The sequence below is a fragment of the Thermobia domestica genome, chromosome 3 (genome assembly GCF_964235325.1).
Source record: "Thermobia domestica chromosome 3, izTheDome1.hap1.1, whole genome shotgun sequence".
NCBI lineage: Eukaryota > Metazoa > Arthropoda > Insecta > Zygentoma > Lepismatidae > Thermobia > Thermobia domestica.
Window position 1 is genome coordinate 87,217,469 of NC_137456.1, and position 119,152 is coordinate 87,336,620.

Below are 119,152 nucleotides of genomic sequence, written 5' to 3' on the forward strand. Positions count from 1 at the left end.
TGCAGATGTTGAACCATGCCGTTAGCACGTGAGGAATGGATCGAAATAATCAAACTGTGGGGCGGGAGGAGTATATGTGCAGTGGTTGCCGATTGCAGTCATCCACAATGTGACTCTGTGTCACATGTTTCAGTGTCACAGTAATTAACTAAATTTGAGAAGACGGGGACATTCGTGAACATACATCGTAGCGGTTCAAACTCGCGGAACCTTTTTCCTTCCCCATTTTGAACCGGTACATGAAAATGCCATTTTCTCCATGTTTGCCTGCGCCGATTTTGAAAATTCCTTCACTAATCGATTTCTCTCGTCGAGTACTACAAGAAACAGTTAAAATCTCGCGGGCCCTTTTTTCTTCCCCATTTTGAACTGATACATGAAAATGCCATTTTCTTCATGCTTGCCTGCGCCGATTTTGACAATTCCTTCACTAGTCGATTTCTCTCGTCGAGTATTACAAGAATCAGTTAAAATCTTGCGGCCCTTTTTTCTTCCCCACTTTGAACCGGAAAATGAAAATGAGATTTTCTGCATGTTTACCTGCGCCGATTTTGAAAATTCTTTCAGTAATTTATTTCTGTTGTCGAGTACTATAAGAATCAGTTAAAATCTCGCGGGCCCTTTTTTCTTCCCCAAGCCAATATTTTTGTATATTTTGAATGTATTCAAGTATGGAACAAAAGTATTATATAATTCCCTTAGTAGGTTTCTCAACTTCATATTTTTCAACTTAAATTTTATTTATTTTAATTATTTATTTTCTTGTGACTCAATATTTAATTGCAATCGTTCATTGGGGAGAAGGGTGGCCATTCTCAAATATATAAATATAGTATTCTTAAAATGTATGTGTTCTCGTACTATTAGTTTCTTCCACTAGACCTGGAAATTGAAAAATTAATACCTGGAAAACCTGGAAAATTCAGGGAAATTGAGTTCCATATTTATATATGAACACTGCTATTTACAATTTTTTTTTCGAATAGGGAGAACTGTACAAAAGGGTGTTTTGGGAATGGTATAACAATAGGTTTCTGGGAGTGTTGTTCGAAATGAAATCTTTAAGTTTTACGTCCCACTATTATGCTGGCTAGGCTAAAGATAACGGGGTGTTGTTCGCAGTGTTGAATTCAGACATTTACACCCGGGGGGGAATGTCAACTGCTCGGGGGAGGGTTATTTTTCTGTATTTTTTTCAAGAAAGCAGCATATTTAACAATTCCATTCACATACACATCTTACCTAATATTGAGACTAATTGCTGATAAATATTCAATGAGATTATAATTTTAAGAAAACAATCGTTTGATTTCATCTAAAACATTAAATAAAGACTGGCAAAAATAGTTTAGACTAAACTTTAACTGCTATTTACAGTAACTATTTTTATTATTTCCTATATTCAGTAATTACTGTTTGTTACTAATGTAAAAATTTTTAAAAAGATTTAAATTAACTGAAATATTTTTTCTCCTAAAACAAACATACTTAGGAATATCTTAATAAAAAGTTATCATTCTTTCTCACACTTCTGATTCTAAATCAAACATATTAGCCTTGGTTTCTTCACTGCATATACATCAATAGTTTAGTTGACGAAATCTTCAGTAGGATTAGTGCCGTGTCGTGGAAAATCAGCGCTTGGCGCGAGAGTATACGACGGCATCCCCGTATATATGAGTGAGGTCGACAGACCAGCCGCCAAAGGTGGGAAAATTTTAAAAAGTAAACCCTGCTTTTCCTTGATTTTGAGCACTTTTCATTACTTTTTTCCTTTCATTTTATATATGTCCACATGTATTTCATTCCTCTGTTTTTCTTTCCTTCTTTTTTCTTTTTCCCTCCCGAATTTTTCACCCCTTACTTCGGCGCCCGGGGCCGTCGCCCCGCTTGCCCCTCCCCCATGGAACGGCACTGAGCAGGATCTTGGCCACCTTCAATAGCAATCTTTCACTTATATACTATTATCATATTGATAAATTCTATATAAGTCTCTAATCAAGGAGGGATAACTGTTCCTCCCTGATCCCTCTAAATGACGCCCACTGAATCTCACCCTTTAACTGAATTATTTTTAATTAAAGAAAGATGTGTTTACTTTAACAATCGTAAAACACATTTACGTCTGTTACTTCCGATGCGAGAAATGGGATTTAGGCGCCCTATTTCAAATAATGTAGGAACTGTATATTTTCAAGAACTGAAGTCTGCTGACATGAGAGATTATATGGAATGATCGAAAGATCTTCCCTATCTTTCCTTTCGTATCTCAACCTGTGCTAGTGCTACCTACTAATATATAATATAGGGCGAGAGTATAGTACCTACTAAAATACAAACCTTTCTTCAACAGTTAACAATTTCATGTTCTGCCAAACTCAGTCATAGCGTTAAGAAATACAAGTTTTATTCACTATTTGGTATTCTATCTTAGATGTTACATGTTAACATTTATATAGAATGGGTCTGCGTCATTTATATGTATATTGAGAGATCGGATTTCGTCTGCACGTACACGGACAGAAAAGCAAATAATTGGGTGAAGTAATTTCTACATTTTGTGACTGAAATTTTGGGAGTTTCTCCGGGGGGGAATGAATTTTCTTCGGGGGGGAGATTCCCCCCGGGCTACCCCCTGAATTCAACCCTGGTTGTTCGGTGGGGGTCAATGTTGCCAATTTTGGGTAAAGTCGCTAAATAAGGGGAATTCGACCTCAACGATAGCGTAGGTTGACCATAAAATTTTCAGTTAAAAACGGGACAGGTTCTTGCAACCCTAGACTTTTAGATCTACCTTTGTTCTTATCAGTGCCTTGATATCAGATTTCCTCCTCTCTCTCTTTGTTACAGAACGGGTACTTATGAAAAAGGAAAGACACGTTGAAATTTGTTCAACACACAACCAACTGCTAAAACCTCTGCTGCCTTTCGAGCAGTACTGCGAACTATAGAGTATGTTTAATATAGGGAATTTCAGTTCAATTTTTGCCTCTTTGTTATTATTAATTATTAATACTTTTAAAAGGAGTAAAGATACTGGGTTTGTTATTTACTTCTTTCATTTACATAGAACGGGACGAATACTACTTTTTCCATCTACTGACGGGACGGCCGGGACACGCCACTAAAACGGGACTGTCCCGGTCAAAACGGGACGTATGGTCGCCCTACGATAGCAACAAAAAATATTTTTTTCCGATTGGAGACTTTTTTGGGTGATTTTTAAATGACGATTTACCTACTTACACATTTAGCGACTTTCTGCTCCAAACAAAATGTTCATCTGTAGAGAAGCATTATTAGTTCAAAACAGTTTTTACGTTCTTTTTTTCTGTTTGTTTGTTTTAATCAGCGCAACTGATGAAGAGTTTGGAAATACAGCATACTCACTGCCCCACAATCCTGCATTGTTATGTTACCCTTGCCCTCTAACGAAGAACAACTACAAACTTGATGTCCTTTAGTTCGCAGAGTTTCCGTTGAGAAACACACGTAATACATCATTACCGATAGCAACAAGATTAGCTATAGATTGCGTGAATAAAGGCGAAGAAGATGTTTGTTATATTTGTCCTTTGGGGTCTTTTAATTATTCTGCACTTTTTCTTTTACAAAAAAATGATCCCTGAATTAAAGGATTGGTTGCGCCCTATTTACAAAGATGTGAGTAGAACCAGCGGCGCAAATCTGTCTTCAACATTGGGAGGGGGGGGGGGTAAGACCGTTACCATACTTTTTTTTGACGATGTCCAAAATACTTATGAAGTTGAAAAACAATGTTGTGGAGGATCAGAGTTGTTTTCAGCGTTGGAGGCTGCAGATTTGAGGCTTATTCTGGGGGACATCTATTTTATCTCACGTTCCTTTGTAGCAATCGGACAAAAAATAATCAAATTTCTCCCAAAAAACACATTTCAAATCGGATTATTGGGGAGAAGTCCCCCTCAGTTCCAAGATTGGAGGGGACATGTATCCGTCATCCCCCCCCCCCACGGATTTGCGCCAGTGAGTAGAACATATTGTTTAGTTTACATCTACAACTTTAAAACAATGCTTATAGACAATGAATTTCTCTATTATTTTTTATAGCGACTTTTCACCCAAAATTGGAGTCGTCACCTCTCGTTTCGCAAACTTATTGCCAACATTTTGGAAACTGGTTGCGAAGAGAGCTACAATGGATGAGTCGAGTTATTTCGTCGCTTCCGCTGTGAACCTAAGTACAAGATTCCAAAGAGATTAAGAAAAAATGAAATGAAACCTTTGAGTTTTACGTCCCACAGTTATGCCGGTTAGGCTAAAGGAGACGCTGATGATAAGCAATGAATGAAAGGTGGAATGAAGAAAGTGGAAGGAAACGGGAGAACCCCGAGGAAACCCACGCACAAGGTGTTTGTCCATCACAAAGTTCATTTGACGGGGGCTGGGATCGAACCCGGGACCCCAAGTACCGGAGGTGAACGCTCTACCACTGAGCCACCGCAGCTCTTAAGAGATTAAGAGTCACAAACATAGTCACTTTCAATTTTGTAATATATATAGGTCTATATATTGCATCACTGACTAATAACTAAAATCCTTGGATTGTATATATAAAAGTCGCCCCCTGCCCGTAAAAAGCTTCATTCGAACTCGGAATCGAACAATTGCATCTGTAAAACAGTGCTGATTTGATTTTAACGTTCCTTTCAGCAGCAAGGCTGTATGAGACGTGGACCTACAGATTAACGTGGAATCCGAACCACATAAGCTCCGGCCGGGAATCGAAAAAATGAAATGAAATCTTTGAGTTTTATGTCCTACGGTTATGATGGTTAGGCTAATGGAGACGGTGATGAGTAATGAATTAAATAGTGGAATGAAGAAAGTGGGAGGAAACGGGAGAACCCCGAGAAAACCCACGCACACGGTGTTTGTCCACCACAAGGTTCACTTGGCGGGGCTGGGATCGAACCCGGGACCCCAAGCACCAGAGGTGAACCTTCTACCACTGAGCCACCGCGGCCCCCGGCCGGGAATCGAACCCGGGTGTCCCACGCCAAAGGCGTGTTCACTAACCACTTAGCCACGAGGGAGCTCATCTATAAGGCAGTGTAAGCAAACAAAAAAACGCACACTGGATGTTTGCGCAACTGAGGATCAAAACATTCTCAATGGAGTATGAGAAATAGTTAACGCCAATCAAAGTGTGCTTTTGCTTATTTATTACTTCGTTAATACTTAATTCCTTCTAGAAATAGTGAAACTATACTATGAAGAAACACTAATAAACTAATAACAATTACGTTGTATTTCTTACCACACCACGACCATTTTTACCACCCATAGAATTTGAACCTAGTACTATACTGCATTAGTCACGCCGTAACGAAAGATGAACATCTGGCACTCGTAGCTGTTGAAGCTACCTGTATATCACGCGGCCTGCGTTGGTACTCCTCAACATAAATACCTCACAGCCCAAAGCCAGGAAACATCACAGACAGAAGACAGGGGCACAAGCAGTGCCTGACACTTCACGAACTCTAAACCCGCCAAGACTCAACTCAACATGACCTTCAGTTACGTTCTAGAAACCAAACCAATGCTAAGGCACAAACTTACCAACTTCCTATATGAAAACACAAGAAAAAAAATCTAACTTTTTTGGTTCCAAAGTGATGACATAACAATAATACTAAAAAGGTTTTAATTTTCAGTAACCCAAACATTAATTAACTAGGGAACATAACAAAGCAAAAATAAATAAAAATAAAAATAAATTAAATTAAAAAATAAAAATCTGACAAGTAAACTCTCCCTGACTACTTTTTTTTTTTTAATTTCAGTGAGGCTGTAAAATATGTTAGTATCTTCGTAAAATATATATATTTCAATGTAAACAAGTTCTTGAAACAAAAGAAAGCTTTGTAGTAGAGCGCTTACCTCTGACGCGTTAGGTCCCTGGTTCGATTCCTGCTCCCGACAAATAGCCTTTTGGTGAACACTGTAGGTGTGGTTATTCTTAAGACTTTCCAGTTTCCTTACATTTTCTTGATTCCACCATTATCATGTATCTCATTGTCACCTTCTCTCTTACATTGATGTACAATCATGGGGCGTTAAACTAAAAGCAAAAAAAAAAAAAAAAAAAAAATTTTGCAAATATCCTAGTAAAAATGAGTTTTCTAGACTACACAAGTGGCCCCGCGTAGGGTAGTCGCTAGCGCTCTCGCCTTCGGTGCGAACGGTTCCGGGTTCGATCCCGGGGGAGAACTCGGTCGAAAAAGTATCAAAAGATTTTAAGTCCAGCCATCCTGAATGAGGTTTCCTTGGGTTTTCCTCATTCACAGCAGGCAAATGCCGGAGTGGTACCTAACATATAGGTCCCAGGCCGTTTTCTTCCTTCCCCAATCCTTTCTTCCCTTCCTTTCCCCGGATAGTGTACTCGCCGAGGAAAGTCATCCCTCATATGGGGTAACAAGGCCATTGATGCCGAAAGCCCAGAAATCTAAATCCTAAATCTTCACTACACAAGGAAATTTCCGCGCTGAAAACGGTTTATTAGCAATTATGTTAAGCAGTCCTGTAGTAAATCTGCACCAAGTAATAAATCGTCACATATAAAATGGAATGAATAAACACATAACATTCATTTTGCTACCTTCAAACATAATATGTTTCAAAACATTAATATTCAAAGTTTTTTCAAAATTCAGATTCACCCATTCCATTCTCCTCAATCATTTACGAGTTACAATAGTAAGAATTGTAGTCATAAACTACATTACTTACTTAGTACTATATTAAAGCAAGTTACACTAAAAGAATATATAATTAATGGGAATATTTAACTAAAGTAATAGTTAACTATTGTACTTACCCAGGCTTCCCAGGTTTCCTTCCTCTCTTCTGTTCCGTTTGTAAACAACCTCGTTTCGCAAGCAAAAGACGGTAGTTCAATGACGTCAGCCATGGCGAAAGAAAGAGTGTCTATAGGCGGTCTGGATCTTACACACAGATGGACGTATATAACGTATAGCTGAAGTATTTAACATACGTATACGTATGTAAAATACAGAAGATTGTTAGATATCAGACATCCTGCAGAGACATGATGTAATATCTAAGCGGGTAAAAGGCAGTACCTATGTAGTATATGGATAAAGTACGCTCCGTACAGATTTCCTTAGTAAACATAACGAATCCTTGTATTTGTACAATATACCGCTGTCCGGATAATGGATTTTTCTCAGTGTATGCTTTGAAATGAAATGAAGTATCTAGTTTAACGTCCCACGATTATGCATCAAGGCTAAGGGAGACGGTAATTATGAGAAATGACTGAAATGGAGGAATGAAGAAAGTAGGAGGAAACAGAAAAACACCGAGAAAATCCACGCACACAGTGTTTATCCACCAAAATGCTCACATGGCGCAAGACATGTGTGGCTTGAAAACGAGCAATATCTACAGAAAACGTGAATACCCAATTAAAAAACGACATAGTGTAGCTATATGCTACAGGGGCCGAAACTAACACGGATTGCATAAACTACTGGGAACACATTCACTTCAGCAGCATTTTTACTGAAGCCAAGAAATCCATCTTCTTCTTTTTTACATTCTAAATAAAAAAAATCAAGTAGTGTCGGTACTTGTGCAAGACTCTTGCGCAAGAGTCTTGGTCTTGGTCTTGGTCTTGTAGGTATGGTCTTGGTCTTGGTTTTGGTCTTGCACCCGTTGGTCTTGGTCTTGGTCTTGCATCGGGATTCCTGGTCTTGGTCTTGGTCTTGGTCTTGCAAGCAAGACTCTTGCAAAAACTGCAAGACCAAGACTCTTGCGCTCATCAATAATATTAAGGAATAACATACCCGTCATAGGGTTCTCAGAGAAGAAAAACGAACCGTGCATCTTTGCAGTAGCGTAACGCAAAAATGTTACACTCACCGAAGGATTATTTTTGGCTCCCCCCTTCCCATGCCCATTAACTTCCCACTATATTATGTCCCTGAAGAAAACAATGGTTAATGAATCCATGGAATATAATAAAATTACAATTAAAGTTAATACTCACCGAAAAAGGCAAAAAATATTTTCCCTTAACCTTCGGATGCTAAGATAATTTTTTAAACTGATGTTGCTAGAATGAATGAATTTTCACCCAGAGCATATTTTTATTTTCTAAAGTAAATAATGTTGTTCAGGAAAATGGATATTCCGTATTCAGCTCACTTTTTGTAGCCTATAGTTCATGGCATTTGCTTCTCGGTGGGCCCCCAAACTCTGCGGGCCTCTCCGCACTGCAGGCCCTGCGGGCCCCTCAGTTACGCCACTGCATCTTTGATTTAGTCTCTCCAACAAATACATTCATTTTGCGGAATCTCGTTTACGTTGCACTCTTCAGTATGATTGTCCAGTACCTTAGATATGAACATTGTGGTGATTAATCTTACCACTCAAATGGATTGTAGCCTCGTTACTAAATAGCAAATGGTCCAGAAAACCTTCGCCCTCCGCTACATTCTGCATAGAATTACAAAATTCTTATCGTTTGATCAAATCGATGCTATAGGTATGGTTGCGGCACGGTATGCGGTACGATTTCAATCACAATCTGGATCCGAATATCAAGTTTCAGATATCTGATTGCGAAATATTAAATATCCCGATTTATGCACTATGTTGATTTCTGTGGGGTACATACTAACTCGCTCCACCGTTTCACCACAAACACTTGCACGTCTTACGATTTTATCTTTACATGGGCAACTAATGTCCTTAAACAGTCGATACCATCTTAGGATGCTTCGATGATTTAACTGTCCAGCTGCACACTGCCCACAGTATACACAATGCACGGTAATAACGGAAAAAGCACTTGTCATATAAAACAATGTTTTCTGCTGCATAGACGTCATTTTGAATACTATAGGCTTTTACTGCGATTTGTCGCCAGAACCAAGAATACGAACATAAGAAACTTTCAAATCTGCTCTTTCGTTTCATTATTAAGACAAACGTACTGTATTAATAGTTTTCAACGTATTTCATTTTAAAATGCATTGAATTATTTATAATCAGAGTGGTGCATATTTTACCTTTGTTCATAACATTAATTTTTTTTTTTTTTTTTGGCATAAATTTGGTCTAGGGAGCATTATTAGATTCATACTTTAAATTTATGGAACTACCTCGTCATATCTCGGATACTTTAGGTCATAGTATATCTTAGCTTTGAATGTAACCTTAAATGGGTGTATTAATGGGTCAGCCTATATTATAGATTTGGGTCTTAGTCCTAGGTGATCAATAGTTTCACAGTGCTGTCCATAAACTGGGTCTTTTAGCTGGTAGTATATGTTACCTTTGAATATAACCATAGGTATGGGTGTACTGCTATAGCATTACTATTGATCCATTGGGTACAATATTCCAAACTTGGCAGAACCTTACATCGTAGTCTTGTGACGTCACAATGTTCCTCTAGCATCTTAAAGAAGAATGAAGTTGTGCCTTTTATTTGTTAAAAAAATATATACCGTTCTGGAACTTCAAACGCAGTCATTGAATGTAAACACCATTCACTGGAGATACCATACATTATTACATCTGACTTGTGAGATCAAAATTCGATACTTCTTAATTTTGAATTGTAGAGTCCTTTATTTAGTAGTGGATTGTCACTAGCTCCTTTGTTTATGATTTTGAAGATTGCTATTGGAACACAGAGGCGTAACATTGAAAGGACATGAGATTGAGCATTTGAAGCATCCTTTGATGAAATTCTGAGTAGATCACTGAACTTAGCACTTTTGGAATATTTACTTAAATAATTTATTATAGTTCTATCTTACGCAAAATATAATCTTTCAGTATCACGATTCACGAGGACTCTCTTCTGCAATGTAGCGAGATAGAACGAACGAGATAAATTTCAGCTTACGCACGTGTTGCGATTATCACGTGGGGAGTGGGACCATAGGCCATATCACATGTACATGAATCATCTCACGTGGATCAGTCTTGAACAGCTTGAGCGATAAATTATATTTTTCATAAGTTGGGGAGGGAGGAAGAAAGCTAGAACAAAGATCAAATACTTTGTGTTCACCACAACTATATTAAAACACAAAACTAAGTTTTTTTTAAGACGCACTTTTGAGCGACGATAGACGAGAAAAAAGTATGGTGCTAGTTAAACAAAAAAAATCAATTTTGATATTTCAATCGCATTTCCAAGCTTCAGGGCTCCTACATGAGGAGAAAGGGATTTTCGGATGTAGGTCCATCCGTTCGTTCGTCGTTCGTCTGTTCGTCCTGATAAGACTTTTATCGTTCAATATATCAAAATCAAACTTTGAACTTAAAATTTTTATGAGAATCTCCAGAATTCTTCGAATGATCTTCCTGCCTCCCAAAATGAGGATAGTTTTGGAAAGAGTGAAAATCAAAATTTGGGATTTTCTCGAAAACAGAATTAAATAATGATTTTGTTCATATCCTAAAAATAAATATTCCATTAACAATCTTATCATGGGAGCTATTATTCAAGAAAAAAACAAAAAACAAGGAGAGGTAAATTACCCTGGAAAGTTTATTCTTATAAAATGACGTTCTCAAGAATGACAGGTGATTTTGTACACATTTCATAAATAAACATGGTATTAGGAACCTGACAATATGACATAATTCACAGTGGCGGATCCAGGGAGGAAAGTTTCTTTTTATATATATATATAAATAAAATGCATTGAAGAGTTTGGAGCTCTTAAAAGTAGCTCTAAGTAGCAGTATTACAACCCACCGCTCCCCCCAGAATTCCGTCCTGGATCCGCCCCTGATAATTCATTTGTTCTGAAAAACCGCATATGGATGATTTCTGTTACATTCTTACAAAAACAATTTAGACGATTTTTTAAATATTTCATAAAGATGCCGGTGGCCCATAATTATGTAGGTTTATATAATTTTACAAACACTGAGGTAAAGAAACTAGTAACACAACTTGAACATAAAATTGAACATAAATACATAATTCTCATACGTTTCCTTACAATAATTTTAACTCTTCTATGATAGCTTCCCTTAGTTTGGCCAAATTGTATATATGATGTTGATACACTTTGTCCTTTAAAATACCCCATAAAAAGTTAGGTGAGCCGGGAGATCTAGCCCCTCGTGTAATTGTTTGTAGCACAATAGACTGAGATAGTGATGTCGTCATTTCCTCTTCGTTACCATGGTGATCGCCATGTTTTTTTCTAAACAAATGCATGAGCTGATAGGAATACTATGAAGTATACTGTTAATAAGAACACGCAGTTAATAATAATTTTAGACTATTTTGAGTACAAAGTAAAGTTGGCAGGAAAAAATACTGATTAAGAATGGGTCCACTATTTAGAAAATTTACGATTAAATTTAGCAATTAACGAAGTAACACATAAGGAACCTTTTTCTACACGGGCCACATCTCTAGGTAATCTGACAAGATAGAAATTGCATAAGTGATGCCAGCGCCATTACTACAAAATGCACAGTGAACAAAAGCAACTATACCCAATGTAAAAACTCTATGGAACAGACTGATGAGCTGTCGGCACAGTGAAAAATAGAACAAACATATTTGTTCTGAGAATTTTCAAACAGGACCAATTTCTGATCAGTTAACATGCATAGGATCTGTCCTTATATTTCCTACTTACTTTAAAAATATATACTGATAGTACAACAAGAAAACATTCAATTATGTATGGTTCGGCATAAGTTTTAAATACTATTTCTGTAGACCTAAACGATTGTAATGTAATGTGTGATACGATGGTACTAAATAAAAATTTTCCAGCATTATTTGAATTTAATATCCAATAATAAATAAGCCAAGTATATTTTGACACTTAACGTAACATCCAAATGTATAAATAGGCCACACAAAATCCACAATATCAGGGAAAACAGTTCACTTTCAACGCTTAACTTATTTTAACATATTATTACCTCATTGCTTGCTTTTTCTATCTTTTCGTAGTTTTATTCATTGAATATTTATAAACATACACATATGCTTTTACTCTAATGTTTGCAATCCGGAAGTTAACGCGTTACTGTTTTCGCTTTGCACTTACAAGGGAACCTTCCGAAAATGATAGTTGCAGTGAATGATGTGACCTATGCCAATTGAAAGAGCTGTAACAGAGATGAGCATTCCCAAAAAATTAGCTGCCCATAGCAATAGGTTCAAGAAATATAAGGGGTGGAAGTTCGGGAAACAGCAAGGTTGGACAAGGAGGGAAAAGTGCAGATTCCCCAAAAAAGGGGGGCACGTCAAAATACAATGCTGACAAGTGATGTACAGTATAGAAAGAGATTTGCCACAATAGGGAACAAATGAAGGCCACCAGTGGGGTTAACAGTGTTGCCAACTGCAATGAAAAGTACATGTTTTGCAAAGAGCACTATATGAAGTGAGTGCAATATTCAGTGTCAACCTGTCATATAGAACATAAGATATGACGTTTATAATCAGTGGTACAATTTAACAAAAGAAAATAGGAAAAAACAGAAGTACGAAAAATACGGAAAAGATGGAGTTGGCCATAATGCGCCACATTTGATCACGAGCTGTGCATATTAGAATGAACAAAACAAGAAGCATCGGCTATGCAGGAAACCGACGTACCTGAAGTCGAAAAGAAAAACGAGTTCCAAAGTTGGCAACACTGGCCATGAACATCCAGACAAGTCTAATATAGTTAGGCCACTCGCTTTACAAAAAGAAAATTCCGGCAACAGGCATCACTCGGAATGCATCAATGCTATAGTGATTGAGGCAATGTCAAGTCGGGGAACATGAAATGGTTGGGTTGAGCCAACAACGATAATAGAAATAGTGAACATTATGTCATGGTTGGGTCGTATATGGGAATATACAGGGTGTTCCACCAAACTTTGTGACCTGAAAGATTTGCGAAACGAACAAAAATGTGACGGGTCAAGTTGTGCAGGAATGTACCAATGTCAGGGGGTGATTAAAGTCTGTGAGAAGCAAGTGCCCCCACGATCCCCATCATAGGGCCCCAGGAGCCAACTTCAAACTTTCAAATGGCAACAGGGACCGAGTGGTACCTCTCTCGATAGATCATGGAATGTGCAACAACACCTATTTCCTATATGAAGCATGTTTTTCAAAATGTCCGCCACAAATATATGTTGTTTCCTAACATGGCATCGAACATTGTGATCTCAAATTGCTACGAAGCGAAAAGAGATGTTGCAAATCCAATTGCACAGGAATGTACTCATGTCGAGGATCAAGAAAACTTTGTAAGAAGCAAGTCCCCCAGGGCCCCCATCATAAGGCTCAAGGGGTCAACCGCAACATTTCAAATGGAAACAGGGGGCGGATGATATTTCTCTGGATAGATACAACACCGCCTATAAGAAACATTTGCTATATGAAGCACGGGTTTCAAGATGGCCGCCAAAAATGCACGTTCTTGTCACCGAGCAGATATTTTTGTCGGCCATTTTGAAATCCCATATAGTAAATATTTCTCATATGCGTTGTTGCATATTCCAAGATTTATCGAAAGAAATATAACTCGACCGATGGTGCTATTTGAAATTTTGAAGTTGGCCCCTGGGACCCTATGATGGGGGACTTGGGGGCACTTGTGTCTCACAGAAGTTTGTCGCCCGCTGACATGGGTACATTCCTGAACGACTGGATGTGTCACATTTTTTTCGCTTTGAAACTATTTCAGTCGCAAAGTTAGGTGGGACACACTGGATATATCATATAGGCGGTGATAGTACGGCAGACAGCAACACACAGCAGATCAAGCCTTTGATTATGTTTGCTTTCTACAGGTGTGGATATGTGATAGAAAGACCACCAAAGGTTCCGACACCTCTAGAGTACTGTTTCGAGACATGCACAGGCGATCATTGTACCATTTGTGACGGATTGGCAGTATTCCGCTGTGCTCACTGCAAATGTATCTTCTGTTTGGACCATTGTCTCATCGAACAATTGCACGTACAATGTGGACGAGCATGTACAAATAATGCGAAGGCTAATGCCTGTTGCCGGAATTTTCTTTTTGTGAATCGAGTGGCCTAACTATATTAGACTTGTGTGGATTTTCATGGCCAGTGTTGCCAACTTTGGAACTTGTTTTTCTTTTCGACTCTAGGTACGTCGGTTTCCTGCATAGTTGGTGCTTTCTTGTTTTGTTCATTCTAATACGCACAGGTAGTGATCAAATGTGGCGCATTATGGCCAACTTCGTTTTTTCCATATTTTTCGTACTTCTGTTTCTCTATTCTCTTTTGTTAGATTGTACCACTGATTATAAACGTCATATCTTATGTTCTATATGACAGGTTGACACTGAATATTGCACTCACTTCATATAGTGCTCTTTGCAAAACATGTACTTTTCATTGCAGTTGGCAACACTGTTAACCCCACTGGTGGCCTTCATTTGTTTCCTATTGCGGCAAGTCTCTTTCTATACATCACTTGTCAGCATTGTATTTTGCCGTGCCCCCCTTTTTTTTGGGGAATTTGCACTTTTCCCCCCTTGTCCAACTTTGCTGTTTCCCGAACTTCCACCCCTTATATTTCTTGAACCTATTGCTATGGGCAGCTAATTTTTTGGGATTGCTCATCTCTGTTACAGCTCTTTCAATTGGCATAGGTCACATCTTTCACTGCAACTATCATTTTCGGAAGGTTCCCTTGTTAGGTTCTTAGGCCATGCTGTTTAGAAAATAAAACTACGATCACCATGGCAACGAGACGGATGTGACGTCACACTGTTTCAGTCTATACAAACATACACAACGCACACGCTGTTCCAAAGACAACCATTACACCATCCTATCTGGCATGCACTAACGGTTCTAAGTCCAGAAGCCATTGTACCCACTCTCAGGCTACACAGTGATGCTATATCGAAACTTTTTGTCCAAAATTACAAATACTACAGTCAGTCTAACATTATGTATATAATTATGGGCCACCCTGTATATTTTATTAATAACGCTACACTGTCAGAAAGTGCGTTCTCATTTAAAAACCCAGAAAGGGTAGTTTATTCTTGTGGTTGAGTATTTTGGAGCATTCTTTTTCTAAAGCCTGAGGCGGGTAACGAACGTACACCACACACACACACACACACACACACACACACACACACACACATATACACACACACACACACACACACACATACACACACACACACACACACACACACATACACACACACACACACACATACACACACACACACACATACACACACACACACACACACAACACTCAAAGTTTCAGTAATAAATGCAGCATGATTTGATTTAATATAAGAAATGAAACAAAGAAAGTTCAATGCGATTGTCTGTGCTATTTATTATCATTATTATTATTATTATTATTATTATTATTATTATTATTATTATTATTATTATTATTATTATTATTATTATTATTATTATTATTATTATTACATATTATGCAAAGCTTTAGACTAAGACTAAACTTTTTCGCTAATGCGATATGTGCGAAACGTTAAAAAAAATGAGTAAATGTTTCAGGAAACCTCAAACTTTTCGTTTCAGAGCCAGAAATCACGTTTATATTATCGCGAATTTTTGCGAAATTCGGCATTACTTGCGATAAATGCGAATAAAAGCGAAAAAGTTGAATTCTTGCTAATTATTTTTAATAATAACTAAAATGCGTATTTCCAATATTATTTAACTTAAAAATCGTTGCATTTTACCGAAAACGTGCGTGACGCTAAATTATGTTTTCCATAAAATCCGTAAGCTTCCATGGTGTGATGTCATTTTCTGGGATTTTCAACGCCTCTTTGTGCGTCACTAAGGCTAGCCGGGATCCTTATGCTCACCTTATTGCCGGGAAAACGAAAAACTTGCAAAATAAATTAGAGTTAGCTCAAGCAGGAAAATTTGGGTCTGCTACTGCAGGGTTAATTTAGAAGGGTAATGCTTTTCACTAGGCTGAAGTTGAAGTAAAGTTGAAAATCTGCATGCCAAACGTGCTGATGAAGCTGCAAAATTATACGCAAGTAAGTGACGATACGAGTAGTTCTGCGTGGAGAAGACGAAAAGCTCTGCGAGTTATTTGATCCAGAAACTGTTTCACTTCATAAAGATGTAGATATCAACAAAACTGAACTGTTGTTTAAATCGTTGACTGTTTTTGTGGTGAAAATGTTCATGATCTGTTGGTTGCTTTCGGTGAATTTAAAAGTAAGGTTATTGAAGTTCTCAACACTGAGGACAACGAAGTTGACATTGTATCATTAAAAAAAGTTTAATTGTATCACAGTTTAAAAGTTAACCATAGGTCATTTGCTGTTAGCTCGTTCAATATGGTTGCCACTCTCGAGTGTTGATGCCGAGAGATTCTTTACGAAGTATAATATGATTGTTACTGACAAGAGAACAAGAAGACTTGGTAATGTCTTTGCTGAATGTCATTCTGTTTTTGTATTAGATACACTTTACTACCAAAAATATACTGTTTGCAAGTAGCATATTTTTAAAAAAACTTGTGCTACATTTAAAAAAATAAATGCGACATAAATGCAAAAATTGTGATAATTAATACTACAAAATATCAAAATTGTTGCGAAAAAGTTTCGTCTCTACTAATGGGTTAACACAATGAAATGAAAAAGGCTTATAGCTCTCATGATCTTAGCAAACTTTTCACTTCCTTTCACTCAAAATTGCGTGTCTAGGTGATTTTTATATCACGAAAACATATTTCAACTACTAGCTAGTTGTACGGCCTCTGTTTCCTAACAATAATTTCTTAGCTGTATTTTAAATGTTTTCCCATAATTTTAAAGATTTTTTGTTAGTGTTTCAAATAATTCTCATGAGTTGAAAATAGTTCTATGAGTGTTTATATATATATTAAACATGAATTTTATAACAGTATTCTGCTTCATGTGGAATATTGTATTATAGAGTTTTGCACTGCACGGGAGAGAAACATGGACACTACACAAAAGCGATGAAAAAAGATTGGAAGCTTCCGAAATGTGGGTGTGGAGATGAATGAAGAGAATTAGCTGTATCAAATGAAAAACTAATGAGTGTTAGAAATAGTAGTAGATAAAAGAACCAATTAAGATATAATTGAAAAGAGAAAGAGAAACTGTTTGGAGAATGGGTGAGCAGGGAGTATATCATGAAGGACATGCTAAAGGGTATGGTGGAAGAAGGAAGGACGACACCAAAACAGCAAATCATGCGTAAAGACGAAGAGATTAACTGAAGACTATGAAACATAGAAACTTCTCAGTTGCGGTAAGTGATTTGCCAATAGTGGCAGAATGTCTACGAGGATGATAATGATTCTTTTTAAAATCAAATAAATCCAGATATATTTCATGAAAATAAATGTTAAATATTATATGCAAAAATAGATTGAGAAAAAGTTAGTTGAGGGAAAGAGAAAATTACAATAATTCCAATAATTTTCTCCTCTTGTTTAGTTTCTTCGGAATTATTCTCTAAATTACCAGACCAACATACGTTGTTTTAACAAAATAGTATAATTTAATTATATGTAATTTTCATGTGACATACAAATAGTGTTCCTTTCATGCAGCGAACCGTCATCATCGGGCGGGGGTAGGACTGAGAGGGCAGCTTAATTTTTCACTCATCTATCACACGTTCATTTTCATTTCTCTACCTTCCCTCTCAGTTGCGAATATAGTTGAATTACTCGTGGGCAGTTGGTGGGAGTCTTGGAGAGGATGATCAGTGGTTATCTTCCTCTGTTTGAGGTGAATGTGCGCTATTCCGTCCTGACTTGTGAATGAATCCAGTGTTGTGTTTATTTTATTTATTTTTTTTTTGCATAAATACTACACAACAAACAATATATCTATATATTAAAATGCTAGGTTTATATGTTTGTCTATAACAGAAAAGTTTAATATATAGTTATAGAACAAAGAAAAGTTTATATGTTTGTATCCAATCCTTTCGACAATGAGATCTCGGAAACCACAAGTGCTAGAAAAGTGACGTTTTCTATGGTCGATTTCAAATTTTGTGTAGATTCTCCAGTTCTAATTGAAAATTTAAAAAAAGTGGCCGTTATTTCTTTATCATATTTTTTAGGGGGTACACTGGAAGTGTTGAAATTTTTAAGAAAGCAAAGCATATAATACGAGTTAGGAGTTATACATTCCAACATAACATAGTTGTATATAGGGGTTGTATATATCTCAGGCGTTTTGTTTTGTGGCCAAACAATGAAAAACGAAGGATAACCATTTCTCCGGTCTAAGATGAATCTTTATTGTTTGGAGTATTTTATCCAATGAACACCATATATCACTGACATTATAATAATTAGTGTGTGTAATGTATTTGCTTATTACAAACCGCATGCAAGTAGAAATGAAACACTGGTTATACATGAATTAGAAACTCCGATCACAAGTAGGCTCAAATTTTGCAAATGGTGCGAGATATTGAAAAAATAATTGAAAAAATCTCCCCTTTATGGTACCCCTTGCCGATTTTTTTAAAAATCAAGACATCCTTCAGTTGTGTCTGTAAAGGGGCATGTATAGATGTTGTGAGGAATGGCAGGGAGATTCATGCTCATATATGAATGATGTACTGTGTAGGGAACTCAATTTCAGTTAATATATATAAATATATAAAATTTTGGAAAGTTTTATAAAATCGCACCATTTTCTTTGTTCTTGTTTTTCGTTTAAGAGAGCTCTGTATTTTTGTTTATTCTGATATTTTCTCCTTTTTCGTTTCTATTGCTTGTTTTTATTCTCTGGCCATATGTTTCTGTTGACAGACATGGTAGTTTCGTACACCTCTCAGTCTCCTAACCACGTTTCCTCTCCCACGCTGAAATTTCGGTGAGAACGTGCCCACGGGATTGTCACGGAAGTACCGTTAATTCTCATGAACGTCTCGGTGTGGTATTGTGGCGACCACATGCACAGGGCCGGACTGGTTACTAGTTGGCCCCGGTGGCTGATATGTTGTTGGCCCCGAATTCTCAATCCCCCCCATCCGCCATTACCCCAAGTGCCAACTGTGTTCCCACGTTAAAAACACATTATTATCTTAGATAAAGCACACTATTCTTTAGTAGCCACACAATACATTATACCATAAAGACCATAATATGTAGCTAATCAGGGTATATGTTATGTAACAATATTTATGAGATCAACATAGACAGTAATCATTAACATACTTTTTTCATCTTGTCTTGGGATGGCTGAAATTTGTAATTTGTTAATAAAGAACTACGGACAAATTAATTTGAGGTTAGTAATGGCGGTTTCAGTATTCGTGAACAAGGGGTACAATAAGCTGCAAAAGAACGCTCACTGCACGTAGCCCGAAATAATTTTCCGGGGGAGGGCGGATATACCTTCCGGAACAACCATGACAAAATTTTCTCGTAAGGACGTTAATACCAGTAAGCACTTGTGGTCCACGAACTGTGTCAAATATTCAGATTGTGTGTATTTATGCAAATCTTGTGTACAAATAGGCCTACAGTGTGTCGTAATGGAATTATCTACTATGGTTGCGACGTGGTAAAAGATGAGTGCTACCAGAAATTGGTGTAATGAATTTTCATTTCGATTTACGTAATTTTATTCCAAATTTTTGACCTCCTCTCTTTTTTCAAAATTTTCATTTGGCCCCCTTTTGATTTGGCCCCTGTCTAGGCGGCGATCGCTGCCTAGCCACCTGGGCCAATCCGGGCCTGCACATGCAGTTTTCATTTATAAATGTTCAAAAATAAACACTCTTATGGGTAAAACTTTTATTTCAGATCCGGCTTTACTCTTTAGGAAAGAGATCAAATCTAATTTGGAGTAAGACCGAAGTTTAATGTGCTCAAAAGAATGTGGAAAAGAGGTATCGCGATTCCTGTAGTCTGGTATCTTGTAATTAAATAATACAAAGCTGATAATCCAAGTGCTAAACCTAATTGTCCGACTAGTATTAAGGGCTTGTCTTTTTTCGTCAACTAAACACCCAGACAAGTTTAAGACATCCGAAAACTGAGAAATGCCATTTTCTTAGTGGAAAACGGCAGATGAGAAACAAACTACGGAGCTACTTAAATTGGGTCGCATTAGACTGTTTCTGTATCAATAGAACCTCACCGTCTGCTGAATTTCAATTTTTGGGGTGTTTTTATGTTGGGATGTTCTGAGAGCTACTGAAGAGAAAATTAAACTTGAATTGGATGACTAACATGCTGTAGAAGTAGCTTAAACTAAAAGTATGGAGTCAGGTAAACTGCTTCCAAATCAGTCACTGATTCGTAGTTTCAGTTTGCCAACGCTTCCGTAATTTGTGAAAGGCTGGATATTAAAGACTGAAAGTTCTACCTTACTTTCCTATTACTCGTCGTTGTTTTAAATATTAGCTTGTCGGGAACATCAGGGCGTTGTGTAGTGCGGCCGCTACTATTTGTGCGAGTTGTGGCTAGGAAAGTCATGGTGCGGATCTATTCATTGTATATTCCTCGTATAGATGTCTTTATGGCAACCAATTTGATTCAGATTTACAATCAACTTAAGCTATCTGTATTGATTGTCGGAGATCTGAATGCGTATCATCTACTATTTGGCTCCCATCCCCACTGATGATCTGGTCATCGGATGGTGGAGTTCCTGGATGAGATTTGGATGCTTTTCCATAATGACGGTAGTCCTACTCATTTTTCTATGGATCCGGTACCTACTCGTTCATTGACCTCTCCTTGTATATTATTTCCCTTGCGGCTTCCCTTACACAGAGAGTGCATTCAGATTTCTATGGCATTGATCATTTTTCAGTGATCACTGAAGGTCTTCCTATTAACAATTCATGTCGTCTTCCACGATTCAACTTGAAGCGTGCTGACTGACCAACATTCTGGGAGTTCAGTGAGTTCCATCCTGCTGATTATTTACCTGTATGTTCTGCTGTAGATCTATTTTGACCAGACTGTTATCAGCACTGCCTATGGTTTCATCTCAGAGTGGAGAGGCAACAATCCATGATTCAGAGCTCCATGGTGGTCTGTGGAAATTCGTGTGTTCTTGAAGCCTTTAGTCGACAACCTACTGTTGACAATCTTTGGCGATTTCGCATTCTCCGTGCCCATGTTAAATATTTGATTAAATCTTCAAAGGCCAAAGTTGGAAAGATTAAACGTTTCTCAGTAGTCGAACTCTTATGACTACTGTCTGTCGTTAGGTTCACATCATAAGTGGCCATTCTTCCAGCACTAGTGTGCCTGCTCTAACACCATATATCAGATCGACACTTTTCGGCCATCTCTGACTCTCTACATTATTCGGTGAAGTTTAATCACTTTCGTACTTGTATCGAGAGAAACTAAAAATTTTCGTGTCCTTGTTTTGGAATATTATAACATATCCTTCATGTCTCTCGAGTTCGAATCTACCTTCAGGATTCGTCAAATACTGCTGTAGGGAATGGTCGTATATATTGCGCTTGTCTTGTTGATCTGAATTTGTATCTTGGTAGCATTCATCTCACATTTCTTGACACGACCCACTTTTGAATTTTCACTTTTGATTACGGATTACATTGACACCACACATTCATAATTTTAAATACTCTTGTCCCCGAGCTCTGAATTTGCTTTGTGAACTATCTTAACGGTCCTGGGGTACTGATTGTATTGTTCTTTTACGATTATATCACAGTCTAATTCGGTCCAAGTTACAGTACGGTTGCATTGCCAATTCACCTGTTCGTTCCTCCCTATTAAACCAAGTTGACACTGTTTATCACCTGGAAATTCGACTAAGCTATTGGTTTCTTTTCGCAATAGGCCTGTTCCTGGCCTTTATGCAGAAGCAAATGAACCTATCATCGTAAGAAACTTCTCAGAAATTATATAACTGATGTATATGGTATTTCTGACTACTTATGAAACTTTCCGTTGCGTAATGGCCAGATTTACGACAGATATGTAGCTTGTCCTCGGCCAAGCCCGTAGAATGTTCGTGGTTACAAGAATCTCAACACTGATGAATTTGAGTGGGGTTCTCTTTGATTATTACGTGTTTGTGTCCTCCTCCACCGCGGTTTACTTTACCATGGCTCGATCTTCAGTTGGCGTCACACACTGAACAGCATACAAGTAACTAGGGGCCTTATGCAGAATCATTCTGAGGCGTGATTAGGTCATACTAAATAGTTCGACTAACATATGTTTCCTGCAGTAGCCAAACCTTTAGTATGACGCTAATCACACGTCAAAACGATTCTGCATAAGGCCCTAAGAGTTCGGAGCGTTACAAGGACGGTACCCTGATTTTAACGTAACGTAGCCTATATGGACGGTTCCAAATGAGATAATTTTGTTGACTAAGCCTTCGTCACGGATGAAGACAGCTAAGAATATAGTCTGCATCAGCTGTATTCAGTATTCATTCCTGAACTAAGAAAAAGTTTAGCTTACTCGCGACTATGCTCTTCGGTTTCACTGCATCGTGTACTTATCTGCACTGACTCACAAAACATCATTATAAGCTTACATTTTAATATATCTAGTGAAAACGCTCTAGAGCAAGACATTCTTTTGAGATGCCATGAGCTACAACAATAGGATTGTGTCGTCGTTGTCTGTTGGGTTCCGGGACATACTGGCATCGCCGTACCGAAACGAGCGTATCGACACATCAGCCTATGTTTCATTGGCTGTAGTTACGCTCGAATATTCTACCGTGCTCTATTCTTAGTAGCTATTTCTTCCAATAGATGCATTCTCAATGGCAAGTGGAATGAAACCATGCCGACAAAAATAAGCTTCACTCAGTTATACCTCTTTTGGGCAATTAGCAAACGTCGCACAATGGTCTGAAAATAGAATTTAGCCGGACAAAGTCGTAAAATTGGGAATAACGAAATTGAATAAATCTTGGTGGGTTATGCTGTCAATAGACTGGATATACCATTTTCATGATATTTCTGTCGGGACCCTATCTGTCCTTTCCCAGAACCATACGAATGTGTCTTCTTTGTTACCACTGCTGTTTTAGATATGCTATTCCGAATGACAGCTGTGCCAAATGAAGGTTAATAAATTCAAGACAAGTATGGCTTTCGAAAAGTAATTTTAGAGGCTGAATGTATTAAATGTGACACTTTCCTGTGATGTTCTCACGGATGTGGTACTCCTACATTTTACACTATTAAGTATGACATCATCCTATGACTTGATTATACAAATTTTCTAGGAGATGAATTTTCAATAGTCTAGAACTTGCAAGAAGGGGCTAGTAGAGGTTTGTGGCATGTGAATTCATTTGAAGAGTACGTTTCCCTATGCAATCGACGTATTTTCTCGTCCCACTTTATTCCTTTTTACGATTTGCGGGTATTATTGTCCAACTATCTTTCATTTTCAGACGTGCGTAGTAAATTTTAAAGGGAATCATTATAAGAAACAATTATACATCGTATGAATATGATGCTTTGCCGTTATAAGTTATGTTTGGACTGTTATGTTTTAAAGTACAGAATCGCATTGTTCTGTGTACTTACAGGAAAAACAATCAAGAATCATGGTGACAAACGGAACACTGTTTGAGGCCCTACGCAAATGAAACTCCTAACTGTTGCCACCTAGGTCAGCTGATTCTCTAGAATACTTCGTGACGTTCGTGTTCTCACAGTATCTTGCACAAGTAAATGAAGAGAGTGTGCTTCAGCTGCGTAATCGACTCAAAGGTTACTGTAGAACTCTGCGGAGCAAGTGGGTAAAAGCTGGTTACAGAGATCACCTATTTCGTTCGCAAAACCATAGTTGGCTCGATAGAAGATTCAATGTACCCTGGATTACTCCGACTTCTGTACCACCTGATAAACCACTCAGCAGTACCAGGCCTAAAGAACGACCAGCCAAAGACTTTTCGTCCGTGACAGATAGATCCAAGTGCCGAAAAACAGATTAACTACGGTCGGAGACACCAACTAAAGAGCTTATATTTGCTACTAAATCAGTTTTTCATTCAGAAGGGAAACACGCTGCAGCAGATCTATTGTCGCAATCCACAGAATATTCTCCTTGACGTGCAGTGAAAATCCGTCAGGTTTGGAGAGAAACCAGAGTAGAATCAAACCAACCTACGCCATTGTCTGATGATGAAGCATTGTTTTTCCTAATAAAAACAAGGATGTAAAAGTTCCAATATTCATATACCAGACAGGAGGCTAAACGTCGAAACGCAGTCATCTATCCCCCATACGATAACATTCTAAGTGCGAAGAAGAGGTGTTATCCAACAGGGATTGTCGTTTCAGAAGAGGGAGCATCTATTCCACTGCAGTGTTTTATCGATCATACCACAAAGCGTCTGTGCGAGACTATTCAATTTCTTGAAGACATGTGTTTCGCCCGTCTGGAACTAGTCTGTAAATGATGCTGTGATGGCAGCAGCAATTACAATGAGTTCATGTTGAGCCTCCCTAGCTCTGCAGCTTGTGCTCACGACGAAGTAACTGACAACAGGATTTCAACGGAAACAGTTTTAATGTTTACTCTAGTACCATAACAACTCACCGCTGCAACTATAGTCCGCGTCACCCGAATTGGCGTGTGGCATCAGCTAATAACCTCGCAGTGCCCTGTTACTTAACCTTCAGCGAAGAATCTAATCATTCATAATTGTCCACAAATATGAACAAAATCAATTATGAATGATTAGATTCCTCCCTGAAGATTTGGTAACAGGGCACTGCAAGCTTACTGGCTGATGCCACACGCCAATTCGGGTGACGCGGACTACAATTTCGTTACTAAAGTAATTGTGTGGAAAAATCCAGTATCCTCCTCGACAAAGTACTGCAGACCAATCAGTTTTAAATGCGTCAAAGAAACTGCAAAGTCTATAGTTGAGGAAGTGGAAAAAGATCGGAAGGAAGTGATTGTTAAGGAAGAACATGTAAACGTTTATCCTTTGCTTCTTAGTACAATGCTAGATACTAAAGTGATAAACGTTCTAACCGGATCATCTAGTCAGTGGTGTTACATTTGTGGGTGCCTTCCCTCCCAGATGAATGATCTTCGACAAGTGTACAATCGACCACCTCGAGAAGAAACTCTTCAATATGGCCTCTGTACTTTACACGCTTGGATCAAATTCCTTGAATGTGTTCTCCACATTGCCTACAAGCTGAAACTGGAGAAAACTTCTATTTGAGGCACTACAGCAAATGAGAAGAAAAATCTTAGTGACCAAAAAACAGCTACTCAGCAAGCACTTAGGAGAGAATTGGGCATCACGGTAGATCAAGATGTTAAAGGTGGAGGCACGTCAAACACGGGGAATGTGGCAAGGAAATTTTTCGCACATCCAGAAAAGGCTGCAGATGCAATTGGAGTAGAAGTGGATCTAATAAAATGCTTTGGCATCATTCTCATGGTTATATCTGGTGGTCGGCCCATTAACTATGATAAATTTGATGAGTACACTAAGGCAAACTAAGGCAACTGCCTCACTGTACGTAAAACATTACGCTTGGTATCAGATGCCACCAACAGTGCATAAAATTCTAATTCACGGATCACAGGTGATCACTTTTTAGTTCCTATAGGTATTCTTTCGAAGGAGGCACAGGAATCTAGGAACGAAGATTTCTGCTACTACCGGGCGCATCATTCCAGGAAGACTTTTCAAATCCATGTCACGACAGACATACTACACAACTTGCTCGTGTCGTCGGATCCAACCATCTCACCCCTTACTAGTGCAAAGCGAACGCCAAAAAGGAAAATGCCTCAGGAAGCACTTCGGCTGCTGCAAGGAAACGAAACGTCTTCACTTAGGCCCGGACTTCTTGAAGCTGCAGAAGAAGGGGTAAACACAGATAACACAGAAGACGAAACTGATGAGAGCGATGATGATGCCGAATGAAGCCCCAGATATCATCGGGATACATGCATGTGGACGTTCATACTATTTCTAATTCACAGTAAAAGAATATCTGGGGCTACAAGAATATTTTTTGTAATTAAATGGACATCTTCCACTCAAAAACACCTTATTCTTTTTTCTTTGTTCAAATTTAGGTAAATGAAAATTGAACTTATTTTCGTGTTTTATTATCCTTACTATCTTTATGTTTATTTGGTAGCAGAATCAGCTTTTGTAATCATAATTATGGGAGGACATGCATTATGTTGGATGTTGTTGTTATTAGTGTATGTTGTAGCATTTCCCACTTAAATATGTATGGACTATTTAAAAATAAATGTTTCAATTCTTTTAATAATTTCTCTGTTAACGTTGTCTCTGTATTTGCCCATGCCATGGTTAGCCCACAATCACTAGAAAAGTTAAATGTAGTTGAGCCGCAGGCACGTAGCCAAGGGGGAAGGTCCGGGGGGTTCGGACCTCTCCTTCGAGACCAGAAATGAAAAAAATTAAGGAAGGATGAAACAAAATGAAAAAAGAAAAAGAAGGATCAGCATTAAAAATACAGAAAGCTACAGAACGCTTTCTGGTTACTCTTTCTTGTGAGGAGATTTGTATCATTTGCAATACATGGTGGCGAGGTGAGCGAGATATCCTGTAAGAGTCAGGGAATTTGAAATTTCTAGAAAAGTTACAGAATTCTCAGAATTTCTGCTATTAGTCAGGGAGATTTCAAGCTTCCGAAAGCATAGTGCCGTTGAGTAACAGCGTGGATATTTTTATCGTAATTTTTCGTCATCGCATCCTTGCAGAATCAAACATGTTATTTCAAAAACAATTTTCTACTGCTCCTTTAACCTGTCATTTGGACAGTAGTTGACGGAATAATAAAAACAAAAATTTATATGGAAATGGAGTTCTATTAGCATTTGATTCAACAGCAAAAGGAACGCAGATAAGACATTTTTGAGTATGTAGTTTTTATAATAGTGAATATGTACTTTTCATAATAGTTGAGATCATAATGAAAGGAAAATTGTTATATTTGAATGAACAAAGAAAGGAACGTAAATATTGTAAAATCTTTTTCAATACTTTTTAAAATTCCTTTATTACTCGAGATTTCTTCATAGTTTGTTATTAAAATACTTACCAAGATATCCTCATTTTATTGTCCTAACAAATCAATATATGTTGATAGTAAAGTAGTTTAAATTGATCAAGCTCCTGAGCCTTCAGAATTTCATATCACGCCCCCTCCCCCCGTTACAAAATCCTGGCTAAACGAACCAATATATGTTCTAGTAAAATAGTTTAAAATGATCGAACCCCTGGTGTGATGATCACAGTATTTCATGTCACGGACCCCCTCCCCTTCACGAAATCCTGGCTACGTGCCTGTTGAGCCGTCATAAAGTAGCACAGGTAATATTAATTAATTCTATATATTTTACAATGCTACACATGAAGGTATTGGTCCAAACTGCATACTATATTAGGGCAATGTTTGCCTTAAGTCTTTGTAACATTTTCAATGCTCTCGTAGCATCAGTTCTACAGCAAATATTTTTGTCCGGCAAACACCGTGTGCGTGGGTTTTCTCGGGGTTCTCCCGTTTCCTCCCACTTCCTTCATTCCACCATTTCATTCATTACTCATCATCACCGTCTCCTTTAGCCTAACCGGCATAACCGTGGGACGTAAAACTCAAAGATTTCATTTCATTTCATTTTTGTCCGGCTAAATTCCGTTTTCAGTCCACTGTGCGTCGTTGTGTACTAGTCTCCGAGGTGATGGGTCATCACACATTTGAGTATTGTGTACTAACATTCTCAAATTCCTATTTAGTGTGTGGTGCTAATGATCCGTATTGAGAAGACTGTATTATTTCACTAACTATTCGGCATATTCTTGTAGAATATCCAGAATATTCAGACCTCAAAGAACGTTTAGAACTATCTAAAAATATAATTCACGTTTTTGGGGATAATGTGGTCTTTATTCATGTAATTGGATTGGTTAGCGTACCTTGAGAAATTTATTTTTTAGATTTTCTTGTTACAATGTTCTCTTATTACTATTTTTTAAAAGTTATTTTATTATTAATTTATTTATCCTTTTGTTTTTAAGATTCATTGTGTTTTGGTTTGTTCTCTCAAATTTTAGATCTTATATTAGGTTGTCTGAAAAGTATTGAACTTTTGGAGGTTAAAATGGAGAATACATTTATTATGATTTGAAAACAACATTATGAAACCACATGTGCACCATTTTTATCGATGATCTTCTGCTATTTTTCTGGTTAACACCCTTATACCATCGCTATAGAGCTTCTGTGGTTTCTCGTAAAAAAAAAAAAAGCGACAGTTAATTTTACAATGCCTTTTTGAAACTAACTTAAAATATTCAGTGAGTTCTACGAAGATCAAAACAAATAATAGTCTGAGAATGCCAAGTATGGACTATGTGGAGGATTCACTAAAACCTTCCATTAGTTCTCTCAATTTCTGACTGGTCACTAAAGATGTATGGGTTGGCGTTGTCAGCATGGTATACGATACCCTTTTCTGTTTACCAGTTCCAGGGATTCGTTTTGAATTAACAGGTACAGTCACGCTAATGGGTGATCAGAACAAGCAATAATACAAATGAAACCTTTTGGCCCTTGGACTTCAAATCAATTAGCAGACAGGAATTTGGAGATGCACCACACTACATGTGCATCGGCGAGATAGAAATTAATCTCATATACTGATGAATATGATGTCTGAACATCTAAACTTGGGAAATTCCCACTTTAACAGGATATTGAAAAGAATTCTCCGCGTTTGATGGCGTGGTGCGGTGGTGGTCATGATTCAAACCATTTGTTTAACACTTAATGTCTAGAAGTATATGGTTGGCTGGTTTAAACCCAGGTAGTTTCTTTTTTCAATAAATACCAGCATGTGTAATTTTTTTTTTATTGTACAAGGGAAAAGGGTGTGCTTTTGTTACTTTAGAATTATGACCTTATTATAATGAAAATCTGTGCCTGGAAGAGCAAGATACGGACTATTTATTTATCTAATAATCTTCCAGATACAGCTTGCTAGCCCAGTCTACAGTGGAACAATCAATAACGAAAACCGATAACAGCAACAATGAGAAAGGGAAATGGAGGAAGCTGGTCAAGGCCTATATTTAACGGTACCAATCCGGTATTAACCTGGTGCACCTGTGGGGATAATCTTGGTCAGAATGCCTGTCCACCGGACTTGAATCCGGGACCTCTTCAAAGTGAGGAAATAAAACTAACCATTAATCTACGCCCGCTCTGTATACACCGTTTTGAACGAATCACTGAGCCTTATTGGCTGTTCCGAGGAAAGACAGAATTGATTTCATATACAAACGAAATAAACCATTTGTTTAGAACACTGAAATAATTCAAGAATTAATAATTTTTTAACGGTCGTGGACTACCGAAAAATAATGTTATGAGACGCCACTAATTTTACGTCCCATGGCTATGTCCTGGATGATTAATGGAAGTGAATGATGGTGAAATTAAAATTTTGTGGTCTCCCACCGGAAATTAAACCCACAACCATGTGCACCAAAAGCATACATGTTACTCACCAGACCAACGGGATGGCTTGCGATAATCACAGGGCTGTAGTGGGGGGTTACACGGCAGTACACGCCGTATACCCTCTGCTTAATCTTAGTCATAGAGTGAAGAGTGTACCTTCTGTTTCAAAGCGTATAGTACTTTCTACTTTTGTTTCGTTTATATTTATTTATTTAATCAGGCCATGACTCCAATTTTAACCCCTGGGGCCGCGGTAGCTCAGTGGTAGAGCGTTCACCTCTGGTGCTTGGGGTCCCGGGTTCGATCCCAGACCCCGCCAAGTGAACTTTGTGGTGGACGAATACCGTGTGCATGGGTTTTCTCGGGGTTCTCCCGTTTCCTCCCACTTTCTTCATTCGACCATTTTCATTCATTACTCATCATCACCGTCTCCTTTAGCCTAACCGGCATAACCGTGGGACGTAAAACTCAAAGATTTCATTTTTTCATTTTTCCAATTTTAACCCGGCGTGAGGATGTGGCGTCCTCACCGCCCATTTCTTTGGTAGTCAGTAGTCTGCCACTGGTCTTCGAGGTTGGAGATTGTGCGGGCCGATCACCCGGCATTTAAAACCTACGATCGAGCACAGTAGAAAGTTAAGCCTCGGATGTGGACTGCTTTTTTGGATGCCAACCTTGCAATGGCCTGTATATGATAAATTGATTTGTGGTATTAAGACGCATGGACCCGGAGCCATGGGGTAACATTGGTCAAAAAGAGGGCATCAGGTATGGATGGAATGGTGTCGTGAATGGTTGGTTGCAGTCTTGAGAAGTGGTGATTTAAGAATTGTCATCAAGAAAATAGGATGAATTGCTTTTAGACTATAAAACAGTAAAGTATCCTTTATATTTCAATTGAATTAATACATGCGTCTTAAATTGTTAATTAAAAATAAATGCTTCTGTGCAGTGGCGTATTTACGATTTTGTTTCGGGGGCCTTTGCTAACTTTCGGAGGGGGGCTTTCCCTGAAAATGTGAAAATTCTGCAAGATATTTCATATACTTTCCTATAATAGGTAAGATTTCCGGGGGGCTTAGGCCCGGAAGCCCCCTCTAAATACGCCAGTGCTTCTATGTCTTTTACGAAAGTCATAGATAATTATAAAATAGCGTATACCCTCTGCAAAGTTTAGGACTACAGCACTGGATAATCAGCATGACAGATATAATTAGTTTTCGTGTTTTGCTTTGCGTTGCTCTCCGCAAAGTTTGAGAAGACTGATACAAAATGAAGCCTTGGGAATATTTTAGATTTTTAAAATGGGCTATAAGAATATTACAGCATTCGTTCCATTTATTCGCCGTGATAAATATATTTGGACAGCGCTAACGGTATATAACGGTATAAGTATGGATTTCTGGAACGATCTTGTCTAATCGATGGCGCAACTGTATGACGTCAGCAGCTTTCTCATTGTCTTCACTGCAAGGAATTCTCCTCTCTCTCTACGCCATTTTGCAGGCTTTGAGGTGAGTTGGGTGGTGGTGTTCGTTGATTATTGAGGTATTAATTTGTGTTGGGATAAAGTAATTCACTGTATAGGTATTTAATAAGAAAGGTGATTAGAGTTTGTAAATTTATATTATTTGATTTTAATCTGCTGTAAAAGCTGAGCACTTAGTGTTTTTTCTTTGTTTTAGGAAAGGGCAAGTCGAGTTAGGAACAAACGGAAACAAGCTTTGTTTATACCATTACAATAATGTAAGTACTATTTTTAATATTTTTAGAAATGTTATCAGTAGGGGTTTCATGAGTAAGTTAGATTTTGCGTATATGATTGCTTGATGTGGTTATTAATTTTTAATGGTGATTTAAACATTTTTTTTCAATATTGCTTCATTATGCAAAAATGTATGTAGGTTAAAAAGAGTGGGTGAGAAAATAATGATTATATTAAAGAATTACGATAAATGCAACAAGTAAGTTGAATGCATTCGAAGTTTACTCATATATTTTGCATAGCAAATCACTGTAGACGTCTTCTCCTTTAATAATGCTATTGATCGATCGGACGCCATTTTGTGTAAGTTGAGGAATCTTAATGTTGTTCATAATTTTAAGTAGGTTAAATTTTTTCCTGTGATACTAGTTTCTTGCCGTGTGTTTGAAGGCCTGGTAGTGCAGATAATTCTTCAAAGATTTAGTAGGAATAATTGTTCAAAAATTAAATGTGATTATATTTTAGAAAGAGAAAAAAGTAGGCAACGTTACCTGTATTTAATATAAGGGAAGCTAAGGCGTACCACGAACATTGCTGTAATTTGAAGAAAAAGTCATAAACATTAAGAATATGGAGATATTTGTAGTGGTAGAATTCACATTTCTTGAAAGTAGTGTCCTCCTGTCAAGTGTGCAGATGAGAGTGCAGGGACCCTATTTGAAAGAGGTAAAGTTGAGGGGCACCACCAGAAGTATTTCAAAAATTAAAATTCCCAATTATATCTTAATTCCTGTTGGGTCACTCGAGTAGACTGTTCTACCAAATAGAAAATTTATTGATAAAATACAATGCGAAACATTTTTTTTTGTGAAGTAGTGTGTAGATATAAGTAATTAGTCAGTGCACAGCGTACTGAAATGAATGTTGAGTAATAGTGAAAGTATAGCATGTGTAAGTGTGCTCTTCCACTATCCTTGTTTATACGTATACTGTCGTCGCTGACGCGCCTGCTCCTTATGGACGCACCCATCGCTACCGCTCGGGCCTCCCTTCTACACTCCTGACCTGACTATTAGATAGCAGGATTTTCTAGGCGCTTGCCCATAAGATGCGTACAAATATGATACTCTGCTAATTGTTAACCCTTTGGGGATCTTATGGTACAATTTGTACCATACGGGGTGTTTCATGGTAAATTGCGTTATAACGCTCCTATTTGAGCTTTTTCGTCCGGTTTTTTCTTTTCTTTCTTCCAAGTCTAGAGGCATTGCAGAAGACATTACGGATGGTTTCACATCTTCCTGTGTCGAGACATACGAAGTATTAACGTCATAAGTCTAAAATTTATATTTTCGTGTAATACTTTTTGGGGGGGTTTATTTAAAGTATTTTTGGCGGGCTTATTTTTGCACGTAGAAGATTGAAATTTTGCACAAACATGCAGTCCACCGAGTAGTATTTACCAGATTTTTTCTTCCGATTTCTGCGTTAAAACAGGGGGGGGGGGGGATCCAGAGGTTCAAAAAGTTGAAAAAAGGGATATTTTTACCCAAAAATAGTTTTTTCCTCATTTTCCCGCCTTAGATACATGATGGAGACAAGTGAATGGTACCGCCTGAAAGGCAGTTCTATTCTGAAGAGAATGATGGGCGAAACATGACCCTAGGGTAATAAGGGATGTCTCAGGGAATGTTTAAAAATTTCCCTCTGTATACGGGAATATGGGACATTGTCGGTATATTTTTTTTTTTTTTTTGGCGGGCTTACTTTTGCACCTGGAAAATTGGAATTGTGCATAAACATTCAGCCCACTGAGTAGTATTTACCATATTTTTTTTTTTCAGATCTCTGTGTTAAAACAGGGGGGGTCCAGGGGGGCTAAAAGTTGAAAAAAGGATATTTAGACCCAAAAAATCCCGTTTTTCCTAATTTTCCCGCCTTAGATACATGGAGACACGTGAGTCATACCGCCTGAAAGGCAGTTCTATTCTGAAGAGAATGATGTGCGAAACGTGACCCTAGGGTAATTAGGGATGTCTGAGGAAATTTTTTACCTGAGATCATGGTGGAATTCCTGATAAAATTTCTCCCGCCATTGGTATTCAAGATAGAAACTTTAAATTTGGCACACACATTCAGTCTACCAACTACTATTTATCAGATTTTTTTTGAGATCTCGACGTTCACACAGGGTTGCTCCAGGGGGGCCCAAAGTGCGAGAAAAAAAATTTCCCTCCGAAATTTTCCCTTTGACATTTTTCCCGCTCCTGGTATATGGTATGAGCATGCAAGTGGTATCATTTGAAAGCCAGCTCCATTCTAAAGAGAATGAGGTATGAACCATGATCCTAGGATAAATAGTGACGATGCAGTAGCTGCTTGACTGAAAGTCTAAAAAATAGCCCAAAAACCCCGGATCTCTTAAGGGTTAAAACTGATCAGTCAAAAAAAAAATCCATCCTGAGCTAAATTACGCAAGCTAGGATTTTTTTTTCTTATTAAGGTTAACCCTTTTAAGTTTTTTCGGTCGTTTTCGTCCGATATTGTAGTGTCTTAAGATTCGATTAAAAGAGAACTAAGAATGTTATTTAGTTCCGTTTTATTTATTTATTTTCCAAGAGACGAGGCATTCAAGAAAGCCTTGGAAGGGTCTATACGCTTCCGAGCGTCAGAACATAGGGGGGTATGACATCATCATTTTACAAATTCCCTTTTTTTTTTTTTTACTGATTTCTAACTTCAACATTTTTTGGTGAGGTTCTCTTTAATCCTAGAATCCTAACATTTTCCCTAAACAATCAGTGGACCACTTAGTTTTTGAGAATTTTTTCGGATCTCTTCAATATAAAAGGGGGGTTCGGAGGGACAAAAGGGTAAAAAAGGAATATTTTTTGACTAAAAATCCAACTTTCGTGATTCTTGCTCCGCTCGGCTACATGATAGGGACATTTCAGTAGTACTTTCTGAAAGCCTACTAGATTCTGAAGAGAACGACGTATGAATCACCATCCTACGATAATTAGGGACGTGTTAGGAAATTTTTGAAGTTTGTATAGTATCCTTGGGAAATTTCGGAAATATTCGCAGAAGCGGGAAATATTTTTCCCGTCCCGTCCTTAGTATTGAAGATAAGAAATTGGTGTTGGGCACGAGTAATTAGTACACTACGTAGTATTTTTGAAAGTGATTTCCAGATCTCTGTTTACCCAGGGCCGCACCAGAGGGCCCCAAAACGGGGAAAAAGGGATTTTTCAGCAAAAATCCCTATTTACTCAATTTTTCTCTCCTTAGGGACATCCGAGGGACATTAAGGGTAATAGTCACAAGCAATTAGTACACTACGTAGTATTTTTGAAAGTGATTTCTGGATCCCTATGTTTACCCAGGGCCGCGTCAGAGGGCTCCAAACCAGAAAAAGGGATTTTTTAGCAAAAATCCCAATTTTCCTAAATTTATCCCTCCTTAGGGATATCCGAGAGACATGCGGGTGATACCATCTGAAAGGCTACTCCACTCTGAACAAAACGACGTATGAACCATAATTTTACAATTATTAGGGTACAAATTTTTCCCGCCCTTACTATTCAAGACAGGAAATTCGAATTTGTCACAAGTAATTAGTACACTACGTAGTATTTTTCCAAATTTTTGGAGGTTTGTGCGCAGACCCGGTAGAGCCTCAGGGGGCCCCGTAAAAAAATCCCGATTTTCCCTCAAATGATTCTCTTCTAGCATATCACAGGGACATGTGATACCGTTTGAAAGGCTGTTCCATTCTGAGAAAAACAAAGTATAAACCATGATCCTAGGATAAATAGGAATGACGCTGTTGCTGATTGAGACTCAAGAAAAACTCCTAAAAAGGCGAGAATTTAAAAGGGTCAAAATCTCACGGCAAATGGTTAGCCCTTCAGGCTAAAGGAGGCTGGTAATTTATGGGAGTGCATGATTGTGAAATATTCTATGCTCTCCCACCGGAAATCGAACCCGGTCAAAGTGCACCTACACAAACTAGGTATGCATTACTTTCGTAATCATGAACCATAGGTGTGAATTAAGGTTCATATGTTCACAGGTGACTTGAATGTTCTTAGATTTCAAGAATAAGTTCTTACACATTCCTTTTAACTAATAGGTTTTACCTGTAAATATTAATTAAAATATATTCGTATTAAACTGAACCAGGAAATTATCGCCTGTGCTTTATAGACACGTCTCCTATTAGTGACTTTCCATTGGTGTGAATAGGTATGTAGTTCCATACTTAATACACCCACAGATAGGTATAAGGAATTCTGTCGTTCGTTTTTTTTTTTTTTTTTTTTTTCCTTCCTTTAATGGATGAGTGAGAAATATGTACACTTGAAGAAATGCCCATTTTCCATTGAAAATACGTTTGGCAACATTGCACTCACTCAAGGGTAAGAGCTTGACGACAAGATACTGTAAGATAAATGTAGCGTATTGTTTTGGTTGTGGCTTTATGTATTTGCTTTTCAGGCTATACAGTGAACTGTCTTGCCTTCTGTATTCCCCCCCTCTTTGCCTCTGTTGGCGAAAATGTTTTCCATGTTTTGCGATGAATTTGTGACAATGTATTATCAAAGACCTATCTTCATCAGATGGTAGCATGTTAACATGAGAAAATACATCTAGTTAACGATTGATATCGAGTAATAAAATGCTCTTTGCTTGTATGATTAGAGGCAGGTGCTTTCGGGTTTCGTGTTTTGATAATTCTGGATGCGATCCTCGTTGAAAATTTTGATTTACTTTCCTCTGAAGTTTGACGTCAGTGTTCGCGTAAATCTCTGCGAATTTATGTATGTAAAGAAAATAACGCGTGAATCATCAGCTTTGAATATGATTTACGATAAATGCTGACGTACTCGGGGGAAGATGTTTAAAATAATTAGCATAATTGTAAAAGCATGCTACCTGCAATCCTTCAATCTAATGCCATTTATACTATAGCACATGCTTTGTATGCAGGTCCCTGGTTCAATGGAGGCCTTAGATACAAACCTGAGCAATGGTTCGGATCCTATTTTAGATAATAGGTTATATGGCATTGCTTCGATGCCGCCAATAGGCATTACTCTAACAAGTTAACAGTACTCTAATTTATCTTTAGTTCTAATTGCAAAAAGGACTGGTAAACTACACGAGTTTCAAGTTTGTCATTATGTGATGTTAGAATAAAACCGAAATCAAAGCTTTCTTGAGGTGTTCTTCACACGTGACATTTGCAGGGTATGCTACATACGAGTTGGCGATCACAATAATCCTTAGAATTTACTTCAATAATTGGACAGTACGAGACCCAGGTTAGATACCTGGCGAGAGCTTATGTGGTTCGGATTACACGTTAATCAGTAGGTTCCGTCTCATAGCCTCGCTGCTGAAAGGGACGTTACTCAACAATAATTGGACAAAAGGAAGATAGTTACGATAATAGTACGTATTTATTTTTAAGCACCTTGATCAATGAAGAACTAGTGAAATACGCACGTATAGATTTGTTTGTAGACTACCATTCTACAAACTGCAAATATATCCATTGAATACTTTTTTTTTTTTTTTTTTTTAAACTCCTTTATCATTAACTTTCTTAAATTAACATTTACATATCAGCACGAGTTGTGTGAACATATTTTTAGTGTTAAGGTGTTTTCTAATCAACAACGGCTTTTTTCAAATATACGACAGTTCAATAAATTTTGCCTCTATTTTTGTTACTGTTGTGTGTGGATAATTCTACCCTCAGACGGAAGCTTTAACCTTCTGCTTCCGGAGGAGCCATTAATTTTGCAATCTAGTCCCTACTAGAGATGTAAGGGCTCGAAAAAACCTGCTTTTTTGGAAGAAAATGTTTTTTCTGCTTCGCTTTTTTGGTTGGGAAATTTTGAGCTTTTTTCAAAATTCTGCTTTAAATTGATAAAACACTGTGTTTCGCTTCTCTATAACACAGTCATTTAATTAGTGGTTGATGCTGATAATATAAAACCTCGAAAATAAACCATGAATTTCGAAAAGATATATCAAACAATTTTACTTCAACATATTTACATTATAAATTCCAAAGGATTAACCAATGTATATAATAATTTTTTTAACCTCTTACATACAAAAGTAAGCAGGGTGGCAAGAACCATGGTTGTTTTTGAAAATGCCAAAAAATTCGTTTTTTGGAAGTTTAAACCAGGTTTTTTGATTTAGATATTTATATTGCTTTATGTATTTATATTACATATTCACAGGAATAAGTTTGTTTCGCCTTGGTGTTATTATGCAACAAGGTGCTTATGCTGGAAGAGGTCTCATAAGCTTAAAGAAGTCCGGTCAGTAAATTTCTTAAATTGAGAAACTCCCGCCCTAGCCATCGGGAATATCCCGTCATTACTTTAAATGTAAAACAATAACGGAAAAATCCTGTTATTGCTTTGCATGTAAAATTTAAGGTCAATGTATCATCAGTACGCTAAAACTGAGTTGTTAAATTACAAATTTAGTATGTAGATATCATTGAAAGTCGAATCCAAGCTAATGTTGGAAGCTACGTAGGCAGTCGATAAATTTTGCCAATTTCTATCAATATATTTAAGCAACCGTGGCTTTATAAAACAGGCATTCAAGCAAGCAGAAATATACAATTTAGTTTCAACATCCTTACGTAATACCGATGTTATCAAGGAGAAAACTTTCGCTTAAAGTGACATCCGAACCGCTACTTGGTTTACGCATGAAAGAAGGGTTGTGGTTCGACCGAGAATTTAACGTGGAACACCTTAATTAAAAGATGAAAAGGAAATAAAACTAATGCAGATGGTTTGATATGTGGAAACGTCACCATGAAGTTCTCACGATTCGCATTTTTCTTTCTTTTTTTTGGTTTAAACCAGTTACTTAAAAATGGTGTAAACCAGCCAACCCTAAAAGTAAACACTTCTTTAAAAATAAATACACAAATAACTAGCAAAATTGTTTGTAGTATTTTTACTTCAAAATATTTCATACTTTCTTTTTGAAACAAAATTAAAATAAAACATAAGAGAAATACTTAGATTTGATAACTTAAAGGCTGCACATCTAGAGCTTTTGGTTCTGTATATTCTTGAAAATCTACAGTTAAGTTTTATATAAGCACCATCAAGGTTTATCCCATTCTCAAGTTTTCTGAAATTTTAACAAGAGGGATTCAACATATTACGGAACTCCCCCCCCCTCCCAAAGAAAAAGACTGCGGAATATATTTAAGTTAAGCTAAATACAACTGCACAACAAATGTGACTGAGTAGTGGTTAGCTTTTGCGCTTCTATTGGGAAGTCCGGGATTCAATCCAGCATTCGACCATTCTGACAGGTTTTCTTCATTCCATCTGTGAATGTAGAAATAGAGCGTGTACTGAGTGTTGGCAGACTTCCTTATTGTTTATAAACCGTTATTATTACTAATTACCAGGAGCGACGGTTTTGCGAAGGTTAGGGGGCGGTCTTTCGGACTGAAGCCTGTTCCCCAAAGTTACGGAATGTCTAAAACAAACGAAATATCTATTATTCTAAAGGCCATCGTAACCTGAGCTCTGACAGATCTAACATGGTGTAAGTTGACGACAGTGTTGCGAACTGTCATAGCAAGAAGAATCAAAGCGACCACTTGACAGAACGATGAAGGAATAGAATTACTTTATCACTGATTGAATCAGATTGAGTTAAAATATTTACAAACTAGATATTTAAAAAATAATCGTACCTCACTTTACTCCTCGATACTCCAACACAACGTAGTTCCACTAGGCCTAACGTTATTGCCACAATGATTGTTTTTTCTTTTTCCACTTATTGACACAACTCTGTCTTTCTGACAAGTTTGCTACGTAAATGGAAGTGGGGTTACATGGAACAACAACCGGTCCACCTCCCTGTCGCCGCAGGGAGTAGGTTTTCGTGGAATTGAAAGCGAAGAGGGTAGCGAATCTGTACGGCTCTTCTAAAGTTCAAGGGCAATGTACCGTGATTTGGAATGTCAGGCTGAAATTAGTAGAATTACTAATGGTCTTTGTAGGAAATTTGTTGACATCGAAAAAATGTAATTACATAGTCTATATATTACAGAGACCGTTATAATGAGCTTTTCATAATGACTGATTTAGAAATTGAGTAGTTGGAAAGTAACGAACATGATCCAGCTACGTTTGTCTTTGTCTTTTCGTAGAATGTATGTCCTCCCTTTCACTAATATGTGAAGGGGAGGATAGGTTTAGACCCACAAAAATATATTTGGAAACACTAGGTTGTTTCCATGGTAACAGAACAGTTGTCGCATTTATATCTACTCATTACTGTGAAAGTTTTTGTGCTAGGTTATTTTGATTTTCTGTGCTATCATCTCAGTGCATTGGTATGGATATTGTGGTGTAATCATTATGTTCATTCATTACTGGAACATAATTTGTATTCGTATTATTCACATAGGCCTAAAATATAAATTTGTGTGTGTGTGTGTTTGTGTTTATGAACACAATGCCTGAAGTGCTTAAGTGCGGAAAGGGGGTGCCCTTGACAAGTCAGGCACGGGAATTTGTGTTTAATCTTAGGGAATATTTGGAAAAAGAACGTAACGACGGTCCTTTATTGCCATTGAACAAAGTGATTGAAAGAGTAGATTCAGCTTTATACATTAGCCCTACAACTGTGAAAAGAATAAGAGAAGTGCCCGAAAGACCTCGCTGAACCGACGGAAACTTTATCCACCCTAGGAAAAAAGTAGGATTTCTACAGTAAACGGAATTAAATTGTCTACAATTGAAAGCCATTCTCTAACGTAAGCAGTTTTCAATTTTTTTAAAAAAAGATATAACATTATGGGTCTTACGCAGTCGTTGTGACGCGTGTTTAGTGTCATACTAAAGAGTTGAGTTGATTTTGAGTTCAACGTCTCTTTCAGCAGCGAGGCTATATGAGACGTGGACCTACTGATTAACGTGGAATCCAAACCACATGAGCTCCCGCCGGAATCGAACCGGGGTCTCCCATGACAAAGGCGTACGCTAACAGCTTAGCCACGAAAAAGCGTGATGTCATACTAAAGAGTTCGACTAGCATATGTTTCCATGCAGTAGTCAGGCATTTAGTATGACGCTAATCATATGTGAAAACGATGCTGCATAAGGCCCTATGTGTTTAGAAGTAACGGTTGTTTTCATTACGATTTTGTAAACTATCTTAACGCAAACTAATTTGTTTCTTTTGACTAATACTTTCATCAGGCATAATGTTAAATAATATTTTTGTTGTAATACATAGATGATTCCTTTCCCACAAAATGTGCCCCTTGTTATATTGTATTGTTACAGAAGACAAACGTGGCAACCGCGCGTGATCGCATGTGAGAGTTGTCAGAGCTCTTCTTAGCGCGGCCTTACTCTAGTTATGCCTTTACTCATAAACTTTAAGCTCCCGTCAAATAAAAATTACGAATGTTTAGAAAAACTAAACATTAGTAAGAAAAACCCCCTCCCAAGATACTTTTTCTAAATCCGCCACTGATTCTCAGTATAAAATGAACTTCAAGGTTGTATCCGGAAGATTATTGCTAAACATATAAACGAAACGAAATATTAGTTTTACCTGTACTCATAAACTTCAAGCACCTCCCAAATAAAATTAGGACTTTTTAGAAAACGAAACAATCACAGAAACCTCCCCCAAAGTACTTTTCTAAATCCGCTACTGATTATTTGTATAAATTGGTATTGAAGGTTGTATCCGGAAAATTATTGCTAAATCATTGCATAGCTACAGTATAACAGAAATGTGGAAGTATGGTTTGACGGATATATTGAAAAACGTACGCTTTGACGGATATATAGAAAAACGTAAGTTTAACTTTTGCGCTAGAAGCTAGAGTACTAAGCTCTTAGAAATAAAACACAGATGACAAACTGAAATGATCCCGAGAAGAAAAAAATGTCGATAACTCAAAAGTTAAAATAGTTAAATAGCCTCAAAAATTGCCCTCAAATACTACATTCTTCATGTTAGCTTTAATTCGTAAAACATGTGCTCCATCCATCTTGATGGTGAATTTCAGAGCGAAATATGGTATTTAGGTCACGGAATTCTTATCTAACTATAGAATATACTGTGACTGTGTTGAATTGCCATTTTGTTAGGACAAACTCTACGCAGGCAGGCACGGAGCTTCGTTAGTATCTACACGTATCATTCAAAGTTCAGTTGCATCACGATCAGGATCACACCTTCACTGCCTGAAACGATTGTGATCATGACTTTCCCAGCTGATGGCTGCGTTTTCAACTTAAGACTGAAGGATTGTATATATGGACAAGTTTTTACTTTGGTATTTCAATAATCGTTCAATGAAACGATTCGTAAGAAACCGGTTCCTCAGAACAGTGTAAATATCACCAGGAACCAGTTCATCACGAGTAGAATCGGTTACAAATGATGGTTCCAACTGTAATGATTTTACTATTTACAACATTGCATATTTCAAATATTGATACATACAGAACTAAACGAACTTCCTATCGTATCAGTTCTAAATGTAACTAACAAGACTTGAAATACATTACGTATTAAATAATAGATAAAACTACAACCACTACATTTTCATTGTTTATATGAATAAAATTCTGTGCAGCCTGGGGACCAGACGAGTGGACAGTTACCAAATTTTGGTCACGGATACCTTGGTTCAGGCCCCAGACCAAGACGAAGAGTTTTCAAAATCCGAACCAGGAGGTTTCAGGGGGGGGGGCGTTTACTGGGACATGTTGAAGTAGTAGAAAATGACCGATATTGGTGTCGAATTCATAGTTTTCGCTCCCGCGGAGATCGATGGTGAAGCTCCGATCGCATTAACTTCCAAATTCACCACATTTGGTTGCGGGCCGGGGGCAACCGGGGTAGGGGATACCGCAACATGTTAGAGATGCAAAAAAGCCGGCTTTTTTGAATCGCTGGTTTTTTTGCACATAAAAAGCCGGTTTTTTTTCGAAAAAAAAAAAGAATTTTGGAAATTTTGGCTTTATTCATTTTCATGATTTTTCTGTTTAAATAGCTTTCTTATAGTATACTCTAAAGTTTAATAAGATTCCATGACCTAAATGCCATATTTCGCTCTGGAATTCACCATCATGATGGTTGGAGCATGGTTTATGAATTAAAGTAAACACAAAGTACGTAGTATTTGAGGACAATTGTAGAAGCTATTTAACTTTATTTTAACTTCTGAATTATCGACATTTTATTTTTCTCTAGATCATTTCTTTTTAGTCATCCGTGTTTCAATTCTTAGAGCTTAGTACTCTAGCTCCTAGCACATAATTAAACATGTTTTTTCAATATATCCATCAGAGCATACGTTTTTCAGTATATATGTCAGAGCGTACTTTCACATTTCCGTTATACTGTAGCTGTGCAATGATTTAACTATAATCTTCCGGACACAACCTTGAAACCATTTGATAGAAATAATCAATATCGGATTTAGAAAAATATTTGGGAGGCTTTTTTCTGAATGTTTGTTTTTTCTAAAAATTCCTAACTTTTATTTAAGAGGAGCTTAAGTTTGAGTACAGGCATAACAAATATTTCGTTTCGTTTGTATATTTAGCTATAATCTTCCAGATACAACCTTGGAGACCATTTTATACTGATGATCAGTGGTGGACTTAGAAAAGTATTTTGGGAAGGGCTTTTCTTATTAATGCTTAGTTTTTCTAAAAATTCCTAATTTTTTGAGGACAGCTTGAAGTTTGAGTAAAGGCAAAACTAATAGTTTGTTTTAGAAATTCCGTAATTTCGGGGTAGAGGCTTCAATCCGAAAGACACCCCCACGCTAAACCCTCTTCGCAAATCCATCATTGCCGGTAATTAGTAATAACAAAGATTTAAAAACTATTAGAAAGGAAGTCGGCCAGGACTCACAGTACACGCACTCTCTCTACATTCACAGATGGAATTAAGAAAAACTTTTGTCAAAATGGTCGAATGCGGGGTTGAATCCCGGACTTAAGGATAGAAACGCAAAAGCTAGCCATTCACTTATGTTTGTTGTGCAGTTGTGCTTAACTTAAATATATTCCCTCTTTTTCTCTATGGCCACAAAAGCTCTCCATTGACTTCTGTCCTTATCAAATTCAATCCATCCTACTTTCTTCCATTCTGGCTACATGACCTGCCCACCTGAGCCTCCTAGACATGACTCTAACGATGTTTGGTAAACCGTATAAATTATGTAGTTCCTCCTAAATAGAAGGAAGCTTCCGCCATTCCCCATTCCCGTTCCCCTTGGGTCCAAATATTCGTCTCAGTATTTTATTCTCAAATAATTTGTCTGCGTTCTTCCCTCAGCGTAAGCGACCATGTTTCACAACCATAAAGCATAACAGGCATGATTATCATTTTATGTATTTTAAGCTTTAAATTTCTTGACAGAATTCGTGACGACAAAATATTTTGAACTGAATAATAAGAATTTCCTGATTTCAGCCGACATTTAATTTCTTTGTGGGTATGATTTTGGTCTAGTAATACTGATCCAAGATATTTGAAAGTATCCACTGAGTCGAAAGTATTGATATTTTAACGCATTCATAATTTGCCGTATTACGATCCCTGTGAAGTTCCTTGTATTTAGATTTATCTGCATTTACTCGTGTCCCTGCAAGCGTTTAATAAGGCCTCTGCATTTCTTTCGATTGTTCTCCTATCAGATTTAAATCAGCATACACCATAACCTGGTGAATACCTTTTAACTCTAGGCCCTGGTTCCTATCTTTGATTTTTCTTATAGCGTACTCCGGAACGAAGCTGAATAATAACGGTGATAACGCATATCCTTGTTTCAGGCCAATCTCGACGTGGAAGCTCGCATTTTTCTACTCGGACTTTACTCTGGTATTCATTTAAACACTTAATAAATCTAGCTTTTCGGTATTCTAAATTCTGTAAGAATGTTGTACAACGTTTCTCTCCTAACCGAGTCGTAAGCCTTTGTAAAATCAATAAACAATTGATGTACTGGGTAATATATTCCCATTTCTTTTCGAAAATTTGTCGAATGGTAAATATCTGGTCGATTTGGACTAAATCCACACTGATAATCTCCAATAATTTTTCATCTGTATGGGGTAATCTTAATAGAATGTTAAGAGAAATGCCTCGATAATTATTACAATCAGTTTTGTCGTCTTTCTTGTGAATTGGAACAGTGATTGATTCTTCCACTCTTTTTAAATGTATTCCATAGTTTTTCTTTTCTGTATTAAAGAACAAAAACTTCGTAACGATATGTTGAATTTTTTTGTTAAAAATTCAGAAACCTTCAGGACTGGGTAAACCGTGTGATGGTGGTTATATATTCTACAGCCTAGGAAACCATACGCTCAGATGAACCGTCCATTACGTATATGATCCATTAACAGAAAATTCGATACTTTTCCCTATTCTGAACAAGCTTAAGGAACAGTCAGTGCATTACAAAATTTGGAGCTTTACCGATTTTGCAGATCCGAAGCACGTGATAGGTGGTAACAGATTATTACGTATGTGATCAATCAGTGAAAAATTTGTTTAAAATGTTCATACAATGTAAAAATTTCAAGAATATACAGAACCACCCGAAACGAACCTCTTGATGTGTAGATTTCTCTCATATTTTTCTTTGTTTTGCTTCAAAAAGAGAGAGTGTGATATTTTAAAGTAAAAATACTACATATAATTTCGCTAGTTATAACTATAGTTATTTGTGTATTATTTTTAAGTACTTATTGTATATAAGAGATTAAAATATTATATTGGTTAATCCTTTGGAATTCATAATGTAAATATGTTAAGAATTTTAAAAAATGTTTCTAAAATTCATGGTTTTTCGAGGTTTCATATTATCTGCATTAAACACTAATTAAATGACTTTTTTTGTTGTAGAGAAGCGAAACGGTCTGCTTTATCAGTTTAAAGCAAAACTTTCAAAAAAGCCCAAAATTTCCCAAGCAAAAAAGCGAAGCAGAAAAGTTTTTCTCCAAAAAAAAGCCGGGTTTTTTCCGAGCCCTTGCATCTCTGTTAAAGTAATCCAAAATAGCCGATATTAGTGTCAAATTAATACTTTTCGCTGTCGCTGAGATGGTCATACTCCACAGGCATTGACTTTCAAATACATCCCCCTCGGCTGGGGCAGAGGCAGTTTTTCGAATTTCGAACCAGTCTGTTGGCTTTTATCGGGATATGTGAAAGTAATAGAAAATGACCGATGCTTTTTCCTGAAAAGTGAACTTCAACAATAAGACCACTTATCTTACGTTGAAAAATATTTGACATTTTGATGAATTATGTCTGTTTTAAATTAATGTAGCTATTTGGTATTCATATTTGGCGAACGTCACTGAGGCTCGTAGGATGACTCGATCTACATTTGTTAGTCTGTCTGCCTTTACCACACAGTGTTCAACTTTCGGTCTTTTAAATTTTCAGGATACAAACGAGAGACACACTAAATTTTCTGTTTAGATTTTGGAAGCATACAAACGTAAAATTCCAAAATGGCGCTCTTTTTTTTTTTACAAAATAGCTGATATCCACTGGCGAAAATTCCGGGGGGAATGATGGGGACATATCCCCTACAATCTTGGAACTGTCCCCCTCAATAATCCGATTGGAAATGTCTTTTAGGAAGAAATGTGGTGATTTGTGTCCAACTGTCACAAAGGAAAGTGAGATGAAATTGATACCTCCCAGAATAAGCCACAAATCTGACCGCCTCCCAATGTTGAAGACAACTCTGCTCTCCTACCCATGTTGTCCCGGAGTCCCACACAGGGGACATAAAATATGACTATATTATTATTGCTTTACAACTTTAAAATCAGACTGGCAACATTGAAAACTGTTTACAGGGAATGATCATATTTGAATAATCCCTTGTAAAGTTTTCAATGTTGCCGGTCGGATTTGTTATAACGCAATAATAATGTTGTCATATTTTATGTCCCCTGTGGAGGACGCCGGGACCGACATGGGTAATCCTCTTCAGCATTGTTTTTCGCCTTGATAAATATTTTGTCCATCGCATATATATATATACACACAGTCTTATCCGTCCCCCCCCCAATGTTGAAGACAAATTTTTCGCCGCTGCTGATATCCACGCTACAAAGCGCAATTTAAGTCTTTCAAGTTGAAATTTTCAAAGTAGAAGCACGAGAGACTAAATTAGCTGTATATATTTTGGCGGCATAAAATTCCAAAATGGCGGCCATTTTTCAAAATAACGGGTATCCATGCTACAAGGTGCAATTTTCGGACTTTTTAAGTTATTTTGAGGGTAGAAGCACAAGACATTCTAAATTTGCTGTATAATTTTTTCGGAGATCCAATATAAAATTTCAAAATGGCGGCAATTTTTTCAAAACAGCAGTGAATAGAAAGTTGTTGCAAGTTGACAATGACACTCATGAAATGTAAATCATATTTTAACATTTTTACCCCAAAGAGATTGAAATATTTCGAAAAAAACCAATAAAACCCGGAGAAACCAATAAAACCCGAAAATACCCGGAAAAAACCCACATGGTCCCAGATGGGTTTGGTTTTTTCAAAAATACCCGGTTTTTTTCAAACCCTGCCTCCAGCCTAATCTACTAATGAAGCTTCCACTTCTCACAGATAAGTGCTTCAAGTAAGGCGAGTATTTACGATTATAACATACGTAGTATACTTGTAGTCGATCAAGTCGCACTGTACTCAATAACTTACTGTTTTCCACATACACTGCAATTTCTCTTGAGCTCCAGGGGCCGCGGTGGCTCAGTGGTAGAGCGTTCGCTTCTGGTGCTTGGGGTCCCGGGTTCGATCCCAGCCCCCGCCAAGTGAACTTGTGGTGGACAAACACCGTGTGCGTGAGTTTTCTCGGGGTTCTCCCGTTTCCTCCCACTTTGTTCATTCCACCATTTTCATTCATTACTCATAACTGCGGGACGTAAAACTCAGATTTCATTTCATTTTTTCTCTTGAGCTCCAGTAATCCGACACTGAAACAAACTATAAGCACTAATATCACTGCCACACACTAATGTAACCTATAAGCACTAATATCACTGCCACACACTAATGTATATAAGCGATGAAAATTTAAATCAAAAGGAACTTACTTCTACACCATTCGACATTACTATAAGACAGTACAAACCAACCACCTGCAATACAGCTGAGAACAAACCACGTAAGAACTGGAGACTGTCAATATTACGTCAAGTCAATAAATCCCCACTCAAACAAGAAAGTATCAACAGTGCAACATCACTACCACGTGACTTCGTACTAGTAATGAACCTAATGGAACAGATTGTTCTCAAAACCGGAACCGAAAGAACAAATCCATGAATGAAATGGCCAAAGTAAAAACTTGCCTGTATATGTAGGATATATGAAATTAACCGTCGTAAGGTGCACGGTATATGGACGCAGGATTGTCTTAATCATAGCAGGGGGCTGTGGTGTACAACCCACGTGGTCAGAGACAAGAGCACCGATCTCAAAAGAGTGGGTGGGTGGCTGTTCTGGTGGAGTAGTGGTTAACGTATTGTCACAGTATGCTAGAAGTTTCGTGTTCCAGTCCAGTCACTCTTTTTCATTCTTGGCGTTACGCTTTAACTTGATCTTGACTCATAGTTTATGGTCGACAACGTTAAAAACAGATTGACATTTTCTATCGTTTAAAGCTATACCTCGATCGTGATTTGATTGTGAAGATTAAACCAACATCAGTAGCAGATTTATATTTTAATTTTGTGTTTCTAAGTATTCATGCTTTCTAACTTTTTTTTTTATTTTTTATTATTTTTAGGTATCGTGAAAGAGACGATAGTAGAGGTAAAAACAGAAGTCGTTTTAATGACGATAGACGCGGTGGTTTCGGCGGCCGTAGAGGTGGCGCCAACCATGGAAGACATCGGAATGAAAATAATTCATTTGGATCTGAACTTAAGAAACAACGTTGGGACGACGTAGAGCCTGTAGTTAAAAATTTCTATGTTCCTCATCCTAGTATATCTCAAAGGTAACACTCATTTGTGAATTATAGTGCATGCAAAAAAAGTTGTTTGGATAAAAAATAAAAGGTGAAACCAACTCAATGTAATCACTTTTGGAATTTGTAGTAGATACTTCTTTAAATTCTTCCAAAGATAAATATGTTCAGGTTCATTCTTTGTTTTCGAAACTTGGGCTATAAGTGACGATATGCAAGGTAGAAGAAATAAGAAAAGGAGTTAAGCTTTTTGCATATCTTCAAGGTTGATGTATTTCCTAAGTCTTAGATATTTTTCAGTTGTTTCGTTAACGCTTTTCGGTACCAGATAGTGTACGAAGTTTCGTGAAGCTGTATTTTTCTCTTCAGCCGATGTGAAGTTGGTGTGAGAATGCAACGAGTGTAAAATAAATGCATCGTGTATATGAATAAAAAGAATGCACATTTATAGGAACATACTATTATATCACAGACAGTTGTGGTTTTCAAGCGGCAGCAGGGTTTACACTGATTTGAAGGTCAGGAAAATGCTCCAAAATATGCCGAAAATCAGGGTAATTGAATATTTCACAGAAGTCAAGGTTTTTGTTTTAACTGCCCACAAAAGATAATGAACCTTAAAGAATAAACACAGATTCAAAAATAAGAAAAATCTTGGACAAATTAAATAAAATTCAAATATTACAGAAGAGAAAAAAATTCAAGACTTGATCACTTAGTTTCATAGTGGTATTATAAATATTTGTTACACAATTGTAAGTTGTCTATTATACAGTTCAGGCAGAATCGAATAGTTATAGCAAATCCGATAGCGTCATGTATACTGTGTTTAATAGTTCCATAATTTTGAAGATTTTTGAAATAGTAACGTGAATGTATTGAGACATCTAGCTTTTGTGTATAGTTAAGAAAAGGTAGATTTTCCATCCATGGCTTCATAACAATTTCTTTCGCAGATCTGATTATGAAGTAGATCAGTATAGAATGCAGAGAGAAATCACTGTAAAAGGAAGTGATGTTCCTCACCCGAGCCAGAATTTCGAAGAGGGAAGTTTTCCTGATTACATTCTGGAGGAAATCAGGTTGGTGTTTAGTAGTTTGCCTTTTTATTTAATATTGTAGTTCATTTATTAATGGATACAAACAGTAATATATATATATTGGTATGCACAATATTGGAGAAAAGACTGCATAAGACATATCAGGTTATCGATTTGCGATTATCAACGGTGTATTTACCTTTGAAGCAATCGTTACTAGACACAGCTAATTTAAGGTAGGACACCTTTACATACATAGAATATAGAGATAAATTTGTTTATACCAAATTCGTCCTAATCTCATTCTTCCGTTTGTACTGTTTTTAGTTTGGGCATTTGAGAAAAGTAGCATTCGCTCTCTGTAACAGGTATCCACTCAGATTGAAATCACATCAGAAGTCATACACGGGTTGGAAATAGTAAATGAAATTGTAAGTTTTTCCATACCAATAATCAGTATTTAGTGTTAGAGAGCGAGGAATGATTCCAAGGTACAGAATTGTTACTAAAAATTTAAAATGATCACATGTTAAATATAAAGTGAAACGTGTCTAAGTTTCTAAAAAACTACCAAGTGAAGCTCTATACAAGTATAACACTTTTAAGTTATCAGATCAGAAGGTTAAGATCGTAGGATATTTGTACTCTGGTGTGGAAAGAAATTAAAATTTGTTACAGCGCTAAAAATTTGAATTAACTGCTATTTGCGTAATTAGATGCAGATTTCGTGTTTTATATACAGGTGGCTCTAGGAAAAGGTGAGGGTAATAGTTATTTTGAGGATTTTTCAAGACTGAATTCGATCAGTTCAATCTTTTTTGTACTAAATCCATTGCTTTATATACTACATATTTTTATATGCTGTAAAAAAACTTCTGGATAATTCGTTACACTATGAAAATGACTATTCGTCAGTGTTGCTGTCAAACTAGGCTAATGTGCGACAGTACATAAAACTTGTATATAACTGTTCAAAGCAGTTTTTAATATTGGTTACCTGTAGCGATTATGTAAGTTTAAATCTATAATCTGATATTTTAAGAAACAGGTCACAAATTACGGCTTTCTTTGAAATCGTCTTGGGTACATAGTGTTACATATTTTTAAATTGTTCTTTTGAGCCAGCTGTAGCTGTAATTTTTAAAATTGTAATTTTAAATACGTGTTGGAATTAACACGATCTTTGTTACTGCAATAGGAAGCAAGGATTTGATGAGCCTACGCCAATTCAGGCACAAGGATGGCCTATTGCACTCAGTGGAAGAGATATGGTGGGAATTGCGAAGACTGGATCAGGAAAAACTTTGGCTGTAAGTATAGTTATGGATGTGTATCTAATTTTTCGTATAAGAAAATCTGTAGGTAACGCTTGGTGAAATCTTAGTAAATAGCTTTATGGGATTTTTTTTCGAAATTTTCCAGCTTCCACTAATAAACAGATCCACTTAAAAGTAGACTAGCGTGGTCAAGTACTGTAGGGCATTAATTTGGCGGTCAGAAGACCTGTCTTGTAGATTCTAATCCCGTTCAGGGCATAGGTATCCTGTCTTTTCACAATTGGTTTCATCATTCATTTTTTATCGCCTCCTGTTAGCAAAGGGGAGAGGTGTAGTACGTAAATCTAAAATAAAACCATGTAAAAGCAATGATAAATTTGAGTAGATACTGAACACAGCATGCAAGACGAACTTCAGATAAGAGTATGGAAGTTGCTTAATGCAATCTGCAGCAAAAAACCTGCAACATGAGCATGTAAGTTTGTGGAACTACGCCTAACGGTGCAGGGAATCAACATAACGTCTAAGTGGCACGAATCACACCAGGAGAAATCTCGGCATCCTTCCCTGCACACTCATTTTGGAGCAAAAAACTTCGTAATTTCACAAACTTACATCCTCATGTTGCAGGTTTGTTGCTGCGGACTAAACAAAACCATCCTGAAATGTGAGGAACAATACTTAAAGCATCATAACCCATTAATAGCGGTAACGAAGTAAATCACAGCAAATTTAGACGTCACTGAATACGTCGAAGTATGTGAAGTATTAAATTTCATCGCGCGAGAGCAGGCAGTTTCAAAAATGGTGTTTCGTTATTAAAAAGGAATTCCTGTGTTAATAGACTTAACGTATGGGTACTAGTGTTAAATGGACGGGTAACATTTTTACGAGAAAACAAGCATCTGTCAGCCTCGGAGTGGTCGTCCACATCCTGCATGGAATGTAGTCCGCAGCAAAAAATCTGCAACATGAGCATTTAAGTTTGTGAAACGACGGTCTTTTTCTTCAAAATAAGTATGCAGGGGAGGATACCGAGGTTTCTCCTGGCGTGATTCGTATCCCTTATACATTATGTTGATTCCCTAGGCTGTTAGGCGTAGTTTCACAAACTTACATGCTCATGTTGCAGGTTTTTTTGCTGCAGACTGTACAATCCAGTATTGTATCAGACTTGCTTACATTTGCTGTAAGACACTGCAATACAGGAAATTATTCGAGAGTTAGGCTATCGATTTTTTTTTCCAGCTGGGCTCCGCGTTTTACATCTGAAACGAAAGAGAATATTAAGATTATTGAGTAGTGAAAGTTTGCTCCATTATGAACCAGAAATTGTGGTAAGCACAGAATGGCACCATTTCACGTGTGCAGCCAAAAGGAAACGAAAACGGTGTCATTTTCTGACTAGATTAATGAGCACAGTCGTTGTGATTAAATTCCTAGAACATGGAGATATGTAAAAGGTCTTTGCTGTAGGATAAACGCTGTAGAAAGATAAACACTGTAATGTACTTCCCTCAGGTCACCGGAAGGGGGAGAGTCAGTAGTCTGCAATGAAATGGTCAATACACTTCTAACACCTAGTAACTGATTGATCATTCAGTAACTTCTCAAATTCTATGAATCGTAATGCTGCCTGCTATTGGCTGCCATACTAATTGAACGTAAATTTTAGTGACCTTTCCAAGTCTCTCTTAACCAGTGGTGAACGACACATTAACTCAAAACTGAGATAAATTAGGTATAAGAGAAACGGAGACGTAACTATTTGCACATGCTATTTAAATTTGAAATATTTCAATCAGGGTACCCAGCAAACCTGAGAGTTTCATTATCACCTTGAAAATCGAAAAGTAGAAAAATATTTAGCAGACGTGGTTGTTACGAGTTGCAGAACTGTGTTTTCGAACTAGTTCAAATTAAAGATGAAGCATTATTTAGTTTGAGTAGGAACCCTGTCAGTACACTTCATGTGAAAATTATAGATTGCTTAAACGCAGTCTTTGGGCATAAATTGAAAATTATATAATTTAGTTACTGAGATTTTGTTAAATGAAGTGAGGTTGTCCTCATTTAACATTGGCTGGTTATCTTAATGTATTATAAATAACACATTTCCTTCTTCTAGCGATAAATTTAAAAGATTACCAAGGTGCTTTGATTAGTCAGAAACCTCAGAACTTATCTTCTGCGTCTTATGATCTGTTGTGTAGGCATTTATCACCATGTAAGCACTGTTGCATTAGCAAATGGCGTTCAGTAATCATATAATTAAAATAGAAGCAAAATACTTAAGTATAGGATAAAAGGGAATTCGTACTTCTGAACTCGGAAACTTGCAACTTAATTTTATTCCGAAGAGCAGGGCTATGATGGATTTAGATCCACGTACGAAACAGTTTCTCAGATCTTACCCAGTTTTTTTTTTTTTTTTTTCTGAAATTATAAATAAGAGCTGCGCATTCTAACGTTTCTTTCCAAAGTAATTTACTAATATATGAAGTAAACAAAGTTTCCAGTTGAAGTACATGAACAGCAAACTTGTTCTATTTAAGTCTCCTACGTAAGTCAGCAAATGAGCTTTGTAGCAACCAGACTTAGTCTAGTAGTAAAATAAATGGAAAAGCGAAGCTGATAGAATCAAAGATCGGTGGTTCGAATCCGCACCAGAAAAATACCAGTTTTGTTAAACATAAATTATAAAATTTGCAACTGTAGCAATTCTTATGACAAGACATTGAGGTTTTCTCGTCTCGTCTCGAATTTCCAGGCAAGACGAAAATAATACAAGTTGAAATATATTTGAATTGGAATAAATTGTGGGAAATTTGCAACCTTCTGATTAACGTGCAGCAAATGTCAAAAGTTACTATGGAAACAGCTGACAATCGGACAAGACGGACGATGACGGGACATAGGCAATATTTCAATGTTCTTTGAGCAGCTGAACTTTGTCAAGTGAGCAGTTGAATTTTTTGGTGAAATTTTTGAATGTTTCGGTTGCTCATTGGTAACACTCACTTTTTCACATTTTTTGAAAATATAGCGAAGATAGGTATACCTAAAATTTCTCTGCGTAATTATGTAGTACTTAGAAAATTCCACTTAGTGGAATAATTTGTTTTCCTTTCTGTGTCTCAAATTCAATTGACTTGGCTTAGAGGAGAAACTAAGCAACAACGAAGACCACCTTAGAAACATTGGAAAGTTTGCTAACACGTATTGTGTTCCCTAGAAAATTACATAAATATATTATTTCATTTCTGATCTAATTTGAAAATACAAGTTCTAGGCTGACATGTCTAGTATCGCCGCAACTCTTATGAAAGAAATATGTTGAAACATCTCGGAGAAACTACCATTGGTTTACGGAGAAATAGAAGGGAACATACAGATATGAGACAAGAGAATTCTGGAGGTTTGCTATACGTAGAATAAAATTCACTCGGGAGCTTTGCTTCTGCAGCGATAAACCTTCGAGAATTCCAGATAATTACAATATTTCCAAAAAGATCATTACATATAACATGGTTCTTCAATACATACATTATTAATTTGAAACTGTTATGGCATGTGTAGAAACACTACACTTCTGAGCCATAATTCTTATTTCATAACTTATGAAAGTATTTTTCTAGGGCAGATTCGAACTTTCGATCTTTGTAGCCTTCGAACTTCGATCGATAATAGTAAAATTTTACAATTAACTGCAATTGCACATCAATGGAGAAACTGATTGTTCAGCTAGTGAGAAGTGCATTCAAATGTGCGGATGACACTTCTTTGTCATCTTGCCTATATTTCACAATCGAGCAGACTGAACCGCTTTTGTTTAGTCCCAGCTATACTTTTCGCATAAAGCAAGTTGTTCCTTGGTGTGTGTGACGACGCGGTAACACTTATTTGTGTTCTTTATCCAAAGCTTTTCTATCAATTATTTCGTAATTTGCTACAAAAACTTTCCTACAGCCGATCTTGTTTTCAATAAAATTTCGTTTTTCGACTGTTTTTTTACACTTGATACGATAACTGATCTGGTTTATATAAAGATAATTACAGAAGTTTGGTATTCACGTATTCCGATACCAAATTTTCATATATTGCTTCATAAATCTGAAGTAGTTTTTACAAATACTGCAACTTAGAAAAACATCGAAGATTTGGTGTTTCATAGGTAGGTCTGAATCTACGATACCATTGGTTATTCGGAGTTCAATGCTGAGTAATATTTTCCCGTAGGAAAATCTCTTGTAACAGTGTTGACAGTCGATAAAAATTAGACTATATTTAACTCGTTTGCTGTCGAAAATGGCCTGAAACAAGGAGATGCGTTGTCGGCATTATTATTTAACTTTGTGCTTGAATACGCTATAAGGAAAATCAAAGATAGCAACCAGGGCCTAGTTGAACAGTATTCACCAGGTTATGGCATACGCCGATGATGTAAATTTAATATTGGATTATAGGAGAACAATAGAAAGAAATGCAGAGATCTTATTAAACGCTTACAGGGACATGGGTTTAGAAGTAAATACAGAGAAAACTAAATAAATGGATGGAAGTGCATCGGGACCGTAATACGGCAAATTGTGGATGCGTTAAAATATTAAATACTTTTGATAAAGTGGGTACTTTCAAATATCTAGGATCAATATTAACGGAGGAAAATCATATTCACGGAGAAATTAAATGTCGAGTAAAAGCAGGGAATTCGTGTTACTATTCGGTTCAAAATCTCTTGTCGCGAATTCTGTCGAGGAATTTGAAGCTTAAAATATACAAAACGATAATCATGCCTGTTGTGTATGGCAGCGAAACATGGTCACTTACTCTGAGGGAAGAACATAGACTGAAAGTATTCGAGAACAAGATCCTGAGACTAATATTCGGACCCAAGAGGAACGGGAATGGGGAATGGCGGAAACTTCATAACGAGGAACTACATAATTTATATGGTTTACCCAACATTGTTAGGGTCGTCAAGTCTAGGAGGCTTAGGTGGGCGGGTCATGTAGCTAGAATGGAAGAAAGTAGAAACGCTCTTAGTCTTGACTGGAAGACCAATCGGAAAACGACCATTAGGAAGACCTAGGCGCAGATGGGAGGACAATATTAAGATGGATCTTGCAGAGATAGGAATCCAAAGTAGAAACTGGATCCAGTTGGCTAAGGATAGAAGTCGGTGGAGAGCTTTTGTGAACGCGGCATTGAACCTCCGGGTTCCAGAAGTCAGAGTTACTCTTACTGAACAGAAGTATTGAAAATAAATGTCAGTACTGGTTTATCCTTTTTGGAACCTTAAAACATTGCGAATATATAAAGGAAAAGGAAGTATTTTTTAATAAAACGTCATTTATAGGGTACGTCCTTTTTTTTCTCACGTAATAGTAACTTTTTTTTTTTCCGCGGGTGATTTCCAACTAACCTGATAATTTCTTTTAAACTTGTTTACACTGAATGATAATCTAGGCCAATATGGAAAGGGAATCCAATTATTCAATGTTCTCGCCACTTCACTAGATGTCTCAAAGTTTGGAGACTAGAGATAATTGGTAATCCGGAGCATCGATCCGTAAAGTTTTAACTAGTAGCGTTAGTAAACTATTTTTTCCGATACGAATTTAGTTCTTTTTAACGATAATTGACAACTACGATATAATCAAACATTTCGGTTATAATCAAAATTTTCTGAGGACTGACTTAAATAACATGTAAAAGTGCTTAAGCCTGCGTCCTTGAATTAGTGTGGCAGTCGATGGCAGCATCTTTAGTTGCATAAATTATACCAACAAAAACATTCAATTAAGATTCGCAGGACGTATTAAAAGAGTTCTTAGGGATTGCTCATAAAATCGTGCCAATCGTTTGTGTATTAAAATATAAGTTCATTGTGGTTCTATTTCAATCCATATTGTTGCTAATGAATTGAAGTCATATGGACTGATGTTGTGAAAGGTATAGTAGATTGGAAAGAAGTTGAACACAACACACACACTGTTTGAACTGTATTTATATGACAATGTTCATTGAGTTGTAATTAATGAAAGAATTTTTCGTTTCAGTATATCCTTCCAGCTGCAATTCACATAAATAATCAGACACCTTTATCCCGTGGTGATGGCCCCATAGCGCTAGTATTGGCACCTACAAGAGAATTAGCTCAGCAGATTCAGCAGGTTGCCACGGACTTTGGTTCATCGTCGTTTGTTCGAAATACATGTATTTTTGGAGGTGCCCCTAAAGGGCCACAGGTAATTATCTAAAGTTTTTCTGTGCATTTTCTATAAAATGTAAGATTTGAGGTGCTACTACTGAGGATGCGTGTAGTACTTGGTCGTTGTTAATGATGTTAGGTGATCGGCAGTACATTAGCGGGGCAAAGCGGAGGTAACAGGGTTCATTATAAAAGTAATGAGCATGATGCTCCCTGACTCAACAATCCACCGCAGCGCGCGCTGCCGGCGCGGAAAAAGTAGTGGGTGGTCTGTCCTTCCAAACTCGCCCGGAGTCAGTCTGCTGCGAGCAGTGACAGCGTGAGGATGTCGATCCGCGTGAAGCACGTTTTTACAAGTTGTAACACGGCGCGATGGAGGGTTCGCTCGAACAACGCTACGCCATAAAATTTTGCAAGTTGGGTAAGAATGGAAACTTACCAGATGCTGAAAGAGGCGTACAAGCAGGAGTGTTTGTCAAGATCCCAGGTCGGAAAATGGCACAAGTTGTTCAAGGAGGGTCGGGAGGAGGTCGCCGAGTAGTCCCGTTCTGGACGCCCAATAACGGCCAGGACCGACGACAACGTTAACCGTCTGCGTGAAGTGTTGCGCTCAAACCGGCGTGTGAGCATTCAACAAATCGCGGACACCTTAAACATTTGGACGCGGTCAACATTTGCGGTACATGGGATAGTGACCGAGGACCTGGCAAATGCGAAAGGTCTGTGTGAAGCTTGTGCCGAAGGTGTTGACGAACGAACAAAAAGATCTTCGAGTTTTGCGCTGCAAGGAGTTGTTGGCATTGTGTGAAAGTGATCCGGACTTTTTAGACTCGGTCGTAACTGGAGACGAATCCTGGATGTTCGAATACGATCCAGAATCCAAAAGGCAGAGTGCGGAGTGGCACACCTAATCCTCCCCCCGTCCCAAAAGGGCGCGCAGGAGCAAATCCCGAATCAAAACCATGCTCATTGTCTTCTTCGACGTTCAAGGAATCATCCATTTCGAGTTCGTGCCACCAGGACAACCTGTCAGCGCAGGATTTTATCTAGAAGTGCTCGAGAGACTGAAACGCAGGGTCGCCCGCGTTCGAAGTGACATCAAAGACTCAATGAAACTCCAGCACGACAATGCACCAAGTCACACCGCCTTCACCGTCGTAGACTTCCTGGCCCGGAGCAGAACCTCAGTGGTCCCCTACCCCCTATAGTCCTGACCTGGCTCCTAGTGACTTTTTTTTTTGTTTCCCCGTTTGAAGAGACACCTCAAAGGAAAACATTGGGACTCCGTGCAGAACATTCAAGCCCATGTTACAAGGTTTTTAAAAGCCATTCCAGCCAAGGACTTTAAAGATGCTTTCCAGGCGTGGAAAACACGTCTCCAGAAGTGTATCGATGCAGAAGGAGCGTATTTTGAGGAATTTTAAAGATTTGTAACAATCGGAACAATACGGACATGAGGTGATTGCAAACTGCAATTTGTTTTGTTAGTAAATTATATGCCTTTAAGTAGAAAATAGAACTTAATTTTTCTTCTGTTTAATCACTGTCAGTTAAGTGGCATTAACTGAATATTTCAGTACTTACCTCTAATGCATGAGGTACCTGGTTCGATCTTAGGCCTTGGCTGGTGATAACATTTTCCGTGGATTTTCTCGATTCCGAATCTCTACAAATTATTTTAGTCATTCACTACAATAATGTCTACTGTGCCCAAGAGCACGATTGTGGGACGATAGAAATTCCATTTATTACTATTCTTATGTGGAAGGTTCGCGTATTTCAGTCGTATTCCGTTAATATTGCAGATTAGCTTGGAAACTTAAATATATTAAGAAAACGGATGCTTAAGTAAAAATATAATTTTCTTAAATTGTATTTTGTGATCAGCTCTTACCTCTGAAAAATAAACACACTACTGAACAAGACTGCACTTATTTAGTATAAGAAACATTTACACGTGATGTTTCGATCTTCTAGCCAAGATCATCAGACGTACACTCTTGGCTAGAAGATCGAAACGTCACGTGTAAATGTGTTTCCTACATTAACCCTTTCCCCTCGAATTTGTTTTGACACAGCAAGCTGTACAGCTCGGATTTATTTTGAGATATACCCAGTACTTGAGTCGGCCAATACAAATACTAGTAGCCCCCATTTGTTTGGCTTCTGTGGGTTATTAAAGTGGCATGCGAGTAATTAAAGCGTCAAAATTAGTGCGGGGTAGCCCCGACATACGAGCAGAAAGGGAAATTTCGAATGTCGGGGCTCTCGCCGCATTTGAGGGAAAAGGGTTAAATAAGTGCAGTCTTGTTCAGCAGTGTTTATTTTTCTGATTTTATTTGCAAGACTTATGACTATGATTGTGTGTCTTACCTCTGGTACGTGGAGTTCTTGGTTCGATCCACGGCCAAGTAAGTTTATGATGGACAACATAGTTTTCGTAAGTTTTCTGGGGTTACTTTTCTTCCACATTCTAATTCCAATTTTTTCCGCCCTAATCATCCGTCTCCCTTAACCTAATGGCATGTAGCGGACAGTCATCGTCGGGAGGGGGTTGGAGCTGAGAGCATTTTTTTTTTTTTTTTTCATGCATCACTTTTCATCCTCAGCCGCGAATACCGCTACCGGACTCGCGAATAATTGGTGAGTCTCTCCATCTGAGGTAGACGTACATCTATTCCGGCCTGCTGTTGTTGCGTCTAGTGTTTGTGTTGTTCAGTGTACGAGTCTGAAAATATCGAAGAAAAAAATCGAAACCCCACTTATTGTATTATTATATATTTCTCATTTATTATCTCTCAATATTTATGTATATTTTGCAGCAGTTTTGTTTCTTTAATTTTAATATATACATTTTTAAATGTTGCCAGTGTTCGTGACGAGGACAAATAACCTTAATGCTGACATCCTCATTAATCTTCAGTCAGCCTGCCTTAGCCCAAATGGGGCATAATTGTGAGACATTAAGCTGAAATATTTTTCATATTTTGTGATCAAAGGTGGCATTGCAAGGTCGTTCCTTGTAACATTCAGTACAATTTATTATTTCAGGCAAGAGATCTCGAACGTGGAGTAGAAATTGTGATAGCCACACCTGGCCGCTTGATTGATTTTTTGGAAAAAGGCACAACGAACTTGCGCCGTTGCACGTTTGTTGTTCTTGATGAGGCTGACCGCATGCTGGATATGGGTTTTGAGCCACAAATACGGAAGATTTTATCGCAGATCCGTGTAAGTATTGTATTTTTTTTCTTCCAGTATTTGAATTAAATAAACAGTTTTGAATCACGGTATAAATTTTCTTGAATATCAATATACCAAACGGGTTAATGGACTACTGTTTTCTGTAAGTGGAAGGCGTAATTGTGAGAAAAGTTATTGGTGACATTTAAGTGCCACATGTATAGTCACCAAAGCAAGAAGCAAGTTGGAGCCTTGGAACCTTTTAAGTTTTTCCGTAGATTTTAGAACTTAATTTAGCTAAATTATTTCTGTTGAAGGAGTTCTCTGAACTAAAACAGATCATAAACTGTAGTAAAAAGCTTCTGTGATTGAAAAAGAATATTAGGGAATAAGAGGGTTTTTTTATGTAACAATCGAGTGAATTAGATAAGAGGCCTGTTCAGATAGGTTTCGAAAGCTAACATTAAGACTTTATTTTATATTGTAAAGAACTTTGGTTGCCCTTGTTATTGCAATATTTCTTCCAGCAGCCAGATCGACAGACATTGATGTGGTCCGCTACTTGGCCTAAGGAAGTGAGAGCTTTGGCTGAAGACTTCCTGAAGAATTACATCCAGATCAATATCGGCTCTCTTCAGCCCTCAGCCAATCACAATATTATTCAGATAGTGGATGTATGTGAAGAGGAAGAAAAGGAGGATAAGTAAGTTGAGATAACTGCTGCTTTCAGTTTGTTGCCTACATTTCTCATAAATTTTTGTTTAAACAACTCAGCAGAATAGTTATTCATTCCTGTGATTAATAGAAGATTCATTCATGAGTGTAATTGAATTAATAATTGGAACTCGAATTTCTATAAGTTAAACTTCGAAAATAGGCATGCATGTCTCTCCTAAAATTTGTATAATGTAACGATAATCCACAAAGTATCAATTTTTTAAAACAAATTCTAAAAGTAGCTGAAGCATTGTTTGGACTAATAGACTGTTATTATATGCAGATTGACTATTTATCTTAATACGCCTTCGTAACTTTTAATCGGAAAAAAAAAATTAATAAATAAAAAAGCACTGAAATTTCGTACCATGCAAATATCGACAGTGGGACATTGACATACTCCGCTATATGGCCAAGTTTGTGTTACTAATCCATCAGTTCTATTTTTTCAAATGGCATTACGTTAGGATATTAAATACTTCAAATCTGTGTTAACGAAACTTGTAATACCGTACTTGGTATTCTCTGTTGTGAACTAAGAACACTGCAAAATTTTGGAGACCTCTACAGCAACAATAACGCAAGTGAGACGGACAGGACAATGCACATCCAAAATATTTGTCTTTATACTATATACTAAGATCGTGATAGGGATTTCGATTGAATAGAAAGTTTAAGTTCAGCTGTTGTCAGAAACCTGTATTTAGAAATACTCCTTAAATGCACTATTAAAATAATAATAATATAATAATAATAATACTCAGTGCTGTTTACAAGAATTCTTTATCTCAAATCGTTCTGGATATATGGTAAAGTGTGCAGCATTGCTAAAAATTCTGTAATTGCGACAACGTGTTTTAATTATACCTACCGAAAACTCTCGTAGTATTATAGAAACAAAGTTATCAACAATTACTTTTAAGAAGTTCTCACAAATATACCATTTTAAGCAGTATAGCAATCTGGACTTTTTTTTTTTTTTTTTTTTTTTTCATGTCCGAACGGTTTGAGATAAATTGCTGTAAACATTAATTTTTGTTTCTATTGAAACTAATCTTTGAAATTGGAACTGATACTTCTTCGAAATACGTCATATTATGACCGTAGTATTTTGAACTAAGATACTTTGAATGCGCATTGCCCCATCCGTCACTTGTGCGTTATTACTATTATAGAAGCTTTTAAGATTTGGTTGTTTTCGGTATTTGTGCTACTGTAGTGTCCATAGTTTGCAATATTGTGTTATAAAAGTATATTATATGTTGCTGTTTAACATGTAATTTCAAAAACTAATTTCTTTGGCAATATCGTTAATCTGGATTTATTGTAGAGTATGTCAGTGTATGTCGATTTTAGATGGTCCGAAATTTCAATGTTTTGTATCTATTGAAAAGTTCCAAGAATGTATCAATTTCCACCTGTATATATTTATTGTGCACACTAATCGTGTATTCTCAAGTGTAACCAGTTAAGTCTATAAGAGGACCATAATTTGAGACACTAAAAAGAAAAGGAGTATGTAATTAACGGAGCATCTGGAGGCCTGAAGAAAAGCGATACTACTTGGAAATATACAAAGGTTTTCATTTATCTTGAGCCAAAGTCAAGGTGCCGCGCATGTGCAACCCATCGCCGTGAAGTTGCCAAGGCAAGCAACAGTATTTCGTTAGTCACGCAGTAAAGCAATGTAGTCGAGCATAGCCTGATGTCGCCGAAACTAAACAGAATCTGGGAGGTGTTCATTTTGACCCTTTCCGGCGCTGTTTACGACGTCGCGCATCGTAAAAATGTTAGGTGCGTAATTGTCGTGTAGGTGGTGACAGTGAATCGTATTATACGGAAATATGCGTCAGTCCTGGGCCCACCATACTGACACGAGCAGCTAGAAACCGGCCTCCTCTGAAGAGGACCCCTGCCACTATTGTGTGGTTTGGCATCTGGGGGAAGTTTCGGGCGTCGCCCACACAGCATGCGATGGCTAGCAAATGCTGCACATCGCAGGGGACAATCAGCTTCGTCATTCACAGGGATTTACGCCTGGCGGTTGTTGCAAGATCATTGCATAAGTCTCGTAATTGTGTCGTGTGGCTGAGCAAAAAGAACTGCAGGAGGCTGTATGAACGTAATCTCGCGGCTGATTGGTGTAAGTTTACCCTTGAAGAGGCTTGATTTACCTCACACTGTCGTAAAGTTGATGCCGTTACAGACCTGTTGACTTGTTGTAGCGCATTCTACCAATATGGAGAGTTTCATTTATGATTGTGAGCGGTTTCTCGTACACGGTAAACATCTCCGAAAGGTGGAGCGAAACTTCAGTGCTGCGTACTACTAGTCACGTCCTGCTCGAAATGTACTAGCATGAAATCCCAGTATTGTACGGACAAGACGTGAATAAGGTTGAATTGCACCAACACAAGACATCCAGCCACACGGCGGAAACATCGCTGGAATTCTATCATCGTATGGGACAGGAAACTAATTGCGGCAACCCTTTTGACATCCCGGTGAGGAGTCCAGGTACCAGTCCAAAGGACTACTTTGCTTTTGAAGACCTCAAAAGACGTCTGTTCCATCGTTGAGTGCGCACAATCTTCGGTCTGTCAAAAGCTTAAATAGGATTGGGATGCAATACCCATGGTCCAGGTCCAACGCACTACTGCAACGGAAACTCCGATGCTGTGCAGTAATCAGTAGAGCCGGCTTGCAGACGGTACGCAACTGATAATGTAACAGTATTTACTAGGTTGTGGCACATTCAAATTCGGCTCAATATAAATGAATCAACCTTTGTATAGCTGAAGAATTACTCACCTTAGCACAAAGGGACTACTAGATTAGCTTTTATATTTAAATATTTAGCGTGACCATAGTGAGTTATATTATGAATGAGCGTAACTTCGTCATAGAATAAGGTGTTCCTTCACAGCTCTTAAGTATTGTTTGTATATCCATTATATAAAATATTCAGTTCCTTCTGACAGTATTTTTGTGTGTTACGATTGATACATATATTTTTTTAATTGTAGATTGAGAACACTACTTCATGAAATTGGATCAGAAAAAGAGAACAAAACAATCATATTTGTGGAAACAAAGAGGAGGGTTGACGATATAACCCGAACCATTCGTCGTGATGGGTAAGTTTAATCCAAATCAGTACTATTCAATAATTTTCCGTAGAAATAAGTAAATTGTAGTCTTTGGAAATCACTATATTGTTGTTACAGCTAAGCTTTCTGCAAACTGTTTACAATGGCGCGATTGTTATACTGTTATAAAATTCGCAAGAATACGCCTTTCTATGTTTAAAGCCGTTAAGCCTGTTCGTTTATTTTTTACAGTTGTTCGAAGTAGTAGCAGTGTGTGTGTGTGAAATGGAATTTGGTCAGTGATTTTATTATTTCAAATGTTTGACACCGAGAATGCATCGAGCGACTTCATTTTGCTTTTGGACATGAAGCACCATTCAGTAAATCGTGTACAATTGGTTTTCCGAATTCTAGCGTGTTTGCATATTTCTCAGTGGTTGCCATGGTCGCCTGAGCATACGGCAACTTTCAAGACGTTGGATCCCACACAATTTAACCAAAGCCCAAAAACTTGTCAATTGGTGTAAATAAATGCTCAACCGAGGTCAGTAGATTTGCTGTGCGAAATCGTTACAGGGGAGGAAGCTTGAATATATTCACACAAACCCGAAACTCAACAATAATAGTGTTCGGCGTTTCAAAGTGATCGGAAGCAAGAAAAGTTCGTTCGATGAGTGCTACTAAGCAAATTCTTGATTGTTTCGTCGATTAGATCGGATATGTAGCAACCATAGATTCAGAAGATGGATGGATTGTAAATACTGACAATTTGTTTGCTAGAGATTAATGAATTGTGTAAACACACACAAAACTTCTCATCATTCTTCACCGTCAAAACGCCAATTGTTAGCACATCAAACGGTTGATTTTTCCAATAAATGTCAAATTAATGACTATCTGTACGCACCTGATTTAAACTCATAACTTTCATTTTAATTTCCACACATGGATTATAAACTGCACGGTGAGTGATTTGTGTCATATGTATGTATGTAAGGTCTATTCCTCCGAATTTTACAAATGTCGAAACATTAGCGCCACTGTAAGTAGTTTGCAGAAACTTTTCCAGCAACCCTCGTATTCAAAATCTTTACTAGTCAACCATGAGGGTGAGCAATTGTGATTTTAGATTCTTCGTTAATTGTCGAGAAAAGTTGGATAAGAAAGGAAGTGCTTAAGGAATATTATACCACACATTAAAAGGTTTGTAGTATCAAATTAGTCTGCTTACTGTATTTATTTTGGAAGACTTCGTCTGTAAAGTATCAGATGGGAAGTTGTATGAACATCAGCAGACTCTGTACTAACACAGAAGGTGGCTTAAGGTACACAAGTATTTAAGTATATGCATCTTGAGATTATAAATATTGAAGAAGTTGCCAAAGGTTTGTGTTCAGGATTAAGAAGGCAGCTGACACAAATAGAACAAAGTAGTTGGTATTGATGGATATGCCTGTATATTTAGCATCAACATTAATACTCGTACGTTGATTACTTTCAAATCATCCCCTATAAAATTGATCTTAACATTAATAAGGTAAATACAGCATTTTAAATAAAGTTTAATGTAAAATAAAACTCAGAGAATCACATACAAGAAACTGGTTTAATAGTGAAGTTTCTCTTCAAAGAGGATCGAGTGTATATAATACCTCTCAGTACTTATACACTGCACAGCGTAGGCAACAGAATTTGGACGAGGGTAGATTCTAAGATTACGCTTCGAATAAGTCGGAGAGAGGCCAGTTTCCCTTGGCTATTAGTATTCCGCAATCAGCTCCCTGAATGGTAGTTCTTAATACAGATAAAATAGTGAAGATGGTGATAAAATCATAAAATGAGATAGGTATTAAAATAAAATTTTGACTTGCGAAAGGAAACTAGATACGATGCAAACATGCTTCAAAAATAATAAAAGAAATTTGCGTGGAAGCATTAGAGCGAAGCACCCAGCAACACTAACCTTTTAACCAGAAATGAGTCTCGCCCTCTCTGGCGGGGCATTTCTCAAAACTACAGACTTGCTGAAAGAGCAGGTGAGTTGTGAGGGAGAAATTTTGAAAAAGAATTTCACAAATTTTCATCTCTAATTGATGTTTTTGGATCTTCCGTCAGAACCAAAAATCCAGCCTAAAACATTGATAAAAGGAATGTGGCCAAGAGATGGGACTACAGTTTTTTTTTTTTTTTTTTTTTTTTAATTTCGTACTTATTTGTTACATATAATTACTCTAAAAATTCCCATGTTTCTTCCAAGACTTTCAAGCTTGTTCCCCGTTTTGAAATTGTAACAAAACGGAACTCTAAATTATTTATAGAAGACTTTAAAACAAATAAAATTAAATTTAAAAAAAATCGGATCTTCGTAATCGGAGAAACAAACTATCGAATTTAGTTTTCAGATCCCAAGAACTTGGAGAGTTTAAGGTATTTGTCAGTTATTTTCCTTCATGAAATGGAAGAATGAAAATCTTCAAGCAAATCAAGGATCAGATCTTGAAAATTTAGTTTTCAGTAATCACAATGAAACATTTCTTCAATATGAAATATTAGTTCAAGAGCCAGACTTTGTCACCCACATTGACAAAGGGGTGATAATGCGTTGAAACCGTACGTGAAAAGTAAGCTTTAATCGAGGTTTTGAGATAGTTCCTTTGATCTGTTGTAATAAACGTGGACTTCACATGAGATCTAAGACAACAGTGTTCCCACCAGGAACTGGAGACTTCCATAGTGACTGATCATGAAGTCACTTATTCTTCGGCTCGACACTTTCAAACCTACATTAGTTGCTATAGAATTTAAAGTAAAGTTGAATTTTATTCAAGATGTCTTTTCGGAAAATGTAGCATTCTACCTTATTAAATTTTTAACATTGCTTTTCTTCTGAAAAAGCGTAGAAATCTTTCTTAGAAAGGTTGAATGAAGTTGATTGGATGGTCTGAGTTTACATTTTGCCATAACCATAAATGCCTATAAGTTTTCATTAATGATTTTTACATAAGAGGGAGCTCTTGCATTTTTTATTTATTAATCTCATGTCACTAATTTTATTATATATAATTATAAATCTAAAATAATGATTTTTTTTTTTTTTAAATTAGCAACTTAGCGAAAAGCTAGCATTGTTTTATGAAAAGTATCCATTCACTTGAGACTGCTGGCTCTGTATTTTGCAAAAATGTGATTGTTTCTGCCCCACAATATCTTAGAAATAAACAGTAGTTTCAAGTCTTAATGTACTAGGGAAGGTCTGGATTGCAGAAACCAACCACGTCGATGTCTCGGGTTCCAAATGTGTCAGTCTTTAATTACTAGTATTACGATTTTAGGTGCGCACTGTTCTGTTGTTGGAGCAAAAATAAGTTTTTCGAAAGTACCTGTTGTGTTAAATTTGCTTCCAGTTGGTAATAGATAATTTTCAAGTACTTTTTTTCCTTTTTTGGGCCCTTTATTCTTTTAACCTGCTCCAATCCAGTTTCCAACTTCCTTTTCTATTGCTATTTTTAAAAATGTATTCCGAATTTTTCCGTGATGGATTTGAGTGCGCTTGTGCAAGAATTTTGACGATCAAGTATTGTATTCTTTCTCTGGGTCCAAATGACGCAGATATAATTTCCCAAGGCGTACCAAAGAAACCTGATTTGTAGGCAGAGCTGCTGCTTCACATCTATGGTTACAAATATGTAACGACTGCCATTAGAAACTTGGGAGAACTGAGCTCTTTCTGTGAGGCAATAGTTAAATGATTTTTGCCAAGAAAAGTGCGGTTAGTCATCAGATAAGTCAGAAAATGGTGAAATTTGCATAATCTGAAGAATTGTAATTCCAAGTGAATGTGAAGTGTGCTCGAGTGGTCTAGGGATACGGAAAACAAGCATTAGCATATACGAAGACTAGAAATGCGCTTATATTTAACGACTAAAAATATTTAATGTTAAGTACAAGTTTTGTGTTAATACAAATGTATTAGGAAGTAAAATCAGAGGTTTCCAGTTACATAAAAGGGCTAACTGACAAGCGTATTGTACTTTAACCTTATTTAGCATCTTTCCTTCCCTTTTTTCTTCCCCTTAAAAATCCTGATTCTGGTGTTACATCTTTTAGTCTGTAAGTTGTGTTGATTGAATCTCATGAGATTCTTTACCATTGAAAACCAGACTAAATTTCTGATATAAATGTGAAGGCTGTGGAAGGTTGTGATCTTAATATAATTGAAAAGTTTGTGTAGCAGTAAACGCTGATATTTTTCAATTTATTCTAGATGGCCAGCGTTGAGTATCCATGGCAACAAATCTCAGCACGAAAGAGATTACGTATTAAATGGTGAGTATTAATTTTGTTTATAGGTTAATAACCTAGAAACGGGGGAAAGAACTTAATAGATTTAGTTTCTATATATTCTAACCTGATACTACGTTCCACTGCCTTGAGTGTGTTTGTTTTTAACATTGAGTTCGTGTAGAATTGCGTTAGCTGAATACTAGGTGTGGAGGGGAAAAAGAAAAAATGTCATAGAAAATTTGTTCTAATCTACAAGGTTAAATTTCCGGAAGAAGTAAAGCTATAGTCCAACTTGAAAAATAAGTGTTCTTCCTGCTCAAACCTGATGTTCCAAATGGTGGTTAAAGTAAATATTCAAAATGTTCAATATCGATGCATTTCTGAGTCACGACGGCTTCTGTACTTCGCACCATGGTTGAATCTCATCCCGAAGTGCGTCCAGGTTACGTGGTTTACTACTGTACATCCCATCTTAATGTGCTCCTTAAAAAATCGAGCGGCGTGAGGTCTGGAGAGTGGCAGGAAGCTTTATTGATCTAGTCCTGTCCACTGGCCTGGTACATTTACTCAAGCATGCTCGCACATCTCTGATAGTGCGGCGGGGCATCTTGTTGATAGTAAGACCTGTCATTGCCGTACATACATTGCACGAATGGCAGAGGAAAATGGAATCAGCAAACACTGTTAACTTTTCTCCAGTTACAGTACGAAAGACCCAGTTGAGTTCTCTAGGAAACACAGTACCATACATTTATACCAGGCAAATTCACATCCTTTTCAACAGTAATGTGGGGATTTTCAACCCTGTACACAGTTATATCTATTGATATTTCCATTGTATGAATTGTACTGCAGTCGGCCGAACTATGCTACTCACAAATCCTGGTTTACATGTAAATAACCATCAGAATCCATTCACAAAATTGATATCCTGCGATGAGTCGTCCTTACTTAGCTGTTGCACCAGTCTACACACTCAGCTTACCGTTCTTCAGTATGCATAGCACACTACTAGCACTTAGACCGGTCACATGACTTGCCTTGAAGAGTTTTGCGGTAAACTCTGAAACAGTTCGAGCACCAGAACTGAGGATTCAGGACTTGTATCCGTGCGAGATCGCCTTGATCAGCTTTTCTGCACATCGCACAATGTTCGATGAATTTCGAATTCATCTCATAGACGTGTAATTGTGACTCTTGCAGGTGGATCAGTCCCCTACTCACGTATCCACTGTCTGAACCGAAGCACATTACCGAACTTGAGTACCTGCTTATGCTCTCCAAAGCATAAACATGTTGTTACTCTTGCCACTAACTGGGTTGCGCAGCTAGACCGTTAATTCTATCACGTTTTGAGGAAACAGCTTTTTCCTAGAAATTTAACCTTGAAGCTTGGAAGAAAATAATTTTCTGACAATTCGGAGTGTGTATATTTTTTTTTTTTTTTTTTTTTCATCCTGTGTAACTGTAATATTAGAATGAAATGAAAGATTAAAAGAAGTACTTTAGATTTTGTATTCTGTCTGGTGCTGCAAAACTAGGTGTAGGTAAAGGGCTAGGAAAGGATGATGTAATTGCCAAGATAAAATGCTGCAAGGTTTCATTTTCATAAAATAAAATATATATATATATATATATATATATATATATATATACGAACTCAGCTATATAGTTGCCTTATGACTGAAAGGTTAGCATACTTTGAGGGAGAAAAACTGATATCTGGCGAAAGTATGGTTGTATTATTTGAGTACTAATACATTTAATCATTCTGCCAAATATTTCATCTCATTTACTCTTCATCGTATGTGGAGCTGAAAAAAATTCTTAGGTACTATTTTTTCTTTATTACAGAATTCCGTAATGGATCTGCCTCCATTCTAGTGGCAACAGATGTTGCAGCACGTGGACTAGGTACGTAAATTGACTTCATATTTTTTGTATTAAATTTGTATCAGGCTGGTTGATGCCTCGTTGAATATTAGGAGAATCACCTACTTATTCACGTCCAACCCCGTTTTCTTCAGAAAAGGAGCAATTATTTTGATATCACATTGTGCACGGTGATTGTTTACCATGATTTTCATACAATAATTCATTCAATAGAATGTGTCGTAATATTAATTTTAAATAAAGTGGTTTGTTTACAAGAGATCCCCCATCATCCACTCAGACGTGGAGATTTAGTTAAATTTCATTTTATTTTTGTCTATGCATCTGACGTTCATATCGCTTTTGCACTACAGAAGATATAACTCAAAAATAGATGCGGTTAAGGCAACTTAAGTATAATTTGGCAGATAGAAACTATTTGATCTGCTTTGCGTAACTATTTTGATATTGTAGTCTCAAAAGTCTGTAGGAAAATTTACAGTTAATTGTTTTGAATATATACTCTTTTCCCCACAGATTTTGAGAACTGTCTCGGAACATCAGTAGTATCACAAAAAGTGATACTTCAAGCATTTTGGAACTTCGAAAATATTTTGTGGAGAAATTTTGGCAGTTTATCTGTGTGTGTGTGTGTGTGTGTGTGTGTGTGTGGGTGGGTGGGGGGTGGGGGTTCGTAAGTGATATTCTTCGTGAATTTGTAGTCTTAATTGTATTGTGGCTCTCCTTTCTGTACGTAGACTAAATGTGATGCCCACAAGAGCAAACTTCAGAGGTTGTCAAATATAACTGCCCTGCAATTAATACCACACATGTTCTATGGTTAAGCTCTGTAAAGAAAAGCACGTTTAAAATCAACGGGGCCTTGACTGCATAAGCAGTTGTGTGTGTGTATATATATGTATTTTTTTTTTTAATTGCTTCTGTTTAAGAATCAAGAGATGTTCTGTTTATTGGCTCTGAACAGCTTCCGTACATTAGTCACTCTAGGAAAACCATACACAGGTGTATAGTTTGTCAGTGTGCTGGTGATAACTCGTTTTTAACAAGGCAACTCTACTAGCATCGGTCTTCCATTTTAACAATTATTTCGCACAAACTAAACTTACAGCTGAGAGTCCGTGGAGAAAAAATGTCTTGTAAACCAGTTTGGAAGAAGTCTGAATTTCGATCGATTGAAAAGGTGTGAATCTGACTTAAAATCCCCTTATGTTCAAAGGTATTTAATTTATAGGTGTTAGTTTCTAATGACAATTGTGGTTGGCATGGCTACGTTAGCAGTTACGTTGGAAATAGTCATCGAAAGAATTCTGTTAAGAATCCTATTGAAAATTGACAATTCAGTCTGTTACCTGTCGGGAGTCCTTTCAGCCATTTTTTAAAAAAAGATACGAGAAACATTGGGGACTTAAGGTTGAGTCAGTAACTGTATTATGTTGGAAAATGTGCTAGTATCAATGATTCTTATGAAATGTCAGTTCCTGGGGTTTTAAGGGCTATCGTATTTCAGTTGGAATCCTTCAGTTTGATACTGTTTAATCCGGTTCACAGGTTCTGTAAAGTATATTTTCTACAAAGTATATTTTCTATAAGTCAGGTATTCTATATGCTGACTCGATAGCCTATGGAACCTGGAGGTTCAAAGCTCTCCATTAACTTCTATCCGTAGCCAGCTGGATCCAGTTTCTGCTTCTACTCCTATTTCTGCGAGATCCATCTTATCCTCCCATTTGCGCGTAGGTCTTCCAAATTGACTTTTTCCGATTGAATTTCCAGTAAAAATTTTGAAAAGTTTTTGCCCATTCTGACTACATGACCTATCCACTGTTAATGACACTTAACAGTATTTGCTAGACGGTATAAATTATGAAGTTCTTCGTTAATGAAGTTTCCGCCAATTCCCATACTATATGCTGTGGTAATAAAATTGTTGATTTTTATCGGATTTTTAAATAATAAAACCTTTGAATTTCATAGCGAAATTGACATTTCGCTACGTTCTCTTGAGGTAAACTGCTTAAAATGAGAATTGTAACAAGAGATTGTATGAAGATAATTGCCAAATTAACAGTATTTCCAGGAAGAAAATTGGTGTGTGTGTGATATTGTAATTGCAAGATAAGTATTCATTGCTCCTTAATGCAACAAAGGACAAGGTATGTCCTAAACTCAACTGTAATGGTTTGTTTAATATTTAAATGTGTATAAATGTTTAATGCATTTTGTTACAGATGAGTTTCGTATCTTTTCCTTGTTGAATATTTTTAATGCACGACACTTTTTAAGTTATGGGTAATATAAGAATAGTTAAAAGATAGCAAAAGAACTTTTAAAGCTGTCTTGTATTATCATAACTAACAACATGTGAAGGGGATGGCAGTAAATAATGTTCAGGTTGACTTCTCCATTAATTGCATATTGTCATTGAAAATTTTTAATAACTTGGCATCATTACTTATGTTTAATCGGTCTGGTATTTCTTTTTTTTCAGAGGCACATGCGAGATAATACATTGGTGTTTGCCTTGTACATCTGGCATTGCCTCTAATTCAGGAATGTAAGTTCCTGAAGCATTAGCACAACTTAACGTGGAAGCAGGCACTGAACTGAGAGCATTTTTCGTCTGACATCATTGTTACATTGTCAGCTGAAGGAAATAATCAGTGACTTCTGTTTGTTAGTAGTTGCGGGATACTTTGGAAATAAGCTGCTGAAATTGAATTCCATGTGGAACATGTTCGCACTACACTACTATGCACACTTGAATTGAAAAGTAACTTAATAGATAATCAGTTTTATTTTTACTTTGGGTCCATTGTTGTTAGTGAATGTGTAAAATAATTTCTTTTGCGTCAGTCTGTTTTCTCCTGAATTTTGTCAAGTCTTATTCATGAATTGTCTGCGAAATGTCCGTGAATTGTGGTAAGTGGGTATTGTTCTTACCCTAGATTATGTAATTAATTAAATTGCGGTTCAAGTAACCCTCGAAACGAGCTGTCAATATTTTTCAGTATCTGCAAAATGGTATTTACAAAAGTAGATTTTGTCTTCAAATTAAAATAGTAATAAAACCATCAGTTTCGTGAAAAATTAATAATTTACCTAAATCATGAAAGCAGGCATACGAAAGAGAAAGTTTTCTTGAAGTCATGAACGTCATGATTTAATAGAAGTACTGTTATCACCAATATAAGTTAGTGTTGAGAGTTAAAACTCATACCAGCACTGCAGTTAATTTGGTTAAATCCTTAGGAATTGTTTTAATGAGCAAGTTCTTGCATCCCAAACGTCGAAGCTCGAGTGAAAACTACGTGTGTCGGTAAATGGTAAAATGCAGATTGTTAAAGCAGTAGCATTCGTTTCTCAGAATAATTGATGAGATGTGTGTGTATAGCGTGTGTGTGTGTGCATGTTCCCACATCATTTTGAAGTCTTAACTATGGTATTGTTTATAATCTGATCAGGAGGTAGCGTACAATGAAGCCTCCCAGTAGTGACAATCAAAAATCAGTTGCTTACCCGAAGTATCCCTTAGCTACATGCAGTTCAACAAGATGAAGATCTAAACTTATTGACAGATGGTAAGTTTAGATTATCTTGGTAAGTAGGTACTTTCTTTAATTGGATGAAAATTTATTTACTAGAGAGTGCTGAAAAGTTTCTGGCTTTGTCTACAAAGAATAGTTAGATAGATAAAATTACTAAACATATTCCCCTTGAGACTGATGCATTTGGTCCAGCGATGTAGCATCTTACCTAACCCTTACAGGATTTCTAATAAAATTTCCTTGGTTAGGTCTGAAATCAGGTCTCCGCAGCATGTTGGACGTCAAGAATGTCTTCAAAATGATGAGTAAAGCGTTTCAAGTTGGGGAACAAATAAGCAGGCGGCGCCTGTTTAGGCGAATAAGGGCTGGGGATTCCAGACAATTGGAATCTAAGGGCGTTCAGTTTAGCTGTCTCCGTAGTTTAGCATACTACTAGCCGGTGATAGAGTTCAGAGATAGTCCATCTGCAAAATATAGTTCTTTGACTTATGAAATAGAAGCTACACCGTATGTGACGATTTTGCTGATTCCTGGGTGCGGAACTTTCGGCCGTGGATACTCGGGAATGGCGCCACTCCATTGACTGATCCTTCATCTGAGAAATAAGACATGGAGTTAGATTTCATCATATCACTAATCGGCGGGCACTAGCCTTAAAACGGATCAAAACTGCTTTGGGTGCTTCAGCATGTTCCTTCTTTTGATCATACATTCCAGAAAACGAACCAACACGCTCCCATGAGAGTTCTTATCTTTTTTTTACTTTTGTTCTTTATTACAATTTATTTGCCTAACAGATCAGTTAATGGGCAGCTTCAGTTACAGGATCGGTTGAGGGGCTAATTTTCAACAGTGAAATGGCCAGTCTTGAAACAAACTACCCAGGTTTTGATGATATTGTAGGAAAAACTTGCTCTCAAAATATTTGACATATCATTTTGAATGTTCTTTGCAAATTTTCCCCTGGAGGAACAACACTTCACGAGGTCCGACACTCCAAAGCTGTGAAACTTGCTTCAGCTTCCATAATCATTAATTCAAACTATATACTGTATATAAAATAATAAAATAATCTCGGGAGACTAATTCATCATTGTATACTGAGATGCTAAGCTTTTATATGAACATATAAGATTTTTTTGTTGACAGGAGGAAGGGGCAAACCCGGTAACTCTTCAGCACCCTCCTTCATATTAAGACCTTAATATTGAAAGAATGAAAAGTTAATCTGGAGATTACCATTTGAGTGATGGCTGTACTGCATACATAAGCCAGATCAGTATCTAGAATTCACGGCTCGTTGATTAAGAGTTTTCCGGCTTCGTTGAAAACAACTTGAAGCAAATTTTCCTGTTCTGAACAGAACTTAATTGTGGATGTGTTCATAAATTGAGCAAGCAGTAGGTACATTAAGTACTATTGAAACCATTTATTATTAAAATTTACAATTCGAATACTAGCATTAAAGTGTAAAAGTTTTTACTAATAAGATTAACAGTATAATATACCATAAAATGTTGCCCGTTGGGTGTTAGGTTGAATTGGGTCCTACAATGGTATTTGGTGTTCTAATTTTCCGTTATTTTTATCCCTCAATTTGTATAGATATTTCGACGTAGCTTGTCATATGTATCAAGATAAGTTTCTCTGATTATTTACGAAGTTGGGATCAAAAAGTAATTCAACAGACTCGATTTTAAATTTTCATAGTCAAATTACATAGGAAGAAATTAGCATTATATGCATCTTCGTGTTCAGTCGCTGTAATTAATGGAGTTTTTACTGCAAGATATAATCAATCTACCACCTTAGTAACGTGGTTTTTAGTGTGATAATAGGATGACATCATTGGAATATCAGTTTTGTATATTCAGCATTTTCAAACTATTCAAAAGCCTTGCCTCGTATCATTCAAGTTCAGTTTTGATTATGAAAATTGAGTTTTTTTTAAAAGCCTAAACAGTAGAACTCAATGCATAGTTTGGATAATAACCCTTGGGCATTCTTACGAAAAGTTGCTTCATAGGCTTTCTTTATAGACTTCCTTCTGAATTAGCGCGCAAGGTGACTGTGTATGATTTGAAATGAGAGGTTGTTCAAAATTGTCAAAGGAGGGTGGTTGACTTACAAATTAAAAATAAAAATAAAAGTAGTAACAGACCAAATATAGACTATTAAGTGAAAGATTCGGTTGAGAAGAATTAATGATAAATCACGAGCAGTGTTCACTATATGTGAAATAGTAAATTTTGCCCATAACTAATAATTGTAAACAGCTTTCTTATGCTAAACTACTATAGGTATGAATTACGTAAGATATAAAAATAATTCAGCTCTTGTAAATGTTGGTAAATTTGAGATAATCTGATATATATATATATATTTCAAGTCATAATCTAATGGAACGCACATATTGCGTTGGTATTTTAATCATTTTGGTACGAATATGAAAAACACACTTGAGCCGTTCTTTGAACGTTTAAATATAAATGAATCTGTTTGCAGTATAGCATAAATTTGAATGGTGATGTAATGTTAGTCCTTCCTTTTTTTAAAATAGTAACTTTCTTTTATCTATAGATGTGGAAGATGTAAAGTTCGTAATTAATTTTGATTATCCATCGTCAATGGAGGATTATATTCATCGAATAGGAAGAACCGGAAGAAGCCAGCAAATAGGCACAGCGTATGCGTTCTTCACGCGGAATAATGCGAAGCAAGCAGGTGATTTAATCGCTGTTCTGAAGGAGGCCAATCAAGCTATCAATCCAGATCTCAGCTCAATCGCAGCGATGTCTTACCTTCCAAGGTCATTTGGAGGCAACAAAAGTGAGTATTTTAATTGAAATCGGATGGGTTGGTAATCGTACTGTTGTAATTTACACTTATCTAATATGACTTCTGTCTTCCTGGAAATCACCTAGCGTTACGGGTTCAGTGGCACACAACTTAGAATCATTAAAACTTCTATTATCTTCCATGTGCTTATGTTTGCGTGTGGTGAGTGAATTAATCGCGTATGAAACAATAGAATGAAGCATTTATAGTTTTCTGGAGTCGAAAAAATCTCTAGTTTCGGTAAAAACAAAGTATTTGTAATGCATTGTGTGCTCAACTTAGTTCCGTAAATACGAAATTTGGTTCATACGGCCTGAGTTTGATATCTGGAGAAATGATGATTTCATTTCTCATACAGTTGGTCACTTTCCGCGAACCATTGAAAATCTATTCCGTATTCTTATCTGGAGCACACATTGTTGTAACGTTAAGATATTTCCAACAAGATTTAGAAGCATATAAAAAGTACAAAATTCAGTGAACTTCTAGTTTCATGTCCTAAATATTTAAGAAATTAGTTATGATCCTTCGTCAAAAGGAACTCACTCCAAAGATGAAAACAAGAAATTTCTAGGTTGTATATCAACTCCATAAAGAACTTAAAGAAACGTGCCAGCCGTGTTCTTCGGTTTTGTTCATTTAATTGGATATTTCCATTTGCACAGGTATCTTCGGCAAGAGTTTTTGCTGCGCCATCAGATCATCTTTACATCTCCCAATTGTAGTAGTTTTAGCTTTCCTATAAAATACAATTTTGCAGTGTTCCGTAACTTGACTTATTTTCACTTATCGTCACTAATTTAAACATTTCCCTCACTGTTTTATGAAAGAACTACTTGTTTGAGTTCACATTTTGTGTGGAATTCCACTCTTGCCTTTTAATTTTGGTGCTACTAAAGATATAAACACTATTTTCCATAATTGTCTTGTGTGATCGAACACGACTGTATACAAGGTTTTGTAATTTCTTCTATTCAAATTAAGATTCTCCTTTTTTGTTTGTGATGCTGCAAAATAATTATTGAATTGTTTACAGTTCAACTTAGTGAAGGAGATGTGGTCAGATCACACTTTTTGAAATAATGTAAATACTAAATTTGTGATCCTGTGTTGGTTCCTTAAATAAGGATGGCTTTTTTCTTATGGCGAAAACTGAAAACAAGGGCTATGTAACTAAAAGAACTACTTCCTCTGTGCGAAATATAGTATAAATTTAAAAAAGATTCGAAGATTAATGAGGCATAAGTAAAAAGTTGTAAGTAGTATCCTTATTTATAAATTGATATGCTAGTCAAACAACTGAGACAGTGCCCCAAGTGGATTGCTGATTTTGTCTTCAAAAATGTTGCGAAGTTGTAAGGCAGGACCCGCCACGTGGGTGTGGAAAGGGAAAGTTGTTCTGTCCTCTGAAATTTCGTGCAAAATTCGTCACATCCGTGTTCATCAGACAGTAAAAACAGATCCCGGCGACTCTGTATGTGAAACTGAAATAAAATCTGTTTTACGTCCCACGGGTATGCCAGCTAGGCTAAAGGAGACTTTGAGAAATGAATGAAATAGTGGAATGGACAAAGTGTGAGGAAACTTGAGAACTCCAAGAAAACCCACGCACACGGTGTTTGTCCACCACAGTTTACTTGGCGCGGGCTGGGATCGAACTCAGGACCCCATGCACCAGAGGTGAACGCTCTACCACTGATCGGTATTTGAAATTGAGTCGTTGAGTACTAGTGTTATCCTCATGCTGTATACAAAGTGGAAAATATTGATCAATGGAGTTTTCCCAGGTTCAAGCAATTAACATCTGAACGGCATAAATGTATAAAAATTATTGCAGTTGAAAGAAGGCCAGAAGCTGAAGCATATTGTTATCAAGTTGCATATTATTATGAATGAACACGTTTGACTATAGAATATGACAAGTGGCTCAGAAACAGCACGGCGAAGGTAAAATTGTGCTAATCTTTTAAGAAAGAAACGCAGTTGTGGACGGAAACGTAAGGATTATTCTCAACATTTAACCGAAGTTAAGGATGATTGTCTTCGATGCGCGATGGACTCACTTTGGTACTGCGACTGTCACTAATAAGCAGTCTGAGGAGTGCTAATGTCATACTGAATCAGCTGAAAAGACGGTCTTAACGTTACCACGAAAATACTGGAAGCAAGAACGTAATTGTAAATGCCTTCTGACTTAAAGCATATCACATTATTGACATGGCAGTATAATCTGATCAATGAAATGGCAACCTCTACTTACGAACTGGCGTCTAAAATTGTCATTAAGAAAAAAAGCCTCTTTGTTGCAATTCCATTTAAGATAGAATTTTTGAAAGGGAACTGGATGTTGCATGCTCCTTTCAACGAAAGAAAGAAATCAAAATATTGGTAGTAGCACGCTTCAATCTTCATCTATGTTGCATGTGGATGCGGATTCCCATCCTATTCCATATGGAGTTATCCTAGACTAAGATAACATTCGTACATTTAGCTTGATACTCTAGTTTCTATCTATATTGTCATTACACCAATTACTTCAACATTATTAACGTGAAGCCATCAAATTCTTTGTATTTAGAATATAAAACTAAAAATTTTGTTTAATTTGAAAGATATAAACCAACCATTAAATAAGGAAAATAGGACATAAGATTGATACTTTCAGACTAGGATAATAAACATGTGTTCAACCCGTTGGGCAGCTTTGTTACTGATATACAACGTTGGAATTAAAAATACGTACATGGCACGTTGGCTGCATGCGTATTTTCGAAATACACTGAACTCCAGCCATAAGGCATTGTGAACGGGTTACGCTTGGCAACAATGTAGGAAAAATAAATGACGTATCGCGATCCTGTTGGTGACATCACATGACATCACATCACCTACATATAGCATAAAGTTAACGCCAGATGCTGTCGGCCCTCGTAGCCGAGTGAGTTAGCGCAACATACTGGTAAGGAAAATGGTTGTTGGCCTGGGTTCAAACCCTGCCTAAGGAAAGTTTTTATTATTTTTAAAAATTTTTGTAACACTTCTTTCGTTAAAATAAGATTAATATTCAAAAAGTGATTTAAGGATTATTTTTTAAAATTTTCATTAAACTTCTTTCATTAAAATAAGTTTGCCCTTGTACTATATAGATCCACAGCAATAGCAGTAGTAGGAGCGGGTTAGAATGCAATTCAACATTAGTTTCCGTGCGATGTTGCCAAACGTAACCCGCTTACAATGCCTTCTGACTAGGGCTGAGTTTCGAAAACATGCTAGCCGCATGCGCTGGACACAGTATTTTTTTTTTTTTTTTTTTTTTTGAAATGCCCCTTTTCAAGATTGACTTTTTAAGTAATTATTAAAATACCAATATAGCAATATGACTTTGAAGTATAACATCAAACTAAATTCACGTTAATAAGTCTAAGAATTACACAAGAAATTTACTAGGTGCGCACATAAAGAACTTTTTTTTTTTTAAAGTATTTACATTCAAATTAATTTCTTAAATTATCACCAGAGGCAAAATACTTCATCCAGTAGTTATATAGGTCATCGAAACTCTATTGATAGTCATTGATAGTAAGTGTTCGCAAAACAATGCTCTTTCCTGGCAGTCTTGAACTTGGAAAAAATCAGCAGTCGATAAGTATGGAAAATATTGTGCGTGATTTAGCACTCACAGAATGCTTAGGAAGATATTGCTCTCGACCCTGCTGTAGCCTATGCCATCCCATGACGTTGAAATGCGTCCTGACCTTGAATCATAACTCTTTCTCGTCCACTTTTGAAACAGTTACCATTTAATACAGGCTCCAGTCATAAGACCCTTTGGAACGGCGTGTCTGACGGCTGTTCTCTTATAATTTGAAGTTTATGCTTAAAAACTAATCAAAAAATCGTAGGGGGGCATTTTTTAACTTGGCTGTTTGGTTGCAGTGTTGCCATCTCCTCATTTTCCGATATTATACAATGAAATTTCCTTGCTATGTATACTCATGTCCAAAATTGTCGCATGTCTATAAATGTTGTTGTAGGAATATAATCTGATAACGAATTCGCCCGGTAATGTTAGTATGTGTATAATCGGCATGACGTGTATATATATATATATATATATATATATATATATATATATATATAATTATTTCATGTCAAAAGAGCAATAGATAAGAACAATAAAACGAAGATAACTTTTTGTTCATTTAGCAAAATTTTCTTTTACTCGTTCGAATTTTTGTATTTCTTTTCCTATGAAATTTACCACAAATATACATTTCCGGATTATACATATATCAGTATTAAAAGTACCATGCAAAATCATTATCAAATTATATTCTTACAAGAAGACAGTTACAATTATGCGATAATCATTTTGGCTGAGTGTACATGAATATTCTCTTCTAATCTGGAATTCGCGCTTCAAAACCAATAAAATAATCATGGATAAACATTTTGAGAAAGCAGAGAATATGTTTGTAGTGTTGCTATCTCTCATATCACGTTTTTACTCATCAGATGTTGCCGGGAAAATGTTCCTTGTTTTGTACTTTACCGTTCTGACCTAAAGCTCAGGCTTCAAAACTAATGAAAAAATCGAGAGTAAACATTTGGAAAACCCATGGTTTGTTTTCGGGATTACCAACCCTCATCTCACATTTTTACTTACCGGATGCTGTAGAATAAAATTTGCTTGCTTTGCACATTGATTCTTTCTCTCCTGATCTGGAATTCGTACTTTAAAACTAATATGACCATGGATAAATAGTTTTGAGAAAACTGTTAGTTTCTATGCAGAGTTCCCATCTCTTACATCACGCTTTTAACTCATACTGCCCAAAAGAATTTTCCTGGTTTTGTACTGACTGTTCTCTTCTGAATTGCAGTTTGTGCTTCAAAACTGTTCTCTTCTGAATTGCAGTTTGTGCGTCAAAACTATTGAAAACTCATTAGTAAGCATTTGGGAAACAGACGGTTTGTTTGCAGGGTTGGCACCTCTTATCTCGCATTTCTTCTTGGATGTTGCAGAATGAAAGTTCATTGTTTTGCGCATAGACACGATCTTCTGAACTGGAATTCGTGCTTCGAAACTAATGAGATTATTATGGATTAATTTTTTGAGATAACAGTAGTTTTTCAGTGTTGCCATCTTTCATGTTACTTTGTTTAGTCATCAGATGTTGCCGCGAGAGTTTTCTTTGTTTTGTAGATGGCTGTTCATATGTATAAGGGCTGTATTGTAAATGTACAATAAAACAATAAACAGATCCCAGAAATCTCTAGGAGGCATAGTTGGACAAACAATGAAGGGTTATGCAGCTGAGTGGGGATTTATCATGAAATTCTTGCTATTACCAACACGTCCAAGGAAATGCTCGGAGTATCGAATGAATATTATGAACTTCAATTACAGAACGATTTACGTGGTTCCCATGCAAGGAAGTTTGGGGAAAATGTTGAACGTATATACAACGTCATATCCATACAGTGATAGTTCAGAAACAATGACTTGACTAATGAACGCTAGTCGGAGGGATGCGCGCAGAAACTACTCAATTAGGTCACTGATGCAAACGCAGAGTACTTAAAATTCAGGGAAGAAAGATTCATCACTAGAAGGAAGCCACACCCAGCTATGATACATGAGCAGAAGCTTCCAATACTTTCAAAAACTCGGGTTATACCTACAACAGTAGTTCAGCAATGAAAGAACATTGTTAGGGAAGTAACTCGCCTAGAACAATCGATTTCCATTGCTAAAGAGAGGTCTGTCAATAGAAAATATTTTTTCATATGACTTGACATTCTACACTATCCTCAACAGTAGCGGTATGACTACTAAGCCTGTGAAATGTGCTCTGATCGAATTACGGAAGATGCTTCCGGAGATTGAGACACGTCAAGTACTTTCTTCATCTACTTCCGCTGCTGTTGTGGTCAGGGCTGGATCGACCCATCTGGAGGCCAGGGCTAGAAAACGTGTGGTTCCTGCTGACTTCACCTCATACATTTCTGTGAAAGAACAGTAGGAAAGTTAAGGGAATAGGTTTCATATCTTCGGTCGTATTTTATGATTATTGTATCTTCATGATTCTCTTTAGATAGCCAGTAGAGATTTTGATCAATGGAGGACCCTGTTCACGTGGAGGCCCGGGATTATAGCCCCCCCTAAGCCTCTCCCTTAATCCGACCCTGATTGTGATAGATGTTATGTGAGGTACGACGAACGCAAACATGATCTCTTCAGACATTTTCAGACATTTTTGCAGTTCTCATAAATCATGTAAGAAATGTACGTCAACGTGAAGATTATATATTTGATAGCTACCTAGTTCATTCCATAAAATATGCAGAGGGAAAGAAGAGGGTCTATGGGTCCGCTGCCACTTACTGCGCTCACCTCAGACTTTAAACTGCCAGTGCAGATGTCAAGGTTTTGGACATCATCTCATCAGATAATAAAAGTAATGCTACACAATGCACTAATGGAATACCTTAACATTCACACGTCACATTCACCTCACAATGTAATACTCAGTGACTTAGTTGGCAAAGATTGCCCAACTCCTGCATTAGTACTTCCAAGCACTACTACTCTACAGACTTCAATCGAAGACTTTGACAAACTCCATCGAAGAGACAGGTTTACGAATAAATCCATATATACTACACATTATGAAAACTGGTTTACAGCGCATTATAGTAATGTCAAATGATACTGATGTCCTTGTTCAACTGCTTCTTTTCCATCGAATGTTCCAAGAATGACTTGTCCAATTATTCCCATCCATACCCTGGGGACTTCGTGGCGAATTATGCGATGTCATCCTTGCGATACAAACTAACAGGTTGTAATGAGACTAGTAAGGAAGGAACAAAAGCAACAGCTCTGAGGGTTCATCCTGAGAGATTTTTGAGATGTTGGTTCCCATATACCTCTAACAGACGAGGATTTAAGCTCGCGGCGGAGTACTTGGTCCAAGTAATGAAACTAGACACAGTGTGTAAATCTTGTAATGAATTACGTGTCCACGCATATCAAACCATAAGACACTCAAATCTGTTGACACAACCACGTATTTAATCTACATTGCATGGCTACATCAAGCGTTCTTTTTACCAAATGTGTACGTGTGTATCCGCTATATGATCAATTGTACGATTGAATCCGGAAGATTTCGGATGGAATTTATAAATTGAACTCTCTCCCGATTCAAACCTCTGACGATTTGACAACGTGTGGTTGTAAACAGTGCAATACAGGAAGGTATTGATACCAGAAATTGTCAACATCCTGTGTATCCTACTGCAAGTGTCTCTTCCTGCGAAAATAAGTAGCCTTCCATATTAGTATCTATCGGCTAAAATGAAATATTAATAGTAATTTTCCCACCACTGTGTAGATTTTGTAATATGTAGTAATACGTGTAGGATTTCTAAGCTGATGTGTTACACACAAGTATCACGAAGTATAATATTACTCTTTCTTCGTGATTTTTTTTTTCTATTCTCTATCTGGAACAGATTGTTAGGTGTTACATTTATATTATTTCTTTGGGTAGATTCTGTAAGCGTCATTACAATTCAGACACTTTTACCACTACACTTTACACTTTTGTTTTCTGAAGTTTCTCAAATCCCACATAAAGAGTCTCTACAATTTAATTTGTTATAAATTTAATATAGCGTAGAGATTACTATTACATTGGTCATTATTATTAGCTTGATTTCTTAATTTAAATTACATGTAAATGTCAGAATTGTTACATTTGTTTTCCAGTCTTCAATAGTGTAAAATGTGACAGTGCCAAATTTTTCCTAGTGTAGAATTCAGATTTTGTGAACAAATACAATAAACGAAAGATTTAAGTGAGCATAAATAATTATTTTCATCTTTGTAATAAATCTTATCCTTGTTCAGCATATACTTTTCAACCGCTCAATCTTCTAAGGACATGTTAGAAAGTAGTTTCTCAAAACAGTTAATAGTTTCACAAAGAAATTACGCTACTTAACGGCAGCAATGCACAAAATATTTTTCGTGCAGCATCCGACAAGTAGAAACTGCGAGATGAGAGACTGTAACCCCGCAAACAAATTATGTTCCGCAAATGTTTACTCTCATTTTTTTCATTAGTTTTGAGACAAACTTCAGATCAGAAGAGTACAGTAAGGTACAAAACAAAGGACACTTTCCCGGCAGAATCTGATGAGTAAAAACGTGATATGAGAGATGGCAACACTGCAAACACACTCAATGCTTTCTCACAATGTTTACTCATGGTTACTTTTATTGGTTTTAAAGCGGTAATTCCAGATTTGAAGAGATTCATGAACATAAGAAAATTTCATTCTGTAATATGCGATAAGAAGGTAAAATGCGAGATAAGAGATGGCAACACTGCAACCAAACCGCCGGGTTTCAAAATGTCTACCTACTTTTTTTATTATTAGGTTTTAAGCATAAACTTCAAATTAGAAGAGAACAACCGTCAGACACGTCGTTCCTACAGGTCTTATGGCTGCAGCCTGAAGTAATTGATACGCTGGGTTCTTGATAATGCTGTATTACCATATACTGCCCGTATTATTTGTGTAAAAAATTGACCAAATTTGTAAGAAAACTATGTAGTTTATAGATAGTTCCATTTCGATGCGCGTTTTGTACAACTTTCACCTGGCGTGCCCAAATACCAACTTCATGAAACAGATTTCAGCAGATACAGAAAGTCTCTACCTTTCCAGTGTTGCTAGGCTACGGTCACTGTTAGCTATCTTGCATGTGGTTAATGCCTTTAATGTAAATAAATGAATGCAGTGTTTTAATGAGTTCTCCTAATTTGCAGTTTTTAATGGTTCTTCTTTTTCTTTCTTTATCTAGAAAGTAAACAGTGGGTAAGTTCTATAAACGGAAGCAGTCGCGGAGGGCGTAAATTCCAGAATGATAGAAGCAGTGGCCGAAGCTGGGATCAAGGCAAAGAGAAAAGTTGGGATCAGAACAAGGAGAAAAGTTGGGATCAAGGCAAGGAAAAGAGTTGGGATCAGGGTAAGGAGAAGAGTTGGGATCAAGGCAAGGAGAAGAGTTGGGGTCAAAACAAGGAGAAGAGTTGGGGCCAAAATAAGGATAAGAGCTGGAACCATGACAAGGACAGGAGCTGGGATCAAGGCAAGGACCGACGCCAGGAGCGCAGAGGAGGCAAGTCAGAGGTGAACGGTAGGAATGATTCCAATTACCATGGTGGGGCCAGAAGAGGAGGACTTGGAGGTCAGAGACCACAAGGAGCCTCGCTTCAGGTGTCAGCGCCTAACAGTGACAGGAGTTTCAACAACCAAGATTACAACAATGGTAGTCACGGTCAAAACATGAATAACAGGAACACACATTCGTATTCTCAATCCACAGAGAACATGGGATACTCAATCCCAGTTCCATCAGAGGCTGTAAAGTATTTCCAAGCAGCATGCATTCCACCACCACCTCCACCTCCTGCACCCGAGACTCAATCTCAACCCACTTATAACGTAGTTTCCACTAATTACACGTGCAGCAAAGCAAGTACAACCAACTACCAAAATCCAGGAGCCAACTTCACTTTCACGCAGTTCCAGGCATCAATACCACCACCTTTTCCTTTCAACCAGTTGGCTGCTAAGAACTAATAGGTACAAATATCACCTTGTCCTTTATCCTGAATTTTTTTTCAGCAAACTTTATTGAAGCATTTTAAAATTGCATTTTTTTCATATAATGTAAAAGATAAACCAAATCTTTTCGTTGTATCTTTGGTATTGGATACCAGAAGTGCGTTCCTGTAATTCAGTTACAATATCGATAGGATTGGTTTTGTTTATTAAAAGAAAAATATGCATGTTTCGGGGAAAGTAGGGATTGCGTAATAGTAATTTCAGGAATTACTTTAAATGTATATGCATAAAAAATAATTTAAAATCACATTCGGATTTAGTATGGTTCTGAATTTTTCTCAACTTTAGTTTCTCAGTCGTGAAAAATACGATACTGTGATAGGTGTTTAAATTTTTCTAGACTGATGTTTGTGATGATGATACATATAAACACACACAATGAACGTTTGGATATCATTTGCCACTTGTATTCTGCACTTTTCTGACAGCAGTGTTCTTTTCTTACACTCTTCCTGACAGCAGTTTCATTTTTTTTTTTGTTGCACTCTTCCTGACAGCAGTGTTTCTTTTTTTTCTTTCTATTTGGCTGATTTCTATCAAAATTATTAATTGGTTTGATTTTTTTTTTTTGTTCTAATTTATCATAGGGTGGCACAAAAAACAGGAGGAGAATTGATCACCTGAACGCTGTTTGAGTGAGGCCTGCACTGCTGTTGATACAAAATCGTTATTTATCAGTTGTTTTTGTTTTCGTATCTGTGTTACCAAGTCACGTAACAGTATTATTGTAAAATTAATGTATACAAAATGATTTAAGTAAAGAATGACTTGTATCTTTTTTAATAATAAAACGATGACATTGTAAACATTATTTCATTAAATTGCGAAATACAAAAATAAAGATCATTTTACGCAGGTGACTTCTAGCAGCTATCAATGCAACATTTGATGTAGTAGTGTTGCTAAAACAGTGGGTATATAATTTGAAAACATTGCCATAAGTCACATCCACTAAAATTGTGCAGCGCTACTTTAATTATCTATTTTCTTTCTGCCTTTGGCTAAAAAGTTCAGTGATTAGAAGGTGGAGATGATAGAAAGCATTCCCTGTATAATGTTCCCAAAAAATATTACACAATAAAAATGAGCAGAAAGACAAAATTAAGCTCGATTAAGTCTATCCTGGCAATCGTGCTTTCGATGGATTTTTTGTAATAGTAAAGGGAAATACACAAATTTCCAACAAAGGATCTGAGTAAGGGACGGAAGGAAGGAACTAAAACATTTAATATTTTGGTTTAAATCTAGTGTCTAGATAATGTGCCAAACAAATTAGTTTCTGTAATAAAGATTTCGTACTTAAATTTTTTTATATACATATATATAAATACACGCGCTACAGAAAGAAAACCTGTATGGTATAAAGTAGCTCTTTCTAGGGAGTTCCCGTGGATTAGTGAGTAGTGTTAATACAAGAACAACGTAATAAGAAAGTAACATCAGTTTTCCCTTTAATCTACTTACCTTAGAAGCAGAGTACTATCAGCAATAGCTCTTCTTGCTCCCCCTCCATCCCTTTTCGTTGCACAGCAGACAAATCCACTTTGAACTCAGGTAGAGAAAAAGCAGCGCGCACACATTGCAGCCTTACTACCATAAACGAAATAGAAAAGGTTGCAGTTATCAAACCAGCCGATGGCAAACTGGAACTCCTTTCCACAGCTATTCTTCATTGTGGAGGCCCAGGGCTGAAGTCCCTTCAAGCCTCGCCTTAAGTCCGGGCCCAACAAAGACCATTAAATATCTCAACAAACAAGTCTGGTTTAGTGAAAGCTTATCCCTAGTGTGAAGAGTCTCTGGTTCGACCCAAGATCAAAAACATCTTGTCCACACGGTGTTTTCGACATTTTCTCATTTCCTTCCATCCGTTCTTAACTACCTTTACCTGAATATAGTTTTCTTTAAATAACAAAGCGCTGAACATAGCGTTCAAGATTTTTATTTGGTAGGTTCGCGTCTTACGAGATTTTCTTCGGAGAAAACAAACCAAACAGTAAGGTGTCCGGTGAACACAACGAATTTTGACATTTCATTTGTAAAAAGTTTTCGTTTATTTGTTCATTAGAATGCTGTACATACACATATTTAATATATAAATTCACATAAAAGGCAAAAATAATCAGTTTCTGTACCCTTGTACTAACTAAATGTTCCCTTCATAGATATGTTCTGGTATATCATGACATGAGATGTGTCTTAAATTTTCTTTGAGTTCCACATGGAGCATTCTTGTGTCTTTCAGACATTTCTTACGCAAATATCACATACCTGACTCTGGATTTTGCACTTCATCAGGTTCACATGTAACAATTTCTTGGGCATAGATTTTTGTATCGACAACTGTGGTTGACATACCTGACTGGATTGCAGATTTTATATATATATATATATATATATATATATATATATATATATATATATATATATATATATATATATATATATATATATATATACATCAATTGCAGTTAGAATGGGCTCTGTAGTCTTAATGTCTTTCTTCGATGGATTTGAGGGAGAACGGTCTTCCACCAACTCAACGAAAAACCGGTGCGCCACAATTTAGTTTTTCATGTTCCACTGAGGATTGATATTCAGTTACACAGCATAGGCCGTAACTGATACATCCAAGATTCATAAAAAATATATGCGAAAGGCTATTGTTTTTCTTTTGCGTAAGTAGCAGTGCACTAATTGATCTAAAGAATCAATGCCCTTTTTGTTCCATTATAATAACCTGGCTTCCTTTAACTACTGCATCGTTAGTGCAGCTAGGTTATTTGCTACTATCCTTCCTCTGCCTAAGTAGGGTATTTCTTTCGAAGGATAATGGATTTGGGAGTCACATATCCATCAGATCTTAATATTTTATCCGGTTTTGACGGCATGTATTGCTTAAAAGGACGACCTCCAAAGATAATTGTTCGTCCACTGCTAAACAATTTCCGGCAATATACTATTTCGTTAGGTTTTTGCAAATCTTTCTAAAAATGTGTGTAATCGAAGCAAATTTGTTCTTCCTTTCTGATCTACAGTAGTAACTTCTTCAAACCTGATGACATCAATAAATTTATTGTAGCTCAGTGTGCCGCGAAATAAAGGTGGACCATACTTCTTATTCCATAGAGAAGTTCCGTTTTTGTTTTTCTGTTTTAGATGACAGTAAAATAATAAATAAATAAATGCTAGAACTTCGAAATATCACATTTCCCTTCCACTTTTGCTATAGACCCGATTAGTTTCTGCATTTCTGCGTAACAATTATAACACCTTCCTCAAAGAATATCCTCTTCAGTCGATAGGTACACATATGTGCACCTCTGTTTTTTTGCTTCTATTCTGAGGCTTTCATAGTAGAAACTGCTTTGTAACGTTTGTGTACCTCCGACCTGTGTTTATTACTAATCTTGTTCATTAGATGGTATCAACAATTGTCATATTTCAAGCAAGTTAAAAAAAAAAAAAAAAAACTGCTTAGTGCCAAGACTAGAGGATAAGTGAAGAGCATCTAAAGGGTCTTGTATTTCACAGCAGGAAGAACGACTTTCTTGCAACTTGCTCTACAATATTTCGTGTTATTTTGGTGGTAGCTGAAACGTGCGTCTTCCATCAGTGGGTATATTATTTACATATTGTGCTAAAGTACTTTCTTGACCTTTGTGCTCACTTCAGTACTCGTGATCCGCCTCATTCGAGTCAACTGCTTCATCAGACTAATTCGTCGTCTAAATTTATACTATAATCTGAATATAATTTATCAGCAATATTGGTTCATCTCCAGCATTCAGTTTTCGTTTCGCCATATTTACGCATAAGTATACAAATACATCTGGGACTTCCATCAACACAGTAGCATAATAATAAACGAATAGAAGTGCATAATATTGCCGGCTGCTTCTGTGAAGAAAACAAGTATTCAGCAGATATTTTACTAAATGATCAATATCGGAGAGAATGAATAAATGCAAGAAAAAGAGGGAATGATCAAACAATTTGATTAGTAAGTATGGAAATTTGATAATGCCATAATTCAATATATTTTAAATGTGTCCATTGGACATGTTGCGACAGCGTACTAAAAATTTTATTGCCGTATTCAGCAGCAGCCAGCATGAAGTTGCCTTGGTAGTATACTAGCGAATAGATACCTAGAAGAAAATACAGCTTCCAAAAAACCAACTTTTGTACGTCGGACACACTTTATGGTATTAAAGGTTAGATAAAAAACAAAATAATTATTCGTGCAATTGCAGGTGGACCTTCGTTCGGGTGATCAGGTAAAAAGAAGTTACTAATGTTGCCACATGACATTGACCAAGGGCCCACTGTCTGGAAGTGTGAAATTCTGAGCGTACTAAACCAGAAAAGTTTTCTCTATCATTGTCATAAAAGGACTGGATGTCTGAATTTTACATCTGATGGGAAACTATCTTCTGTAATGTAATCAATGGGCACGTGGTTGCGAAAAAAGTTTTTATAATCCAAAAACTATTGTTTACTTGGCTTAGACTGTTAAAAGTTTATTTTGAAAGTATAGTATTAGAATACTAAATACAGCTCATCCACATAAAGGAATAGTATCTAAAGATTTAATACTAAGCTGCTTGTATTGTGAATTGAAAACTAAACCATCTGCTAATTAATTTTAAGGGCATAGAATGTGAAAAAGCAACCTCATTACTACCTCATTTGCACAGAATACGGCACAAATAATTTTAATTTCAGATTTCGTATACATACATAAATGCGTTATTAACTTACTATAATACATCAAAGAATACTGGCAGTCCCTGATACTAATAAACCTGAAACTATAGTTTACTCTGTCACTTTCCATTACACTTGCAAACCACTTGTAATTTTCTTGTTAAAAGGGGGGGGGGGAAGCTAATTTCAACTCGACCAGTTAGTCAATCGTATATGCTATGCATGCAACAAATTATCAGCTTCATGCTCGTTTAACTTCAGACAATACTACCAACTTTTTCAATTTCTTAGCGATTACTGAACAAAACAAAATTAGAAAGAAAAACAACTTAGCGGCAGATGTAGACACTTGTAATTGTACAACGGAAAATTATTTCTGTATTTGAGATCTGCGGCTTTTCCATCATTCATATTCACAGTTTTACCTTCAAATTTGGAAATCAAAGGAATAAGCGTTAAGGAGTATTAAGGGGTTCTTCAAAAGTCATTCAAAATTTTTCCATATTACTAAATCTTCTATAGTGCAATTATTCTCCAGCACTTCAAGTGCTGTTGCTGTAGTTTTAAGGTGAATCACCGCCTGGAAGTCCGTATAGATCTTAGTTCATTCCCTTAACTACTGCGAAATGAAACAAAAATAAGACTACAACAGAAGACACTGTTTCATTTAGTTATGTATTCTCATATCAGAAAAGGTAAAGAAAAACTTTAGCGTCGTTTTACATTGAGCACAAGATAGCAATTTCTGTTAAATCTTAACTTCGGGTTCCCACTCGTCCTGGAAATGTCCTTGAAAATGCATTTCTGTCCTTGAAATTTACAGAAATACTGAGGGCGGGGAGATTTGCTTAGTGGTTTTCAAATCCCCTGGGTTTTCTCATTTAGGTTTTTAAAGTTGGAGAGATTTGGCTTGTGTGTGTCAAGAAAACCCGAGGTTTTTGCCCCCTTGGTTTTGGTAAAAAAAAAAAACACCAGCAAAACACCAGTGGTTTTTCGTCTGGAGAGTTAAATATCTCTGGGTTTTTAAAAATGGAGATATTTGGTCTACAGTGAAAACACCCAAGGTTTAAATACCTAGCAGTTTACTGGGGGAAATTTATCCTACTGGTAGGAGTTTTTTTTTTTTTAGACGGAATAATTTCCTGTAATCAACCTGGACGAAATAGACCACATCGATTACGTGGGTGATGTTATTGAGAACCAGCCACACAAAAGAAATTATACAATACGTGGTAAAGTAGATCCTTTGGCAGTCTACAGTGATGAAGAATTTGGAGATCGTTTTGGCCATACCAAAGAAACCTTCCGAGCATTAATGCATTTGATTGAAGAAGATCTACACAAACCGTACGTAAGCATGATTGCTCCGCAGATTTACAGGTATTGATTATATTACGCATTCTCCGCACAACTGCAGGAAAAATATTTCACAGTGTAGTTGGAATTATACCTAGAAGACCCCAGTTCATAAAAATGCTTGCAGTGAAACTGAAGTTCTATGAGGACTCACAATTTCCTGGTACAATTGGAGCAATTGATTGCACGCATATTCCAGTTCTGTCACCCTCTGGTCCAACTGTAGAGTTGTACAGAAACGGGAAAGGGGTACATAGTATCAACACACAGCTAATTTGTGATTCTAATATGAAAATATTAAATATCGTTGTACGTTGGCCTGGCTCCACCCATGATTCAACAGTTTGGAGGAACTGTTCCCTGAGAGTCATAGCCGAAGAAAGAAACCCTCCTGGATTATTGATAGCGACGGTGGTTATGCTTGTACAAGCTACATGTTAACGCCTATTCCAAATCCTAAAAACGCTGCAGAAGAAAGATACAACCATGCTCACAGGAAAGCAAGAAACAAGTCTCGCTGGGTTCTATTCGATTAGACAGACAGGGAAAATAATACTTTTCAGTCACATGTACAGCAAGTCGGTGGATTTCAAGAAAAACTCTGGGTATTTCACCCCACGGTTGATAATGAGCAAATCTCTTCACTGAAAAACCCCGGGTTTTCGCAAAAATACCTAGTGTTTTACTGAAAACCAGAGGTTATTTTCCCCACAGCAAATCTCCCCGTCCTGAATGTCAGATTTTTCATTATTATGAAGATTTTAATTGATTGCTATTTTTATTTGCTATTCCTGTTTTTGAGCTGTTGAATTATTGTGGGCAATGAAGGTAGTAAAATCAAAGTACTCATACAACTCATCTTCAGACATTGGAGATCTATTTAGGGTCGTGTTTACAGTGCAATTGTCCAAAAATTTAAGTATGGGCCTACAAAGTTATCTTACATCATTTGCTATGGTCTCGGTGAATATAAAGTGAATATATGTATTTTAGAGATTCTTGTAAATAGTGTGTGTAGGAGTCAAGCTTTTGTGATATCTTTCGATGAGTGCCTGAACAAGATGTCTCAGTCTGAACAAATGGATATGGTTGTGAGATACTGGAACACTGATGAAAATATGGTGAAAAGTCAGTACTTTGGATCCCAGTTTCTAGGTCTACAACAGCAGGAAGTTTACTGCAGGCTTTCCTCAAAGGAACAGAGAAATTACTCCTTAAGTTAATTCAGATGTCGATGGATGGGCCACGTGCTAACTAAAAACTGCTAAATTTTAACGTCACATCGGTGAAGACTGCTGCATTCCCTGTCATTGGAAGTTGTGGTTTACACACACTACTGAACGTGTGCATCAACGAAGTTCAACTGTTGAACGAGGTTCATAACCAAGCTGTGAAAATGTTGAACCAACAACTTTCAAGGTTGTCTCGGTCAAATGGTGGATAAACTTAGTTTTAGCTTGAACGGCCGAATTTGGGGTTTTACTTGAAAAAAAAAATTAAATAAAAAAATGAATGTAATGAATTAAATTACTGAATGCAAAATACTGACGTGTGGAATTTTACTGTGTATGATGTTCACTTTCCTTAGGATTATGGACTGGGTAAATGTATCACCGACTGGCGGTCGCCAACCTACTGGGCCCCGTGCAGGCATGCCACCAACAATCACTGATTCATTCATCAGACCAATCATCCCCGGAAAATGGAACTCAAATTCAGCCCGAAAAAGATTGTTCCAGTGTATCTTCCATCACAACTTGAAGTCCGGTATCCAGGCCTGCAGTCTGTTTTCCGCAACCCGTCGTGAAAAAGGTTGCGAACCACAAACCACCGACACAGGACGTCAACCTCCCAGTTGAGTTGGCAATGATAACTACTGAAACTGAAATTTTGTGTCAAATGGCCCTACCAAAAAAAAAAAAAACTAATTTCCAAATAGAATTTAGCGCAACGGAGAAATAAAAACAAATCCAAGCTGAAAGTTTTTGAACCTTCCCCCCTTCCAAAAAAAAAAACTATTCGGTCGTCTCTTACGTCGGTCGCACTGAAAACTTTTTACTTGAAACTCTCACTTTCTATCTCTGATACTGCACATTGGTCTTACACCTTGACTATATCTAGATTTTACTGTATATGTTTCTAACTTTAAAATACACGTTTTAATTCCCAATTCTGCTTGAAAGAAAACTGTTAGATTACAGCTTCTACATTTTATTAAAGAAAACCCTTTTCAAGTTTATACAAATGCTACAGCTATATCTTGAAATATATGGAAGAAGAAAATTAAAATTAAAAAAAAAATCACTCATATTAATGGTTCTACAAGTTAATGTTCAATTTTATGTTTAACAGAAAAATCTGGCAACATATACGTAATGTTTCCATTCTTCAAAATCTTGACTGAATTAAAATTTTAATGAACAGTACTAATAACAATAATAAAATATGTTGACCTGTGAAGATTTCTAGGATTCATGATAAATTGACATTAAGCTGACATCAGTATACGTAATCAATACAACTACTTAATAAGGTGGTTGGTGGGCTAGAACTCAGATTTACTATAAATTTTATTATTTTGTTTTCTTGTGTCTTGGAACAGTGAGTCCGGGCGGGAGAATTTGCACATTAGGTCACCTGAACTCTGTGCACGGAACTTTTGCACTTTGCTGTGTCTTTTCTTTCTATTTTTCATCACAGACATAACACAAGAAAATTGAAATATCGACACACATAGTAAATTTAACCTACATCTACCCTAACCTAAACTAATCTAATCTAAATTGACTTAACCTACTACAAGAAAATATATCACTTCTATTCATAGCCCACAACACCTGAATTTCAAAGACGTAAATGATGTCCACATTACTACTTGAACAAAAGAGAATAAATTTTTAATTTTAAACAGAATTAATAAGTACGGTATTAATTCTTTGTTATATTCCTTTAAACAAGATTGGATAACGTCCACGAGCTATTGAAAGAAAATCTGTTGCCAGAAGATATACTATGATGCACGCACAAAGTATATCTGCACCAGGTTGTCAAGGTAAATATGACACGTCATTGGGAATCTTAGGTATTTCATTTGGATTCACTAGTACCAAGTCAAGAAAGTTTTTAAAATTTTGTACATTCGGAGCAGTATCTTTGTTTCTCAAAAATAAATTGTAATTTCGAGTGAAGTATTTCCCTTATGGAATTACATTATTAAAATGTTGCTAAGTAATGTGGGAGGCTACTTGTACTCACAAGTAGCACAAGCTTGACTATTACGACAATCGAAACATTATTTAAGACGGGTTAAGTTCCACAGTTGGGCGTCCGTTTCCAGCAAAATTTTTAAAATTTACAGGAAAGATATGGATAGTTTGATCGTTTGTGTGCTTCATAATATATATGAGTCTCGAAAAATCTGTTTATTTGTTATATATAAGCGGTTATAAACATGGGACTATATGGCGAGCGGAGGGAACTACTTGGCGCAAGGTAACCGAACAGTTTCATTGTGGGAAAGAAACGAGCATTTATGTTATCAACATGGCGAATGTACAAGGGCAATGAACTAACAGTTTTAACATTTGTGAAGCAATACGTTGATAACGAGCAAAATCCTTTAAAAGTTTGTGAAGAGCACGGATTAATGAACCTAATAAGAAATTGCAGAAAGTGTGCAAAGGAGATAACAGCGAAAAAACATGGCAAAAGCGGACGCCCAACTTCGGAATAAATGCCTTTAAGACCCCTTCCCCCAGCTTATCCGCGTAGGACCGAGTTCACATGACAGATGGCTGTGATCGCAGTCCCTAGGGAAACAGAATTTTCGTTTTAAAACTGCATGATGATATCATACACTACCATTATACACAAGCAAGCCATCACTTCGGTCCAAACAAAATTTTGAAGTTAACTCACTAAACCACAGATTTTCGTTGCATCCTGTTCGTCTCACTGAATAATAATAATCATTGCTTGCTTACTTGGTTTACAGTTTACACCGATTCTCGTCTAGAAAATCTTAACGGTGCGTTCAAAAAAATTTCCTAACACCAATATATGCTGTTTGACTTCAACTCGTCATGGCTGCCACCGCCAATCGGCTTCCCTAAGGAAATTTTGCTTCGGTACCCAGCTCCACCGTCCGTTGAGCGTTTCAAAACCAAATCCAGTGAACTTTGAGGTAATTTACTTAATTTCTGCACAATTTATGGACGAGGAACTAGATTGTATGTCTGATCTTCAACACGGCTTTTGGTAAAGAGACAGAGAATAACAAGAAGAGAGCTAATTGGTTCTTTGGTGACGCAACAAAAGGATCTCGACACATCAAAAGAAGCCGAACCAATGATAAAATCTGGAATAAGCCTCAAACGAAATAGATTTCTCTGCTCCGATGAAAAATAATTTCTATCTAAACAAAGGGATGTGCCAAAAAGACATCATGGCCGAATTTCAGAATAAAATTTTGAAGAAATTAAAAAAAAAAATTAAGAATTTCTTTCCGAAGATTCCCTACGTCTAAATTCCCTTGAAAACAGTTCAAAACCTATAAGAAACTACAAAATATACACCTTTGAACCCACGTAACATAGTAAGAACAATATATGCAATATTAATAAAATATATGTAATTTTATGGACACTACTTCTATATTATTTTAACAGAATATTACAATTTTCAGCTGAATCCAAAATATAATATTTAAAATAATTTTCAATTGTCTTTCTGAAACTAAGCATGAACATGGATATACAGGGGGTTCAAAATTTTCACGGACCATGATACATTATACTTAGGTATAATGTAACAGGGGGTTTAAACTTCGTTGATCCAAGTCAGTCCCTTTACATTCAATAATGCCTTTGTATTTTTCCAATAATGAAATTACAATACTTTTCTCGTGTTCCGAAAATTTTTTTTACTGGTGGTTTCATTATTTTTTCCATCACAATTACAATCACTGAAATTAGACTACTCACAACTCTATGCACACAATTTCGAAAGTCAAGAAGACTGGCACGGGGATGCTTTCTTTATTTGTTACTTTGTTAAACGAAGATTAGAGGCAAAATACAACAACTAATCAGTCGACTTTACAAATTGACTGAAGTTTACTTAAACGAGAGGTACTGAACTTCGACTCTAATGGTGCAACGTAAGTCCTGGAAACACGTTTAAATTTGAAAGTTCAATGTTGAACGCGTTTGAGTAAACGCTCGTTCAAACTTCGTTGGTGCACACGGCTGTATATGGAGCTTTTCGTGTGGTGAGTGAATCAACAGACTGGGACCTGGTATCAGTATTAACATCCCTGTGGCGACTGTTAGAAGCAGGGTGCGAAATCATTTGAAAATGGTGGGGGGGAAGAAGTTCAGCGATCCACACTAATGCTTCGTGGAGCCTCCAAAAAATTGAAATATTAATGATTATTATTATTATTATTATTATTATTATTAATAATAATAATAATAATAATAATAATAATAATAATAATAATAATAATAATAATAAGTGTTCAAACTAGTCGTAATTGTTATTTAAAAATACTTTAATGTTATTTATTCACTTAACCAAAATTGGTAACTTATCTACTGCATTTAATATACACTTCGGTGCGTATGGTCCAGGGTTAGACTTTAGTGGGAGCACAGTACCCTTGTGCTTACCATTATATTGAAGATTACATTCGCGAAAATAGCAGTAGATATATAAGTCAGAAATAATAGTCCCTGAGAACCGATGTCCTAACCAGGCATTAGAACTACTAACTTGAAGCGCTCCACCTGGCAAGCCATAGATTCTCATGAGCTGTAGAGTCAGAGTATAGTTTTTATTATTATTTATGAAATTCTCGTTTCTTCGCTACGTACGTAGTGTTTCAGTTTGGTCGTTCAGATACACGGTCACCTTTGTAAGTCTAAATAATACTATGTATCTATATTGTATTATTAGCAAGAATATATTATTATAAATAATGATTTCAATACAAATACTTGATAGACAACAAAAAGCCTCAGCGGTAGACGCTCACCTCAGGTGCGTGGAATCATCGGCTGGATCCTACCTCGCGCCAAATTCTGCTTGTGGTATACAAACAATTGTGTGGGGGTTTTCTCGGGGTCCCCTCGCTTCCTTCCACTATCCTAATCAACCATTATAATTCATCTCATCATGACCGTCTTCCTTAGCCGTGGTGAATATTCATAGGACGTTAAACTTTAGAAAATAAAAGCACAAACACTATAATACGATTGATTGGCTGATTTAAGTTTAATGACCCTTTTCAGCAGCGAGGCTATGAAATGTGGACTTACAGTTTAAGGTGAAATCCGAACCACTGTAATCGTTCAAATGTTTGTCCTGCGGCATCTGTGACTGTCGCGGTACTTTTGAGTATTACAGCTGTAGATGACTTACTGAACACCTGGAAAAACTCTTTCAGAAACAAGATCAATTCGATGTGCCATGCAGTGTACGCTAATTAGGCACGGGTTGACATTTCTTCTAATTTGAGCAGCAACACCTTCGTTTCTCCCAGTAAACACTGCATCCCCGTCCGAACTGAATCCAACCAGTTTTTCTTTAAGATTAAAAATATCTATGCCATCTTCGGAAAATGCTTGAATAATTTTCTCTTTAAGGGATTTTGCATCGGCATTTTCTACAGGCACTAATTTATAAAAACGACAACAAGGTTTATTTTCTTCGTCCACATATGTTCATATAACAGCAAGTGCTTATCCGCAAACCTGTTTGTAGATTCGTCCACTGAAATTAAAAAGCAATCTGTTTGTTTGAGAAATTTTACCAATTTTGCATGCAACTGGTACGCTAGAGAATAAAGGTCTTCATCTCGTCAATAACCGAACAACCGAAAAAGTTAAACACCTGATCTTTTACAAATAAACTACGTTTTTTTAAAACAGCATGTATTTAAAATTATTGTTTGTCTGAAAATTTTCTTTATAGACCTACTAATATTTTCCTATTAAGGTGTCCCCCCTTACAGATTTTGGTGAGGGGGAAAAGCAAGTGTAAAATTTTTGGTGGGGGGGAAATCCCTCCCGTCCCCCCGGCATTTCGCACCCTGGTTAGAAGACTTTCCGGTAAAACGAGGATTTTGTTTCTGTTACTGGCTGCGAAAAGTTTCCATTTAAGTTTTGTGCTCACAGCTGGTTGCAAGATGCAGTGGTAGCTGAAAGAGCTCTGGAAATGTGGCCATCAGTGGAAACTTACATTAAAAGCATGTCTAGCAAGAGTTCTGAACAAAAGTCAAATGCATTTCAGTGTTTGAAAGTTGCTTGTGCTGATAGTCTAATGCAGTGTAAGCTCCATTTTTGTGTGTTTGTGACTAGTCTCTTAAGACCATTCCTTCAGCGGTGCCAAAGTGATGAACCTCTGGTTCCATTCCTAGCTAAAGATTTGTATGAAGTTGGAATGAAAGTGGCACGCATAATCATTCAGAAATCTGTTCTTGGGACATTGTCTTCTGCTAAACTATCACAATTCACGCCATCAAAGAGCATCATGGTGAGTATACCAGTGGACTTGGGATTTGCAACTTCACAAGGTCTCAGTAGTGCATGCAGAGAGGAACGTTACTGAAAAGGAAAAAAAAACTAGTTTAGAATTGAATGCCAGACATTCCTGTGCAAATTGCTGCTGCATGTCATACAGAAGAGCACTGAAATGTAGGTTTGTGAGAGACCTTACGTGCCTAGTGTGTTATTCATAAAGTCACTGTTGAGAAGAAATGGGCTACACCCAAGGAATGTGATCAGCTGTTTGTTTTGTATGGAAAATTTACTGAGCAATTTAAAGATGTGTTGTTATCATAAAGAAGCTTCTGGTTTTTTCTCATGGACAGGTTGTTGTCGAACGAGGCTACAACATGAAGATCTGCTTGTTGAAAATATGGAGAAATCATTGGTCGGTTTGAGGTTGGTGTATGATAACCAGGGCCCGGATCTTGTTGACCTAAAATTTTCTAGAAAGTGACCTATAAAATGACACTAAAATTCCTGTAAAATGCCCCTAAAATTCACAAAAATTGACCTTAAAACTTGCGTTTTCTTAAATGTTTATTTCGTAAAACATTGACAATTTTAAATATCCATTGGATTTTAATTAACGTTTGTCACTCATATTTAAAAAGTTTTGTTTCAGTTAGTTGCAGTCCATTGATCATTTATGTTCGTTGATCAGTCCATTGTACGGCATTGTACGCACTGAAAGCGTCAATTCACTCCCGAGTTGAAACTAGGAAGCACTCTTAAACAATAAAAGTTCGTAAGTGTAGACTACATGAGAATAATAGATAAAAACCCTGTTTAAAATCCTTGTACGCCTTCTAATTCATTTTTAGTTATTCATATGATTACATGTTTTGTGGTCAATAATCCAAAACTATCCGTTCGGCCACCTACCAACCTCCACCTTTGGTCAACCAGCTACAGCTTAGTTTTCATGAGCTTGTTAAGAATGCAGTTTTTCCACCCCAATAGTCAGGAAGCATGAAAAGAGATTATTTAACTTCGTCTTTTTCACATCCGTAAACAGTGTTCATTTTAAGATTTCCTTATGTAGAATAAAAAGAATAAGAAGACCATAAGTGACTTAAAATTTACCTTAAAATATTAAAAAAATGACCTGAAACTTCAAAGCGGCAAAAAGTGACCAAAAGTTGACCCTACAAATATATACTTTTAGAACCTAGAGTTGATGGATAACGTTTTTATTAGAATTTGCCTTGTTTTATGCGTAACAGAGAAAAGTTGACTTGTCAACAAAATCCGGGCCCTGATGATAACATTTCCCATAAATATCTTATTTCAATCAACATCATGAAAGAAATGCTGCATCATGCCTTCCATGCAAGGCAGAGCTGGAGAAAATAAGGACTGTTGAAAGAGAAAGTCAAGTGCAGAGCAAGAGGAAAGAGATAAGTGAAAATGTACAGCAGCTGCAGAGGAAGAAAAGGAAATTGATGGAAGCAAGTGAAGCTTTGGAGACATGCAAACCAGTTTACACATGAAGCACAACAGAAGTTTTGCTTTACTTTATTGACAAAGTCAAATGCTATCCGTAGAGTATCTTCGCTAAAGAAGAACGAGATTATGTCTATAGATGAGGAAATCGTACAACTCTATACTTAGTTGATAGTAATATAATTTTCTTTCTTTCTTTCTTTTTTTTTTTCAAATTATATCTGTCACATTGTCAAGCAATGAAGATGCCATGTGCGAAAAATAGATTTATGTTGTTCGTAAATTTGTTCGGTGCACAATTAAAATGTCGTAGAAAGAATAAAAATACATGTGCTGGATGTGGATGGATCGGGTGACTATAAACAGAGTTGAGAGGTCACAAAAAACAGCACATTACGCTTCGCTTTGTGCATTTAATTATTGTGTAATTCTGTACTTACATTATTTGAGCTCATGTGGTTCGGATTCCACGTTAATCAGTAGGTCCACGTCTCATATAGCCTTACTGCTGAACGGGGCGTTAAAATAAACTCATTTACCAAATTTTGTTTTTTGACAATTCCCAAATTTAAGGGTTGGCCTATGTACCCCTACCAAACTTTAAGAGGAGTGCATCAATGTACCTATATCCAGTGTTGGGTAAGTTACTTGTAAAAATGTAACGCGTTACAAGTTACTTTACTTTCTCTTAAAATGTAACGCGTTAGTAACGCGTTACTTGCCTCAAAAAAGTAACTGTTACTTTACTTCAAAAGTAACGCGTTACTAACGCGTTACTTTTAGGTCCGAAACTTTGAATATGTGGAAAAAATCTTATTACTTCAGTTTCCGTACTGCTATTACTACCGCTATTATTATTATTATTATTATTATTATTATTATTATTATTATTATTATTATTATTATTATTATTATTATTATTATTATTATTATTATTATTGCACGTTCTGATTCGATTTATGTAAATGCAAGGACAAATTTTTACTTGACAACTATATGAACATTTTAATGTAATGTAACATTGACTAAAATGCCATACTGCGTTACTCGTAGGGATGGTCACGAATGAATTCGAACAAGTTTTCTTTGAAACTCGATTCGACTAGAAACAGACATCTTTGAGCTCGACCCGAGAACTCGGCTTGAAAAATTTCCTCCAACTCGACTCGAATTCGAGTCGAGTTTCGAGTCGAGTCGAGTCAAATCTGGTGTATAGTTTCGAGTACTCTCTTCAAGTATCTTACATAGACAATATAATTATTATCAATGGTACTATTATACTACTACTACAACTTCTTTTCTTCTTCTTCTTCTATTATTATTATTACTATTATTATTATTATTATTATTATTATTATTATTATTATTATTATTATTATTATTATTATTATTATTATTATTATTATTATTATAACACTGTGTATAAACATGAAAGATAGGCGGTTTATATATGAATACTAAAAAAGTAGTTGATTGCCAACCTCGGTAGTCGTGGAGTCTAAGAGTAAAGGACATTGTTCACGAGCTTCTGAATTTGGGTTGAGGGTCTAGGTTGAGTATTCGGGCTAGAGCCAAACGTTGTTAAAAGTTATAGGGCACTGGCCAAATATCTTCAAAACTGCTCGGCCCGGGTTTAGAATTGTCAACGACTCGAGCAGATCGGGTCACAGCTCATTCACTATCGACTCAAACCGAGAAGTGAGCTGAGCCAACAACTCACCCAACCGAGTCGGCTAGAGCCCTTCGCTCAGTTGAGTCGAACCGAGCAGATGGCTTATCCCAACCAAGCCAGCTCGAGCCGATGGTATATGCTCAAGGTCGACTCCATTGGCATGGGAGAACCAGTGAAGATTTCAGAACAGTTCCCTTGGGGTGAATTTCAATACAATCAGAGTTAAAAGTGGTAATGCACAAATACTAATATCACATCGGGAACTATCAGAGATATAACTTCTAGAAAATGGTCGTTGCCCCAGGGAGGCATTACCCCTTGATCACTCCCTAACATCGTCACTGCTTTCCAGGGGAGTAGGCACGAATTTATTTCAGAGATCGAAAGCTTTTTGAGGGGTTCAAATTCAATATGAGGACATATTGTACTAAAAGGTCTAACATCATCTCTAAAATCTCTAACATCTTGTTTTGGCTGCTATTCACCCATCGAATGGTGGTGAAGCACACAATGAAATGGCGGACTAAGTTTGTGCATTCTCAGTGTTGGGTAAGTTACTTGTAAAAATGTAACGCGTTACAAGTTACTTTACTTTCTCTTAAAATGTAACGCGTTAGTAACGCGTTACTTGCCTCAAAAAAGTAACTGTTACTTTACTTCAAAAGTAACGCGTTACTAACGCGTTACTTTTAGGTCCGAAACTTTGAATATGTGGAAAAAATCTTATTACTTCAGTTTCCGTACTGCTATTACTACCGCTATTATTATTATTATTATTATTATTATTATTATTATTATTATTATTATTATTATTATTATTATTATTATTATTATTATTATTATTATTGCACGTTCTGATTCGATTTATGTAAATGCAAGGACAAATTTTTACTTGACAACTATATGAACATTTTAATGTAATGTAACATTGACTAAAATGCCATACTGCGTTACTCGTAGGGATGGTCACGAATGAATTCGAACAAGTTTTCTTTGAAACTCGATTCGACTAGAAACAGACATCTTTGAGCTCGACCCGAGAACTCGGCTTGAAAAATTTCCTCCAACTCGACTCGAATTCGAGTCGAGTTTCGAGTCGAGTCGAGTCAAATCTGGTGTATAGTTTCGAGTACTCTCTTCAAGTATCTTACATAGACAATATAATTATTATCAATGGTACTATTATACTACTACTACAACTTCTTTTCTTCTTCTTCTTCTATTATTATTATTACTATTATTATTATTATTATTATTATTATTATTATTATTATTATTATTATTATTATTATTATTATTATTATTATTATTATTATTATTATAACACTGTGTATAAACATGAAAGATAGGCGGTTTATATATGAATACTAAAAAAGTAGTTGATTGCCAACCTCGGTAGTCGTGGAGTCTAAGAGTAAAGGACATTGTTCACGAGCTTCTGAATTTGGGTTGAGGGTCTAGGTTGAGTATTCGGGCTAGAGCCAAACGTTGTTAAAAGTTATAGGGCACTGGCCAAATATCTTCAAAACTGCTCGGCCCGGGTTTAGAATTGTCAACGACTCGAGCAGATCGGGTCACAGCTCATTCACTATCGACTCAAACCGAGAAGTGAGCTGAGCCAACAACTCACCCAAGCGAACCGGCTCGAGCCATCGGCTTAGTTAAGCCGAGCCGAGCTAAGCTTGTTATAAAAAAATCTCTTGTAGTCTTGCTATCGAGACGAGACGCGAGCAGTGTCCCCTCTCGTGAGCAACACTAAAAGTATTCCATATTTCTCATGGCTTTCGCTTTCCAGTGTAATCAGCCCATGATTTCAAAACGAGTTAAAACGAGCGAGCCACTTATCAAACTCGACTCGACTCGAAACTCGACGCCAAACACAGTGAATCGATTCGGAACTCGACTCGAGAATATTACTTTTGACTCGACTCGAAACTCAACTTGGATTCGAGTCAAGTTTTAGCTTGACTCGTGCCCATCCCTATACGTTAGAAAAATTTTTTGCTTATTATTATTCTGCTAAACTAATAATATAATAATAACAATGTTGCTATGTAAAATTAAAAATACAGAATATAGAGAAACATTACACTACAACTGACGAAATGATAACACATGAACTGGGGGTGAATCAAAATTGCCAATAACTCTAAAATCGATACATGCTTTTTAAATCTAGTTGTTCCAAACTCTATAATCAACGGGACTTTAGGATATGCAAACTGATCTAAAAGAATCCTAATATTACATACCATCAACATTACATCAATAAAGTAGGCCTGCTCATCAGAACACCGTTTATTCATATTAAACCCTTACTGAATGTCGTTTATTATGGCACCATAATTGTTGATAAATATTTCCCACCGGGGCACCATTTTACTTTTAAATTCTGTTCAGCAGTGGCGTACTTACGATTTTGTTTCGGTGGGGCTTTGCCTGAAAATGTGAAAATTCTGCAAGATATTTTATATACTTTACTATAGTAAGTAAGATTTGGGGGGGGCTTAAGCCCGGAAACCCCCACCCCTAAATACACCACTGCTGTTCACCATCATCTTCAGCTTTTAAGAAAATGTATTCTTTCAAATGTTCGAACGATAAAATATTTTCGTTCTCCATCTTTATAAAAACAACACCATTCAAAGTAAAATAGACTACCAGTACCATTGCACTCGTAGTTCACTCACTGAATATATTGATTTGGAGCTGTCAAAATCTAACACAAAATCTTCCAGTTGCTTGCAATCAGTACACGTGATTTCCCTGAGGCTGTCCTCATCTTCCAAAAGCAGCAAGTGGCACTTGGTAGTGGCAAGCCTACCAACGTAAAGTTCGTAAGGCGAAACGGGAAAATGCACATCGAGATTTCCCGTTCCGCCTTGCATTAAGATGAAAAGTGATAACAGGTTTTACATGCTAATTTCATTGCTAGAGGTCATAAGGCGAAACGGGAAAAGGCGAACAGTGCAGGAATTGTCGGTCACTGACATCGTTCATGCTCCATTGTTCCATTCTGAGAAATTCACTTACAGAAAAGAAACATTTGTTTCCGAAAAAAATATACATATATTGTAGTTACTCATCCGAAATGTAACGCGAAAAAGTAACGCAAACTAGGTACGTTACTTAAAAATTTGTAACGCGTTACCGTTACAGTTACTTTGGAAAAAATGTAACGCGTTACTAGGAAACGTTACTTAAAAAGTAACGCGTTACAAGTAACGCGTTACTTGCGTTACGTTACTTCCCAAGACTGCCTATATCCTATGAAAGAAGAAGTGACCCTGTACTTAACTATGCAACTGTATGTTGTAGTAAAGCCTCATCTAATAAGATAAATTAATAACCTACCACATGGTAATATGAATATTTTTGATAACTTTTTACCCATAGAAGGGGATAAGCAGAACCACCCAAATCTACAAAGTTAAGCACCTATGCACCACACTGAAATTTGAGGGGTGGATCAACGTATCCCTTGCCAGATTTTAGACGGGTTTCCTATGTACTCTAGGTCATTGACCCCAGGCCAGATCTTCAAATCATTGACCAAGGTCACCATTTTTTTTTCTGATTCAGTAGCTCCAACGTCGGGGTATACTAGGAAGGCATTTTACTGAAATGAGTCCAGCCAGAACTATTCTCCTTTTCTTAGTGAACCAATTCCATACTTCATGAATACATTCATGTTCGTATTGTATCATGTGGTGTAGGAAAAATATCTCGCAATGCCGTTTCGAACGGAAAATAAACCGTTGCCCCCGTCCCGCAAGTTACGGTACGGGAAAGAGAATATGGGAGGGATGAAATTTCATGAAAATTGTGAATCATTGTGCGATATTGCTGAATACCATGAGAAACACACGTTGGTTGAATATAAACAAAAACACCGTGACTGTTGGAGAGAAGGAAATTACTCATGAATTTTCTTGTTGAGGTTAAGATCTTAGGCCCGTTACACAGTCAAGGAGCTCCGCGCTCCGTCTTTCGCACTACGCGTGTGTGCTTACACAGTCATCCGTAGCTACGCGCTACGCGTCACGTGATTATATACAGGATTCTTCTCAATCAGTGTTGCGAGCCAACATGAAAAGTTCGAAACGACAATAAACATCTTAATATTTCTGTAAGAAAAGAAAACGAAGAACACAGAAAAATAAATGTCTCAAGATTCATCCCTTAGGTTCTCAAAGAAGTCTGAAGGGAGCTTTTGTGTCTGTGTATATAGATTTGCGAGAAGACGAGAAGTACTTCAATAATTTCCGTATGTCAATCCAGTCGTTCGATGACCTAATTGAAAAAATTCCATCGAAATTATAAAAATGTAGTTTCAATAGGATCCATATACATAGGCTCTTAAAATACAGCACTTTCCTTTTAAAAATGTCATGATACTGTTTTTTAACAAATGAAAATAACGAATGTTTGTACGTTTGGGTAGAACTTCACATCCAATCACTTTTCATCCAATCAACTATTTAATAATAGAGATAAATTATTTGCCTCAATTTATCTTTTTTCATTGTCCATACCTTCATTTTTACCAAAAAAAAAAAATCTTTTACATATCTCGTTCCATGCCTGTTCACGAATGTCACGCTTTGTGTGTTCCTCACAAGAGGGATCCCATTAACATGGTGTTAATTTAACCTCCATGATAATTGAAACTGAAACTGAAATTTGTTCAAAGAAAGTCGAAAAATTACAATAGTCACGTACTATTAACAGTGGTACATTAGAGGCACCACATGTACAGTTCCAATTAAGCAAAGACATTAATTGGAAGTTCCAATTAAACGAAGACATTATAGCTAAATTAAAAATAGCACTTAAAAAAATATGAAAATAGTATTATAGAACAATATAAAATATTATTTAGCAACTCACTACCAAAAATAAGAAAAGAAATGTGGATTAATTTTCACTTTGCTTTTGCTACCATGCACGAGGCCTCCGCGTGCCCCTATCCGCGCTCCGCGAGGCAGATAGGGCCATTGAGCAAATTGTAAAATTGGTAAGAGGAAGGGTTCGGGCTGCACCTCGCGGCCAAAACGAAAGACTTGTAGCTGGCTTGTATACAGGGCTGTAGTCGAGGGTACACGGCGGTACACGTCGTATACCCTCTGCTTAATCTTAGTCATGTGAGTGTACCTTCTGCTTCAAAGTGTATAGTTTCGTTTATATTTATTTATTTAATCGGGCCATGACTCCAATGATAAAGTGATTATATCACCTTTTTTTCTCTTATATTCATAGCTGGTGTTCAAATATATGAATCATGAAAAAAAAAAAAAAATCCGGCGAGATTTTTTCTGTTCCTTCTCAGAGTGAGTTGCTTCTTCCTCCATACCTACACCCATTTATATTATTATGCTGTGATTTTTTTTGTAAAGAGTGTCATCAAGAAAATAGCGTGAAATGCTTTTAGACTACAAAACAGTTACGTATTCTTTATATTGAATTAATTAGTGCATACGACTTACTTTGTTCATTAAAAGACGCCTTCAGTGTGTCTTATGACAATGATAGATGATCACAAATCAGCCTATACCCTCTGAAAATTTTAGGATTACAGCATTGTTTGTAAAGATACCTAAATGGAAATTTTCAAGTACTTCTGTATCTTGAATCCACATTTCCATTTACTATCTGCATCTTTATTTCTATTTCTGAGAAATCTGACCTATTGCTAACTTCTCTATGATCCTTCGTCTTCGGGTACCCATGTTGCATATATATATATATATATATATATATATATATATATATATATATATTTATATAGTATGTATATAGTGTGTGTGCGTCGTATGTGAGAGAGATTGACTTTTGCTTACCTCCCATTTTTGCCTTATTGCTCTATTTATCTCGCAAATCCCACCCTCAAGGCCATTGAACTTCGGGGACAGACAAATTTGTTAGGATTATTCCGTTGTGAGAAGTCAGTCTTTTCAGAAAAAGAAACCTGGTCGGTTCAGAGCCTTTATATTACCGTGCGAAAAAGGAATGAAAAAAGGGGGAAAGGGTGGTCTGTCGAGCGAGAGACAGAAGGGCCCAAATATTTCTAGTCCCTGATTACAATTAACTGACTTCAAGAAGGAGCAAGGATTCGTAACTCTTTCTTTAGAAAGAAAAAATGGGAAAAGGAAAAATAAAAACTGATTTTCATTAAACTACATATTTGCTATTTGATATTTTCAAAGTTTCTCGTCAACCGCTTTTTAAGACAGAAAAGGAATTAATTATTCTGTTCTCATTAAAAATATATTTATCTTTCAAATTATACAAGTACTTTGGACGTAATTAAGTAATACATTAGATGTTCTAAAGCATGATCTTTTTTCATTTGAACCAAAATTTCTCTGCGAGAAATATTGAAAATCATTAGTACTTACTTTGAGACGTACAAAGTATTGCTTTCATCGAAGATAAATCCCTACGAGGCAACTTCAGATCTACAGACTAAACTTTTAATTTATATAAACAATAACATATACCTTATGGCCCGTTACACAGTCAAGCGGAGCTCCGCGCTCCGTCTTCCGCCCTCCGCACTACGCGTGTGTGCTTACACAGTCATCCGTAGCTACGCGCTACGCGTCACGTGATTATAAACAGGATTCTTCTCAGTGTTGCGAGTCAACATGAAAAGGGTTTCTCACGTGAAGTGCACCCTACTGAAGGCCAACACAGATGTTAGCGAACTATTGTACTGTTGGTTCATTGTATTCTAATGAAAAATAAATAAATAGATAAATTTTGGCAGAAACTTCTTAAGATAGATATCGATGCCCGCTCTACTTTTATTACCTGAGAAAAGAAGTTTCGTAAACTAAGCTTTGCGTCTAAAATCTTAGTAATTTGTTTGCACTGACGTTGAGAGAAACAACTTATCGCGTTGCGCTCTCGATTTTGTTCTGAATTAGGTGAAAACAATTGAAGTTCCGACCACTGCGGCTCAAGTGAACGTGTGAATTTGAACATTTTGCAAGTGGCTTCGGTTTCGGGGGCACTAAAACGTCGTGAGACGGATTTTCAACAATTAAGTAATCTTTAATTCAATTGGTCGTGTGATTCGTAGTGTGGTGTGTGCAGACAAGAAAGTTGCAAATATTTCCGAATTACAAACATTTTAATAGAAGCTTAAATCTATAATTACGTGATGTGTAGTGTATCTGTGTAGGCAAGACAATTTTTATTACCATGTGTTTGAAATACAAATTTAATCGTGTAGTATATCCATAATGAATAAGATAAGTAATTACTTCGTCCCTGTTGCTAAAAAGCAAAAAAGTCGATGACAGTAAAGATAAATGCATTGCAACAAGCAATGATAGGAACGTGGAGACAATAAGTGCTTCTTGTCCTCAATCTTCGCGGTGGCTCAGTGCTAGAGCGTTAACCTCTGGTGCGTAGGGTCCCGGGTTCGATCCCAGCCTCCGCCAAGTGGACTTTGTGGTGGACAAACACCATGTGCGTGGGTTTTCTCATGGTTCTCCCATTTCCTCCCACTTTCTTCATTCCATTATTTCATCCCTTATTTCATTATCACCGTCTCCTTTGGGCTAACCGGCGTCGGACGTTAAACTCAAAGATTTCATTTAGAATGGAGGGTTACGAGAGATGACAACTATTCTTAGATACCTAACGAGATTTCAAAAACCTACTTCTCGCTAGTTCTTACCTTTTTTGTAATATGTATTGAATCCGCAAGTTGTAATGTACTTCTATCATTTCCGATTTCGGTGGAAAGATAAGGATGGTAACTAAGAGTATTCTTGGGATGTTTAATTAATTGAAGAAAAAAACGTTTATCTCTATTGCAGTTTTTACTTTATAGTGATCAACGTTAGAACCGGACGTGATTGATTTCTGCCATTTTCAGTTTGAATAGAAGGTTAAAATAAAAGTGAATGTGAGATTTTCTTAGAAAACTAAATCGATTCTTTTTTTTAAACTATCTTTTTTAATATAGTTTTTGATCTATGTAGATCAATACTGAGACTGGAAGTTGTAGTAAATTTATATCACTTCCGATTTTAGTACATTGTTAAAGATGGAGATGAAAGGTCTTCTTGGGGCGCTGGATCCATTGCAAGAAACCATGTCTCGCTATATGATACTGTCTTTGCTCTATAGTAATCAATGTTAAACCGAAAATACTAATTTCCACCTCTACCCATGGGTAAATCATCTTCATTACCGAACTTTTCGAAATAATTATTTTAGCTATCGATCCCAGGAGACAGATTCAATAATTCACTTGCATTTAGTAGTTCGCGTGTGAAGCAAAAGTCGTACGGGTGTACGAACTAATATTACAATATTGTAAATCTCACTTGGGTGATCCTGATAAATCGACGTGTGTTTGTCATATTTGGTTGTATTAGGTAGTAATCCTGTGGAACAGAACATTGAAGTATTGAAAGTCTAGGTCGTGTTATATGAATAGTTTTCGTTATGTTGAGAAAGTGGTATCGGTATACCTTGATATTGAAAACAAGAAAACATCGAAAACTGTCCAAATATTGAAAACTATCGAAAAATCGACATCGAAAAATCCCACATTTCAAACTCGATCGATACATCGAAATATCCCTGTGCACCAAAGGTACGCGTGCTTGCCAATAGGCTAGCGGGAAGAGCTGTGCCCAAACGCACGAAATCGCTGCTCACGAGCTCGGAACTCACGCTCACTCGACCTCAATCTCACGAATTGAGCGTGAGGTTGAGTGAGTGTGAGGTCAGATTAGTGAGGTGAGCGTGAGGTCAGGCTGGTGATATGATCGTGAGGTTGAGTGAGCGTGAGATCAGACTGGTAATGCGAGCGTGAGGTCAGGCTGGTTATGTGATCGTGAGGTCAGACTGGTGGTGTGAGCGTGAGGTCAATCCGGTGAGGTGAGCGTTAGGTCGAAATGAGTTTGTGAGCGTGAGGTTGAGTGAGGTTAGGTCAAAGTGGTCACCTCCGGGCCTGACTGTTGGACTATAGAACAGAAGAACAAATTCTGTTAAAAAAAATGACTGGCTTTATGCGCTAAACAGAAAATTAAGTGTACGTTGGATCGCCTCTAGCTTCAGATGAGTTTTCGCAGTGTGGCAGGATTACAGGGCTCTCGTGTATCATTTTGAAGCAGCAATGAATGACATAAAAAGGAACAAGAAAGAACGATGTATCTATGAAGGGATGCTTAAGAGAATAACATCAGTAGATTTTGTTCTGGATTTAGGGCTGATGTGAGATCTTTTGCAGGAACTGTCTGAACTAAGCATGGAACTTCAAGATAGAGGTATTAACTTATACAAAGCTGACAGAAAGCTCAAGACTACTATCAAAGTAGTTGACGAAAGAAACATCTTAGGTCATACTACAAACAGTTGCTTGAAGCCTCAGAAAGCCTGAATTTTCAAGGCATTCAATTGCACAAGAGAGACAGTGAAGATGAGTCCCCAATTTGTGTCACTGCTTTCTATGAGCACTTGATAACTTCAGTCCAGAATAGGCTTCTTGACACTAAAGATTGAGAGCTGCTTAACTGTGCCAAAATTTTAGATCTTAATCAGTAGCCAGAAGATGTGGAGAAAATGGTGACCTTCGGGGAAAGTGAAACCAGGAAGTTGTCAAACAGATTTCCTTTGAGTGAGAGATAAATGATTCGACGTTTTCGAGAATATCTTGAAGAGAGGACATTACCCCATGGCTTGTTTCCTCTTAAATGTGCTTTAGATATCGTTGGTATTTCATTCAGTGAGTGTGAAAGAGGTTTTTCCCAAATGAATTTAATTGTAACATCGACCAGATCTTTGCTTCTCACGGAAATAGTATCTTCTTTGCTATTTATAAGAATTCACTGACAGTTCAATCCCTCAAAATATGTAAACTCTTTTCTGTTGCGTGGACGTCATTCAGCTGTGGATACAAAAAGTAAGGAGAGAAAAATATACGCTGAGCAGTTATCTCCAGATATGAAAAAAAAATGGTCGCTTTTTTGAAATTGCCAAGGACAATGTGAGTACATTTCTTGTTCTTTGAATCATATTTTAAAATTTTATGCTGTATTTTCTTATTTTACGTTACTGTCTGGGATAGGCTATACAACGTAAATATTTCAATTATCTTTTATGAAAATTCTGTTCCACTCAAAAGTGAAGGGGTTCAAGTCCGAACAATGGAAGCCAATTGTGCTACAATTTCCAATAAAATCCCCTATTGTAAAACATGACCATTAGGAGTATGGGTATCGATAGAGAAAAAGAAGTGGTTAGTGAACTGGTCAGTCAACTCCCTTTCCCTGTCAAAATCTAAGTAGTAGCAAAAGAAGTCTGTGAATTATAGAAGTTTCTTGTAATTGGAAAGAGTGTTTCAGTTTAGAAGAGAAAATAGTTTATTCTCATTTGTCTCCTAGTATATATAAATGCTCCGAACACCTTCTCTTCTCGCCAAGATGTACAGTATACACTAAATCGCTGCAAGCAGACACGTTCCCAGACACTTCTTTCCGAGGGGTTACAAATTCAGTGTGAAGTATACAATATATAAGATTAAAAAAATTCGTCAAAAAACTTGCACAAATTTAAGTAGAAATTAAAATTTTCAAGGCAAAACCAGACCCTCCAATCATCTCTGATTGCAATAAGAATTGAAAATTCATTTTATCGTTAATCAAGCTCTCCCGATAGTAGAGGAGGAGGTGCAAATATCGGCTATGGTGTAAATACTGCCAATCCAAATTAAAGCTCTATTAAGTGCTGCACTCTTGTGAGAATGCGACAAGTTATTGGTACAAGGCTATTCAGGTAGAGGATGCAGTTGTGAGTGAAACAGACTCGTGTAGAGTAGATAGTGCGTTTTTGTTGTTTCTTGAGGGGACAAAAACTTTCGCAGGTATGTTTGTTTCATATTTTTACTTGGAAATGAGGGATTGGAGCGTCCTTTTCTGAGTGTGTCTGTTGAGTTCAAATATTAGAATTGTTGGCATTGTGTATGTTAGGTGCAGATAACACCAACAATGTTATATGGAATATAAAATTGAGGTGTGGCGTGGTGGTGTAAATATGGGCTAGCTTGCCTGGTGCAAATATTGGCTACCAGCCCATATTTGCATCATGTTGATCCAACCTTCTAATTAGTCTTTACGATTTATTTTACAGTATGCCAAGGAGCAAGAAGCGATATGTGCCACAGAATAAACGGAAACAATGGAATAACGAAGACATGGCGAAAGCAATTGCTGCTGTCAGAGAAAAGAAAATGGGGACACTAAAAGCTGCACAAGTGTTTAACGTTCCTCGGACAACTTTACAATCTCTTAGCAAGGACACATCTCTCTCTCCTGAAGTAGCAGCGTCGAAACCACTCTGAAGACGGACTGTCTTAGGGGCGCAGCTTGAGAAGATGGTGGGATATTTACTGTTTATGGAGTCACATTTCTTTCGTTTCACGGTGACAGATTTGAGACGTCTTGCGTATAAATTAGCAGTAGTAAATGGTTTGCCTCATCCTTTCACATCAGAAGAAGCCGGTAGAGCATGGGCATATTTATTTCTAAATCGACATAAAGAAGTTCTGTCTGTTCGCAAACCCACCGGAACATCTTACGTGAGGGCTTTGGGATTTACTAAAGATAACGTAGAAAAATTCTTTGATAATTTGGAAGCAGCATATGCGGAACATCACAAGGCGCCTGATTGTGTCTTCAATGTAGACGAGGCAGGCGTGCAGAGCAAGATACCAAGTGTCATTTCGAGCAAAGGAAAGAAACAGATAGAAACGCTAACATCAGCTGAAAGAGGAGCAACGATGACGGTGGTAGAGAGTTTATCCCTCCTATGTTCATATTTCCCAGGAAAAACATGACGGACTAACTTATGAAAGGTAAACCAATTGGTTCTATTGCTAGAGCTCATCCGTCAAGGTGGATTCAATCACACCTCTTTGTAGAATGACTACAGCACTTCATTGAGGAGACTCATCCGACAAAAGAATCGCCAGTATTGCTGATACTGGATGGGCATTACAATCATTTTAGAAGTCTGGCCGTTATTGACCTAGCACAGGAAAACCACATCCAAATCATATCATTGCCGCCCCATTGTACGAACAAGTTATAACCGTTGGACAAAACTTTCATGGGTCCTCTCAAGCATCATTACAGTAATGAGATCAGATCTGCCCTTCTTCATTCCAATAGTGCTCTTAGTCCTTATGACATCATGGAGTCTTTCTGAAGAGCCTATTTGAAAGTGCAGAGAGCAGACATAGCAGTAAATGGTTTTCCTGTTACAGGAACCATGGAGTTTGACAGGAGCATCTTCACTGACGACGATTTTGTTGTTGTGGAAACTGATGCAGGGACAACAAGCACCGTGCCATCAACAGAAAATCAGTCCTCTTCACCAAGCAGTACTTCAGATTTACAGTCTCAAGCAGGTCCATCACAGCTCGTCAGTTCATTTCATATTGCATCTCCTCCCACCATCAAGAAGAAGACAAGCCAAGAGGTCGCAAGAGTAGCGCTGCCTCGCTCATAACTAGATCCCCTTATAGGCAGTCACTGTACGAATCTACGACATCAACTGCAAAACACGCAAAGAAAGACAAGAAAACATAAATGATAGGCTCTGCAACGAAGCAATCAACTCCTGCGAGAAGACTGGACTATGGGGAATCATCCACAAAGTCTGAAGCAACTTTCTTCGACGACAGTGACAGTGATGTGATGTTAGATCTATCTGTTGGCGTGCAGAAACCTACAGATGAAGATGTGCCATGCATTTTCTGTCGCAGTAACTTTTCAGCGGATACACACGGGGAACTCTGGGTTCAGTGCATAAAGTGTCACATGTGGACACATAATGAAAGGAAATAAAATGAAATCTGTAAGTTTTACGTCCCATGGTTATGCCGGTTAGGGTAAAGGAGATGGTGATTATGAGAAATGAATGAAATGGTGGAATGAGGAAAGTGGGAGGAAACGGGAGAACCCAGAGAAAACCCACGAGCACGGTGTTTGTCTACCACAAAGTCCACACGGCGCGAGCTGGGATCGAATCAAGGACCCCAAGCACCGGAGGTGAAAGCTCTACCACTGAGCCACCGCGCCCCTTGGACACATAATGAATGCGCAGGTGCTAAATACAACGAGTATGTGTGTGACTATTGTCACTAAGTGTATAGACTTATATTTGGTGGTATTGTGATATTCTGTACCACATTTTTTTCATATTAGTATGTTTTTGTACTGATAGTCCATATTTGCATCACCATTTCTTGAAACGTGATTTCGCAGAGTGTCAAAAAAATATAAATGTACAATATTAGTGATTTGTTATTTTCCATTTTCTTTATATCATGTGTAGGAAATGTCACATAGTCTTTATTGCAGTACCGTAATTACATTTGCTCGACTTCTATATATCTACGAATTATTTGCAATCAAAAAGTGGTAGCCCATATTAGCACCTTTTCCTCTATTTATCTTTGTTGACAATTTAAGCTTGATATTAAAATGAAATTACGAACACTGCTTCCACAGCATCTAATCGACTAAACTGAAAGCCAGTACAAAAATTCTGTTCGGACTTCACCTCTGTATTTTCTCTGCAGAGGAGCCTTTACTCAATTTCCGTTTTAATGTATCCAGTTAATTGTTTTTATTCATTATTAGGAAGAGAATTAAGTGAAAACATTCCCTAGATTTTTTTCGCAAAGTTTATCCATTAATTTAGTAGAGGTTTGCAGAACATTTTGGTAGCATGACTAATATTATGTGAACAATGTACTGTATGTGTGTTGTTATTGAAATTCAGTATTTGTGTAACTCTCGATGCCTTTGAATACAAACAATAGTATCTTACTTTCGCCCGTTTACAGAGAGAGAAAAAAGCAAGAAACAAATCCAGGAGTGCCATTTCAGACTTCGCTTGAGGGGGCAAGAGCACCACCGACATAAAACTTCCACGTTTTGTACTAGTATATTACTGGACAACCGATTAAAGTAAGCTTATATGTATTCCTCAAACTCTTGCGGGAGGCAATCGCCTACTGCTGCCCCCATAAATGACGCCCCTGAACAAATCACTAAGAAATATTATTTATAAATGCGTTTATTGCATCATAAAATTAAGACGTAAGAATCAGACATTTTAAAAGCATCTTTATATGTACCGTACGTAAGAGTTTTGAGTTAGAAGACTGCAGTGATATGCTACTGAAGTAATTATGGCGGCACTTGGCCTCACATTGTGATGAATTTTTCACTTTTTCCAGGTCCCACCTGATACGAAGGACTCGATTTTCCAGTGTCGCACGATATGCCGTGTCACGTGTATCGTCCAACCATGGAAAACCGGACACCCCGAAAACTCATTTTCTTTTATGACCCCTTTTTCGATGTTGATGAAAGAGTTAGGGGGGCACTCGTACTCTTTTACGAAGATTATGAACATAGAGACTACAAACACCTATTATATAAGGCTATGGCAGATTTTCGCAACACCGCTCTGTAACATAGCAGAACTAATAAAAGAGTATGGCATATTTTCGCAACCCCTTGTAACAGCAGAGCTGATAAAAGAGTATGGCCACCTTTTTAACCCCTTATATAACATTTCAGAAAGGCTATAGGTATTGTTTTCAACCCTTAAGTAACATAGCAGAAAATACATAAGACTATGAACATATAGTAGAGAATAATGTAGAGCTTACACAAGCATTGTTTTTAACATAACAGAGACTATGAATACATAGCAGAAAATAATGGGGGTGTGTTCGTTCTCTTTCATGGTACCTTTCTCCAACTCTTATTTAACATAGCAGAAATTAGATAAGTGTATGGCTTATTTTCCAACCCCCTATTTAACATAGCAGATGACTACCTTTTGTAAACCTTATGTAACATAGCAGAGCTGATAAAATAGTATAACTTACTTTTCAACACATATTTAAGAAAGGCCATGACCACCTTTTCAACCCCTATGTAACATAGTAAAAAACTACACATAATAGAGCTCACACAGGAAAGTCTATGACCATATGTAACATTTTTGTTCTCTTTTACGACATAGCAGATACCCACTTTTTACAGCCCCTAATACGAATATCATATTTATTTCTACCTAGGTGTTTTAGTTTGTGGAATATGCACTTTTATAACAATTTTAACCGATTTGCATAAAACTCGGTAGGCCTATTTAGGGGTTTTGAACATGCTGATTACGAATATCATATTAGTTTATGTGGAATACGTCCTTTTATAACAACTTTAACCCATTTCGATGAAACTTGGAATATAGGGGTTTTCAAACATGCTGATAACAAATATCATGTTTGTTTTCACTTCAGTCTTTTGGTTTATGTGGAATACGCCTTTTATAACAATTTTAGCAGATTTTGCAACAAACTCCGTATATAGGGGTTTTCGAGCATGCTGATTACGAATATCATGTTTGGTTTTACCTAGACCTTTTGGTTTATGGAGAATACGCACTTTTATAAAATTTTACCCGATTTGGATGAAACTGTATATAGGGCATTTTGAACATGCTAATTACAAATATATTTGTTTTTATTTAGGTCTTATAGTTATTGTGAGATACGCAATTTTTTAAAAATTGTAATATTTTAATTATATATAACTCGTAAACAGTACAACATATTTAAATTCTGTTGTCACATTTAGCAATGGAACATTGACTACCACATACCACAATAGTTGTAACCTCAAAGTTCAAATATCTCAGAGTCAAAGTTCAAATATTTAACCACGTATAACCCGTAAACGGTACAACATATTAAAATTCTTTTTTGTAGTTGTTAGTATAAAGACAGCAAATAGTTTATGTAAAAAAAGCACAACCTTTCTAAGAGAACAGTACTTTTGTCTAATTTTATCTAACATAACAGAATCGTAGAGTAAGTTCACATGAACGGCGTTTGTGTAGTTCACTTTTTTATAGCAGAAATTACACAAGAAAGTCTGACCCTTCTAACAACCTCTATGTAACCATTATAAAAGACTATGGCTTCTGTTTTATAAAGCCTCTTTTGAATACGCTTTACATAGGTCAGAGAACAAAAGCCCCACATAGAACCTACAAAGTAGACAATTTTATAAAAGCGGTGACCACGAAGCCAATGCGACTTACATCCCCTTACATCCCGTAATTAGAAGTTGTTTTAATATGGATTCATTTAGTTATAGTGGAATATTTTTAAATTTAAAGCTCTTTCTTGTACATTTTATTTTACCAACCAGAAAAATTCAATTTTTGTTGTGCGAATTTAACTAGCTTGGAATCTTGTACTTCCAAAAAATTGTACTATTTAATAAACGAAGGAGAGCCAT

At 36.9% G+C, this 119,152-nt stretch overlaps 1 protein-coding gene across 3 annotated transcripts; it reads left to right on the plus strand.

The window, feature by feature from the left end:
• Window positions 1-30,972: 30,972 nt before the first annotated feature.
• On the plus strand, window positions 30,973-86,887 carry LOC145680581 (uncharacterized). 3 transcript variants are annotated; one of them, XM_081751231.1, is made up of 14 exons: window positions 30,973-31,055; window positions 31,227-31,287; window positions 48,117-48,329; window positions 49,256-49,381; window positions 50,538-50,649; window positions 56,679-56,867; window positions 59,882-60,061; window positions 60,541-60,716; window positions 63,757-63,867; window positions 68,084-68,145; window positions 69,958-70,017; window positions 76,122-76,370; window positions 85,258-85,572; window positions 86,669-86,887. In XM_081751231.1, coding segments are annotated over exons 2-14 (1,824 nt in total). In that variant the 5' UTR covers window positions 30,973-31,055; window positions 31,227-31,285; the 3' UTR covers window positions 86,698-86,887. The 3 variants fall into 3 exon arrangements, with proteins under 3 accessions (XP_081607357.1, XP_081607355.1, XP_081607356.1); XM_081751229.1 differs by having other exon boundaries at window positions 85,258-86,887; XM_081751230.1 differs by having other exon boundaries at window positions 60,544-60,716; window positions 85,258-86,887.
• Window positions 86,888-119,152: the final 32,265 nt, after the last annotated feature.

Excerpts from the sequence above, each read along its gene's own strand:
- LOC145680581 (XM_081751229.1), top strand. Across the intron at positions 50,650-56,678 it reads GATCAGGAAAAACTTTGGCT|TATATCCTTCCAGCTGCAAT; the intron begins GTAAGTATAGTT and ends TTTTCGTTTCAG. Across the intron at positions 60,717-63,756 it reads GAGGAAGAAAAGGAGGATAA|ATTGAGAACACTACTTCATG; the intron begins GTAAGTTGAGAT and ends TTTTAATTGTAG.